Source organism: Alosa pseudoharengus, unplaced genomic scaffold, assembly GCF_046254945.1.
Source record: "Alosa pseudoharengus isolate Yale_2024_CS ecotype anadromous, Long Island Sound unplaced genomic scaffold, YU_APseudo_1.1 YU_APseudo_1.1_scf_6, whole genome shotgun sequence".
Taxonomy (NCBI): domain Eukaryota; kingdom Metazoa; phylum Chordata; class Actinopteri; order Clupeiformes; family Clupeidae; genus Alosa; species Alosa pseudoharengus.
The window spans coordinates 32319503-32463681 of record NW_027468848.1 but is presented as its reverse complement, the minus strand read 5'-3'; the positions used below and the strand labels follow the sequence as shown (position 1 = coordinate 32463681).

Genomic DNA, 144179 nt, shown 5'->3' with positions numbered 1-144179 from the left:
TGTTGTCTTTTTTTCTTATTGGGGGGTTTTGGGGTATTGTCGTCTGTGGTATAACCAAGCAATAAACCGAACTGACCTGTATTGGCATAATGGAATTACACAATGGAATTATTATTGAAAAAAAATTGGGGGGATTGTCGTCCGCGTGGCACCAGCAGGCCTCAAACCGAATGACCTAATTGACCTGTATTGGCACAATGCAATTACACTGTCAACGCAAAAGTTGTTAGGCTAGGAAACTAAAAAATGTCTATCTCCCATATCGGTGTCATCTATTCATCAGAGGGAGGGGAACTGCATTATGAAAAAAAATTGGGGGGATTGTCGTCCGCGTGGCACCAGCAGGCCTCAAACCGAATGACCTAATTGACCTGTATTGGCACAATGCAATTACACTGTCAACGCAAAAGTTGTTAGGCTAAGAAAACTAAAAAAATTTCTCTCCCATATCGGTGTCATCTATTCATCAGAGGGAGGGGAACCTCATTCTGAAAAAAAATTGGGGGGGATTGTCGTCCGCGTGGCACCAGCAGGCCTCAAACCGAATGACCTATTGGCACAATGCAATTATACTGTCAACGCAAAAGTTGTTAGGCTAAGAAAACTAAAAAATGTCTATCTCCCATATCGGTGTCATCTATTCATCAGAGGGAGGGGAACCGCATTCTGAAAAAAAATTGGGGGGATTGTCGTCCGCGTGGCGCCAGCAGGCCTCAAACCGAATGACCTATTGACCTGTATTGGCACAATGCAATTACACTGTCAACGCAAAAGTTGTTAGGCTGAGAAAACAAAAAAATTTCTATCTCCCATATCGGTGTCATCTGTTCATCAGAGGGAGGGGAACCGCATTCTGAAAAAAAATTGGGGGGATTGTTGTCCGCGTGGCACCAGCAGGCCTCAAACCGAATGACCTATTCACCAGCATTGAAACACTGCAATTACTATTGACATATTTGTGACCGATGTTGACCAACAAAAGTTCTTAAATCATACACAAACAATTAAAACATCCATTTTTTCATTGATTGTGATACACAGAGGTGTGTTGTGCTGAAATAAACCCAATTTCACTTATCTTAGATGCTGTGGGAATTTTGATGGACAAAAAAGCTTCAGAAACCGCCGTTTACAGAGCATATTTTTTACAAATGTTGATCAACAAAAGTTCTTAAATCATACACAAACCATCAAAACATCCATAGTTTGATTGATTATGATACACAGAGGTGTGCTGTGCTGAAATAAACACAATTTCACTTATCTTAGATGCTGTGGGAATTTTGAGGCACAAGAAATCCTCAGAAATCGCTGTTCAGAGAGCATATTTGCCTATATTTGCATATATACTGTAAGCCCCCAACGTCGTCTTCCAGACAGCGCTGCATGGAAGGCACTAGGGTTAAGGTTAGGGTTAGGTGCCTTGAAGTTGACGGTCGCAGCGCTGCCTTGAAGTCGACGGTGGGGGCTTAAAACACCATCGAGCGTTTCTGCATGCGAGTAGGAATGAAAGTGTGAGACAGCAGGGGTATAAATCTATCCCTGGACCAGAGATGCTATCAGTGACGGTCTGCACAGTGTGTTGCTCTGCCTTAAAGAAGTGCCTGTTGGCCTGCACATGTGATTAAAGACACCTCACTTCTTTTCAACTAGTAATATCCTCTCTTTTCCCTCCTCTCCTCCCTCTCTTCCTCCCTTTTCCCTCCTCTCCTCCATCTCTTCCACCCTTTTCCCTCCTCTCCTCCTCTATTTTCCCTCCCCTCCTCCACCTCTCCCTCTCTCTTCCTCCTTTTTCCCTCCTCTCCTCCTCCTCCTCTCCTTTCCTCCTCCTCCTCCCCTCCTCCTCTCCTCTCCTCCTCCTCCTCCCCTCCTCCTCTCCTCTCCTCCTGCTTCCCTCCCCTTCTCCTGCTCTTTCTTAACAGAAAATCATGAATCCCTCTTCCTCTCCAGCAACACAACCACAGAAAACAAAAAGAGACAACGTTGACCTTTCTGTTTAGGAAAAAAAACCTTGTAGACTTGTAGACTTTGTTTAGTAAGGACCCTCATTCACTTTGTGGGATGTGTTTGTGTGTATGTGTTTGTGTGTGTGTGTGTGTGTGTGTGTGCGCGCGTGTGTGTGTGTGCGTGCCTGCGTGGCACAGGCCTCAAAGCCCTGACCTGGAGGTTAAGGGTCAAGATTTGTATTTATGGAGTTGAAGGGACGTGAGCTCTTCAGTGAACAAAGCAGGTTGAGAGATAGAGAGAGAGAGAGATGGAATGGGATGGATAGGGATGGAGCTGGAAAAAGGAGAGATGACAACGGATGACTTAAGCGCTTCAAATAGAGGGTGAACCCACCTTGCCCCAACTCTCCATCCTTAAAGAATCCAATTCTCCAATTAATCAGTTAGTTGTTTGATGTGTGAAAATTATGAAAATGCTTAACATGGTTTAATGTACCTAAACCATGATCAAGCATTAGGCCTACCAAATTTCTCTGTCATATTGATCCTGATGACCACTGAAAAATTACAATTTATCGAACCCAAAAGTTGCAAGCTTTTCACTTCATATTCAGGTGACAAATGTTAGTAATATTAGCCATTTTGTTGTACTTATATATAATGTTATTACGTGATTTGCAAAATATAGCTATTTATGTAATTTGACTACATTTCCCATGACGTACACCGTTCATTTCTATCGTGCTTACCACGAGTTCGCTGAAATTTGTAGTTCACTGAAGCACAAGTTGAAGTTCATTATCATGTAGACTACTCATAATGATTTATCAGTATTTACATTTGTTGTGCTGAAGAGACAACAGAATATTAATGGAAAAGAATTTGGAAATTGTAGTACTAATATGATAATATGATTAAAATGAGCCTGGGAAACTTTACATGAATTGACCAATCACAGAACATCTCGTTTTGATATATAAACCCATGCATGGCAATCAGTCCTTGGATGCAATCATTGCTTATCGACACAGTCATACAGCGATTGTTGCGTTCATTTTGAAAACTGCGTTCGATCTTCTGAGCTAAAAAAGGGTTTGTTTTGCATGTCTATTCTATTTGTACGTGATACAGTCCTATTCTATGCGATGCGTGTAACGCGATTTTGTGTAACGTTAACTGTTAGCTTGTTGGGTATAAACGCACGGCAGGCTAGCTAACTAAATTAATGTGGTTGCTGATGTGATACACTAAATTATGCACAGATGAAGTTGTAGTTTGTGATGTTTTTTCCATTTAACATCTATACTGCTTCCTAACACAAATCGCACAAGTAGCCAACATATTACTTTGTACATGCATTTGATCAAGTTTCGGTAGGTTTTTCTGTGGGAGACGGCAACACGTGTACTGACCTAACGTTATTTGGCAGGTCACGTTATTATACCATCAGCAGGAAAATGCCACTGTAATTTATCTGCAAAGGCTGTTGTGTCATGTAATTGTTTTTCATGGAATGTTTTAAAAAACATACGTCGATGCACTAAATGAAATGTGAACAATGAAAAATGAAACTTCTCGTGACAGAAAATATGTGTGGAGAGAGTCACTTGGTGAAGAGCTGGTCAAGGTCTGAATTCACAGGGTACATGTACCGTACCATTTTCCCCGAGGCATCTCCAGGGATGAAGGTGAGATAATCAAATGTATGAACCTATGTAGATGTTATATTTACATTATGTCTTTCTCTTCGCACACCAGAAATGTCTTTGACTCTGCCTGCCTCGGTCCTATTTGTAGCATGCAAGCATTTTCGGCGCAGCTTGCATATGCATGGCATGAGCGTGGCCTGAGCGTGTCGGTTGCGTTGCAGACAGTTACCAAAAAGCAACTGGATAAAATTGGATAATGAAAATGCACTGTAATGTTCTTTCTAGACTTCTTATTACAGTGCATGCAAATGCACTGTTATTCCTTTGGCTTCTTCTAACTTATGCATGCAAATGCACTGTATTGTTATTCCTTTGACTTCTTCTGACTTATTACAGTGCATGCAAACGCACAACCATTATAATTACCCTAGCAACAGCCTAGCAACGTTTTTGTGCCCTCACAGTTTTTAAATGGTCAGTAGTGGGAACTGGATTAAATTGGATTTTTACATAAAATTTTAAAAAGGCCATGGCTTGCAAGTGGTCAGAGATAAAGTCCTACTGTAAATGTGAAAATCATTGAGTATGAACAGAAGTTTATGAAGGGGGTAAATTTACTCATCTAATTTGCATATTATGACGTCACTGGATGGTAACCACCGTGAATTATGCACATTTCAGTAAATACTAGATGTTGAACATATTTGAGCAGTTTTACTTTCTTTTTTTTTCATTTCACCCACATAACAAATGAACAGGAAAACAGTCACATGTAAACCAACAATAGTAAACTATTACTATAATCACAAACCCTATGCTACTATACAATAAAGTAGCCTGGTCAAATCAGTTCCTATCGCGGGTGACTTTGTAGTTCCTCAGATTCGCCCTATTTTTACAACCCCTGCTGTCTATACCACGTCCATTACGGACACTATCATCACTATTGCCACTGGCACCTAATAGACGATCGATCATATTCTCCAAAAGGCAGATATTCTCCTTCCGCGTTATGGAGAAAATGCACGTCTTCTTCGTGTGTTTCTCGCATGTTTCTCACGTGCTTCCTGAAAACTTGGGGAAAAAAAGGTTGAGCTTGCTATAAGTTTATAGCATAGTAACCACTATAATTACCATAGCAAGACCTTAGCACCCACCTCAAGTACCCTAGCAAAAACACCTTTCACTGTTTTCCCTTTTTTGTAGTCTGTAATGGTGTTTGGGGACATCTCCGTAGCCTTGTTGATGGGATCATGGAGATGCCAAAGGGATGTTTGTCCTTTGGCTTCTGCTGCACACCTGGGGCAACAGCTAAAGGGTTGAAGATGGAGCTGAGGAATGTGCAGCTCCCATCTTCACCCGATCTAGTCTGCTTGTTGGCCCCAGGTAATAATGTTACCGGTAGTCGAACGGTCGAGGAAGCTGGAAAAGAATTTGCGGGCTTCATCAGAAGCGCGCTGGACCGTTGGGCCGAGGTAAACTACAATTACAGCTGCATAATGTAAATCAGTGTTTCCCTGTGGACCGCGGCGTAATGTAAATGATTGGAACTAATTTAATGTCTATTTTTACATATTACAACTAGGTAGTACAACTGTTGTTATGGCTGATCTATTACAACTATTGTTATAACCTGTTACAGAATTAATGCTGTGTTGCTATGAATTGTCTGTTTTTTTTGTCTTGTTTACTTAACAGGTATTTGTGCTAGATTTCCCCCCACGCCTATGTGAGGACCCCGACTATCAGGACTTAATGCGGCAGGAGTTCCACCGCGTAACTGTTCGCCTTGGGGTACGCTACCTCTCTATTGCCGAGCACTTCCATCCTAACAATAGTCAGCTTTGGTGCAGGGATGGCATTCCCCTTGAGTAATGATTATCGCATGCCACGCTTTGTTGACCTGCTGTGGTGCGCATCATATCTTCGCCTCTACTCTGTCACTGAACCGTTGACCAGTCCTGAACCAGCTCCGCGAATGTCCACGGTTCGTGTGACTCCAAGGATGCTTCTCTCAGGGACTTCACCGACCATGAGGCATTGTGATCCATCTGCCTGGTCAGTGGTAAGTGAATGTTCCTAAACTTTGAGTCATAGCAGTTGTGGAAGCAGCACTAAGTGTTACATGTACACGAAGGTTGGCTTAAGGTTGGCCGTTAAGATGTAGGCTATATATAACAAAAGTTGAACAGAACAGAGATGTGTATATCATACATTATCTGCCAAGATATGAATCATGTAGGTTAAACAGGGTGTATAAATGTGTATATGATGCATTATCTGCTGAAATATGAATCATCTAGGTTAAACACGGTGTGAAGGAGACTGTGGCAGAGTATCAGTTCAAGGAGATGTTTGGTGTAAGTGCAACAACTTACATTAGCTTTACTTTTGTAAGTGCTGTTCTTAATTAACTTAATTAAATTAATTTTGTAAATGCTGTACAGTTTCTAACTCTAATCTGCTAGAATTTTCAGGGACTGAGTGGAGGTATGAGGTGCCACATTGAAGGTGTTGATGTCCTCTGCTACCCTAAGGCACTTCTGCGGTCCAGAGGTCCAGATTCAGAAGGGACTGTGTCTGGTGATGGTGTGCGTGGGCGTGTGCGTCATGGTAAACGTGTCCGGCGTGAGGGAAAGGCCAAGTGGAGGTTTGTGTGTGCGTGTCCGTAGTGGGAGACGGTGTCGTAAAAGTGGTGGTCTACGTGACGGAGGCAGGGAAAGTGTCATTGACATTGGTCAGACGGGTTTTATGAGTAGTGTCAAGGAGTTGTCATTTGGAGTGGATGGAGAGATCTTGGCTGCTGAAGTGAATTTGAGTTCTGGGCCTGATATACCAGTAGTTAGCCCAGTGTATGGACAGAAATTGAAAGGTGGAGCAAAGTGTCATGTACGTATGCGTAGAAAACAGCCAATAGACTACGTCAGTGGTCTCCAACACGGTGCCCGCGGGCACCAGGTAGCCCGCGGGACGGCTATAAGGCGCCCCCAGCGCACCTTCTAAAAATAGCCAACAGGTCGCCTGTAGAGCACGCTCTAAAAACACGCTCTATTGTGAAGTTTTCAATCGATATTTAAGTCTAGACCAGAACCATTTTAAGAATGTATGTAGCCATACATCTGTAACATTACATTGATATTGGTGATATCTTACAAATTGTAGCTGCGTTAAATTTTAGCCTTTGGCTCCAAATCCATTTCCCATTCAGTCTACAACAGAAGCGGAGCGCATACACGCTGCTCGCACGCATAGACAGTAAAGGGGGAAAAACTAGCTCGTCTGGTGTAGCCAATGGAAGCATATCTTTGCAAAAGTTCTGTGGCCATTCCATGTTCGTCAAATACAGTTTTTGCATGATTGTTCAAGAACTGAAAAACAATTGCTTTAGCTCACAGGCCTTTTCTCCTCCGTAGGCTACTGCCGTATAATAGCGTTGAAAATGTTGTGGCATTCATGACTGAGCAGGACTGTGCATTAACTTTTTTTGTCAGATCATGGAGATATTTCAGGTGTGCAATAACTTTAAAAGGAGTTTTCATATGTTAGGGTGGTGTGGGCGATTACTATTGAAATGTTAAAACTGAATTGTCCACTGAAATCAGAACTTAAACAACCCCTGAATTCATAATGGTGGGTGGGTATAAATTGGGTACAAATTTTAACCCAAATTATTAATTGCACAAAACGATAGTTTTTTTTGTTAAAAAAAAATAGATTAGATTCCCCATGCAAACTTTGAAATGAACAAACTGAACAAACATGTTGGTAGTGTTGCATAGGCCTACACAATATTGATAATTTAAAAGTACAAATCTCATAGGCCTATTATTTAGGAGGACTACCCTCGCAAAAAAGGGGTGACGGTATGTTTGTTTCAAATGAGTAGCCCTCCATATGATTTCGGGTCTTCAGGTAGCCCTCATTCCCAAAAAGGTTGGAGACCCCTGGACTACATACATGTGTCAGAGACAATTAAACAGCTTTTGAAAAATAATAGCATACACCAGAAAGGGTTTTGGGAGCTAGTTGTCAAGTCTCTAAACTGGCCACATGGTCGTTCCTCGGACCTAAAAAGAAGTGCTTTTCTCCTACGAGTCATCGGAGAATCGCCAAAATGTTAGAAATCTTGTGAATAGTGAAAAGTAGGGATGTCCGATATTGGCTTTTTTGCCGATATTCGATATGCCGATATTGTCCAACTCTCAAATTTCGATTCCGATATCAGCCGATACCGATGTCGATATGTGGGTTATTTTTCCTCAAAACTAATTTAGGTAACATCACATATCTCCTGTTGTGGAATTAACACAACATGCTTAATGTTATTGTGATGCCCCACTGGATGCATTCTTGAATGCAACAAGGCTTTCCAAATGTTAACATTGTCTGTGCAAAATAAGAAAAATACTTCAACTTAATTTAGGGAAAAAGTGCCATGTTTATTTTTTATTTTTTAATTGTCTCAAACAACAGTTTGGATTACACTCTCCCTGAGATAATCTTGACAATGCCCACAACAAATAGGGCAAATTTGACTTCTTCACAAATGATAAAACATTGTACCTGAACAACTATGTGCAACATAGCTACCCTTTTTCTGTGTTAAATGAGCCTGCATTTGTAGGATGCTTCATGAACTGTTTCTTTAACTAAAACTCAATCACCTTAATTGAATGAATGCACAAATATGAGTCAATTACAATGTGGCAAGCAACTATACTGCACAATTTTGAAAACATTTGTTTGAGCTACAAAAAATACTTGAGGCTTGAGGTGAAGTACATAACGGGCCATACCCACAATTAGGCTTGGAATTTCACCATTTTAGGGGCAAGGCCACTTGGCCTTCAGTTGGGCATATTTGGTGGGGGGCACAAAGGCCACATGTCAGGGCACCAAGGCCAAAGTTAACTATACAGTAGTAGGCTATAAAAATGATCAAAGTTGTATTCACTGCAGTAGACCTGCATCACTGTATACAAAAACATAAAACATGACATATTACATATAACTGTAAATCATCTGATCATCTAATATTTTCAGTTATCTAGGCTATATTTAACATTTATTTTATATTTGGCCTGTTATGAAATCATGTATTGAACAATTTAAGCACAGCTCAGCTTTAAGAAACTCAAATAGCCTAGATGCATGCTTAGCATTTTGTGATCATTAAGGCTACTTTCACAAACTCTTACAGTCAGCTGTCCTCTGATTTACCGATATCTAGGCGACATTTGTAATATTTGTTTTGTATTTGGCCCGTTATGAAATAATGTGGAACAATTTAAACACAGTGTAAAACTTAAATCCCAAATTTGGAGACATCCATGTATGTTGAAATTTACTGCAAATTCAAAACGGGATTAGTCTGGAATGGTTTGAACGGACTGATTTACACCTTTCTGTTCGGTAAGGTCTGCTGTTTATTCTGATATATGGTTTGTCATATGTTAAACGAAGGGTTCTGAAGTATTCCACCGAGATGAATGGGTAGGGAGATGGACGCAAAACCTTCAGTAGAAATTTATGATCGAATGATATTATTTACTTTTCTCGCGAACCGTTCACCACAGCAATTAGCGGCTAACATCGTTTAAAAGCTGAGAAAAAGCTCTTCCATGTGATACTTGTGTGATGAGTAGGCTACTTCGCGAGTAGTTCAACTGAGAAGAATGGGTTAATTTGGACGCACTTTCTTGCGCTGTCACTTTCTCCGCTGCGTAATTTGGCCATAGGCTAAATATATATCGCTATTAGTAGGACGCAAAGCAGAATATTTAAAGAAGGGGGCACCAAGGCCACCGTGGCCTGTAAACCTCTGATTTTCAAAGGGGCGTCACGGCCAACTCAAGGGGCTACGACGGCCATGGCCAATTCCAAACCACAGACATAATGTTGAAACAGAGTGAGCAAGTTTGTTACTGCAGCCATCCACGCTTGTTTGTATGCTTCAAGACGCAGCTTGATGAGGTCATCATCTTTGCGCCGGTAAACGCTTCAGGAGCGCATAGGCACTATTTGAGTGTAACAAGCATTATTTTATCGGTTTTAAGGCAAAAAAAATCCGATAACGATATTAACAGATATTAAATTTTTATGCTAATATCGGGCCGATAATATCGGTGGGCCGATATTATCGGACATCTCTAGTGAAAAGCAGTCTCAACCATGTAATCCTGAAGAGTTTGCACCAAATGATGACTTAGTAGGCTCTGGTTCAGATACTGATGCTGGTATAGGTCCAGACTGTGTAGAGAGCACCAACTTGTTACACAATGGCAAAGTTGGGGACAACTTAAATAATAACAGTAGTGACGGCAACGATTTTGTTATAGATAGCATGGAGTAAAGTGAAAGTGAAGTGGCAGAAGAAGAACATGTAGATGTAGATGACAAGCTATTGAGTCCAATTAGTGAAGAAACTTTACATACTGTATTAGGAGAAGAATCCTGTTTAGGTACATTTACATATAAGTTAGAAGAGAAAGCAGTATTTACATTAGAAAGACATGAGTGGGAAAAAGTTTGTAGATGTAATGATGATGTTAGTTGTTTCCGAAATAACATCTGGTTGAATGTATTTGCAGGGAAATTGAAGGAGTCTAATCCTTATTGTGTGTTAATGTTTAAACGACATTACTTCAGCCATGCTAGTAAAAGAAATTCAGCTTCGCCGTTCCTTAACATTTCTGGTTACTGTGGACATAAATCAAGCCCAGTTACCTTTAAAATAACCATGGAAACAAAAGATGATCTTAAATGTAATGTGAGATATGCAGGGGATGTTAATCATGTACCATCTGTGAAGGCACGGCCATTCCGAGGCACAAAGCGTAAAAACCTAGCTAAGCATCTGCAGTCAATGAAACCTTATGAAATGTACTTAAATCTTTTAGGTAATGCAGACAAAAGGTTGCTGTCAGCCTATAACAGAACCGGTGTAGGGTCATGCAGTAAAACACTTGGGAAAATCAAGTCACGTCGGAGATGTGATAAGCTATTAGATGAAGACGAAGTGACAGCACTTAGAAAACTTAAAATAAAATTAGAAGAGGAAGATGAAGGAAGGAAGTAATAAAGGATTTCATTCAGGTGATACAGGCAGTCCCTCTTAAAGTGATATGTTTCAGTGAGGCAGGAGTACGCTTGTGGCATGAGTTTACCCGAACATGCCCAGCATGTTGGGATGCTACAGGTGGTATAATTAAGTCTATAATAACCAAGAAAAGATTACTATATTATGAAATAACAATTTGTGATCCAGCAGCACCAAACCTATCAGTACCAGTGGCATTAATGATTAGTGAGGAACACACACGAAGTGCCATAGAACATCTGTTAGTAAGCCTCCAAGAGTATGAACGAAAGATATATTACAAGAAATACTCAACCCTGCCAAATAATCAGTGATAGGTCAATAGTGTTACTTCAAGCAGCCTCAAGAGTTTTTAACAGACAGACAATGGAAGATTATTTAGGTCGTTGTTGGAAAATTGTAACAGGCACAGCAATTGCTGATGACCTTCAATTTACAGTCATTAGGGCTTGTAAAAGTCATCTAATGAAACAAGCTAGCGATCTATGTAAGAAAGCATTTAATGGCAAAGGTGATAGATATAATGTTGGCATGTATATGTTCAGTGCCTTACTTAATTGTATATTGATGATGCATCTGAATTAATCCACCAGATATGTGTAATTCTTGCTAGTGAAAAAATAAGCACGGTAGTAACAGAGAGTGTTTTAAAACTGAAAGTAAACATCGAGAAATTAAATGAGTCAGATGTGTTATTAGGCGAAGAAGATCTGGAAGAACAGGAAAATCTGCCAGATGTTTCAAAGTCACCCTTTTTAACGTATTTTAATAAAATTAGAAACCAGGCCATGAATGATGTAGAGCGTAGTGAAAAACAGTGCAAGAATCAATATTTTGCCCCTCTTCTGTTGGAGAAGATGTTTGATAATTTTATCCCCTCAATACCAATCTGGTCCAATATTTTGCAAAGAAATCTATGTAAATATAAATCTTCACAATGTGTCATAACCGACACAACGTCTGTGTGTGAGGTATCATTTAAGAACACAAAGGTGTTATATTTTAAAAATGAGAAGCAGTGTTTCCCCTAGAAAATTTTCCATTTAAAAAATGACTCCTTAAATGGTGACTTCTGGTGGATTTTATGAAAGAAATGGACAGATTGAGTTACAAATTATGACATAACCATCAACACAAGGTTGATTATTGCAGTACTTGAACAGGATTATTCATGTTTTTCTTTCACCTTTTTCATTTACATTATTAGTAATTAGCCACGGTACAACTGTACACTGTAGGCCACTGTACAAACTATTACTATTTAGAATATACAGTGCTGTGCATAAGTTAAGACATTTATTTATATAATAACATTTATTTATTTACGATACATGATACATTAAAAAATAATTGATCTCGTATTTTTTTAAAAAATTAAGACAAAAGGCAAAATATGTTTTTTTATCGCTCCCTTTAGTCAATCTCAGCATGGGTGTCTTAACTTTTGCACAGCACTGTATAAACTATATAAACTTCTCTTTCATGTCATTACACTGTATTGGTGCTGTGCAAGTCGAATTGAGTGCCTGTCACTTTAATGCCGTGACGGCTTGCTTGATTCTCACGGTTTTAAGCTAACTTAGTAGCGTTGTTGTGCATGGTACATAAGAATATGTGGATGAAATGAATTATGTTTCCCATGTCATTTGGTAAAATAAATGCTCAAAAACTCGAAGAAAATCTATCTTGGATTATAGCAGATAAGTGTCTTGTATCATATCTATAATTTTGGTGAGCTCTACAGGAATTACAAACTATCTCAGATGTAAATGGTTGCGTATCCTATTACTCAAATTCAATTAAACCCACCAATAGGCTAGCTAGACCTTAGTTTCACAGCCTAGGTATGTTAGCAACATGGCTTGAAAGCATTGCCTGTATCACAAACAAAAACGAAACAATGCGTGGAATTTATCTGGGAATAGGCTGCTACTGAAGGTAGGGGCGAGCTATCTCGCTGGCGTGTTTAATTTGGTTCCTTGGTTAACATAATGTAGGCTATGTTTTTTTGCACAAAATTGCGTCTGCTAATAAACTTAAACATAAACACAAACAAGCGTGATCTCCTGTGGAATCCTGACTGCGCCTTCAACGTTAGCCTACTATTATTTGTTGACATGAAACCTGAACGAACGGCAGCTGTTCCTGAAGTTCACTTGCGTCTATTTTTTTTTTTAATTAGGCAACTTTTTTTGCAGTGGCGCTTGATTTCCAGGAGCGGCGCTGCGCCGCTGATGAATACATTGTAGGGGAAACACTGAGAAGTTCAGAATAGATGAAGCTGTTGAGAAATTATTTGTGATAATTGAGGGCTCGTGAGCGAGATTTTTGTGATAAGTGACCATCCCTCCGCCAACAGAAGGTTGAAATAAGAAAGATCAAATGCCCGATAAACTAAAAAAGTAATTCCAGAGCCCCCCAAAAGGTAAATTTATGTTCTTAAACAGTAAAACTAATAACAATTGTCCTCAAACAGTGCAGACAGAGTTAGTGAGCGTAGTGTCAAAAATAGAAAATTCAGCTAGTAATTGTTGGTTCAATGCTGTAACACAGGCGTTCTTGCATCTACAATGCTTTCAGAAAGCAGTACTCAGAAATGCAGAGCAACCCATACATGGTAATATACCTTGGTCATATGTTAATCTTCTTAGTACAATAATAAAAAATACAAATGAAGTAATGCAGGGGTCCCCAACCTTTTATATACCACGGACCGGTTTGATTCCTATTTTTTTTTCACGGACCGGCGGGGGGGGGGGGGGTTCGGGGGTTCCATGTTCCATATGTGTTGTGCATGCATTACTTGAAAAGAACTAGCTCCAGTTATGTATGAACAGTGAAGGTAACGATCTGTTGTGAAAAACGTGAACTTGAAGAAGTGAAAATTGAACAATATGAACTATGAATATTGAACAACTTGAAGCTACCTCTGTAAGTGTGAACATGCATAACAAAATATGGGAACAAAAACGTGCATTACGAATATAATCAGTGGAAGCCCTGCAACAAGAAGCTTCCATCTGGGGGTGATGGAAGACAGTGACACCCTCAGTGTGTTTGAAATGTCCAGTCGATTGCGCAATTTGGTCTCAGTCATTGCCGAAAACCCGGCCTCGCATAGATACGTGGTGGGAAACATTTTCAGCGCTTTTACGGCTATCTCGGGATATTCTGCTTTGGTTTTGATCCAAAAACCCGCCAGAGAGGTTTCCTTATACACACTCTTAAGACCACCGTCATTTGCAATTTCAATCAACTGCTCTTCCTCCTGCGCTGACAAGTTAGGACTATTCGGGATATTGACAAATGGGTTGCGGACCCACTCATTGGTTTGCCGTGGATCTTTGGAGGATGGGAAGTAACGCTCAAACTAATTTGAAAGCCAACAAGGTGATCGCGCACCAGCTGCGAGAGAAAGGGCCCTGCCTCAGTCTCTCCCAAAACCCCCACTACTGTTTGGAACATCAAATACACCCCGGTCCACTCGTCGTCCCCACAAATCAAGCTTGGCTTTAAATGCAGCGACTTTTATCTGCCAGTTTAAAGACAGTCGTCATTCTCCCCTGGAGTGACAGGTTGAGGTCATTAAGCAACCCGAATATGTCACACAGGTAAGCGAGTTTTGACACCCAGTCCTCATAACTAAAATGTGCAGCTAACGGTGACTTTTTTTCTGTAAGAAATCTCTGCAGCGGCTCTCGCAACTCAAACACTCTGGCCAGTGACCTGCTAAAGATGCTTGTTTTTTTGTTGCTAATTCTAGCACTTAAGGTAACTTCGTGTGACACTACCGTTCGCCAAGAACTGATCAAGTGAAGTGAGCTGACCTGAGGCTGCGCAGCGCTGAAGGCAATACTGTATGTAAAAGTGTTGAAGGCGGGACAGACAGACGTAAGAAAATAGACCTTGCAAAATGCAAACATGCGTGCAATCAAACAACTGCATATAGGCATATGCCATGTAAAAACATGACATTATTGCAAATTACATTTAGTTTAGTTTGAATGCATTTTTTTTTTAAACTCATGTCGTAGGCTACGGCCCGGTTAGGAATGTCCTGCGGTGGTTGGGGACCGCTGACGTAATGGACTTAGTGTATCCAGTTGTAGGCTGGTGTAGAGACTTAGGTCTAGTGAACGACTTTACATTCACAGGTGAATGCAATCTATGCAAGGACTTAAGTATTTCCTGTGCTCTTACTGTAAACATGCATGAGGCAGGAAGCATAGATGAACTAGTGCAAAATAAATTAGAAGAACAATTGAGAGCGTTGCTTTGTAGTGTGTGTAGTAGTAGCAGCGGGGTAGTACTTGGCATGACACCAGACATTTTAATTATAACTCTTCCAAGAGCTCAGCTTAAGTCAGTATTAAGAAAGTCATTTTCATGTGGACAGTATTTAACTGTAGGTGTAAACGAGAATAATTCTGTGGTGTATACAAAGAAGTCTGTTATCTGTCACAGAGGCCAGTGTAATAGTGGGCATTATTGGACTGTGGTATATGATGGTACTAGCTGTACAAAGGTGAATGACACCTCTATAACCAAGGAGTCTCTGAACTCAGCAATAGTTGGGAAAAGTGGAGTGGTGTACATTTTCGAGAAGAATTCAGTTTGTGAAGACAACAGTGCAGTTGAAAGTAGTGCAGATGACAGGTATGAAAGCATTGAAGCACCTCAAAGTCATGTTAGGACCACCAGGGATGAAAGCATTGAAGCACCTCAAAGCCATGTCAAGACCACCACAGTTCTTAGTTGCCTATTTCAGCTGTTAATGTCTTCCTGTTCAGGTTACCATAGATCAGTGGAAGACTTACATAGAGAGAGCAAACTGACGGTGTCAGCTGCTCTGACTGAAACATATAATGCACTGTTGAATTGTAATAGTCAGGTTATTGAAGAGTGTAACATGACAGTGCATTTTGAAGAGGGAATTTGTGCTATTGAACAGTTATGTCAGGAAACATTCAAAGCCACAAACCTTCTTAGAAATAATTTTGAGGTGCAAAAGATGCATGTGTTCCATTGTGCAGTGTGTGGACATAGAGCAGTGGCTAATGTGAAAGACAGTGTAGTGTTATTAGTCAGAACTACTGTAGATCTTCAGGATGTTCAAACTGTTTTAAGTAGTGCTGCCATTAGTGAAAAGTAGATGTAAAGTATGTAGCGGCAATGGATTAAGTGAGGAAGTATTTGTTATCCATTTGCCAGAGAGTCTTATAGTGGGAATCGATAGTCCATGTAGTTCTTTTGAAGATAGTTTTACAGTTAGCACAATTTTTAAGAAATATACATATACACTATCTGGCGTGATATTGTGTCTAGAGAAGATGCCACATTTGATGTTAGTTAGACTGGATAGGCAGACTGGAAGATTATATATTGGAGTTGATTCAAATGAAAATATTTCATGGGAACAACTTTCGGAATTGATAGCCACCCGCTCTCTCTCGTAACGAGCCCGCTGCTCCTCCTCTGCATGTGCATTTAACCAGAGGCCGTTTACGAGACATTCTCTGATTTAACAAAATATTCACGATTGTTGAAGGATTGTTGTTGCCACATAGAAACACTGCATAGAACACAGTGGGCTAAATTGCTATTAAATCCGCTTAGCATCGTGACCATGCAAATTTGTTCAAAACTGCTGCATTAAACTTAAAGTAAACTCTGCTAAGGTCTTATCACAACATAGTACATTGAGGAGACTAAACTAAGTTAAGTTACAGTATGCAATCAATCAGTATCTCAAAGCTAATGTTAGAATACTGTTTGGATGTCAAGTTTGCATGCTTACTTACAGCTGCTTGTATTTCGTTACTCATGCAGGGCTCATTTTATAATTGACTCTGAATGTTTGCAAAATCCCGATGTAAATGGAAAGGTGTTTTCCAAGAATCAAAAGTGCTTGTCCCAAGGAGAAGTACAAACCGTTATTTGAACTAACTACGTAATGAATTGCATCCACACATCAGCAGCCTTTTAACTGTGTTATGTTAATTGCAAGGATTCCCTCACGAAAGTCTTAAAATGACAGGCACTCAATTAGACATACACTAGCCTACTGAACTTTATTGAATGCTACCTCTGACTAAGAATGCATTACTTTGCACTTGTATAGTCTTTTATTTTGGAATCTTAAGAGCAATAAACATATATTGCAATGTTAAAGAATTCATGTTTAATTAATTCAGATATGTAAATAAACATGTATAAGTTGCTATTAGTCAATTAATGAGGAGATAATCGAATTGAATCGAAATCGAATCGGACTGAAAAAATGAATCGTTAGATTAATCGATGCATCAAAAAAATAATCGCTAGATTAATCGTTTAAAAATAATCGTTTATCCCAGCCCTACAGGTCACCCAATATAATTCAATGGTAGCAAATTCCGATGTCCAGAGAGTTTTATGTAATTTAAGTGCAGCGGACTTGAGGTGTTTTAACTGTTGGCTCCAGTTGGTTAAATGACTCCGTTATTGATTACATACGCTCTCTGATAAATTAAGTTGGACATGCAAACATTCTTGCGGTACCGGCAACATTTGTTACCCAAGGTCTTGGTAGTTTATATGTTATCAATTATGATTGGATGCCTTCAACACCCAGAAGTGGCAGGAACTGGTGGGGTTATCATACCATTGTTATTCCTATTAATGTTAATGGTAATCACTGGGTATGTGCAGCTATTTATATTAGTAAAAAAGAGCAAGTAGACGGGGTTGTGGATCTACACATTGATGTAATGGACTCTTTGACTACACGCAGTAGCACAATTAGAGAACATCTTAGTTCTTTGCAAAGGTATCTAGTCTGTCAGTACTTAGCGCGTTATGGAGAAGTAGTTAATGTTCGATTTATTCAAAGAAATGTCAATGAGTGCATTGAGTTTATTAAACAGAGAGATGGAAGTAGTTGCAGATTGTATGTATGTCTGTTTGCCAAACAAGTTATTTTAAGAACAAATAATATCACAGGCAATTCTAAGGAAATGCGCAAAATAATTCTTAACGATATGGGAATACAGTAGTATTACATCGTAAACAGCCACTGGAGTATTACAGGGGTGTGATTGGCAAAGGTAAAAAAAAAGGAAAATATACATAGCACGTACGTACCACTCCCCCGATGTAAAAAAGTAAATAAAAGTGTTACTCATTAAGAGACTCAATGAAATCGTTAGCCTCTTGTGGAGTGTTGAAAAAGTGGCTTGCTCCTCCACGCGTTGCTTTCAGCTTAGCAGGGTAAAGGAGAAAGGTGCGGAAGTAGCTGTAGAGTACGGAGCCCTCCGGGTGACATGGGGGAAAAAAACATGGGTTAAAAAAAAAAGTAATGGGGAAAAAAACATGAAGAAGAAAAAAAAAACGATGCACTTTTGCGGGATCTCATTGCGGGATCTCGCAAAGTTTTGCGAGATCCCGCAAAACTTTTGACACGGGCCTATGACACAGGAGGGAGAGGGAGACACCTGTGTGCAGACACGCACACACAGCAGGCTACAATAAATTACCTAACAGACAGCAGCCTAATTTCGAGGTATCACTAATAGGCTACCTATTAAATAAGTGTAAAGGACACAGAACTGTAAGCTCAAATTCAAAAAACGTTTGAAGTCTACCCAAACATATGCAAAGGGAATATATATAAATTGTGTTGCATATAGCCAGCTTAATTAATGTCAATTTAAAGATTATGATTAGCAGTGTCTATGCATTTTTCCATTGATAGTTACAGGAAGCCACGTTGTTGTTTAAACTATTGTTGCTTCTAGCCCACGTTACCTCCAGTTTAATTTGCTGCAGGGACGCACACATTGCATGAGCGATCATAAGCGTTCTATATCCGATGTAGAACTCGAATGTGTCTTGACGCCGCCGTTTGTAAGATCAGATCAAATAAGACGTTCTAAATGGAACGCGATGTAATTAAGCTGTTCCTTTCCAAGCGTTTTGGAGACGTACTATATGTGCTGACTGGGCTATGTCTATATAGTTGATGACACCAAATGAATAAGTATGCTGCAAATGAGCAGACGTGTGAAGCACCGGGCATAACTTAATTTCGCGGCTACGTGGTGCAGTAGTAGGTTAATTGTTGAGGAGGCCCATAGTTTGAGAAAAGCTGCAGATCATAGGCAGAGAAAGCATAATGCTCTTAGAACAGTAGCCAAAGGTTTTCCTGCAGAAACAGGTGCCTTGGTGCACGCACCACGCTTTCACTTTGACTCCCTGCATTGTGACAAAAACTGTCAGTCAGACAGTGAATTTTGGTTTACTAAATTAGCATAATGCGGTAACAATTATCATTTCAATTCTATCTGAAATCTGCTCACTGCAGACGTTACAATGCAGACCCAAGCAGCAGCATAGCCTTGAAAGACGTACACTTTGAATTTGATCAGAGCGGCTCTGGTTCTTCACCTAACTTGATGTGATTGGCTGAATGACCGTTCAATCAAATCAACAGACCTATTTGTGTCTGTGTGTGCGTTATAGATACGGTTCCAACTCTTTACGGGAGCGTTTATTTCCATATTTTACTTTCAATTTAATCTGACAAAAAGTGTGGGGGATAGAATCGTGTTCCAGCAAAACTGTGTACGTTATAACACCCACATCCCCCACGCTTGCTACACGCCTGTGTGTGTGCGTGTCTGCACGCAGGTGTCTCCCTCTCCCTCCCGTGTCATAGGCCTATGTAATGTGTCCAGAAAACCCACAACACGCAACAGTGATAGAGCAATCATAGTATCATGATACGATTGCCATCTGGTGGTAGTGGTTTGTGGGCCTATTGGGGTCAAGTAGGAAGCCCAGCAAGTTCCAAAAGTAGAAAAAAAGTTTTGCGAGATCTGTACATGTATTCCATACACTTCGAAGTGTCTGTCCGCATGGTCACCATTTCACTCCTAAATTCTGCCACTTGTTCAGCCACCATGGCTTGTGTTTTAGCTTGTGTTTTAGCTATCCTCCACAAACATAGGGATAGCTGTGGCCAGAGTCATCCAGAGCGACTGACAGATCAGGTGTCTGCCTCTGGCCCTTGAGGGGTGTTGACATTATCGGGGTTTGGGAGAAATCCTGTGTGAAGGATTTATAGCCCTCAGCCGAAAAATGGATGGGGCTGAGGCGCCCAATCTCTATGACAGGATCGGCTGGATCGCCTTTGCTCGTCATGTCAAGTAACTAACAAAAGACAGGGAGAAACAGTAAGTTAGGAGAGGATTGACAAAGGAATTTGCTGGTTGGTGCTACATAAGGGTTTTGCATTTTGTGTGCATATGCTGCTGATTGGATCATAAACGGCCACAGCAGCGAATAGCATTGACTTGAAGAGTTTCATTGTAACCACTTTAACTGACGAATGACTTGAAGAGTTTGTTAGTATTTGTAGGTTTCCCAGGTTGAACTCAGGAACTCAGACTCCAAGGTTTTGCATTTTGTGTGACTTGAAGTTACTCATAGTAACCACCTTCATTGACGACTCCTCACAGCATAGGCTTCCGCACGGCCCTCCAAGGGGCATGGTTGAAGGTTATGTCTATGTACTCCCCCCCCCCCCCCCAAAAAAAAAAAATGTTCTACTGCAGTGTTCTACTGTTTTTTTCACTGACGCTGATGTGTCTTTCACACCCCGCACAAAAAATATTAATTCATGTTTGTTACAGTATTTTAACCCTCAAAGGTGTGGGTTTTTGAACATTCTGTTCCACAACAATTGAAGGATAAACAAGTGTGTTTGAATTCAATGAACCCAGATAACCTTTTTTTTAACTGATTTTTTTTATCAAAGATAGTCAGCATAAACAAGTATCCATTACAGTAAGAACACAGATATTCTTTAGGACATTCATTTGTAAAAATTTCCGTCGGTACACCTTTAAGGGTTAAGACTACATTTTATGTCTGATTTAATGTGAATTACTAATTCCTTATATCTGGGTCATTCTCACCAAATGTTGCTTCTCTCTCTCTCTCTGTCTATATACAGTATATACTGACAGATCAGGCGTCTGCCTCTGGCCTTTGAGGTGGGTTGACATTATTGGGGGAAATCCTGTGTGAAGGATTTATAGCCTCATCCTGTGACAGGATCAGGTGCATCGCCTTTGCTGCTCATCATGTAAAGTAACTACTCTGGTTTTAGTCTAGACTTTAAAACAATATTTACAAAAATGGATATATACAATATACACAATTTATGTCGAAGAAAAACGCTTAGGCGACCCGTCATGTCCCTACATTAAAATACCACTATGGTATCAGTATGTCTTTCAGTTTTGGTATCAGTATTTACTGATATACTGGTATCGGTATTTCTTTCACTTTTAAGAAGCTGGCTGGCTTGTTGGTGCGTAAAACTCTTTTAAAAAAAAAAACAATCTTAAAATGTAATCGGAGGGAAGGCAGAAGGGTCTCAGTACGGCCTGTACTGGGCACGGCAGGTGTGCTGCGGGGTCTAATGGCGTGTGTGTTTGGGCCACACACGCCCCGAGACTTCTCCATCTGACCATGTGTGTGTTGGGGCCACACATGTGGGTCAGAGTGAGAAATGTTGCTTCTCTCTCTCTGCCTATATTAGGGTGCATCATTTGCCCCAATTTTGGAAATTCAACTTGTACCCAATTTTAAAATGTGACAATACTAATGAAAAGAAAATGTGTAGAATATTAGCTGGATTGAATAGTATCTAGGGTCCACCAAGCCTCTAAAGTTGCTTCTGAGCAGAGCCTGTATCCCTGCTCTGGAAAAATCAGTTTTTCGTAAATAATGCATTTAGGCCTACAGTGGGCCTACAGTGTCAATGAAAGTTGAATATAAATGTGGCTATTGCGCATCTTTTGGTACCAGTCTGATATCTCTAGCTTCATTGGTTTCTAAAATATAGCATTTCCCCCCTATTTTTAGCGTTTCTTTGTCCCAATATCTATAAAAAGCAGATGTGAAGGTAGTCCAGTCATGGTCTTATATGAAAATCCTTCTATGAAAAACCACCATATGATGTTGATGTTTTAACATCAGAGACACACTCTTTACTCTCTTTTCATGTTTACATTACAAGCATTCACATGTACATAGACATTTTGTACAGCAAATAGATGTCAATAGATAATATGATATTATTCAAAATAATATGAATAAAGTAATATGAAAAAAAGATATCTTGAGATATCCTCTTCTTAAAAATAAATCCGGTCTGGGACCTTTTTCAAAGTCCTCCAAAATTCTCTGTACATATATAATATATGCGTGTGATAAAATAAAAGCGAACTTGGTGATGGTCTGAACTGTATTGTCGGGCAGCCCTCGCTCCCTCTCTCCCCCTGGCTTCCTGCTCAGCCATGTCTCCGCAGCCTTATCAGTGTCCTCCCCCGGGAGAGTGTTTGTTTCTCTCCAAACTTCTCCAGCTGAGCCTACATTTTTTATAGCCTTTACATTTTTTTCATAAATCACCACATATACCCACTAGATGTACAGTCAGGGATTTCGCATAATCCACTCTACTCTCCCCTCTCCCTTTATCTTAGCCTTGCCCTGACCACAGATGATCTGCGATCCGTGATTCAAGACCTACCTTGGTCTTTAGTTGCGATGCAGCCAAGTAGTTGTCCTTTTGTAACAGCAGAACAAGATCTTTGTATACCCCACGCTGAACTAGAAAAGAGGAGAAGCTGGCTGGCTTGTTTGTTCGTAACATGTGGTTGTTGTTCTTCAACTCTGAAGAACCTCTAACGCAATTGTAAACTGCCGAGCTGCAACATCGTAAATGATCCGGTACTTGCACTGTCGGACCTCCTTGTACTTTGTGCTGTTGGACATTTGTCCTTTAATACCCTCAAGAAAAAAACATGTAAGTGAAAATTGCACTCTTCGGTCTTCTCTTTGCTCCGCGAGGTATCCCATAATCTAGCGCATTTGGGCACAATTGTAGTTTTCATGGACATATGTTTGAGAAAGAATGCAGAAGGGTCTCAGTACGGCCTGTACTTGGCACGGCAGGTGTACTTGTTCCGTATTACATAATTGTCATCTGGACTCTTGGTTTGGGACCTTTTTCAAAGTCACTGCACTGAGATGCAGTCAGGTAGTTGTCCTTAAGTGGATGGTGTTATATGCATGTAAAGAGTCAGTGAATTCACCCTCGGTTCCCCTCGATATCATGCCTCCCGGTCAGCAGCAGCCTTGGTTGCTTGTTACATTGTTTAAGACTGTGCCCGAGCCTCGCGGGTTTAGTGATCGGTTGAAAGACTTCTTGAATGCAGAGAAGAAAACTCTGGATGACCTGCAAGCTATAGTAGGCACTACATCTAACTCACCAGAGTCAATCATTTGTGCAATGGGTGAAGTATTTGAGAAAACGGTTAAGCCGCCTGGAGACAGACGTTTGAGTATGTTTTCTGGTGTTTTGCCCACACCAGTGGGCGAAGAACAGTTTGAACATTGGATAGAACAAGCTAGGCTAATGGTGGATGAGAGCGACTCCTCTGCTAAAGAGAAGAGATGCAGAATAATGGAAAGCCTAAAAGGTCCGGCACTGGAAGTAGTGAAAGCGGCGCGCACTGCCAATGCAGATGTAGGTCCAGCACAGTGTTTGCAAGCTTTAGATAATGCTTATGGGACCGCTGAGTCCGGTGAGGATCTCTACTTTTCTTTTCGTCTTATGAGGCAAATGCAAGGAGAGGAGATGTCTGACTTTTTCAGGAGGTTAGATCAAGCATTGACTAAGGTTGTAAAACGAGGCGGCCTTGCAGCATCTGCAGCAAACAGAGCGAGGTTGGAGCAACTTATTAGAGGTGCTGTTGCGTCTGACCTTATGTTGGTCCAGCTCAGACTGAGGGAGAGGAAGACTAATCCTCCTAGTTTTTTTGATTTATTGTCTGAGATTCGTGTTGAGGAAGAGTATGAGGCCTCACGAGCAAAACTGAGTGCCTCGGTGCGTAATGTCAGTGCTGATGAAGACACTGATAGTAAGACAAAGGTTATTCAGGCAATGAAAAATGAGATTAAGGAGTTGAAGTCGATGGTCACTGCAATGACTGTAGCATCATCCAAAAGTGCAACAGACATTGTTGCCGCTACAACTAAGAGTAGGGTGTTGACACTCGAACCTGATAGTGATTCAGAAGTAGCCTTGCTAAAGAAGCAGGTGAAAAGACTTGAGCAGAAGTTGGCCATACGGGAAGATGACCGTCCAGACTATTCCGCTGCTGCATTAGCAGTAGACACTTCTAGAAATGTCATGAGAGGCCGTGATGATAAGGAATCTAATTTCTGTTATAGATGTGGCGAAGATGGCCATTTTTCAGCTGCTTGTGTGAATAGTGAGAACCAGACCAAGGTAATATAGAAACTTATTCGCTCTCTCAAAAGGAGAGATCAGATTGTAAAGCCTAAGGGTGGCAAAGAGAGTAGCAGTGGTGTTTGCTCTTCAAAGAGAAGTGCGGTTTCATCACACACTGTGAATGGACTCCCTAGGGGCTTGGTAGGTCCATCCTCTCTTGTGTCTGTGAAGATAAATGGACATTTGTGTGATGCACTTTTAGACAGTGGTTCACAGGTGACTATTATCTGTGAAGATTGGTATAGAAAGTACCTGAGTGATGTACCTATTCAGCCTGTGGCTGGGTTAGCTATATGGGGCCTAAGTGATTCTAGCTATCCATATAGCGTATAGAGCCTATACCATTAGAAGGTGACGCTGGCAGTGTACAGTGGTTAGGTCCTCACCTGTTGACTCTACCTCCGGGTAGTAGCTGCTGTATAGATTGTCATGTGAAGTTGAAGCAACCACTGTCAAATGAGATGCTCATGGTTGAAGCCTCTGATACAGATCCATTGCCAGCTGGAGTACTCCTGCAGCCAGTGATAGTGTTGAAGTCTGCTGTACAGGTAGAGCGTTTTCCAGTCCAAGTGCAGAATGAGTCACACAGAGAAGTGAATATACCAGTGGGGACAGTGATGGGCCGTCTGCATCCTGTAGACCCTGTAATTTCACCCCCGGGTGGCTTGAAAGCCCCTAGTAAATTGGATGTCAGTCTTTTGAACTTTGGTGACTCTCCGGTTCCGAAGGAGTGGAAGAAAAGATTATGCCAAAAGTTGGTCGAAAGAGCTGATGTTTTTTCACTGCATGACTGGGATGTAGGATTGGCCCGTGACGTTGAACATCACATTCGGCTAACAGACACTAGGCCTTTCCATGAGTGCTCCCGGCGTTTAGCACCAGCTGATATTGAGGATGTCAGAAGACACATCCAAGAACTGTTAAGGGCTGGAATAATCAAAGAATCGAGAAGTCCATATGCATCACCGATAGTGATAGCAAGGAAAAAGAATGGAAGTGTAAGAATGTGTATCGATTACCGCACACTCAACCGAAGAACAGTGCCAGACCAGTATTCTACACCGCGTATTGATGACGCTCTGGACTGTGTCGGGTAGTAAGTGGTTTTCGGTACTTGATTTGAGGAGTGGCTACTATTAAATAGCCATGAAGGAAGAAGATAAAGAGAAAACCGCCTTTATCTGTCCATTAGGCTTCTACCAATTTGAAAGAATGCCACAGGGGATAACATGGGCCCCAGCCACTTTTCAACGTTTAATGGAAAAGACAGTTGGCGATATGAACCTGCTTCAAGTCTTGGTGTACTTGGATGACTTGGTTGTATTTGGAAAGACGCTAAAGGAACATTAGGAACTCCTTCTCCGCGTTCTTGACCGACTCGCGGAAGCAGGATTGAAGCTCTCATTACATAAGTGCCAGTTTTGCCAACCACAGGTGTCATACTTGGGACACATTGTTTCAACAGATGGAGTTGCGACTGACCAATCAAAGGTGGAGGCAGTGAAGACATGGCCTCAACCCACTGACTTGAAGAGTTTGAGATCATTTCTTGGCTTCTGTGGGTACTACAGAAGGTTTATTGCAAACTATTCTGCGATTGTGAGGCCTTTAACCCTCTATACCCAGTGGAATTCTACAACAATGCCCCAGATTCCTGGGAATTCTAAGAGAAAAGGGCAATTTGAGAAACATTTCAAATAACCAAGAATAACTAAAAATCTAATGAAAAGTGTCAATTGTAAGTTTCTTTCAGTTTAAAGATTAGAAATGGCTCTTTCAAATGATATATGATCCATTAAGAATTATATATTCATGTTTCCCATAGACGGCCATAGGCCTACTCACTTACAGTCTCAAAGTTTTTCACTAACAAAAAGTTATAAATATGGTTCACATATTTCTGTATTAGAAGCTGGGAAACAAGATACTATATGAGTACTAATGTCATTGAAATAGACTGGCATATCTTGCACTTGGGATTTAACTGGACAGTGAGCCTTACAGCTAAAAAATTATGAGGATATGAACTAACGTAGGCCAGAAGCATAGCGCATGAAATCGTGACTCATTTGATAAGCATGTCACCGAGAACAGGGACTGTTAAACCTGACATGGATTTACGTTTTGTTTTATATGCACATCATGTTATATAATTTATCTAAATTTGATCAGTTGATGATAATGAACCTGTTGCACTCGTTCACTAACCTTCAACCTATCCTGTGCTAACATTACGAGTCTCAGACTAACGTTACATCAGTGAGACAGTGCACTACATGGCCTACTTGTATACAAATACATTTTCCTGACATCCATATGCAGAAAACACAACGGTTCCCGCTTTGGTTATTAGTCAACAAAAACTCATTTAGAGAGACATACATTTGCATTTGCAAAAACTATCTGTAAGTGGGATAACGATAATGTTAGCTTTACTGTACATGCCAGAAAGGGGTAATGTTAATGTTATGTGTTAAGATATAACTGCAAATAAACCTGGCATGGGTTTATCATAAACTTTATTGTTAATTAGGCCATGACCCATCACTGAATTATGCCTATATTTTGCTGGTGCTAGCTAAACTCAAACTGACTTTCACAGTGACAGCCATTCGATTTTTTTTATGCCAGAGAGGCAGCTAAGTCAGTCCTGACAAACGGGAGGATGCTAACGTTAAATATATTACACTTTCATGTTTTTATTTTGTCATTTTCTTACATCAATATGATCGAAACATGGTGGATGCACATCAATACTAGGCATTCAATCAGATCATCCACTGCCTTACCAATGCTCCAGTCTTGGCATTTGCAGATCCCAACAAGCCTTATGTTCTCCATGTGGATGCCAGTTTTAAGGGACTTGGTGCAGTCCTGTATCAGGCCTATCCCGAAGGCTTAAGGCCTGTAGCATTTGCCAGCAGGAAACTTTCCCCCTCAGAGCTAAACTACCCGATCCACCAGTTAGAGTTTTTGGCTCTTAAATGGGCTGTTGTGGACAAGTTCCACGACTATTTGTATGGAGCTAAGTTTACTGTACGGACTGACAACAACCCTCTCACATATGTGTTAACATCTGCCAAACTGAACGCCACAGGCCATAGGTGGCTTGCCTCATTGGCGACTTATGACTTTAATATTCAGTGCCGCCCTGGTAGAAACAATATTGATGCAGACCTCCTCTCACGAAACCTGCCGGACAGGTATCACTCGAGAGTGGGGCATCCCGTCTCCTGGAGTGAAAGCGATATGTCAGCGGGTTGATGTGGAAGGGTCACCGAAGTATGCTCTCCAACTGGGTGCACCTCCAGGGTGTGTCCCGAATGCATATGCTTTTCCAGTGCAGTCGAATGGTGGAGCCTTGGAACCACTGACCAGAGAGGACCTGATGAAGGCCCAGACTAGGGCTGGGACAACGCGTCGACGTAATCGATGACGTCGACGCAAAATATGAGCGTCGATTCAGTAAAAAGTGCAGCTCAATTAAATTATTTTATCTTATCTTTAATTTAAATAGCAGGCCTACAACATAGAACATCAATGTGTGGTGGCCGGTTTTGATTTCGTGGTACCCAGCCACAGATTAGTCAACGTATGGAAAACACTGAAGGTGTAAAATTAAAAATATTTAGCTATTTTTAATTTTACACCTTCAGTGTTTTCCATACGTTGACCCGCTCTCTCTCGTAACGAGCCCGCTGCTCCTCCTCTGCATGTGCATTTAACAAAATATTCACGATTGTTGAAGGATTGTTGTTGCCACATAGAAGCACTGCATATAACACAGTGGGCTACATTGCTATTAAATCCGCTTAGCATCGTGACCATGCTGCGCAAATTTGTTCAAAACCGCTGCATTCAAGTTAAAGTAAACTCTGCTAAGGTCTTATCACAACATAGTACATTGAGGAGACTAAACGAAGTTAAGTTACAGTAGGCCTATGCAATCAAGCAGTAGCCCTATATCAAAGCCTAGAATACTGTTTGGATGTCAAGTTTAGCATGCTTACTTGCAGCTGCTTGTATTACTCATGCAGGGCTCATTTTATTGACTCTGTTTGCAAAATCCCGATGGAAATGGAAAAGTGTTTTCAAGACTCAAAAGTGCTTGTCCAAAGGAGAAGTACAAACTGTTATTTGAACTACGTTATGAATTGCATCCACACACATGATTCCCACACGAACGTCTTAAAATGACAGGCACTCAATTAGACATACACTAGCCTACTGAACTTTATTGAATGCTACCTCTGACTAAGAATACATTACTTTGCACTTGTAGTTACTTGCACTTCAGTCTTTTATTTTGGAATCTTAAGAGCAATAAACATATATTGCATTCATTCAGATATGTAAATAAACATGTATAAGTTGCTATTAGTGAATTAATGGGGAGATAATCGATAATCGAATCGGACTGAAAAAATGAATCGTTAGATTAATCGATGCATCGAAAAAATAATCGCTAGATTAATCGCTTAAAAAATAATCGTTTATCCCAGCCCTAGCCCAGACTGAGGATGCCTGGATTGGGCTTGTAATTAAAGCCGTCAAAAAGGGCAAATGGCCCAAGGACAACAACCTGCCATCTGAAGTGGAACTGATGAGGCGAGAACACAGCAGATTGATCTTCCAAAAGGGATTGCTTTACAGAGTAAGCAAGAGAATCTCCGGAACAGATGTTGCTCAACTCCTCTTGCCATCCAAATACGTACCTGTTGTCCTGAAGGCCATGCATGATGATATGGGGCATTTAGGAATAGAGAGAACTACTGATTTAGTGAGAAACCGCTTCTACTGGCCTAAGATGTCTAGCGAGATTGAGAAGTACATACAGAACTGTGGAGCCTGCGTCACACGCAAGAGTCCGCTCCAAAGGGCGCCTTTACACCAGATCACCAGCAGTGGGCCCCTTGACCTAGTCTGTATTGATTTCTTATCAGTAGAACCAGACACTAGAGGGATGAACAGCATACTGGTGGTGACTGATCATTTCACTAGATATGCGCAAGCATTCCCAACGAAGAACCAGAAAGCTCTTACAGTCGCTAAAGTCCTAGTAGATAAGTTTTTCCTACATTATGGATTACCAGCAAGGATCCACTCGGATCAAGGACGCGACTTTAAAAGTCAACTGATCAAGGAGATGCTGAAGATCATGGGTATACGCAAGTCCAGGACAACACCGTATCACCCACAGGGTGACCCTCAGCCAGAAAGATTTAACAGGACCCTCCTGTCAATGCTTGGGACATTGAGCCAAGGGAAGAGACGTCAGTGGAGTCAGCATGTAGGCTATCTGGTTCACGCTTACAACAGCACTAAATGCGACGCCACTGGCTATTCTCCCTACTATCTCATGTTTGGCAGGGAAGCCAGACTCCCGGTTGACCTCTGTTTTGGTGTGTCGTCTGATCCCCGTTCCTCACTCTCAGTATGTGGCGAAGCTGACTGAAGATTTGAAGAGTGCCTTTCGCTTGGCTACCGAGGCTGCCAATAAGACACATCAGCGGAACAAGAGGTCCCATGACAAAAGAGTGAGTTTCCAAGTGTTGAATGTTGGGGACAGAGCGTTACTCAAAAACTTAGGCTTGAAGGGAAAGCATACACTCCAGAGTCGGTGGAACCCAACACCCTACGTTGTGGTAGAGAAATTGCCTAACCTGCCAGTCTATCATGTCAAACCAGAGGGAACAGGAGGACGGGTGAAGACTATTCACCGTGAACATCTTCTACCCATAGGACAGTTTGTAAGAGTGCCTGGATGGGAGACAGATGATGAACCGCCACACTTAATGGTTGTCAGACCGATAACCTATTGACTACTTTGCATGCGGAAGAAGTCGGTATCACATAGAGACATTTTCAAAACGAATTTGTCGGGATAGCTCAGTTAATAGTTGTGAGTTGCCTTTGAGGAACAAGACTGCGAGCCTTACCAGATGGAGCTTGCTGTTTGAACTGATACTCGACTACCGCGTGTGAGAAACTGCACACACCAAGTGTGCGTGAACTTTGCTGCAGTGACGGTGCATGGACTGTGCAAGGACATCTCCACCAACTGCGTGAGTTAATCTGTTTGTTTTGGTTGCGCGATTCGCGTGAAGTGGCCACTACAGTTTTAAGGCCTCAACGCCCCCAAGCTACGGTTCAGGCCTGCATCAGTGTGTGTGTGTGGGGTTTATTGCAATTCAGGAGTGCCGCCTTAGGTAGGCTATTAATGTTGGGCCCATAGGTTTAAAGTGTATCATTTAAGAACTGCTTGTATTATACATGGGTTATATGTAACCTGTTGATTTGGTAATGCTATTGATATAAAAAGCAACTGAAAGAAGGTATAACATTGAGTTAAAGTTTTGAATACATTTTAATTTATAATTTCATATAAATGCAACGAATTTTGTTTCAATACATATGCCTAAACTTTACCTCTGGTTGTTGAGAATTCATTGATTTACTGAAGTGTGTAGATTTGGTGTGTAAGATTACTATTTACATACATTTAAAGGAACACGCCACCCAATGTCAGTAGTAATATATGTTCTTACCTTAACTTTCACGAGTTGAGTCATACCTCTCCCGTGTCCGTACGTGCACTCAAACGCTCTGGTGCGCGGCTGGACTGTGTTAGCATGTTGCTATGCTAGCGGGCTTTGACGGCAACTAAGCGTAGAAGTAATCAAAAACATCCACGTTTTACCGACTTAAATACAGTTGCACGAGTAGTTGATAGAAATGCTACGGCCACGCAACATGAAACGTGGCGATTTTCCAAGCGAATAAACCGGAGAACTACAATGTGTGGCGCAATAGCACTTGGGAGGACTTAAGATAGAGAATACTGACTACATTTACAATAACTAAGTTAAAAAGCTTACATATAAGGAGTCAGTTTAAAAAGACAATCACATAGTTATTTACACCCAGTTTATTTCATTGAAACACATACAAGGGGAATTGTGATCAGACATTGAAGTTAAATAGGGTAAGAGAACCCAGGTCGTCTTTTGCTGCACTAATATAGGCAAAAGTACGCTACATTGGGATTTGTAATTCCAGAGCTTTTCAGGTGTTGCAGGCAAATCACTCCACCCAAGTGGCAGTGCTTCACCTGAATGAGAACATAGTTCCAAGTATGCTTTGAAAATCGCTGTGTCTCATTTTACACTGGCATTTGTAGTCTATATGTAACTATAAGTCACAACATGTAAATGGGAAATTGTTGGACTTTTAGGATCCATAGGCTAGTTACTGTAGTTTTGCCCACCTCAATGAGCTATGCTAAGCTGGGCTAAAAGTGAGTGTGTCAAATTGAGCCTATGTATCATCTTATCTAACTCTGGGGGAAAAGCTAATTTCACAGAATGTTGTCGTGTTCCTATAAGTGTTATGAGATATTTTCGAGACAAAAATACTCGGTAAGATTAGGATTTTTTGCAGTGCCTAATGCATTTTAGGACAGTTGTTGAGGAACTGATATGGGCTGTTTATGGAGAGCAAATACATGTTTAGTTTATTATTTTTCTCACCCATTAGTTAGCAGAGTTCCATCCACCCACTTCCACTGTCCTTCTCGTTCTCTGTCCGTCAGACCAATCCAGGTGTCATGGACATGGTTTGAGACAAACTTCTATCACAATACAAGAAATAACTTTATTAAAGATTGATGTAGAGTACCTTTAAGCTATACTGACGGGGATAATACAAGCACAACAAAGAAACCATTTATTTGTCCACCCATCTACCATTTCAACACACACACACACCTGTTCATCTTTGCTGTTGATGATCACCAGGTCAGATCCTCTCTGTCTGCAGTCCTCCCTGGCCTCATCCCACGTTTTCTCTTCAGAAGAGAAGAAATAGAGGCTGGACAGAAAACTCCTCCACTTAGCTGGTAGGATGCAAAAAGAACCAGTTACTGACACAATGTAATGACAGTCATTGTGATGTAATTTAAAGGTGCAGTCAGTGATTTCACCATGACCGCTAGCTGCCCATTCTGTGAGCACACTGTAAAAAAAATGGTCTCTGCAGGCAGCCCAGGCTCCGAAAACTGGAAACGAACAAAGTGGGGGCAGCCTGTCCCCCTTTGGTCCTTGGTTAAAATATAATACACTTTTTTGCACAAAAGCAAAAATCCCTGGGGGTGCTGTGGCGCACCATCTCTCTCCCACTTGCTTCCTGTCTCACTCTCCACTGTCCTGTCCAAATAAAGGCAAAAAACCCCCAAAAAAGCAAAAGTCCCTGATTACACCTTTAAGCAATATGGCACGATTGTATGGAACCCAGGAGATGTCATTGCAATTTTTTTTTTACTTAAACATGCTCATTTTACTAAAATATACTTATCTTCTTAAATCATGTGCTCATTTTAATTATTTCGTTCCCATGTTTTATTTACAGAAGGTAAGCCAACACAACATGGGCTCTGCTGCACACAAAAGTTCCCTTTGATCATTATGCTATTGTTAAAACGCAGACAATACCTCTCTCTTAATGTGTGGTGAGCGTTCTGGCGCATAATGGCTACTGTGCATCACCCAGGTGGGTGCTACACATTGGTGGTGGTTAGTGAGGTTCCCCCTACACTGAAGTGCTTTGAGTGTCGAGAAAAGTGCTATATAAATGTAACGTGTTGTTAATGAAGTAAGCTAAACTAGAAAATATGACTGCCGCCCAGTCAAGCACATTTTTTCCACAAAAATAAGTCACGCTTGTCAAATTGTGTTCATTTCCTACTTTGTTCCTTTTTTGTGGGTTTGTAATTGAGTGTGTGCAGAGTGTGTGGTTGTTTTTGTGTATATATGTTTTGTGTGTGTTTGTGTATGTAGGTGTGTTTGTATGTGTGGGTGCATGTGTGTGAGGGTGTGTGTGTGTATGTGTGTTTATGTGTTTGTGCGTGTCATGTGTGTGCATGTATGTGTGTGTGTACGTGTCTTTGTGTGTGTGTGTTTTTATGTGTGTGTATGTGTGCATGTGTGTGTTTCTTTATGTATGTGTAAAAATCAGGGAACCACCTACTCTTTGCGATAAGTGCCATGGGATCTTTAACAACCATGGTGAGTTAGGACCTCAATTTAACATTCATGCAAAGGAAAACATCTCCTGCAGTACAGTGTCCCTGTCACTGCAATAGGACAGTGGGATTGATATTTGTTTGGTGGCTTTTGGCCAGGGAAGAGTGCCACCTACTGGTTAGCCACCAACACCGCTTAAAGCAGGAACCTACTCTTCCAAGGAGGTTTCTTATCCAAGTACTAACTAAGCCTGCTTAGCTTCAGTAATTCAGCAAAGTCAGGGTATCGGCTGGTCTGGCTGCTGGCTAAAAACAAAAGGTGAAAGGCATATATGATTCTAACCGTCTCACTGAATTGCATTACTGTATGCACACTCAATTCTCACTGGTATCTGCTAGACAACAACTACCAAAACATGATTAGTTCATAGATTTCACATGTAAAATACATTTTATACAACCCCACCCCCATCTTGCCTGTTCATAATTCTGAGAAATTCTTGAATTGTGTGCATGTGTGTGTGTACGTGTTTATGTTTGTGTGTGTGTGTGTGCGCATGTGCTTGTGGGTGTGCCTGTGTGTGTGCATGTGCATGCATGCATACATATGTCTACTGTGTGTGTATGTGTCATACGTATGATTACTGTGAATGTATGTGTGTGTGTGAATATCTGTTTATGCACATGTGTGCAAATGGAATGGGTTAACATGACCCCTGGAGGCAAACATACGCAAAAAATTGGTCATCCTAGGCCCTACGTTTCTCAAGATATTCACAGAAAACTCTGTTGGTGTATGGTCACTAAATGTAGCCTGGCCTTGGCCTGTCTACGTACTTCCGGTCGATTTATTTTCCCTACAGTACTCCGTCTGGAATAGGTTGATCCGCTTTCGTTTACTTCGGCAGTTGGGCAGCCGACCAACCAGCGAACAGTGGGCGTCCCTGAGAGCGATTACGTACCCAGGCATGGTGTTTTAATTACTATGTCCCCGCCCCTGTAGCAGATCGCTTGGAATACATCAACGTAGGGAGCGAAAATGACTTATACTTATGAAATCTTTGAGCAAATGTAAGTAATACTTTAGCCTATTAACAGGAGTGTCATGAACGAAGTCACAGTGGAGTAGGATGTTATATCGTTAGCTAAACTTTAGTCATAGATTTTGTCACTTGAAATAGGCTACGAACGTACCCGAGTCAAACTGTACTTTAGTAGGCTACATGGTCGGGTCAAAATCGCTATTTTTCAAACACTAAGAAGGCTCGACATAACTTGAAACTTTGATCGAAGCATCATCAGTGTCTCTACATATGAACTCGAGCATTAAGAACCTTGTTCGTGTACACATAGTTTACTAAAAAGAAAGATTTTGGACAACTCACTCCTTGCAAGATGGCAAAATGGCAGCGAGCAGAAAAAACAAGTGAGTTGTTCAAAACCTCTCTTTTAGTAAACTCTGTGTACACCAACAATGTTCTCAATGCTCGAGTTCATGTGTAGAGACACTGATGATACTTCGATCAAAGTTTCATGTTGTGTCGAGCCTTCATAGTATTTGAAAAACAGCGATTTTGACGCGATTGTATCAAATAAGTAGTAGCCCTATACGAATCCCATTCAAAAGGTCATTTCACCCGAAAACGACAACGCATACAAGCTTAAAAGTGGCGCTTTGGACGTACTTATGCATTTATATGAAAGTTTGACTTGGGTACATTCACAAAATAGTATATGATGCATTTTGGCGAGAGTTACGCAGATGAAACGTGTGATTGTTTGCTGATAAGATGCACCCGTGCTTGTTAGGGGCGTGCTGCAGAGAAACTTCTCTGTATGATGAAACGCCGGTTGTTAGTGATTGTTTCAAAGGAACTCCAATGATTTTAAACCTCAAACTGTGCCCTCCCACCCGGAAATAAACGAATGTCTATGGATCTAGGCCAGACTCTCTGCGAAGTCAGAGAGTCTGGTTTCCAGGCTACACTAAATGTACACTTAAATTAATTTATTGTATGGCCCCCCATGAACGAAAGTCCACGAAACTTGGCATGCATTCAGAGGGTGTCATAATGATCCTACACTTCCAATTTCGTGCAGTTTTGACCATGTTAGGTCACAGATACCTGCGATTACAACACCTAATTTTTACTTTTTCGTTTTTAACTAGGTGGCGCTATACATGAAATGAGTGGTTATGGAATGGGTTGACATGGCCCCTTAAGATCAATATACAAAAAAAAGGTGGTCCTCCTAAACCCTACGGTTCTCGAGATATTCACAGAAAACTGTCCGCCCTACCCTCCTTTCGGGGGTCCAGTCCAGCGGGGGGGGGGGGTCTTTCAGTGTCTCGGGAATCCTTGACGCTTCGCTGCGTGGTGGTCATAATTAGACAGCAAGATGCATCACAAAATCAATAACTGGATAAATGGCCCAAAGTTGTGTGCAGCTGCCTGTCAGGATGAGTGTATAGGAACGTGCAAACCACGAAAGGAGAACTTCTGCAGTTTCTTTTAGTCTGCAACAATCCCTTTGTCATTTGTGTCAATGTTTGACTTCTGATGTATTGATCAAGGAATGTCTAATGTGTGGATAGGATACCCAAACTTATATTGAAATGTCTGTTGTGCTACTTCTCCGAGTTCCTGTGAGTTAGGTGTGGGAACAAAAAAATTTAAACATGCAAACAATGAGCACATGATTTAATAAAAATGACGTGTGATATAGTAAAATTATTGCATGATTTAACTAAATGATTGCATAATATAGTAAAACGAGAGCATGATTTAGTAAAAACAAGCCCACTCGTATTCTCTTGATAAACAAACAATGGAATGATCCCACCCACGTGCCGTATGAGTGAGAATAGATATCGCCATGGCTGTGATTCGGCTGCAGGTAACGCAGTCATAAGTGCCATATTGCTTTCATTCAACAACAGTTCTACCAACTATTCGAGGATAATGACATTAAAGTGCATTTATTGTTTATTTATATTTTTGTTAATTCATCCTCTGCCCCCAAAATACTTCCAAGCATAGTTGTAGGGTCTCCTGTTGCCACACAATGCAACATATCACTTGAGAGAGTTTGTTTTGCTAAATTCAAATTTGATCATTCACACTCCATTTAATCCACGTTTAATCCACTGTCAAATGTGGCAATCACTGCTCTCTCACTTTGAATGAATGGAACATGCACGTCCAACAATTAAATGCAAAATAATATTTGATCACATTGGATTCATTCATGCTTACTTAGGTCATCAACTTTCTTATGAAATATGTCTCTCTCTTCAGCCAGTTTGGTGTTAATAGCCAGTAGCCAGTCTCTTTCTTCAACCAATAAGTTGTATTTCAGCTGACACTCATTCATAGCTGAAAGAAAGAATCAGTTAGCTAGAGTTGTTGAGGTTGATGGAAGTTAATATGCTGTCTCAGTCATATATAGAATTGGTTAGCTGTTTATGTCAATGCCATCTTGGGCTTCCAGGGTTTCCATTTAGTGGAGAAGAAGTAGAGGCTGGGTTGAAAATCCATCTGGGTGCATGACATCAGTTGTGTTAGTGAAGTTAAAAGGGACTATCTTACAGACCTCAACAGTGTTAATCTATACAGGCACACAGTTTTGTAACCCTGAAATGAAAGATCCTGTTAGAAAAAAATATATAATTCATTCTAGGGTAGCATTAGTTTCATACTCACTTTGCTCAAGTTCTTTTTGAAGGCTGTCTCTCTCTTTTGTAACATTGATGTAGTCGACAGCATGAGTATTATTTTCCCGCAGAAGGTCTCGGTCCTCAGCCAGTGAGCTTTGTCTCTTATTCATTGCTGCAAGATAGAATGAGTTAACTCAAGAGTGTATGTCGACGCTAGGAAATTAATGTTTAGCACCACACACCACACCTCACACTTTGCTTAACAGATGGAATGAATGAAAAGAAGCTTACAGAAGAGATGCAAACTGATGTTAAGAGTCACTTGAAGGAGACACAGAAGTCCAAAACAGATGCCAACTCTTTGGTAGACTGGAACACAAAAACAGCAGGTTTCACCTTACTTTTATAGCTATATTAAATCTGTGTGTGTAACCATGTCATCACACTCAGGAAACAATTGTTTTTATGTGTGAAATGTAATGTGTGGAGATATTTTAGAGTATTTTTCTCTATTTTTCAAACACTCTTAAATGACCCAGAAATAGCAAGAGAATGTAAGGATATAACCGTTTCAAAGTGTAATGTAAAAAACGCCTGCTGTGTGCATGCATGCCAAGCATCTAGCCCTTGGCCGGCTCTCTTGTACCACGTGTGGCCACTGTATTAAATACAATGCAAGTCCATGGAAAGGTGCAATGTGGCTGCGGTCAAGACAACTCAAAGCCACTCAAAGCCTCCACATCAGTCATTGAACACGCTCATTTTTTCGTGAACGTTGAACTGAACGCAACACATTTTTTAATAAAGAACTTGAACGTGAATTTGTTCACATTATGTGCCATGAACGGCAGACATCACTGTAAATGAACGTTGGAATTTGTTTTCCATTGAAAACTGAGTGACATCTGTTTTCTCTTTTGAAACGCAACGAGATAAAGTTCCTCCCTCCTGTATTCTCGCTGGTGCCGCTTAAATCATGTATCACCAGACAGAAATGGTTTTGACATTGTGTGCGCAATGCATTGCGGGCAACGTAGTGTCCGGCTGAGAATAGTTGAATAGCATACGGGCTTCTGCACAACGTTACCCGTGATGAATTGCAGCAGAGCGGGGTAGGCATAGCAACGCCGCATAGCAGGCAACGACGAGAGCGCGGAGGGCTGGAGGAGCGAGAGAGAGAGACAGACCAATGACGAGAGTGAGAGAAAGCGCTGCAATTTTTTAAAAATGGCTAGTGGAAGTGATGGCACGGAGACTGGTCTACCTTGTCTGTACTGCTGCAAGTTTCATTTCATCACCTGGTAAGAAACCCACAATTGCAGTGTCATGAGCAAATGTCTACAATGAGCAGCTTCAAAGAACGTATAGGCCTAGTGATTTCTAGCTCGTAGTGTGAGAAAAAGTATTTATTTGAATATCTCACCAAAAAAGTAAAATGAACTGAACTTTGAACTAATTCAGAATTAAAATTGTGAACTTTGAACGTGAACTGTTCACTTTGAGCATGTATGAACTGAACTTGAACTAGTTCAGAAAAGCTGTGAACTGGCACAACACTGATGCAGCTGTTATCAAACTCTGACAGCTGATATATGAACAATTAAATTATACAGTATTTATTATTTGTAGTCTATGTGTGCAGTTTTTATTTGTAAATTGTGTTTAGTTACTATAGGCTAACTAAACTACTGGATGGTCTGAAAGTCTAAAACAATTTAGATGAATTTAAAAAATAGCAATAGCCAGGCATTTACAGATTCTTCCACAAGAAGAAATATTGTTGTAAAGTTGACTTGGGCTGAGAGAGGAGGGGCATTACATGTATAGGCTATAGGAATTGACATTAAGAAATATGAAATGATTCTATCTATTTGTAGATTCTATATATAAAAAAACACTTTAGAGTTCTGCTTTTGAGTTCTAAGTGAGACCACATATGCACCTGTGTTTCTGCATCCCACCTCAACGTCCCTTGCCACAGCAACCACAGCCATATTTGGTGTCACCTAGGCAACAGTTCTGTTCCCTAAGTTTCAACTTTGTCACTTGTACAAAATACTGGCATGCAGTGCAATGTCCTAAGCCATGTCTATTCATAATATTGCATATCTCAGTAAAGAAATAAGATGTCAGGCTGACATTTTTGTATAGTCATAAGACATGGGGACTGGTGGGACAAACATGAGCAAAAATATGAGACAAATGCAATTTTTTGTATACTGAATTGATATGGAATAACCCTTATTTGTATTTGGTAAGGTCTTCTGTTTTTTTTAATACATGATTTGTCATGTGTTGAGTGAAGAGTTTGTGAGATATTCCACCAAAAATAATCGGTGTGGAGATGGACATGTAGCTGTATGCAGAATGTAAATCTGATTAAATGTCAAGATAATTTTCTCACAAACCATTTATCAAAGTAACTTGTGACTAGCGACATCAGAAAGCTGAGGCTGTGCAGTTTCACATGATTGATTGATTGATTGATACTTTATTAATCCTTTGATACCGCAACTACACATCATCAGAGCACCACAACACACACACAAACACACTACATCCAAGATTGCATGACCATGCCCACTGAATGTATACTGATACAGAGCACAGGTATTGTAAAATAAGTTAGTCTGCTGTCATGTCAAAAAATGTACATGAATAACAAATACAAGGTTTAAAAAAGCACATGTATACAATATCAATACATTAATATAGAATGGTGATTAAACTTTTTTACCAGATCTACTTCATAGGTGTCCCGTTATTCAGAATTAATAGCCACCCCACCAGCCAATCAGAAAAGAGTATTTCTTCTCCCCGGGTGATAAAATATAAATAATACATAATAAAGTATAAATAATACATGCATGGCTACTGCACCAGTACTGCATATTGCACAATGAATAGTGTTGTAGCAGCCAGCTAGCAGGAAAGTCTTCCTGCCGTGTTCAGTCCTACAACTATCACTCTGGGACTGAAGGTGCATGTGATTTCTGTGTGATAAGTTCACTGTGAGCGATTTAACAGAGAAGACTGGGTGTGAATTTGGATGCACATTTTGTGTCTGTCTGCCCTATTGGGTTAACAAGAACGTGAAAGAGCAATATTCATAAAATAATAATGTACAATAATATCTACTATAATAAAAGTAAAACTATGTTTTAAAACATACCCACGTGATATAAATGATCCTGCTGAAGCCTACAAGGTTACAGTATGTTAGTACCTACTTGTCTGCTGGTTCGATCCTGCATCTGCTTGTCGGCTCCAGTTTCCTGTATCTGTAGGTTCTTGAGAAAATGTTGTAGATTCATTGCTGTAGATTCCCATCTCCATGTGACTCTACACTTTCAAGCTTTAAGCAAAGGCAACAGATGTACAATATGTTTCACAGAGACAACTGAGCAGTGACCCTACCTCTCTAATTTTCCATCATTTAATATGCTAGGCCAAAAGAGGAAGTCTCTTTTACAGGTTAAACTTTCCTTCACCCTCAACCGCCAGGTCATTACAGTGCATGAAAATGCACTGCACTATTCTTCCTAGGAGTATTATTACTCTGCTGATCACTTTTTCCATTAGCTATTAAACTTGAACCGGTTAACTTAGAAACTTCATTCAAACTTTCTAACATAGGTTTTCAAAAGGACATTTGCCATGTATTTTTCATTTTTGTAAACTTTATACTTTTTGAGATATTAATTAAAAAACAAGTTTTCTACTTTCTATTGGGCATTATGACATCATAAAGGGTTGTTAACACTGATTTGCACCTGTTCCAACTGCAATCTGCTCAACTAGGCTCCATTTCTCTCTGTATCTCCCTCCATTCAACAAGAATACAAGGCACCTTCCATCCAACTGTCTATCATCCATCCACTTCAAACCATTCATTCATCCATTAAATTTTCTGTCTATCAATATCCATTAAACTATCTACCTATACATGCAACTATTTGTTTATCAATATTAATTATACTATCTGTCTATCAACATCCATGTCAACCTAGCAACCACCATAGCAACCAACATGACTACCCTAGCAACCAGCATAGCAACCACTTTATTTGGCATACTGTAGCAACCAACATTTGTACCCTAGCAACACCCTAGCGACCACCACTATTGTGCCAACCTAGCAACCACCATAACAACCAACATGATTACCCTAGCAACCAGCATAGCAACAGCTTTATTTGGCATAGCAACCACTATATGTACCCTAGCAACAACATAGAATTTTGTTTTATTACCCTAGTAACAACCTAGCAACCACCATTATAATGTCAACTTAGCCTGATTACCCTAACAACATAGCAACCATCTTAATTACCATAGCAACAACCTAGCAAATACCTCTTTATTTGGCATAGCAACCAACATATTTACCCTAGCAACACATTGGCAACCATCTTAATTACCTTAGCAACAACCTAACAACTACTGTACCAACTACCAAACTAATGTCAGCCTAGCAACCACCATAGCAACTAACATGATTACCATAGCAACCAGCCTAGCAACCACTTTATTTAGCATAACAACCACCATATGTACCTTATCAACACTCTAGCAACCATCTCAATTACCCTAGCAACAACATAGCAACCACTAAAATATTGTCAACCAACATGATGACCCCAGAAACCAGCATAGCAACCACTTATTTAGCATAGCAACCACCATATCTATGCTAGCAAACATCTCAATTACCCTAGCAAAAACCTAGCAACCACCACCGTAATGACAACCTTGCAACCACCCTAGCAACCTTGCAACCTTCATAGCAACAGCTTTAATCAGCATAGCAACCACCATGCTCTCAATTCCTTTTATGCCCGCTTCGAGGCCTCCAACAACACCACGACTACCAGGTTTACACCCTCGCCAGATGAACCCCCTCTCAGTGTGACAGAAAGGGAGGTGACACTCACACTGCAGAAAATAAACCCCCGCAAAGCAGCAGGTCTTGTCCTCAAGGATTGTGCATGCCAACTCTCAGGGGTCATGAACACCTCCCTGTCTCCCATTGTACGTCTACCATCGTCTCCATGCCAAAGGCCCAGACAGTGTCCAGTCTCTACGAATACTGTCCAATTGCACTCACCCTAATAATAATGAAATCTTTTGAGAGGTTGGTAATGATACATATCAAAAAGACCATAAACATAACATCTGGCTCTCACCAGTATGCCTACAGGCAGAACCACTCTACAGCTGATGCAATCTCTGTTGTGATCCACTGGGCCCGCACACACCTAGAGACGAGTGACTCATCCATTTTGGTTCTGCCTTCAATACAATCATACCACAGACACTGGTGAACAAATTGACAGGACTCAGACTATTCCCATCACTCTGCAACTGGATTTTGGATTTCCTGACTGACCCCAGTCTGTCAGGTTCTACAATATCACATCCTCACCCATCATCCTCAACACCGGCTCTCCCCATGGCTGTGTCCTCAGCCCACTACTCTACATGCTGCTCACTCACCACTGCAGAGCTCACTATAACGATAATTATAACAACCTCAGAGTAAAGTTTGCAGACGAAACAGTAGTGCTACGACTCATCAGCAATGGAGACGAGTCGGCATATAGGCAGGAAGTGAATAGACTGGTGCTGTGGTTTAAGGAGAACAACCTTATCCTGAGCACCAACAACACCAAAGAGATGATAGTGGACTTCCGAAACAAAGGCCTCACACCCCCTCTCTTCATTGAAGGCACAGCTGTGTAGATGGTTCATACCCTTAAATGCCTGGGGGTGCACCTCTCCAACACTCTCACCTGGCAGGACAATACCAAGAATGTCATTAAAAAAAGCTCATCAATGGCTGTACTTAGTGAGGAAGCTGAAGAGGGCGGGTCTGAGCATCTCCATCCTCAACTCCTTTTACAGGTGTGTACTAGAGCAGAGCATACTAACATCATGCCATGTGGTACTGCAGCTGCACAGTGACAAAGAAGCAGGCGCTGCAGCGGGTGGTCAACTCTGCACAGAGGATCATCGGCTGCAGCTTACCACCCTAGTCAGACATTTACACCAGCAGATGCAAAGGCAGAGCTGCCTGCATCATGGGACACTCCACCCACCCTGCACATTAACTGTTTACCCCTCTTCCCTCAGGCAGGAGGCTGCACAGTATCCAAGCGAGGACCTCCAGGTTGAGAAACAGTTACTTCCTGGACACTATAAGACTGTTGAACTGCTGCCACTGCCAGGCCCTGAATGCACTCTATTGCATCTATTGAATGACTCTATTGCACTTTAAATACTACACTTCAGAAACATTTGCTGCTACGTCAATGCTGCTGTCCTAGTATTTCTACTATTTTACTGTCTGTAGTATTTTTAATATTGCTTACTTATTTATTGATTTTAATTCATTAGATGTATTTTTAACTAATTTATACTCTGATATTGAGAACTGAGTACTGTATGCTCAACATGTTACATAATGAATGACAATAAAGTATCCTTGATCCATGTTGACCTTAGAAACACCATTGTAACTATCTCTGTATTATCTGTTTTAACTCTGTATGACAGGGGCGTAGCTAGAAATTATAATTTAAGGTTGTATCAGAGATTGCGGGTGACGTCATTTCTGTTGGGTGTTTGAAGTGAGATCCCAAACAAATCGAGGTAGCTCGCCCCTCCCTTCCGTGTTTGGTACATCATGAAAAAAACGATCATGAACGAGTGCAAAACCATTAACTACAATTCCATTTGAACCACTGCTCCGAAGGTTGGTTTGGTAGGCCTACTGAAAAATCACGTGACAAATGACATCTGAAGCAGCAACTGCTTCATTCTCTGAATCACCTGAGTGGTTCACAGCGCCGCCGCGGCGCCGCCACATGCGAACCAGTCAGGTGCTGCCACTGCATCCGAATTGTAGCGTGCTCAAAGCATAAACTTTAATGCACAACATTGCGTTTGGTTAGCCTCTACAGTGGCAAGCATTAAGGGACTGTACGATATTTAGCGGGGGGGGAGGGCCGGTCGCCAGACGATCGGGTTAAAAATGTTCTGCCTGGCCCTCCCCCCTGGTCAAATTTTTTTTTCCAGGGGCCTCCCCCCGGCTCAAAAAAATTCTCCTAGGCCCTCCCCCCTACGTGAATCAAATAAAACTTGTCGAAAAAATGACGTTTACAAGGTTAAAACGGCCAGCAAATGTCATAAGCACACATACACACACAAGGAGCTACAAACCAGTGTTGCGCGGGTTTGGTCACAAGCGGCCCGCGGTCACCCAATATTTTAATCAACCCGACCGCAACTCGGACCGCGAATATTAATTAGGACAAAATTATACCCGACCCGCGATCCGACCCGCTTATTTACAAAATGTGTGCTTTTGGTTATAGCCTGCATGCAGTAGTCCATTTCTGTAAAACAAACTAATTTATTTGCGAAACTTTATGCAGTAGAACTACACGCAGGCATGCAGGACATAGGCCTAATGTTTGCGCAGGAGAGAGAATGAGAATAAGACGCACGCAACCACCAAGGATTAGAACACTAGGATAAGATTTGGCCATGGAAATACTTCTTTCGAAAATAGAAATGGGGAGGCAAGGTAGCCTAGGCAAGAGAGATACATTGCTGGTCAAAACGTTAGCGTAAGAACTGGTTTAAAATGCTGAATGAAGCACAAAGCTTTACTAAAGCACATCCACTGTTTAAAGTCACAAACACAACGAACTAAGGTAACTTTTATGCATGCGCGAACCTATACATACCGGTAGATATGGCTGTGTAGTCTGTGCCATAAGATTTATTCCTGCAGGCTGCCCGTTTCGGCTGTCATACTTTTAAATGGCTTCGCAAGAAGTAGGCCTACATAGACCATAACTTGTACTACTGTCATCTTCTTTAAGAACTTTCCCCAATATTTCCCATAGCCTATATCGCTTTTCCTGAAGGGGTGTCTTTATTATTTTAACTCGCGTCTTCAGCTTCTTTACTGTTGACTTAGCCTACTGTATTGATGCTTTACTGTATTGATGCTAGCCTTCTCGTGATATTTTAAGTAGGCCTATTTGTAGAAAATATATATTTAATTAATTTTAACTGACCCGCCCGCAAATGACCCGAATATCATTAAAATATTTGGTTTATGACCCATAACCGCGGGTGACCTGCAAGCTTACGAGGGGAGTTCTGGGAGATTCAGGTAGGGTTGCGACTTTTTGGACTCGCCCACTCTGTCAAAGAGACGTGAATCATGTTTTGGCCTACAAACAAAATATCGAAAACGGATCATTGATCAGGGGAAAAAAATATCATGTATCAGGAAAAAATAATTTTCCTCGGCCCTCCCCCCAGGCCAAACAATTTCTCCTGGGCCTTCCCCTAAGGCTTAAAAAATTATCTTAGGCCCTCCCCCCCCTGACGACCGGCCCTCCCCCCCGGTAAATATCGTACAGTCCCTAATTTGTTCGTATTGATTTATTTTCATTACTATGGAACCATAAAGGAAGAAAGACATGAGGGAAAACTTTATTCTGATCGCTCCTGATCAATCGTTATTTGTAAAAAGAATGCTATCCCATTCTTAGTATACATGTGCACTGAGTGTGTGTGTGTGTGTGTGTGTGTGTGTTCACCAGGAGAGGTTGCTAATACTGAAGCTTTGAGTAATGAACCCATTTTTGAAGTAATTGTTCTAAGTGGTTCAGTGCTTCACTAAAGCTTAATTTGCCCATCACTATATCAGTGCTCTCAAAATTACGTGTTCGTGTACGTGTTCGCGTAATGACAATCAAAAACTGCACGTTATTATTCTTGCGATACGCTATTATGGTTGGTTTGGCAGGTTAGAATGATAAGAATGGACGACAAAGTAGCCTAATGGTAAGCATGAAAGTAGGTGGGAAATATTTAGGTGTGCCAGGCCGACGATTGGGTGTTCCAAGCACACCAGTGGCTACGCTACTGCTGTATGATATTTTACATCATATATTTTGCATTTTCATGCACTGGTAATTCCTTGGAAATGCATTTCTAGTTTCTTTTCATGTTTCTCATGTTCAACAACTAACTGAGGCACAAAAACACAATGGTCAGCCGTGAGTGTGTGCTTCCTGCAGTAATGACAATATTCCAATTGCGCATGAGAAACCCCCTCAAAGTGGCCTGTTATGAGGATAAAATACAAAACAGTCGTCTATTACTGTAGTTAACTGAAAGAAATGTTGAGGCTAGACAAACACTTTTTAAATTAACTCTTTGAAACTGATGTTGCCATTGTATCACTTTCTCCTCTTTCAGAATTTAAGAATCCCAATGTCACATCAGTGAGGGTTAAGGATCTTTGGTCACATTGTAACTATTTTTATTCTGAAGTGAGCTCATTTATTCTCTGGGTGGCAGTAAAGCGCTAAATGGTGCCGAATCCGCCAGTAAACCTCAAGAAGAAGAAGAAGAAGAACCCCTACTGTACTGCAGTAGTGAAAATGGCTGAGTCGGAAGAGGAGGTGGACGTTTTGGTTCAAAGAGTTATGAAAGATATTAATAACGCGTTTAAGAGAAACCCCAACATGTAAGTTGTTTTTTGCTATTGTTGCAGTTATGTGAGAAGTTTAGAGCGAGTTGGCAGGGTTAGATGTAGCATGGTTTTGGTAGCTTAATATCAGAGGCCACTTAGCCTAAGCTACATAACCAACTTCTAATTCGAAGGTAGCTAGCTGTTGCTAAATTAGCAAATGCTACAGTAGCTATTCCGAACAAGCTTGACGTTACGTGCCCCGGCTAACAAGCTATTAGGCTAACGCTAAAGCACCACCACCCGGTAACCTGCCTTGTGTGTGGTGTAGGGGATTTGATGCAGTGTCTGAAAACATGTAACGTGATTCCATGGTTTTGCAGCAAACGAAAGGATGGGCTCGAAGATGTGCACTGGTTGTCATGCTGATGTTAACTTTGCCCAAGCTACATGTTGTTTTGACAATTTAGCTGGCTGTGCTAGCAAGCTTGCAAACGTCAACTGAAAGATTTGCAACGAGAACAAACGAACAGGGCAACTACCGACCAACCAATTCTGCAAATGTTTATTTTTTGCTTAGCTGGCAATATTGCTTACTTGTTCAGTTTAAAATGGACCAGTTAAACAGTTAAAATAAATAAATAAAGAGTTCCGAAGCGGGGTGGCTTCAATGGAAATGGTTGGCTATGGTAAAGCAGAGCTATAACTTGACGTTGAATATTGTTTTCTTGTTTGTCGTTAATGTCATATGATGTAAATCAAATACTAACCGGTCATCGTATTTAGCTCTTCCCATATGGCTCTTCTCTTTTGCACAAGTTGTACACCACATTAATAATCACGTGACTCAAAACGATCAGCGTTTAAAATAACTTTAATTTGAACGACGAATGACATCAGTAACGGGTGATGTCGTGTAAGTGTCACTGTCAACAGAATGCTGAGGAAGCAGACTGGTGCTGCAGATACTGGAAGCCAACAAATCATAGCAAAGCAAACAAGCAAACATAGCATAAGAGTTTCAAATACATCTCAACGATTTTGGACTGGAATAGAAATCAGTCATAGGTATGAAACACATTGATTTTCTTATGTTTGGATTTTGTTTTTAAGTTGGAGTGTGCGATATGAAGTTTGAGACCACAACAGTCTATGATGACCCGAGTCTTGCTTTACTTCTATTTTATGTCAATGTCCCACCCCAAAGGTCATATCCCATTTGTGTCTTATGTCTTCCTGATGCCCTGCCAAAGCACCTGTGTGTTCTCTGCTACCGCACTGTGGAAAAATACATCATGAATGAACAGCATTGAATTCTGGATTGGTCATTTCACAGTGATGAGATTGGACTCATCCCCTGCCCGGAAGCCAGATACAACAGGAGCCCGATTGTCCTGGTGGAGAACAAGCTGGGAGTGGAGAGCTGGTGTGTCAAGTTCCTCCTTCCCTACGTCCATAACAAGCTGCTTCTCTACAGACAGAGGAAACAGTGGCTTGACAGGGAAGGTAAGTTGCCCTGGAAATGTTTTGTCACTGTATTTTTCTTTGTTGATCTACAGTAGTCATTGTGTGTGTGTGTGTGTGTGTGTGTGTGTGTGTGTGTGTGTGTGTGTGTGTGTGTGAGTAGTATAAATTATGGAACTGTTTGGGGAAAGGTGAAAAACATTTAAACAATATGTTCCCTGGAGCAGAAATATATTCTTATTTTGATTGGGACAATCTTGCAGGAGATTCTTGTTGATCAGTTGATATGGCCACTGCTCTTTATGGTCATATTTGTAATTAAGGTGTTCAGAAAGAGCAACCCCACAAACAGTAGTGCATATTCTGCCGGTGTGTATGTACTTTTAGAGTGTAAAACCATTGCATAAAACATGGACCGTGCCTGGGCAGTATGTTGTATTATGTGGGTCATGGTGAAGTCAGCAGGCCTTTGTAAGAGCTGGGTGACCTGCAGAGAGTGAGTGACCCCAGCGCTGTTCTTTTGTTTATTTAGAGGAAGAAATCAAGCTGTTCAATGGACACTGAAAGGGCATTTTGCTCGATCGCTCTGTCGCTATCTCAGGCACTTTTTCCTCCTCCCACCTCCTCAATAAAGCTATGTGATTACTCAGGTATTTTAAGCACAATCTCCTACTTTTTTCTCCCTCTCTCTCTCTCTCTTTCTCTCTCTCTCTCTCTCCTCTCCTTCTCTGTCTTTCTCACTCTAGCGCTTATAGATGTCACCTGCACGTTGCTGCTGCTAAATCCAGATTTCACCACTGCTTGGAACGTCAGGTATCTGTCTTTGTTTCTCTACTGTTGTCAGTGCATGGAAGCTGGCCAAGACCCTCCATTCTCTCCTAGCTGAAAGCTTGCAGTCTCATCATATCTCTTTCTCTTTATATTTCCTAATACATGACGACAAGAACCCCTGGCCTTTACCCAGTGAAACCAGTAGTAGGTTGTAAGACTCTGCAAATGGTTTGTAACTAGCAATTGATTGTGTGTTGCATGCATTTCCACCTTTCCTCACCCCAACCCCCACATTGCCCCCACCACTCCACCCTTTAGGAAAGAGTTGTTGGAGTGTGGGGTGCTGTCTCCCGAGAAGGACCTCTATCTGGGGAAGCTCGCACTGACCAAGTTCCCCAAGAGTCCAGAGACATGGATCCACAGGTGAGTCTCGGGGGGGCTTGTTCCATCCCTCCTCCTCGCACCACAGGGGAGAAGGGTGAAGGAGACCCTCTCTAGTTAAACTCCTCACTATCTTGCACTTTGTGAAGTATTCCGAGATAGAGGAGTGGTTGAACATATAAAAAGGCTTGCACTGAATTGGTCGACTTTGCACAGCCACAGATGCAGCAGCTATAAAGCAACACAATAGAATAATTGATATCTATGCCCCTTAACATACATTTTCAACACCATATAGCGCTAAGACAGTACCCAGTTAGTCAAATGTCGACTAATAAGGCAACATGATCCTGCCCGATTAACAGCATTGCATAGTGCAATATCAAATGTTCCAAGCACACATTGGCAATGTCAAAGACTTAATTCTCAGCATAGCAGTGTGATCAGTGTAGCATCAGAATGAGTTATTTGAATGTTATTTGAAGCTAAAAGTACTGCATTGTGTCGCTTTGACATGCTTGCTCCATGTTCGACCGTATGAGCCAGGGCTGCCAGAGAGCACAGCTGAAATATTTATGTGCAGATTGGTGTTACGCAATCGGAAATGCACAGCGCGGACTGGGCCGCATCCGGATATTTCTGGGGTCGAGGCTGTTTTCTCTGATTTATGCTCCTCCCATTACCAGCTGATGAGATCGGATAGTCGTGGCGTCTCGTGGGAAGAGCTGAATATTAGGGTGGCACAGTTTTCCCGTCCTCAATTTCAGTCAAGCGTGTGATTCTCTCTCAGCATGGGCGGGAATGAGAGGGAGAGAAGGGGTGGGGAGGCAAGAGAGCTGCATGCAGAGTTTAAATAGAATTTCCAGACAGCTCTGTGATTTGACAAGCTACGATGTCTGGATGGCTCAATTGTGAAAAGCAAGCTTGGCTGGGAGGTTAGCATTGTAGCTGTGTTTTCACAAGGCTAAAACTGTGTAAATGTTGAACTCACTTGTCTTTTGATGGTCAGAATTATATTATAATCATTTATTTGACGTTTGTGTGTGTCAGACGCTGGGTCCTGCAGCGGCTCCAGAGGGAACTCTGCCCGGGGCTCGGCGAGCGGAAGGAGCAGGCAGACGGCGAGCACGGCGACGGCGGTGAGGCCACACGGCATGGCGAGCGTTTGCGCAGGCTCCTGCAGGAGGAGATGCGCGTGTGCGCAGACGCAGCAGGACGTTACCCCAGCAACTACAATGCCTGGTCCCACCGCATCTGGGTGCTACAGCACTTGGCCAAAGGCAACCTGAAGGTACTGCTCTCCTTATGACCGGGGTCAAACATACAGGCACAGGCTCTATATATTTATGTTTACTATTTCACTGTACTGTGACTGTAAACATTAAAATGATGGGTGGTTTAAAATGTTTTAATAATATTTTTCCCTAGAATATTTGTCTAAATTATACAGGGCAGTTTCTCAAAATATTCTTGAAGATGGTGGTTTTTTATATACCTGGGCAGCTTGCCCATGGAAATATTAAAAGAGGTGTGGTGTGCTTGATGAGTGAAAGTGAATTATTGTACATAGAATATATTTCTATGGTTTTATGAGACTTAGAACCTTTGAGCGATGTGCAATGTCGTGCTCCAATCCAGTAGTAGATTTGCGGGTATCAGGCTGTCTATTTTATCATGCTAACGTTAATTATTTTGTTCTCACCACACCAAGGCAAAGCTGTGAATGTACCACGCTGTAGCTCTCAAGGTCAAGCCTTTGTGCTCAAGAAAGTTTGATCTAGTCTCAAGCAAGGCTTTGAACCGGTTCATGAAACGAAAACCAGAAACGTTATGATTTTTTTATGTTTTTTTTTAAATAGTGGTAACCGGTTAATACCGGTTCTTTTTTTGTTCCTGGGAAGGTTTGTGTCTTCAATGAAATGGTGAGGGTCACCTCCTATCATTCAATGAATGCATGGAGAGTGCAGACAGACAGAGCTTGCCACTAGCAGGCAATCAAAAGGCCTAATAAGTCTCCAAATCTCAATGATTTCATTTCACCTGTTTTCTCTTTTTACTAGGCATTTACTACAAACATTGTTGGAAAAAACTAGCATTAACGTTTACAGCTTTAATTTATTTGGAAAAACGTAATAGTTCTCATTTTGGCATTAAGACAATGGGAAGGCATCCAAGAATCCAATATTACAGTAGCCACCAAAAATATATTGTATGACAGCATTTTTTGTTTGACCAGGAAATTATTCAGGCTAAAGGCTATAGGAAGACACTGGTGCAGCTTGTATAAAGCAGAAGCCTAGTGTTTTATTATGTTTGCTGTAGGTTAGAGTCTAAAAGACAATATTGTGACCATTAATAGCCAGTTTGAAAGCATACATATATTTTTGTCCAACAGCTGACATGGAACGTTATTAACCAGTTCAGGAACAATATTTTTTTGTTCTAACTGGTTCGGGAACGACAATTTTAGGGTGGGAACCAAAACGTTAAAATACTGTTTCTGTTCTGAACGAACCAATTGGCAAAATTCTGGTTCAAAGCCCTGGTCTTAAGTGCTTCTTCCTTGCTTTAGTACACTGAATAAAACGGTTAGGGGAGCGAGTAAATATGCCAAGAATGCATAGTTTCTTGGCCTGGCTGCAGGTCAAGGTAAACTGGTAGACTGATGCTTCTGACAATGTGCAAGTCAGCCTATAGCCACCAGGGGGACTCTTGGAATCCATAACACATATGAAAGAGACATGATGTTTTGCCTCAGCCCACACATGCGCACACACACACACACACACACACACGCACACGCACACGCACACGCACGCACACGCACGTGCGCGCGCGCGCGTTCACCCACCCCACCCATTTAGAGCGGGCGTGCGGTGTATGCTGTGTACCCAGGGTGCAGTGTGATGACTGCTCATCAGCATGGAGCGCTGATGCGATCACAGGGGTCGCTGCATCCCCCCCTGACCTGTGCTGTTTAGAGCGCTCAGAAAAGAGCAGCGGAGAGCGCAGAGCCAGCCCAAGGCCCCGCTACCAACGAAAGAGTTGATTCGCTTTTTTATGAATGAGGATACTGAAGTCCATTATTTTGGGTTGTGCTTCCTGTCCTGAGCTTCAAGCTGCTGGATGCAGTTGTTGAGGAGGGTTGTGTTTATGGTGCTGGTTGGTTTCTGTTGCAGACCTTTGGTAGGCTGCTATACTGATCCTGATCAAGTAGTGCTGCCTGTTTGGCTGTGATGGTTGGTTTGTAACTGCTGACTCTCAATTCTGTTGAAGAGGGAATTGAAACTGTCATTTTAACCGATTTCAAATCCTCTTTCCTTTTTTTTTTTTTTAGCTTTTTCAAACTCTGGCAGTTTTTCAAGATTCAGTTTTTATTTTATTTTTAAAAGTAACATCTGTTGAAACAGTTGTGCACCTCAGGACTTACTGTGTTTCTCTGTGCATGATTTGTGTCTGCCTTGAGTATCGTGTTGTATGTGTTTTTTTTAGTTTAGTTCATTTTTGTTTATGTTTGTGTGCTTGTCGTCTCGGCGTGTCTCACTTCTCGTCTCCACCCTTTGCAGATACTGCATGACGAGCTGTCCTCCATGAGGCTGTGGGTGTCCATGCACGTATCCGACCACAGTGGCTTCCACTACCGCCAGTTCTTGCTCAAGGCCCTTGTCCGGGAGCTCAGCCAGCAGCAGCAGCAGCAGGCCCAGTCTCCAGCCTCGTCCCCCCTGCACCCCTCCTCCCCGCCACCCCCGCAGGGCTCCCCGACCAACTCGCCCTCGCAAGCCAACGGCGAGGCCTCCACCGCGGTCAGGGGCCCCGAGGCCCACGTGGGTGCCCACACCGTGGTCTCCCAGCTCTTCCACGACGAGATGGAGCTGTGCACCGACCTGATTGAGTCTTATCCTGGTCACGAGACGCTGTGGTGTCACAGGTTAGCAAGTTCCTTTGTTTGTTTATTGTTTAGTTGCGGATCCCCATTAGTTGACGCAGAAGCGGCAGACTAGTCTTCCTGGGGTCCAATTAAAAATTAGAACATACAAATAATAAATTATCAATCACATATTGTACATTCAAATACAGTAGCCAGGGCTCCAGAGTGCGACCAATTTGGTCGCATATGCGACCTAATTTTTCAAAAGTGCGACTAAAAAAAATCGGAGGTCGCACCGGTGCAACCAGCTATTCGAGAGAGGAAAAAGTGTTCGCATTGAAACTCTACCTTTGGTTCAATAACAGACACATATTTGGCCAATTTCGTGGTTTAAACAAATCACAGATAGTGAAGGGCGGGACCTCCCCTCTGATTGGCTGTGGCCCAGTGCCTGTGTGTAAATTTGAAAATGCGTGTGCTGCAGATAGAGAGACAGAGGTCAGAGACCCGTCAGATAAACAGAGTGGATGTAGTTGCATTACAGTGTGGTCACATAGGTCGAGATAAATGTCCCCTCTCCCCACTGCCTTTCGGCGGCTGGCAGCAGCAAACCGATCAGACGAGCCCGACATGATGATCAAGTTTATCGTTGCCTACGATAGGCCTAGTAAAACTTCCCTTCACCAAGTTCAGTCCGAAATAATTATTCACCAGAAAAATAGTTTGAACGTAAACCCGATGTACAGGAATGCCACTTGCGCCAAATCTAGGAGTCATTGCAGATGAAAAGACGTCTTAAAATCGTGAACAATGCATACAAGGCCTTCCCGAACGACAGATACAGATATCGCCGAAAAGGAGTGCGTCATTGACCGCAGTTACATGCAGGGAGTAACCCGGTTTTCAACAGCAATATTTGTTTTGCGCGCGAGTTGTGTAAACTCATTCTGATGGCATCAGTCAATTTAATCCGGTATTTGGCGCAAACAGAATATCGCTGCTACATTTAAAGCCCGAATATTCCCTGCATGTATAACTGTGGTCATTGTGTACGGTGAATTGAATGGACACATTTAGATCGAGCATGGCAAGTCATTGCAATAGCCTATAATAATAGGCCTACCTTTTCGTTACTGCATTAACCATTGTGATGTTCTTATTGAAAATTTAAAAATACTAAAATTAAAAAGTAAATTGTATTGTGGGGCTGTCAAATGATTATTGCAATCATCATTGCAAAATCACATAAAAATCCCTCTTTAAATTGTGCTCATATACATTTCTATGGAAGATGCTATGGCGAGCTGGTTTAGCCAAGGCCTGAAGATCATGAAGGATAGTATGTAAGACATTGAGCCATGAGATGTGCAGTTTGAAGCCCTTAAAAGACGTGCACTGTTAATTTACTCACTGTTATTTTTATTTAATTCATCTTGAGATGTTTTAAGTTTAAATTTCAGCTCAGTGAAGCACTTAAAGCACCACCAACACTTCATTAAGTTACTTTTCTTGTAGAAGTCATAGGACAACCTATATAGGACAATAATTAAGGAAAAAAAGTGAACCTGCTGCGGTGTTAAATGCGATGTGGTTGAAAATTTGGGTGCACCTAATAAAGAAAAAAAGAAAAGACCTAAGACCTAAGAAAAAAAGTTAGGCGCACCAGTGCAACCAGTGCAAAAAGTTAGTCTGGAGCCCTGGTAGCAGAGTAGCAGTGACATCAGATTACAGATAAAAACACAAAATACAATACAGTGAGTATTGAGTCAGAGTCCAGAGTTCATAATTAATAGGATTTTTAGCCTATTGAATTCTTTCTTTCCAGTTGCAACACAAATTTGCAAAGGGAGTGAATTCCATAAAGACATGGATCTATAGAGGGCTGTTTTCTTCATTGCATTCGTTCTACAATGTGGTAATAAAATCTCGTCCTGCTATTGCAGATCTAGTACCATATGAATGAGCATCAGAGCAGAAGCCAATTTCACTGAAGAGAGCTCTAGGAACATGAGTGGAAATTACATTCTTAATAAATATCAAGGACATAATGGATAACCTACAGTATCAAGAACTTTAGGCCACTTCAGGTCAGAATGCATTCGGTCAACATTTGATCTGTAAGATCTATCAAGGGCAAGTCTCACAGCCCTGTTTTGTACAATTTGAAGTTTGTTTAAGTCAATCTTAGAGACAGAGGCCCAAATTACAGAACAATAGTCAAGCTGGCGTAATACTAATGTTTGAACAACCTGTCTCCGTAAAGTAGATGGCACATTTACGGACTGTTGCAATGCTTCTACTCATCCTGGCAGCTATCTGCCTAACATGATCAGTCCAGGACAGAGTGTTACAAATGGACAGTCCTAGAAGCTTTAACTTACTCTCCTGCTTGACGGGTTGACCAGAAATCTGCAGATCAAGCAATAGGCTCACTGGCTAGACTATGCCGTGATCCAAAGACAATGCTCAAAGTTTTTGATGGGTTTAAAACAAGTCTATTTGCTGTAACCCACTTGACCACTGCATTCAGATCTTGTGACAGAACAGACTTAAGTTTACAGCATGTAGATGCAGAATAGTACAGTGTAGAATCGTCAGCATATAAAACCATTGTGGATTCTTGAATAACAAGAGGTAGATCATTCGTAAAAATTGAAAATAAAAGAGGACCCAAACAACTTCCTTGCGGCAAACCACAGTCAATGTTAATGCTATTGGACATAGTGCCATTTAAGAAAACCTGTTGCGTTCTGAATGATAAGTAATTCTCAAACCAAGAGATTGCCATAGGTCCAAAACTATAGTGTGTAAGTTTTTCAGTCAACAACTTGTGGTCAATAAGGTTAAATGCAGCGCTGAAGTCCAACATGACATCACCAGATAATAATGAATTGTCAGTCCCCCTTAACCAATCATCAGTCATTTTTACCAAGGCTGTGCAGGTGGGATGACCCTCTCTGTAGGCATGTTGTGCATTACTTATCAAATCATTCTTAGACATATAATCATAGATTTGGTTATATACAATCCTTTCTAAAAATTTACTCAGAACGGGTAGGATTGGTATAGGTCTACAGTTAGGACCACTGAAAGTTGATTTGGGGTCTTTTGGTATATAGTGGTGGCTTTTGGTATTCCTATAAGAATATTTTTTCCTTCTTTCTAGCATTTAGGACAGGTTCCATTTGAGAGACAAGAATTAAATATGTGACAGACAGGAAGAGCTATATAATCAACAGCTACTCTGAATAATTTACCATCGATACAATCTGTACCAGCAGACTTTGTTTGTTTGTTTGTTTGTTTGTTTGTTTGTTTGTTTGTTATGGCAAACCACTCCACCAGTTGTAGTTACCCTAGAGCTCTCCCAGCATGTCCTAGATGTTTCACCCTCTGCCACAGGTGGAGAAACTGGTTTCTCTTTCTTTACTCTTTCACCACCTGACATCATCCCAGCATCATGCGACTCTCTGACTCCACGGGAATGCGCCTGTGCCTGTGCCTGTGCCTGTGCGTGTGTGTGTGTGTGCGTGTGCGTGCGTGCGTGCGTGCGTGTGTGTGATGGTGGTGTTGCTTGATGAATGGCCCTGTGCTGTGGAGCCCCCCCCCCCCCCCCCCCCCCCCCCAACACACATACGCTGCTCCCTCCCTAGGGTTTGAACACCAGCTGCTCCACTGGGAAGTGCTTACCCCGGCTCCACTCTGGGTTTGTAGGCAAACGTGTCATAACAGCAGATGTGAGCGAGCTGGGACGGTAAGCGACCACCGAGTGCAGCAAGGTGGAAGGAGCTCCGTCTGAAAGCTGAAGAGGAGAGAACGAAGAGCAAATGACTGAAATGAGTGTGTGTGTGTGTGTGTGTAGGCCGGGGCTTTGCAGCATATTGGCCCAAATATCTACATGGCCATGTTAAAGACATTATTTGCATGGCTGACCTCAATTTCATCACTTGGCCAAGCTTTAAACACATTAAGGATTGAAAGTTTAAAATGAACAGAAGTCAGGTCCATGATTAAAAGAATATGGGCATTATTCCAATCTTCTTGAACATGAACTATGAGTGTTCAGTCAGTGTGAAAGCACAACGGAGGCTTCACTGTAGATACAACGATGGATAGATTTGTTTTTGCTTGATGGATTTACAAACATGCTCATTCTCTGCCACTCTCTCTATCCCTCTCTCCCTCCCTCTCTCCCTCCCTCTCTCCTCAGGCGACACATCTTCTACCTCTGGCACCAGTGGGCACAGGAGAAGGACCTCGGCCAGGCCAACGGGGACTCTCCCAGCCTCCTCAACCACGCCCAGGAGCCTCCCGCTGCCGCATCCCATGCGCCGCCACCCTCCCACCACCCCGAGGAGGCCACAGCGACGACGACTGCCAACGGCCAGCAGCCCACGGACATGGAGGTGGACGGAGAGGTCGAGCCGGAGATCTACTCGCTTTCGGACGCCGCGGGGCAGCAGGGTGGCGGTGGCGGTAGCGGAAGCGGAAGCTGCTACACGAGGGACACCAAGCGGCTGAAGCGGGGGCCCACTCCGCCCTGTCCGGCGCCCAGCCTGTCGACAGAGGACGCCTTCATCAGCCTCGTCCTGGCCGCCTGCCGGAGCCCCGAGCAGCAGCGCTTCGCGGCCGCCTACAGGAAGTGGCTGGACTCCGTTATAGGTCAGTAGCCTTTTCGCAAAAAAAGAACGAAAAAATGAAAACAAAAAAACGACACGGAGAAGGCCTCCACAGGCCTCCACTGACTTCCTGCTGCGGCACCTCTCATCTCGTACACGTGAGGGAGGGAAGATGGAGGGGCCAGGTGGAGGAGGAAGAGAGTGAGGTCTCTGTGGTAGGTCAGAGACAGGTCATTTTCACTTCAATTAATTCACCCTCTGAAAACAAAAACAACAGCTGGACCTTTTTTTTCCTTCAAACTGAGAGTTGTTTGGAGCTGTTTCACAATGAAAACCCATTGCCCCCCTCTTTTATTTGTTTTTCTCTTACTGTTTTTTTTTCTCTTCTCATTTTAAATAATCTTAAAGGTCAGAAGTGGTGTGTGTGCCTCCCTCAGTTCTGGTGCTGTCAATCTCAGGTCTGTTTCAGCATAATACAATGTTTTCTTTTTTTCCCTTCATTCTCTTGGTCATTATCATTATTTTATTTTTGTTTTGGGTTTGCTTTATTTTTTGGGGACGGATTGAGGCATGTCTACATTTATTCTTTTGCGTCTTCCACTTGATATGAAAGAAATAACTGTAGCAGATTCCTTTCGATGCTGCCATCCATGTTAATTCCTGATTCCCTGACTCAATTGGAACAGACTTACATGCTGCATTCTGCTGCTTTGTGTTTTTGCATCTGAGTATAGACATGAACAAAACATCCTGACGTTTCGCCACAGTCAGGATCTAGTAAGCACAATCAGTTGAAATCGTGACACTTTAGATGAAAGTAGCTTAACCCACACAAAGGTATTTGAAAAAAGAAAAGCTTTTTAAAAAAAAAAAGCAGACATAACTTCATAGATTCTCCCTTTGCTTTGATAAGCGTAAAGTCAGGATCTTGTGTCTTCAGAGTGACTGCCTTCCTGGACCGTTCATCATGGTGGTTGTAGCTACAGGCCACAGAGAGGTTAGGGGATACACACCCTGACAGGCAGTCAGGAGCCCTCCCACCACACCCCCATCCCTGTCACTTCAGCTCCGTCAGCCTAAAGCTGCATTAAGGAGCAGAGTGTGGCCTAGGTGATGGGGATTGGGAGCTTGTGGTTGAGATGACCCCCCCCACCCCCCAGAGGGGAACTTGACGCACAAGTTAGCAGAGCTGATCAGTGGACTCCATCTTTAGCCTGCCATGGGTGTCTATTCTGATGGAGGAGTGTGCTAAGTGTCCGACCTTTCACCACCACCCCCCAACCCCCTTACCCCCTCACACACACACACACTTCACCAGCCAGCCTTCCCTCAGACCCACAAGCTTTCTTTCACTCACATGGCCTTTTGGCTGCAGTAGGACATTTTCGTCTTTGCCTCTGTGGTTTTTAACACCTGAAAATGATGGCCATAGAATCCTCCTCCGTTTGTTAGTAGATGCTGCTGGTTGTCTCCTGTAAAACACTATTGTACGGTAAGCTATTAGTTAGGCTATATTTATGCACAGTAAGATGAGGAAAGAGTGAAGAGTGGCAGATTTTACTCAAGCAATTTTTAAAGGTCCATTATTTTTCTGTTGAGGAGCTGATGAACTGTGGTCCTGACCATCATCAGAACTGGAATCATCTCAATGTTTGGATTCTGTTAGAGCTCTTAATAAATGTTTGACTTGAACTGGGTTGCATCATCATAGAATAATAAATTGATTTTAATCAATTCTTTAAAAGTGTACGGGGGATACAATAATACACATTGCATAATTGTATATTGTTAGTTACACCACGGTATATATTCCAAGTGTTTTTGAAACCAGGACTGCCGCACTACTGTTGTGTATAAAGCCAATCAAGTGTGACGGACACTTTTTAATTTCAAGGAAACACATAACCCATCTTGTCCTCTTTAAAACCATATCTATAGCTAACACGTCTCTGTGAGGAACAGTTTTTTTGTTTGTTGTTGTATAATATATACACACACCCATTTTGTCTTTGCATTCATTTTTGTAGGAATTGAAGTATATTATAATATATATATATTTGCACAGTTGCACAAATTACAATATACCTGCACATTATTTATGGTAACACATTCAGAACTATGTATTTTCTGTAGTGATCAAGTTACTTTAGAAGAACTGGTTCATTTTGAACATGGACTCTTTGTCATTTCCTTCCTATGGTGGCTGTTTGAATAGTGCTGACATATTGTCATATCTGAATACTCTTGCACAAGTGAGCAGCGATCTCTGTGATGTGGTCAGACATGGCGACACATCTCATTGGTACATATGACTTTTGGGTGGATCATGGGACATATGTGAGGGTCAAACTGTCCTGTACTGTAGTTCACAGGCAGGCTCAGATAGAATTTGAAGTTTGCTGTAGGGAAAAAAAGCAGTTGCTTCTGCATCCACTGGCCCCTTAGTTTCACTACTCCTACAAGAGCACCTTAAGCACTGTGTGTAGCAGAAACTACAGGCTAGTCTGCAGGAAGGTTTTTTTTGTTTTGAAGACACTGATAAGGTGTGGAAAAAAAGTTTTTGAGATTTTAAAAGTGTGTTTATAGACATTTTGAGTGTTGAATTTTAAGTAGAGCAGTCTGTAAAAGAGCGCATTTTAAATCTGAATTACTCACGTAGCGAAATTCCCAGCAGACCTTGACAACTGTTGAAAGTTTGTCACCCTCTGACCACAGTGCCCAAAGGATGGCTTTGATGTGGAGTAGAGTTGATGGACATCCCTCTCTCTGTGACATCTTCCTTGTAGATCTCGTTCAAAGAATCTTGGTGACATGAGTCTAGTCACGCATATGTTTGATGGATGTTCCCCCTGATGAAGGCTACACCTAAATGCTAATTTAACCTCAAAAGTGCTGGTGGCTTTCTTTTTGCTTTAGCTGGTTATCTGTAATCTTAGATGTCTGGTTGCAAGACTTTTCCCCTAAAGGTCACAACTGTTTCACTCTTGTCCCCATCCTCTTTTGATAGTTTGACTCAATTGTCTGTTCTTTGACATCGTCAAATACATTTCAATTCAAACCTTCAGACTTTGCTAATGTACTGTTCAGTATCATTCATCTCATCTAGCCCTCCCTTTTCATACTCTGTGTCGGATTCGGTGTGGCCGTATCCCACATTCTGAGAATCCTCAGGCCATGTCTGACACCTTTTTTATTTCCATCCCTCCTCACACGTCGAAGTCACTCCCCCTTGCTAAGAGGCACTGCCCCCCCCCCAGTGTCAAATGCATACATCAGACAAACATGACATCTATATTTTTAAATTGTGTATCGCTAAAGACGGTGAATGGGATATGTTTGGTGTTGGCGGCACAGTACACCATGCGCTGAGAACAAAAGGACAGACATGCCGGAGTGAGGCTTGCCTCAGAGACGCCTTCCCACACTGCAAATGCCAACTGTCAGCCGAGATCAAGCCGCCGTGAGGTCAGGGGCTGTTGAGGACGTGCTTGTTTTTCATCCAATCTTGTGTTCCCTCTCTGCCGAGTCACCAGAGGGGTTTTAACCAATGCTTCAGATAGCCAACCACTGTGTTAACCACCACGGTCATGTATCTAACCAAGGTCGTGTAATTGAGTCTTATACTTGTCAGTTTGATGTACCCACAGCTCCCATGTTTTGTGTCCTTTGTCTTATCCTATGAGGGCTTCCACCTAAACCAGGGTATAATTTAGTAATAACGAAGTAAATAAACAAATAAGAAGTGTAACTTGAGATTTTTTGAAGTTAATTATGTTTATATTATTACTTATACTGACTGTGTCTTAAGTGTTTTACTGTTTTGCCACCTTTATAATATTCATACATAATCCTCTGTTGGATAAATGTAATTGTATTGCATACCATAGATGAATATGTGTAAATGATACATCTATGCAGAACATTTCTGAATTAAGGTTCAATGAGCTTTCAGAACTAAAAGTAGCTTTGATTATTCTACGCTTGCTGCATCTCCATCTCTGTTGATTTAGTCAGGTAAGGTACTGTAACATACAACTGACTGGTCTGCAAAGGCTATATTAAGAACATCTATCATGATTCATTTTCATATTTATTCATATTAAGTCTTCTATTTATTTCAATAATACATTTTTAGCTCCTGTGTTCACCAGGATAGATATATTTTGTCAGCTTCTCACCATGTGAAATAAAAGCTCCTTTTAAAAAACAACTTGCATTCATGTCTTCTGTTCTCTATTGAAGCTATTTTGATTGTCTACCAGGAGTGATTAAATGACAGAGGTGTCATTTTTTGTGCATTGCATTAAAAAGCAAACAATAAATGCATGTGCGTTTTGGATCATGGATATGTAATTTAAGGTATAGTAATAAAATGTGACTTAAAGTAAAAATGGAAAGAATAGGGCAGTCAACGAACAGCCATCAGTTATTTAAGGCAGGACACCAGTGACCCATCAACATTTCACTAGGGGAGATCCGGTTGGAGCTCATGGACATAATATACAATACACAAGTTTAGTGTTGCAGTATTCATTAAGTTATTATGTCTAGGAAACTGGCAATTGTGGACATTGGATACTTGAATGTTTTGGCATTTCTGTCCTGTTTCTTTCCTTTTTTGATGAAATGTAATGTTTTCAGTGTCTGCGATAATGTAACCGTGATAGTGTAGCATCTTATGTCACGGTTGTAGGCTAGTGGTAGAGAGGGAGGGGCGGGCTGCGTTCGCAGACCGACAGCCGTCGAACAGGGCGACAGGCAAAGATGGTGGAAGCAGACGTAGCAAGAAGAGCGTCAAAAATGCTTAAAATCTTCCAGTAGAACTCAGGTGAGCGAAATCATTATGTTCCATCTTGTAATGTTTTATGCGTGCTAGCTTTGCTGTTCATGCCGGTCACAAATTAAAGCTCATATGAATGCGGAGAGGGGAGGGTGGAAACGGTGGTTGTTAGATGTCTGTGCTTTTGCCAAGTCTTTAGAAATAGGCTGCAATGGGTATTTTCCTCCGATTGGGAGTAATGTTACATCTGTTGTTTTGTGATGTTTCCAATAATTTGTAACATGCACATTTCCTGGCGAGTTCCCGTTTTGGATCGTGATTACAATCAGGAAAACAAAGGATGGTGCTGGTGCAAGAAATCATCGCGGTCAGGAATAACACGCCCCACTTTCCTCCCCATTTTTAACAGTACCATCATTCAGGTGATGGAGAATTGAGGGCCGATTCGTGCGATAGCCTACGGCTGATTCATCTTCCCTTGGATGGCTAGTACTAGCCTCAGTGTTAAAAGCAATGTTGACATTGTTGACTTGGCACTTCTGGCCATTCTTGCAGTTTCCTCTGGTGATATTAAAACTTTATCGCTGTTTCTGTGTGATGGTTTTGTGTGTGTATGTGTGCTAGAAATGGATAGGCGATCCCAATGAGTTTATTTGTAGTCTACAAATATCCCCGAACTTCTTTCATATTGCAGTAAACATTCATATCGCAGGCCAGTTGGGATAACTGTTACTTGCTGCTGTACCATGACAGGCTTGGTGTTTTTTGCCAAATTGTGCGCTACTATGCGTTAGCAGTTGAATGGCATTTATCGCGGTGAAGGCTACGTTTGTGCTGTAGGCTATCGAGAATGGCCTTCCTGCCAAATACATGCCCTGCTTGCTGTCGCCGATGTGCTTTTGAGATGCTGTGCAGGTGGCAAGGGGAAATGCTTGAGTCGCTAACGACTGGTAGGGAAATTGCGTATTCTCTTAATGAAGATGGGAACATCGTCTGTCTTCATTGCCCAACTCCGCAGTCCCAATGACTTGAGATTTCACATCCTTCCGCAGCGTTGCACCTTTGCCTCACCGTTTGATGATGCTGGCCATGCAGGTAGACAGCACGACATCAGTCAGTGGTTATTGGTCACGGTTGAGGAGATGGGAGGAGTGCGGATCTTTGCGGCTGTGAGGTAGGCTGAACACCTCCAGTTTGAGCGATCGCTTGATGATGCTATCGATGTTCAGTCATGCATTGGTTTTGAATAACCTGTCTTCGAGATTAGATTGCATGTCATGCATGTTGCAACACGCAATTATTCACCCAACCTAATACAAATGGTGTGTATGCATTTCGTTTAATTTCGATGTCTGATATTGTGAACTTGACTAAGCAGTGTCGAATTGGGTATGTTGTTTTGGCATTTTGCCACAGCAGTTAATCTGATAGGATATGAAATAGGCTAGGTTGCATTTCCCACACTTTAAAGGTTGCCCAGGCTTTTTCTTATTTTTCAGAGAGATCGGCTTGTTAATTCAAAACAACTGAACTAAGAGTGGACAAGGAGATTTGTGTAGGCTACAGGATCTACATGTACAGTGACTAGGATAAAACCAGGTTTAATGCATCCCACATAATATGGCGAAGGGATCTGAATATAGCCTAAGCAATCAGCCTGCCATGTCTGAATAATAGAACTGTGGTTGCCATAGGCCTATACCCTCTGACACATGCACATCATGAAAACGATGTTTGTTGTCAATCCTCACTTTATGTTTGGATGTAGGCTATTGTGATGTCAACAAATCGCCTGACACAATGTTTTGCCCAGGGAAAGTAAATAACCTGGTATTAAATGACTGGAAATGTGACTGTAACCAGATGGAAATGAAATAACCATAGCACTAAATAGTTTGATTTCTGTAGGCTACTTTCCCACATGACATATGAAGACATTGTTTCCTTGTCACATTTGTGTGCTGTGATGTGTGAGCCATTCTTGGTTATGTGAGAACTGACAAACACAAGTGTTTGCAGAGGTTGTGCTTCTACATTTGTCTCTCAAGTCCACCGGTCCGGCACTGAGGATTTGTCATATGGCACACATGCACTGCAGCTGGAGAAGTGATGCATGGGAAGATTTCCCCTAAGGCAGATTTTTTTTTATTTGTCCGGTGTCATTGTTGTCTATGTGTTTTGAGAAAGAGATCCAACTGATGTGTGTGTCCCTCATCTAATTGACCCTGCAGTGGAAAGAGGTATTTTGGGATTTTGAAGAGATTGGGGTGCAAGCCTAACCTGACTCTCGCCAGATGAATTTCGTTCTGCCTAGCTCCACTCATCCATCTGGGATCAGTCCATTGAAGTGTTGCTTCAGAAGGCTGGTCCTAATCAAAATATGCTGGCATATGATTGGATAAGCCACTTGTCCGTCATCTATTGATGTGCTACTTCAACCACTCACAACGAAGCCAACCCGTGACGCTGATAACAGTCTCACAGTCGCTTCTACGCTATGTCACATCTCCCACAACTCCCGCCCTGCGTCCTGATTGGCTCTACCATAAAATCTGGTGCAGAAATCACTCTCAACGGAAGAGGTCCCAGATGGATGTGAGTGAAGCTAGGCGGAGCTAAGCGGAACGAAATTCATCTGGCGAGAGTGAGGTTAGTGCAAGCCTGCAAGTTGATCTAAATCTGGTTTTGTGTTCATGGCATTGCATTTGCCATGGCACACATGCATGTGTGTGTTTAGAGGGTGTGGAGGGGTATGGCTGTGCTGTGGTAAGGTTTCATAGCAGAGACAGGCGAGATAGAGATGTTGGTGGTAAGTTTGAGTTTGTGCTAATGTCTGTGAAGGTAGGGGTCTTACTCATACTACTGGCTTTCTGATAAACTGCAGGGTTATTGTTTACTATCTTCCCATTTATGTAATCTCAATGCCTGATCACTCTTGTTATCTCACATGACCAATTGTTTTCTCCCCTGTTTAGTCTTTAGACCTTATAGACTCTCACTCATTTTCTAAGGCTGCAGCTATCCTGTTTTCTGGATAGGCCTTGGTATGGTTTTATTATCGATTTGCTGTTTATTAGTTTTATACCTCTACATCACAACAGTCTGGCATGTCTGGCACTGTCGAATAATACGTTTGGTGATTTGTGGAAGAAAATCAATGTAAGGTGACTGATGATTTCAGAGAACTGTCAGCTGTGCATGGAGATTAGGAGAGATCTTGAATGTATGTATCCTCTTACTTCCATTTTGCCAACTCATAATCCCCCCCCCCCCCACACACACACCACCACAACCACCACCAGCACACTACCCATAGATACACACACCCGTCTGTTACTTTCTGACGTCCCCACACTTCATCATCCAGAGTGCTTAATTGCATTAGTGTCAGTCTCATGGCACTGAATCACTCTGAGCATTTGTATTCTCAGTAGCTCACCTCAGATGCCTCGCTACACCAGAGCTCATCCGTGTGCACATACATTACTCCTATGAAAAGAATAACAAGAGGAAATTGGACTATATAGCAATCTCGCATATATCCTAACTATAATATATGCATATTCTTTAGGCTATTTCTTTTACCCACATACACAGTCCATGTACTGTACTCCAGTCCTTATTCATTTGTGTGTGTGTGTGTGTGTGTGTATGTGCTCTTGGGCTCACACTGCATGTTAATAGTCAGAATTGGGTTCTCTTCTCTCTTGCAAATTTAATCTTATGAAGAGGCAGTGGGTCCTGGTCAGGGGAGGATATGGAGGGGTGGGGGGGGGGGGGAGTAGAGCAGCTTCTCAAGATAGCCTCATTATACTGGAGATATTGAAAGGCCAGTGCAGGTCAAGCGTGGAATTAATTAGTAAATTGAGTAGTGACAATTTGAGAAAAGACTGCTGCAGATGAGACTCAACAAACAGGCACAGGTGCAGCAGTTATTTTAGTGTAAGATGTTGTGCGTCATTGGCAAATCATGTCATTGTAGATGTAAAGACGTTGGACGTGCTGGAGCTAAACTCTGTGGTGCTGGGTGGTTATGGCTGATTGGGCACTCCCAAAAAGTAATACCCAGAATTGGAAAAGTGAACAGTTTCTCTGTCTTTCCGAATGGAAATGGTGAAAAAGCTGCCTCCACAAATTGTGCAGTGCATAGGCTCCGAGGCACGACTTGTTATTAATCTTTAAGCGGAGCGAGCTGGATTGTGTCTGCGGTCCCTAATACAAGGCCAAGGAAGCGAAACATCTGCACCCACTGTGATATTGGGCCTTGGGCGAGTCATCTTCATGTATTATTTCTCTAGTGCGCCAGTGAAAAGCAGCCGGCCCTAGTCACAGCACAAAGGTGGGAGAGAGGGAGAGCAAACAAAACAGTAGTATTGATCTTATTCTCCCCTTCTGCCCCTTTGCGTGCTGGGTAGATATTTGCTGTATGGTGGCTGCTTGGTCTGTGGTTGGGTTTGCAATGAATGATGATTCATGGCTGTTTAACAGAGGAGTACATTCACGTGATGTCTATGTGTTTTAATCTGAGGCGTTAGTCATAAAAAAATGCAGAGTTATGGATGGGGCTGCGTGAGAGGAATTATTCATGAAAATGAGATGATTTATTAAAACCTTATGCCCTAATAGGCAAGTAAACCAAGTTAAAGAAGATGTATTATTGATGGGATAGAGAGGGTTTTCCTCATATGCCCCTGGTACAAATCAAATAGAGTGGTCATTTTCTTATAATATCAAAATACAGCATATGTATTTTTTTGTCTTTCATTGCTAAATGTAACACCACTTCGCCAAATTAACTCAGAATCCTCTGTGGAATGTCTCTGTTCAACAAAGGACAAAGGATCACATACGCAAAGTAAAAAAAAAAAAAACATGCAGTTTCATTAGATCAATGTTGGCAGTTCTTTTCTCTGGCTGTGAAAGTACTCATGGCTAGTCCAAATATTCTAAACCGACATTTTACAGTTGGCGCCAGCATAGCAGCCCTGGTGAATATCTCTGGACCAATTTTGAGCCAGTCCATACAGTATGTTGATATGTAATGTCAAGTGATGTTATATAGATTGGGTCCCACATAATCACCTATGAATTTGTAACATGGTTTGATTGCCAGGGGTAAAATTGGTTTCTGTGCCACTGAATCAATGAGAGGATTAGTATTTTGTTTTATAAGCACAATCATGTAGAATAACATCTATATGAATATGTCAGCTAAGGTGGAAACTGTTGTTGATTGAATCTACAGGGTCCTTACAGATAACATTGGACTGCTAAATGATGTCTTTATTTGATCTTTAGTTATTCATTAGCGATCCCCACTGCATTTCTCTGTTGTGCTGACTGTAGCTAGGCTGCCTGGCGATAGTGGCTGCCCTAACATAACCTCAGATTGTAGGCAAATAACAGAAATTTAAATGATGTGTGTGGTGAGGAATTATGGATTTGTACTAAAGCTCAGTCCGTAATCCTTTTTAACATACACCCTGTTGGTGGTGTAGTCTGTTTGAAGTATTTTAGGAAGGGATTGTCTAAGCAAACAAAGACAAATACTTGGGTAGAAATAAATGAGTTGAAACCCTCATTTACCCAAAATGGAAAATGGAAACAGCTTGCACTAAGCTAAAACCCTTTAACAGTCAGCTTGCGGGGGCGAAAGAGAAAGTAAACAAATCCACTGGTCATGAAGTCCTGTGACAGTTTTAAGTGTTCCAACAGTTGTATGGTGAGCATATTAATATTTAATGTCCAAAAGCCACGATACAGCTCATGCAGGGCACCCTAATACTATAAACTTCACATTTTTCTAAGGCCTTTGAGATTTGGCTTTTTTAATGTCCTGAAATTATATTTTGTAGGGCTGGGATAAACGATTAATTTTTAAACGATTAATTTAGCGATTATTTTTTCGATGCATCGATTAATCTAACGATTCATTTTTTCAGTCCGATTCGATTTCGATTCGATTATCGATTATCTCTCCATTAATTCACTAATAGCAACTTATACATGTTTATTTACATATCTGAATGAATGCAATATATGTTTATTGCTCTTAAGATTCCAAAATAAAAGACTGAAGTGCAAGTAACTACAAGTGCAAAGTAATGTATTCTTAGTCAGAGGTAGCATTCAATAAAGTTCAGTAGGCTAGTGTATGTCTAATTGAGTGCCTGTCATTTTAAGACGTTCGTGTGGGAATCATGTGTGTGGATGCAATTCATAACGTAGTTCAAATAACAGTTTGTACTTCTCCTTTGGACAAGCACTTTTGAGTCTTGAAAACACTTTTCCATTTCCATCGGGATTTTGCAAACAGAGTCAATAAAATGAGCCCTGCATGAGTAATACAAGCAGCTGCAAGTAAGCATGCTAAACTTGACATCCAAACAGTATTCTAGGCTTTGATATAGGGCTACTGCTTGATTGCATAGGCCTACTGTAACTTAACTTCGTTTAGTCTCCTCAATGTACTATGTTGTGATAAGACCTTAGCAGAGTTTACTTTAACTTGAATGCAGCGGTTTTGAACAAATTTGCGCAGCATGGTCACGATGCTAAGCGGATTTAATAGCAATGTAGCCCACTGTGTTATATGCAGTGCTTCTATGTGGCAACAACAATCCTTCAACAATCGTGAATATTTTGTTAAATGCACATGCAGAGGAGGAGCAGCGGGCTCGTTACGAAAGAGAGCGGGTCAACGTATGGAAAACACTGAAGGTGTAAAATTAAAAATAGCTAAATATTTTTAATTTTACACCTTCAGTGTTTTCCATACGTTGACTAATCTGTGGTTGGGCACCACGAAATCAAAACCGGCCACCACACATTGATGTTCTATGTTGTAGGCCTGCTATTTAAATTAAAGATAAGATAAAATAATTTCATTGAGCTGCACTTTTTACTGAATCGACGCTCATATTTTGCGTCGACGTATTTTTTGCGTCGACGTCATCGATTACGTCGACGCGTTGTCCCAGCCCTAATATTTTGGCTTAGTAGCTCTGTGGACTGCAGGATAAGGTAACCTTTCTTGCCACCTTCATTTCCGTTGACTATGGAGGGAAGAACCCTTTTTACTTTAGATGGTGAATCCTTATGGGCTAACTTCTGTTGTGTTGCATATTTGGCACGGAGTTGTAATGCAAATTGTAGAATTCTGGGGTATTCTCACTGTATTGTGATGTGTTCATATGTTACTCCTGTGTATATAACGGGGAGAGGTCCATTGTATATAACTTTGTTTAGTACCAAAAGTTTGACCAGATGTGGACATGAGTCAGGGAGGCGTAGGCCTATGTCACAAGCACGTAGGATTTGCCATTTTTGTCGGCGACATCTCCAAAGACCTCAGCCAAAACATGAGCCGAATGAGATGGTGTTGTTGTTCTGGTCCAGGGTCAGTATTTTTCCATCTGGTCATAGCCTGTTTTGTGCAATGGTTGGTACTTGCCACATTGGCATGATTTACATTCGTATGTTTTAGTATAACAGGCTTTGTCTCAGGTTTTGACTTTCGAGACGGATCGAGGAGCATCCCGCTTCAGAAGCCCACTTCTAATAACAGCCATGACTGTTAGACTCTGTGTTCTGTTATTCATTGTTTTACCATCATCTAATCAGCGAACGCCCCTTTTTTTCAGCTGTGGTCACTAAAACCGAGGCCTATCATGGCTTATCATGTAGAATACAAAACTGTCCTCTGAGCAGCACAGAGGATAATTTAGTCTAATCTGATTAGTGAACTGAACTAAATTTGCCCTCTTAATGCATGATGATGCACAGGTTAAAGTCAGTGAATCAATTCTCTCATATTTGCTTACAGAGTCATTGGTTTGGTGTTAATATTGTTTTGTTTTGCTGTTCTTTGTTTTATATTAGACCTGCTGGCAGTCAAGTGAAAGGCATGAGTCAGGAGTGCTTGCTTATAGGAGGTGTTGGGGCCATCTTTGGCTTGTCATGTTCGTTGATTGTTTTAATTGCAACGTCATGGAAACGGCTCTGGGGGAATTTGGTCCAGAGGGCAGGATGTATGGTTGGTCTTGGCCTTGGCCTTGGCCTAGTTTTCCACTGATGTCCCACTGTTGTTCTGAAACTTAATTACCTTCATATAGGAGACTGCACACAGAGAGATTTATTCTCCAGTATTAGTTTATCACTTTCACTAAGACAGAAATGAAAAGGAATATTAAATGCAGATTTAATTTTCTGCAGCTCCACTCTTGTGAGCAATGCTTAAAAAGAAACAGGGCTTAATGAGGATCAAATCGCGCAAACTCGCTCCCTCTCCTTGCCAACTCGAAATATTGCATTTCAAAGTCTTTAATTAATTTTTTCAGAGGAATGAAAGAGAAAGTCATGGGTTGCATTACAACCGACAGTAATCCTCTGATATCCTCTGAGTTTTGAGTGTTCCTCAGAAAAAGGGTTTACCATTTATTAATGTACTGCTCTTCAGAGTGTTCTTGTCCCTTGTAGTCAACAAGAAGAAGTCAATCTAGCTTTTACAGGACATAGCACACTGCCTTAGTGAAGGACATTATGGAAATAACTCTTCTATTACTCAGATATTCTCTTGTGTCTCTTGGTTTAGCTGTCCTTGATAGGCACATGTTGGATGGACTTCTTTGGTGCAAAACCAACTCATGCTGTGTGTTCTCAAAATGTGACCTGCTTTGCAAAATCATACTACATTTGCCCAGGCTCCAGCAGCCTGGAGTAATGCAGTTTCCTTGTTCACTGATCCTCATTGTTACTCCTCCTTATGTTAGTTTTCAGAGACATATTCAAGTTTGGCCCTAAATTGCACTCCAGACTATTCTGAAATTAAAAATTAAAAATGTACTCTCCGTGGCCCACATACTAGCATGTCAGACAGTTATTTAATATGCTTTTTGACAGGCATTCCTCCTTGAAAGGTTGATTCTTGGAAAAGCTATGAGTCATTTATGCTCTAAGTGGTGAAGTGATGGGCAAATTGAAGGACCATTAGTAGCTCACCAAAAACTGTAGAAGATAACTGGTGTTTCAGGAGTTTTTTGGGGATGATTATGGCTTCACCTTATTCGGACTACTATGATCCCGTATTCTTCAACAATCCCTGAGTTATTGTCTGGAGGGCGTGTTCCTATTGTTTCAGAGCAGATGTTGTATGTGATGATCAGCCTGCTGCTTATCGGCATGCAGTTGTACAGTATCGGTGTGAGTCAGACTGTCCCTACTGTTGAATCATACACTTTAAATAGCAGTAGAGGAAAATCCACAGAATGGCAGTATAGGTAAGGAAGATTTTACAATAAACAAGGATTCCTGAAAAACAGAAGTACATTGACATTACGTCTCTGTGTTCGGGTCCAGAATTACATCACCACATATTATGACTTACTGTAGGCTATTTATGTAGTCATGTGTGTTCGTGTTCTGTATGCTGTTGTGTAAAGGGTGAATATGTGTTCATATGCATCTATGGCATTGGGGTGTGTACTGTCAGGGCTAGAGACAGAGAGCAAGAGAGCCCTCAGCATGCTGCGCTCATGTGTGAGGACTGGAAGGTCATTCCCCCGTGAAGTGCGTGCTGTCGGGGTGCCAGAGATCACGCTCCATGGCCCAGTGGCCCAGCGGCTGCGGTGGCTTTGGGGTAAAGGGGTAAGAGAGAAAAGCGGACACACCGAGCCACACCCCAGCGAGGACTAGGTCCAGCAACCCACGTGCAACCCACGTGCAACCATCCCTGCTGCCGCCGCCACCATCACCGTCACCACCGACACCGCAGCAGCGTGTTGCCAAGGGAATCCGTTCACACGAAAATGTCACTGAATGTACTAGCAGTAGTGAGTCAGTGAGAGCCTAATGGCTGGTGCGAGGTTTCTCTTGGTTATCGCCCTGGAACAGAGACACTCACACTGCCTCATACTGCAGGCAGGGAGAGGTCTAACATTTACTGCAGGCATAGTACCCCTCGTGTGTATTTTGGGATGATTGTTGTTGATTTAGGTGAGGTGTCCATAGTGGTTACAGTATGTGACAAGACAGCAGATTATACTGACTGCAGAGAATGCACAGAATAGCTGATTTGTTCATTTGAAAAAGCAAAACGTACAATTAACGCTCAACTCTTCTGAATTACAAATGCTTGTTGTCAGCCCTCCACAACGTTGATCACAATCATACACCAGACAGTGTTTTTTTGTGTAGTCAATGGCTTCTCCCCAAAGTCATTGAGCTATAACATTGTCTTTGTTTGATGTGATGTCATTCTGGGAGTGCATAATATGTGTGAATGGGCTTGTAGTAAGTCTTTGTTAAGCCTTTCATTCACTAAGACCAAATAGCTGCAAACAAGGCTTTCTACATCTGCAAGTGAAAAACATCAGCCAGACAACAAAAGTCATATTCATTATTTTCACAATTTTCTCTCTCTCTCTCTCTCTCACTCACATACATACATACATGCATACATACATACATACACACACACACACACACACACACACACACACACACACACACAAAGCTCAAACACAAACATGCTACAGTGTGACACACATACAGACATTTGGCTCTGTGTTTGTGCCCAAGCACTTAGAGCAGCAGATATGACAATATTTTTTTCCCAGAAGCAACACACACGCAACACACACACACACACATACACACACACACACACTCAGAGAGCGAGACAGAGAGAGAACACCACAGATTTTGATATACTGCTTAATGTTGTATCTGTACAAGCAGGATGATTGGTCACACTTGTGTGGAACTGTAAAGGTCACTGGTACAACTGTATTTCACCTGCGGTTCCAGAGGGATTCATTACTGGGTGATCCAGATGCCCTGCCCTGCCCTGCCCTGTCTCCTCGCTCTGCAGCCAAGGACAAACCAGACACACGCCAAAACAACACACACACAGTCAGACATCAGTGTTGGCCCTCTCCTTTCTGTGCATTAAACAGGTCCATAACTCCGTAGTGCTGCAGCTGAACATCCCGTGTCAATTACTTCCACCAATTTGGATCCGTCTTGATCATGGTTTTGTGGAGTGTTTTTGTCATTTGCATAGTGATCCTACATTTAGTCCAATGGGAGTCTTTCGGTCAAGTGAGTTTAATCAAATATTACTACATGTTCAGACAGTTTTAGTGTTTGTTTGTTTAATTCCTCATCTCTGATGACTATTTCGGATCTGGTACGAGACAAATCAAAGTAATAGAAGTGAATTAACAAATGTGTTTAATATATCTGAGGTTTTCTACAAGATTACAGCCATCGATACTAATGTCATACAGCCTTCATTTTCAATAACTGCTGATCACCCGGCTCCAAAACCTACCGTAAAACCTTTATACCTAAGCTTGCTTTTCATGGAGGTATAGTGGTAGCTGCATGCCTAGTATACTAGTCTTTTATGTAAGACCTTTTTGATCCAAAGAATCTTTATCTCTCTTTTAGCATGAAAACAACGCAAGCTCTCTTTAGCAAGAATTCCTCAGTCATCAGAGACACTCTGAGAAAGCCACTGGGCTAAGATGAGAGGAACTGGGGATACAAGTTGTGGTTCGCAGATAGTGTGGCTTCATCAACATGATTAAGGCTATCACCTGACCACAGTTTATTTTATTTTATAGATTTAGCATCTCTGTGTTGTCCTCGTGGAATGTCAGCCTTTGTGTTTTATCTCCTTTTTTAGCAAAGTTTACATACATAGGCAAGTATGCTAAGATGGTTGCTTAGCATTTCTATGTGATGCAAAGATAAACAGAATAGCCTGACAGATACAAATATTATTATTGTACCATGTAGATGATTTGATGATGGGAGTTGAGAGACTTACATGTACAAGGCTATCACTGCAGTTTGTCAGAAATTCATTTTAAACTAAACAAGTCAGAGGTGCAGTCAGGGATTTTGCAGGAAGTAGCTTTTTGTTTGTGTTTTTGTAAATTTGTTAGCAAATGCTTTTGTGTAAAGAAATGTACATTATATTTTAACCAAATACCGAAAAACCAAGGAATGAAACACGCCAGAGAGGTATCTCACCCTGACCTTCAGTATTCCCAGAGAGATTCCACACAGCATTTCATTTTTGTTTGGAGGACAGGCTGCCCCCACTTTCTTTGTTTGCAGTTTTCGGAGTCTAGGCTGCTCACGGAATGGGCAGGTAGCGGTCGTGAGGAGATGATTGCTGAATGTGACAAAAAAAAGGTTATGATCTTGAAATTGTGTAAAATCCCTGACCGCACCTTTAAATGTGAAAGATCTAGCAGTTGACTAATGTTAGCGAATAGAGGTGATATGGACATAGTACGCCATCATTCAAGAGGTGTATCATAATGCACCATATATCACATTTCTTCCTCATGATATACTATACTCTCTCATACAGAACATATTGAGATGTAGTGCTCTGTGGCCTTTTAAAACATATTCCATAGTTTAAGTGTAAGTCCATTAAGTGCTCTGGTCTTTCCTGTCAGGCTAAAGTCAGGACAATCAGATTCTCAGTGTATGGCTGCTCACTGAGCATCTGTATAGTGGAAATCCCCATTTTCACATTCATAGACAGACCGACAAACAGACAACCTCTGTGATTTCCTTTAATTGCATGATGCATCCCCATTGAGGTAATAGGAGGTTTGGACGTGGAAGAAACTGGTGCTGCCACGGCTTCTGTCTGGTACACCTCTGACTTAGACGCTCCGTTGTTCTGTGAAAACCGTGCATCTCTGCTGATGAGAATCAATTGGTCTGTCCTGACGAGGTCCCCAGACTGGCGTTTTACACACAGTGTAAGGACACTTAAGGCCACTCCCTGCCAGAAAATTGTACCTCATGTGAAGGAATGAAAGAAGTGACCTAGTGTAGTGAAACACACACACACACACACACACACACACACACACACACACACACATACACACACACAAACTCTTAACTCAAGCCCTTAGGGGCAGCTCTGTGTAATGGTGAGTGAATGGGCAAAGCCCCTGGAGATGGTTTTGCACGCAACAAATGTTTAAGTGCCCCTCTATCAGGGCAGAACAGCTGCTGGTGAAACCCTGGCCCAGTTTTTGCAGTCCATCCATCTATCCACTCATCCATCCGTCCCGTAGCCTGAGGAAGAGAGAAAAAAGGGGAAGGATAAGAAAGAAGAGGGAGAAAAAGAGAGAGATGAGCTCTCGGTCCCTCGCCACCACCCTCACAAAGCCTCAGCTATGGGCCATTGCTGGCCTGGGAAAAGCTGGGCACAATTGTGCTTTTATCCTGCTTATTGTTTTTGGGGATAGCAAAAAATCAACTACTCAGTATAGAAGCAAATTATTTATTTTGATAGCAGTTGCATGCTGATGTCATCTCCAGAGAGGGAAAATGTGTCCGCATGGATAAGTGTGTCATGTAAGTACAAGTGTGTTAAGTACAAAAAAGAGAAACACATGAAGAATCTGCACTATGTGAATATGCTAGAGTTCAGGAATAGACTCGCTTGGCTTCAGGCCAGGTCTCAAGTGAATACTTAATCAATTCGAGATTAAAACATTTGTGGGTAAAAGAGGGAGGGGGACACAAGCAATCTCTAAATCTCATTAAACTGATTATTGCTAACCTTTAATTAAAGGATTACTTAGCTTGTTCTCTTAAATAGTCATTCAGATATATGGAACCTGGTCTGAAAGAACCTAATGATTTCATCCAGCTGTTTGTGAATTTTGTGTTGATGCCTGATGCTGAAAAGCACATTCTAGGCTCTCAATCAGTGAACATGGCAACAGCAGTTTTTTAAAGGATTTTACACAATCGTTTTCCATGTTTTTTGTGTCTTTTTGTCTCGCCTATTATTGGTAGTGCCTTAGACCAAAATTAATCTTAGGTTGCATGTTTGTATGTGTGATGAGTCATGAACTAACATAATCTAGTGTAACATGTAAAAACATATCTTCTCGTCTCTTCTCTTTTTTGAAGGAGATTTAGGGTCTCATTTAGATCTCATTGGGACTCACCTGGTTAAATAAAGGATAAATAAAATAAAAAATGAAAGTAATTCTGCACCATTTTCCTTCATTACCAGCAAATTCTCTATATTTTAAATCAAGGCTGTGTTCTCTTGAAACTTGGCCTCTGTCTACCTCAGGTGCCTTTTAACCACCCCCAGCATCAGTAATTGGCCAGACAAGTGGGTTTGAAGTGGAGGGGAACATTCTGTGTGAGGCAAGGGGTTGCGTGTGTTTATTTGCCTCCCCGAACAGACACAGCCAGGCTAAAAGAAAGGAGGGGGTTGATGGCAGTGTGATGCGGGGTTGCGGGTTTGAAAGGATTTTGTTGTTGCTGTTGTTGTTCTCTAAGTGACTGTTATTGGCTTCTGTTGTGGTGATAGAGAGATAACTGTGTCATAATAGAGTACTGTGTGTACAGTTGTGTTATATTTAATTTAATATAATTTAATTTAATTATAAATTGGTGGCCTTCAGGGCTTGAGAACTGTGGCCTGAGATGACATGATAGGTTCTTTTCTGTGTCAGAGTCTTCTCCGTTTCTCTTATCTTTGGGCAGTCCTTCATTACCTCACTTCCTTGATTTCCTACTTGCCCATTGAATACTATTCTTTTCACATCCAAAGTCATATCACTCTTTTCCATCTGTGTCTCTCTCTTCTTCAACAGTGGTGTGCTCTGAAGACCACCAATGCCATTCCTTGCCTAACAACTCAGTGCCAAACCCCCACCTGCCCCTCTACACCTCCAGAGCCACAGACTCACCAAGACCACCCCCACGTCACCTGCACCACCGCCATCTTCATCTCGTCCTGGACCCAGGCCTCGACAACCAGGCTCGACAACCAGCCTCCCCTCCTCCTGCTCCGGCCTCTGACACTCTCACCCTGCTGGGGATACGGAGATAAATGAGCCTGGCAGGTAAGCCCGCCACCTGTCCTGCTTTTCCAGGTTAATGTTTCTGTGCTGTAGTTAGCGCAGTGGTTCACAAACTTTTCCTGGTAGCCCTCCCTTTGACAGTGAAAAAAACGGCGACCCTCCACCACCACGGTTGATTGAGACACTCAAATATTCTCTGTCATGTAACTTTTAATAAAAAACAAAGGTAACACTTTACGGTACGGGTACATGAATTATCATGAATTCATGCATTAATTAATTAATGATTTATGTACTTCATTCCTTAATATCTCATGAATCATCAGGAACTCACATGAGTTCATAGTCTGTCATTAGTGACCTCATACATGAACAGCACATTACCTAAAGCATTAGGTACGGTGTGCACATCATTATGAATTATGATTTATTAAGCATGATCATGATTATTTCTTTTTCTGCCAAAAATGTGATCACCACTGCTCAAATTCTGATTTGAACACAACTTCAAGCAGTTCTCTAAACACATGTCATTATTCAACACTTTAGTTGAGGGGCCACAGACATGATGAGCTGATGAGCAATTAACCTTAAATTTATGTAATCATGATGATCATGCTTAAGAAATCATAAATCATAAATTATGTACCCACCATATTTAATGTCTTAGTTGATGTGTTGTTCATGCATGAGGTCATGAATGAGAGACTATGAACTCATGTCTATTCCTGATGATTCATAAGATATAAATGAATGAAATAATGAATAAATCATGAATTAATTCATGCATGAATTCATGATAATTCATATACCCTAAGTGTAACAAAAAAAAATGCCCAAAAGTTGGTTTTAAACATTGTTTATAAATTTCAACAGCTAAACATTTTCAATTTCATTTTATCAATTAATTAAAAACAAATTTGAACATTCTTGTTTAATAATAACATTTGAACATTTTTATCACTGGGTGATCAATCTCTTTTAAACTCAAGTTAGGTGCATGTCTGCTGTGTTAAGAATAAGGTAAGCCGTCCCTTATTACATATAGGCTTAATGTTCCACTATGCATATGTAGTATAAATACTGTAGGCTGTGAACTCGTCCTTAAATAGGGTAGTTACTGGCTAGTATGCTGCAAGAGCACTGTTGTTCAAAATTTGACCTGTAGTTGTTTTGGTTCCTCTGTTTATTTTTTGCACCCCCAACCCGTGTCCCCCTTTCTGTAACTCTACATAGTCACCCAAGGGGGCCCGCCCCACACTTAGTGTCAACAGTCCTGAAGTCTTAATATGTGTCCCCACCGCAGTAGTAGAGAGGAGTGAGAGTGAGTGGTGCTGGCCAAATGAGTGGCTGCAGGTTTGGTTGCCAGATGGTCATTATGCCAGTTCACGAGATCCGCGATGCCTCATTACCCCACCCTGGAGCAGGTAGAGGGAGTCAGCAGTGTCTATGTGTGTGTGTGTGTGTGTGTGTGTGGGGGAGTGTTTTTGTGTGCGCGCATATGCGTGTGTGTATGCGGGTGTATGTTTGGGTATGCAGGGTGTGTTTATGTATATTGGGTGTGATTGTTGTTGTTCACAGGCAAGCTCACATCTCGACACATCTTGGGCAGTCCTCCGCAAGGAGCAAGGGCACACGGTTAATGGAGCGCATAATTACTGGCCAAGGGGCCTGCCATCTCCGACCAGTCCTGCTTTCTCACACCTCTCACGCACGCACGCATACACACACACACACACGCAGCCACACAGGCACGCACACACACACACACACACACACACACACACACACACACACACACACACACCCACGCAGGCACACACACACACACACACACACATTCATCCTCCAAGTGAGCTGCCAGTGTTATTCTATTGTGTCCTCACGTTCATAGAGATCGACTGAAGTAACACAAAGTTCAACGCGAAACATGAGGACACGAGTCAACTCGGATGCCGCTAGTAGAGACACCACGTGTCTCTCAGTGTCATGCCCTATCACGTCTGTCCTAAACAAGCAGCATAATGTTTCTAGCACTCTGTCAGCACACGAGGGCCGGCATCTGGTCGATTTAGAGTGGAGCGACGTAACATTCACCCATCAGCAACCTCACTGCGCTAAAGACAGAGGCTGCCAGTGATTTAAAGTTTGTGTGTCCTCAAGGACTATCAAGGGAGTGTGTGCATGTGTGCGTGTTTGCTTGTGTGCGTGTTTGCTTGTGCGCGTATGTGCGTGTGTGCTTCTGTGCATGTGTGTGTGTGTGTGTGTGAGTGTGTGTGCATATGTGCCTGAATGTGTTTGTATTTATTTGAAAGTGTGTGTGTGTGTGTGTCTGTTTACATGCGTGCGGGCGTGCGTGTGTGTGCATTTTTCCTGAATGTGTTTGTTTATGTGTGTGTGTGTGTGTGTGTGTGTGTGTGTGTGTGTGTGTGTGTGTGTGTTTTTGTATGTGTGTGTGTGTATGGTCTGTGTCAGCTGGATTCGCGAGAGTGGGAACCATGTAAGCAGTTAATCTGGCGTGGCAGATTCTCCACTGCTGGATTGGAGCCTTATCTTGGGCCGAGTTGGCTTGTCTGATACAGCCTTGATCACAGCTCATGGTGCACAGCTTAGCCTTGCCCATCTGGAGCCAGCAGCGCGGAGGAAGCGGAGACGGAGAGAGAGAGCGCGGGGACCGCTGTCACCCTTGGCAACAGCTGTGCCCAACCACTGGATCTGACCTCTCAGGTGGAAGTGACATCACCCTTGGTAGTCAAAGGATTTGTCAGGGAGGCAAAAGCTGCGCTCCACCACAGAGGTTGACTCAAGAGTGGCTCCTCCTGACAGGATTCTTGGGGGGGGGGTCGTCCAGTGTGAGGCCTAGGTTTTGTTTACTGTCACTGTTGATGCATGTCTGGGAAAAGCATCAGTTGTCTTCTTGCGTCTCATCAGCGAAGGCTTAGGACCGAGCATATGGCCAGAGCCAGAGTGAGGCATTGCCGTGGTTTACGCGACGACTCGCATGAGGTATACCGGCGAGTTCATTGCCTTGAATTACGTTCTGTTGAAGTCAGTCCCCATGAACCAAATCTGTCAGGCACCGTTTGACACACTCTGCTGCGTTTCCCCCTCATGCTTTTGAGAAACTCTTACCGTTCGGCTCGGCCTCGGTTAGAATGCAGATTCACCACCATCTTCAGTGGATGATCTCCGTGGATGAGATGCTGCACAAAGATGCAAATGTTTCGTGGTAGTGGCCCCTTTCACAGTGGAGCCATTATCTGACGAGACAGAGGTCTCCTCTCTCCTCTTTCCCTCGCTTTTCCTCCTGGAATACCGTACATTAGCATTCGCTACAGACATGGCATAGTTACAGCTCGTATAACTTCTTGCTCATACATTGAAGTGCTGTCATAATAATGTTGCGAGTGTTGTCTGGAAACAACCGAATAAAAGGTTTTCTTCTATGGACAAAGCTTGATGGCTTTCAAGTTTGATATTTTGTTTCCAAAGATGTTTGTCACACAGCAACCTAACATATCCAGTTCTGGAATTCACTTTCAGATAGTCTCAGTAGTCTGGCTTTCACCAGACCAAGCTCAATCTTTTAAGATTGAACATTGGTCTGGGGAGTCCGCTTTGTATTTTCTACTGCACAAGAGGCGTGATCAACCGACATAGTTCAAATTGGATAAATCGCAATTGGATAGTCATTCACCAGTCTGACCAACGAACCGCGTGACGTTTGCAGACCGACGCGAAAAAACCAGGCTCTCCCACTATCGTCATCGTTTTAAACCTGCCAATAGCGCGCCAGGTGGATAAGGCAGCTTGTGATTGGCCCCGGCAAAATTGTAACGGAAGCAGCAGAAAAGGTTTCCAGCCTGAGCTGCAGGGCGAAAAGGTAATCGCCGGCAGATCAGGCTGGGTTCACCCAGCCTAGGCATTCGGATGACAAAGATCATGGATTTGCTCTATGGCAACTTTCCTAAATGATCATTGTGGTGGTTAACTGATTCCTCTGTTGGGCTTTTCCCCCTAGTAATTCAAACCTTAAAATAAACCCTCAAAATTGAGGTGAGGTGTGCTCAGAGACCCCCTCAGGCATCTGATCCCATCTGACTCCGAAGTTTCCCTGTCTCGTCCTATCGTCTCTCTGAATCCTCCAGTCAAACATGTTAAGCGCTTGATGAGATAATTGGAGTCATCCAGAATGCATGACCGCACACAAAATTGGCTGTTGCGGTCGACTCACAGTATCTCTTCAGGTCTGCCCCTAAATGAAGAGCGTTTCGTTATTAGTGACCATTAGGATCATTACATTCTGCTTAAGGCACAGTTTTATCTGTACATCTGTTTGACTAACGATCCACTGTGCTTCTCTTAAGCCCACAAAGGCTGTTATTCTCCAGGGAGACTTGACTTTAGGTTTCTCCCTGACTTTTTTGTATTTGTTCTGGGACTAAGATGCATTTTTGAGACATGGATATGTTTAGTGCATGTGACAGGTGCTGGTGGGGTTTGAATGTAATGCTGTTGACATATTTTAAGATGCGTACCCCCAAGACTTGTTTTAACGGCAGAATTTCATTCAAAGACACAGCGTCTGTCAGACAGCATCAGTGGCAATAACTGACTGTAGAGTAAAAGATGTGCTTAGTCCATGGAGTGATGTTTATCTAGAAATATGGGGTTACTGCTAAACCTAGGGAAGTGTCTACATCTTGGGGACAGTACAACATGAAAAAGCCTGAATTAACCCACCTTACAGATTAGCTGAGCTTGCAAATGCAACCGTGCGGAAAGTTGAAATGGTTAGGGGAGAGCTATACGAGTAATCGGCTCTCAGCATAGTGGGACATTAGCCACTGTATTATTCAAAGTCTTTTTCATTTCATTCATTGAGTCTCAACCTACTGCATCTCACTTGCTACAGTGTTTTACTGCCAGAGCTTATCAATTTCAGACGTGTGTTTTGTTTGAGCACTATCCAGGCAACAGATCTTGCTCTGAAGAGATTTACGATGCAACATCTGTTTAGTTAGCATTTTGTTTTTCACACCATCAACAAGAGAGGAGAAAGAAATCTTTGCATCTTTTGGAATTGAAACCCAGAGTCATGCTGTGCATTACAAAATATATACCCACTCCTAGAGCACCAGGAGTGCAGTTTAATTTATTCATTTCTGTAGTTTCAGCCCTTACAAAGTCCAGCACTATTTTCCTTAGACAAAATGCTAATTCGTTCGACTGCAGGAACTATTAATATTAATGGGGAGTAATTCCTCTCGTGTCAGTGGCAAAAGGCCAGAGTCTGGTAAAATTAGCACTTTGCCACCTTTCACCAAAACAAAATGTCCTTGACCCTGCCACTTAATCACCATGGTATTCTTCATTTTTCAGGAGGGGGAAATGTAATTAGTGGAGTGTTTGGATGGAAATTCTAATTTGATCCGGTCACAGTAAATTGCGGGTCGGATTTGATTTGCCTGTGGGCAGAGGCAAGTGTGGAAGGCAGCTGTCAGAGAGGAGGTGGAGGAGGCGAGCAGGGATCCATACCATCGATCAGCACATGACAAGCAACCAGCGCTTCTTTATAAGCCTTCTCCCGCAAACTTCCCCAGAGGATCAGCAGCAAAGCTGATGTCCTGTCACATGTGCCTGGCTTGTCCTTTTTTACCTATAGATAAAGGCAGCTGTCCTTGGTCCTGAAGACTGGGAGGGATTGAGCCAGGGGGTGGGGGGCAGCAGGGATAGGTTCTGTCCTGGGGGGATAACTGTAGTTGTGAGCATCGACTGAGCATCTTTTAATCTTGAGCCCATCAGAAGGACACGTGGGGAGAAAGGAAATTACTTCTCCTTGTTTCCGCAGAGGAGCGCCTGGTGACAATGTCTGTATGCACAGAGAGAGAGAGAGATAGAGAGAGAGAGAGAGTGTGACAGATGTACAGCTACTTTTCATGCCGATGACAGAGAGCTTTCCCAGAAACAAGAAACAAATGTAGCAGGGGTTTTGCCGAGCGCTCCATGTGCTCCATAATTCATCATCCGTAATTGGGAATTGTGTGTGGATTCGGAGCCCCAGTAGCAGGTGGTAATCTTGTGCAGTGCAAGAGATTAGGAGTAATGAGCATATGCGGTTCTTAATAGGGGGAGGAGGTGGAGCTCCTCTCTCTTCTAAATGATGCCCTCCAGGTTTCACTCCCTGTGCCACACAGGACGGCGCTCTGCTCGCAGATATGCTGCGTTTGTGTTGAGGCCTCCACCCGTCCATGTTTCACATCAATCTGTGTCCACACAGACGCCTACCAGTCTACACCCCTGGTCTGTCAAACCACAAAGCGCTAATCCAGTTTGCAGGAAAGGATTCAATCAAAGTGGCCATCCCTGTCAGAGAGAGAGAGAGAGAGAGAGGGAGAAAGAGAGAGCATCGCTCCAGCAGGTGGATTCATTTAGGTGGTGTTGGAGCTGAGAGAGCGTGTGGTCTCGGCGGCGTGACAGAATCAGAGTGATATATATCTACATAAACAGCTGCTGATATATAGGCAAGTCCCCCACCCTGTCGTTTCTCACCTTGGTGCTCAGGCACAGAGTGTGGGGTGTGGTGTTGGTGGTGGTGAGTGCGTCAGCAGCTGTGTGGCTACGCTGTGGGTGGCTGTCAGGCTGTCAGAGTGCTATGGAGCTTTAATGGCTGCTGTTTTTTTTTGCCTGCTAGCTCAAACTGATGGAGCCATTCACAAGTTGCTTTGTCGGTGCACTCGCCGTCTCTCTGTCAGTGTCTACAGTAATTGTGAAAAAGTGAGTGAGCTTGCTGGGAGAGACTGTGGAGGAGATGACTAATCATCTGCCGGCACGATCACCACTGTCACCAGAAAAACCCGCTGATCTCCTTCATCACCACCAGCTCTTCCCAGGCACCATTTTCAATTCCAAATGCCTTTTTTTTTTAGCCAGAGAAGAGTCCCACCGCAGGCTTGTTTTTATGAGATTCATTCACTGCAGGGGGCAGGGAGCAGGTAATTACATTTAGCTGACGAGCGAATTTTAAGCAGAGGTGTGACACGGAGGAGGACTGAATTGAGTATGGATTCATTTTACACAAAGAGAGTTTCATTATCACTCCTTTACCACTCTATTTCCATTTTCTCTTTCTCCGTCTCCTTCTCTCTTGTCTCATCTGTCTGTGTCCTCCCTGCCTGCCTGCTCTGTTGGCAGGGATCCGATTGCAGAGTTTGGAGCGGAGCTCTGCAGTGGGGCTGCTGCTGCTGCTGCAGACGCGCTAATGAATAGTCCAGTGGGCCGCCCTGCGCTGCAGCGTGACTTCGTTTGTGAGGCTGTTTGACCTCACACCCCCGCCGTGCCCCAGGACTGCAGTCGATTCCAGTCCAGCTCGGCCTGAACCACCCCATCTCCCAGTCATGCAGCCATGCCTAACTAGAGAGCTTTCTCCAGCCTACCAGTGTGAGACGTTTTGTTCTGATAGGGGGGGGACATTATCCCCTGTGACTTAAAATATGCAGTGGATTTATTGGCTTAGCACTGTCATGTAAAATTCACTTCGATTTGTTATTATATGGACAGCTTTGAGATGAGTTCATATAATTCCAGTACCATGGTTGTCTGTATGATTTCCGGGGAGACTTAAGATAAACCCTTTTATGTCTGGGTCAGGGTTTTGTTCAAACACAGGGTTCTCTGCTGCTGCCTGCGTATACTATCCCATTCTTAACGGGGTAACTAGGAGTCTGCATAGTTATGTTGTACAATAACGCAGCACAATAGATGTGCTGTAATGCCCTGCTCTGCTCTAGCATTGTGCGCTGGAGTAAGACTAGCTAAAGCCCTTCCCAGCCGCCTCAGTGTAGCGCTCAGCCGCTAACGCTCGCTCCCTCAGTGCAGACGCTCTTTGTTCTGTATCATTGTTATCTCACTCCTGCGAATGCCAGAGTTCTGTGTTGGCAGCAGAACTGGGCTTTGTGTCCAGGAGTTTGTCAAATCTCCTGAGAGCTGCATTTGATTAGGTTGCCAATGCAAACAAGCCCATTCATCTTGGCCTCTTCACTCTCCCCTTTCTACCACATGTGGGTTATCCTTCTTTTATGCTTTTGTTCTCATTACCACTGTCTAGCTATATATGGGGGTATAGTTTGTGCTGGTTTCACACATTTCCCTAATTGATGGAGCAGGATTTTTTTTCAAATTAATTACCGTCTTGATTTATTTTCTGCTGCTTGCAGAGCTTATTAAGAAAACAGATGCAGGGATATATGTATGTATGTATGTATTTGTCTATGTATTCATGAACAAGAGCATTATAAATAGACCATGCACAGAAATGCGTGCAGTCAGCTTGCCTTAGAGCATCTTGACACTGAGAGAAGAAAGATGCTGTTCATCCCATCCTCTCTACCTGGGCAGATCTGTGAGGTAGCTTTCAGCCATGGCTCACTCTGTCTTTGACAAGAAGCATGCCAGACCCCCCTCTGGAGGCAGCGTATGAAATTGGGGAGGGGGGGTATGAAACCCTCTTGATCAATCCTCCCCTCCCCCATCACTTGCACAGGAAAAGAACTCAGCTTGCCTTGAGAGATAGATAGATAGATAGATAGATAGAGAGAGAGAGAGAGAGAGAGAGAGAGAGAGAGGAGACAGTTTTCACTTTTCCCACTTCTTTGTTTATTAGTCCACAAATATTTTTTTTCCTTCATCTACCTCCTCCATTACCACTGACCTTCATCTCTGCTCAGCGCCTCTGGTCGTCCACTTCCTGCTGGTTGGGACCTCCGTCAACAGCCTGCTGGCCATAATTGAGTGCATGAGTGAGCGAGCGAGTCGAGTCGGGGTGAGGGGGATGCTGGGTAATATCCCGCCGCTGCCTCGCCCTGCTGCAGCTCAAAGGCACGCGGCTCCCCAGTTAATAAAACTCTCCTGCTTTGTGGCACGATTCATATGTCTCATCCTCCAGACTCCCGCAAGGCCTCCCAGTGTTGGGCAGCGTACCGTACCGTGCTGCGCTGTGCTGCATACCCCGCTGCAGCTTCCGTGTGAAGTGAAGGCATCCTTGCTGTTTGGCACCTATGTGAGATGGGCGTTTGAAGGGGTGAGGCGAGTTGTAAATTAAATTCATGCATTTGGTGTTCTAGCTGCAAAGCTCTTAGGGATCTACAGCGGGGTGTTTACTTACTGGGTTATCTACTGTTTATATTGCGTTTCTTCTCCTTCCGTGAGAAGCAAAGCTCTCCTTTGTTATTTTTTTTCACATGTATGTGTAAAACGTGTCTGAGGAGATGAAACAAAATCAAAAAGGCAAGGTATCATACTCAAACAAGAAAAACACATCCTCCCTCTTTTCATTAGTTGTTGAAATGGTGAAGGTGTGTGTGTGTGTGGGTTGCCTAAGGGTGTTTCAGGAATTATGCATGGAGGTTAAGTTGGTTCGGAGGGATTCCTACCTGTTCATCCTGAGGATTCAGCTGAGATGTGGCTGAGATGCAGTTGCATATGACTAGGGAGGAGGAGGAGGTACGCTGTCAGCATGTCAGCAGAGACTTTCTAATGAGGAGACACAGCACTTTAAAAACATCTTCCATAGTAAGGCATGGGGTTAGTTTGTAACACCAATATGGCAGTTGTCTACACATATCCAGCCCCTTCTGGGGCCAAAAGTCGACATGTGAATACATCGTGCCAATCATGTGATGTGTTTTGAATACATTGTATTAATCATGTGTTGTGATCTTGTTGCTGGAGCGAGGTTGGTGTTGTGAAGCCTTACGCACACGCAGTTCTGCCTGAAATAGATTCCCAATAAGTGCCCAAAATGCATTGCAATATGGCCGCCGAGCAGAGGGACTTGCCTGAAAGGACTTTTGATGTCAGGTTTTACACAGGGGAGGAGCCAGTAATGTCTCTGCTGCTGTGAGTGTTAATGCAAAATGTACAGTGATAAATGACGGTCCCTTTTGGGAGATTTGGAAAGTGCTAAAGAAATCTGTTTGATGCTGGCTTGATGCTGGATGTGCTGGATGAGTGCTGACCGCAATTTAAAATCTCTCTCTCTCTCTCTGTCTCTGTGTTTTTCTCGCTCCATGGTATTTTATTTTCTTTCCTCGTTCGCGCCTGTGTGCTTGCTCAGAAGGGCACGCCATCTCCAGGGAGAGGAAGCGGGGCAAGGTGGTTGCTAAGAGAAGCCGAGAGAGAACTTTCACGGTCACGGCCAGACATTTTTCTCTGCAGTCTGGGTGAGCAGCAGACATAAATTGGCCCAGCTGACAGGGCCCCACTGAACCTCTGTGTGAGTGTGTGTGTGTGTGTGTGTGTGTGTGTGTGTGTATGTGTTTGTGTGTCTGTGTGCCTGTCTACCTGTCTGTGTGTGTGTGTGTTGCATGAACCTGTGTATTTTTGGATGTGTGTCTGTTTGTGTGTGAGTTTGATGTTTGCCTATGTGTGTGTGTGTCTGTCTGTGTGTGTGTGTGTCTGTTTGTGTGTGAGCTTGATGTTTGTCTATGTGTGAGTGTGTGTGTCTCTCTGTGCATGTATGTGTTCTCTCTCCCCAAACAACATGAGGTGTCACCCTCATTGACGGTGATTACAAAACAAAACCGAATCCCAATCAGACTCAAATACTGCAGTCACCCTTACTCACCACCCGTTACTTTCCCCTTGTCTTTCTTCACTCTTGCTACAAGGGAGGTTTCATCTCCTTGTGATCATGAAAACTGACTGGGTACAAAACACAGAAAATGGCTTCAGAGAGAGAGAGGGGGAGAGAGATGAAGAATCCTTGACATGCCTTGATTTATCTGAGGGAGGGAGGACGCCTGCTGCTACCAGAGTGTTATTTTACAGCATGGTTTCAGATAGGGACTGTAATCCTTTGCCTGTGAGATTCTGTGTTGTTGTTGTTGTTGTTGATTGCGGATGAAGCCTCACCTTTTACTGGATGCTAAAGAACAGTATCTGGAGGCAGCAATGGGCAGCGGTCCACCGTCTTGTGCGACTGGCTGACATTTGAAAGAGGCGTTTGGGGATTGGCTGACATTTGAAAGAGGCGTTTGGGGATTGGCTGGCGCAGAGCAGAGAGGACACAGGAGGTTCCCGTTATTAAGGTTGTGGCTTTAAGTGGGTCAGTGTTGCAATCTTGTGAAATCACTGCACTGAGCACAGATCAGGGGATTACACAGGAAGACCCGCGGGGTCTGTGTCCAGTTCCTGGATCAGTGAGTCTGTGTGTGTGTGTGTGTGTGTGTGTGTGTGTGTGTGTGTGTGTGTGTGTGTGTGTGTGTGTGTGTGTGTGTGTGTGTGTGTGTGTGTGTGTGTGTGTGTGTGTGTGTGTGTGTGTGTGTGTGTGTGTGTGTGTGTGTGTGTGTGTGTGTGTGTGTGTGTGTGCGCGCCGGTATGTGTTTTTGTGCCTGTGTGTGTGTGCGTGCACCGGTATGTGTTTTTATGCGTGCGTGTGTTGGGAGAGATTTCAGTAGGTCAGGCAACCAGAGATGGGTTAAAATGTGATTTTTGGTCATGATTTAGTTGGTCTTCCAATCTCCTGTGATGGTTTGATAAGCGCCACTCTTCAGTATGACCAAGATAAGAGGGATCATGTCAGTTGCCACTCTTCAGTATGACCAAGATAAGAGGGATCATGTCATGCCACTCTTCAGCTACATATCGTTTTGTATGTCCATACTGTATCTCCTGTAGAGTTAAGTCACAACAATGATTCAAGGGTCCCTGAGGGGGAAAGCTAATTGGTTCGTTATGTTCCACTCCCAATGACGCAAACACTTGACACTTAAAAAGAAAATACACCTCAAGAGCTAATATGGTGTAATTGGTTAGTGACCACGTAGCAAACAAGCATAAATCGCTAAAAGAAACAAATACAGAGAGAAATCCCAATGGCACTACTCTCTGTACTGCACCAACTATTTCCCATTCTACAAGACAAGTCAGCCCCTCCTCTGCACAAGTGGAAAGTGCTTATAAATGACTCTAGAGCGAGTAATAAGATTATGCAGCACATCCCCGCTAAATGCTAAACACTAAACACTAATGCAATCCCAACTGATATGACAGAGGCAAAAAAAAATCTTTGTGGTGCTTTTACTTTTGCTTCCTGGTGCGCTGTATTTCAAAGCCATCTGGACTCTGGATGTATACAGGAGCTTAAAACACACATCAGCATAGTGTGTACGTAGCACTATAATGAGACTAGTCATGTTTGAGTATGATCTCTGGGGTACGACAGTCAGTGACTCACGTGTGTGTGTGTGTGTGTGTGTGTGTGTTTGTTTTGTCCCTCCTGACTGCAGCAGTCGCTTTGAGCCGTGTGGAAGCTAAGCCCCGTGAGGTGTGATGCGCGCAGCGTAGAGCGTCCGACCCTCTCCGAGGCAGCGCAGCCATGAGCCAGCAGGAGGCGCCGCTGGGCGTGGAGCCGTGCGATGCGGTCGAGGCCGACCTACCCCCGCAGACGCAGCACGCGGCCCCGCAGACGCACGGCCACCGCCGCAGGCAGGACAACGGCGGATCGAGCGAGGGAGGCTCCAGACCCACCCGAACCCGCCACCACCACCACCACAGCAGCAGCAGCAGCAGCAGCAGTAACAACAACAACGGGCACGGGGGAGACAACGGCCAGCAGCAGCAGCAGCAGCATCCCCCCGCCAGGTACCGCAGGTACGACCCCTCGGAGGCCAGCAGACCCAGGGGCCAGCGGAGAGCGACGGAGGGTGACGCGGAGGCGGCGGAGGCGGCCGAGCAGCACGCGCAGCAGACAGTGCAGGGCACGCAGGGCCAGCAGGCCCAGCCCCAGCAGCCCATCCCGAGGCCGGCGGTCAGCCGCTACCGGAGGCAAGGGGACAACGAGGCCAGGCTGCGAGCGCAGCAGCAGAGACAGAGGCAGCGACAGCAGAGGGAGGCGGAGAGGGCGGAGAGGGCGGAGGTTCAGGAGGTTCAGCAGCAGCGTCATGCCCCTCCTGTCCAGCCACAGCCTCAGGCTCCGCCACCGGCAGCCCCACCGGCCGAACGGGAAGAGGCGGAGGAGGACGACGGCGCGCTCAACCGCTCGGCCAGCACGGAGAGCGCCTTCCACAACCACACGGACCGCGCCGAGGGCGACGCCGACATGGCCCTGGAGCCGCCGGAGCCCGAGGACGACAGCGGCTACGGCCTGACGCTGCGGCCCGAGGCCGACGAGTACGCCGAGAGCGCCGAGTCCGAGCAGCTGCCCCGTCCACACCCAGCGCAGCAGCCGCAGCCACAGCATCCGCCGCAGGCCCCGCCGCTGCCGCGAGACCCCCTGCCCAACACCGAGCGGCCCCGCACCCTTGACCCAGAGGCCCCCAACCCCGGCGGCGGCGGCGGCGGCAGCGGCTACTCCAACTACGTCTACACCCAGCCGGCCTACCGCGTCTCCTCTGCCCGCGAGGGGGCAGGTCCCACCGGAGGCGGCGGCGGTGGTGGAGAGGTGCACGAAGCGACGAAGGACGAGCCGTACGCCGAGCCCTACGCCGACTACAGCCCGCAGGAGCACGTGTACGAGGAGATCGCCGAGGCGGCGGCGCACGCCGGCGGAGGCCCCGAGTGCCAGATGCCGGCGCAACAGCAGCAGCAGCAGCAGCGGTGCCGTCAGCGACAGCAGTTGAGCTTCCGGCAGTTTGAGCGCGAGGACAGCGGCGGGAGCACCGGCAGCACCTACCGGCAGCAGGAGGCGGTGGGCTCGCGCCTGCACCACTACGACGAGCGCTCGGACGGCGAGTCGGACAGCCCCGAGAAGGAGGCCGAGTTTGCGCCGTACCCGCGCTCCGATAGCTGCGAGCGGGAGCACGAGGACGAGGACATCGACCAGATCGTGGCCGAGGTCAAGGAGAGCCTGAGCTCGCAGAGCCTGCAGCGCACGGCCATGGGCCTCGAGGGAGAGGAAGAGGGGGAGGAAGAGGAAGGCGAATGGCCCGAATCGGAGCACAGCGTCCAGACCGCTCAGGAGGACCAAGACCAGCCCATGGAGCCGGCCGACGAGGAGGGCGAGGAGATGATGGAAGAGGAGGAGGACGTGGAGGTGCCGCTGCCCAACGTCAGCCCCGGCGAGAGGCCCGCCCAGCAGCGCATCAGCCGGGAGAAGAGGGACGCCATCTCGCTGGCCATCAAGGACATCAAGGAGGCCATCGAGGAGGTGAAGACGCGCACAGTGCGCTCGCCCTACACGCCTGATGAGCCCAAAGAGCCCATCTGGGTGATGAGGCAGGACCTGAGCCCCACTGCTGAGAATGACCTACAGCCGTCACTAGGGGGCGACGTGAGTAGAGTTTCGGCCTTCTCATACACAACTCAATGATTATTTCAATGCTCACTGTACAGTGGGTACTGTGGACACAGCTTATTCTACACAGTATTATATTATACATAACATTACTATCTATTTGTCTATTAAGTGATATGATACTACTACATAATAGATAATGTATGATGATACTATGCATATTGCACATTAATGTGTAGGGCAGTGGTTCTTAAACTTTTTGTCTGGCGACCCCACAAAAAAGTATGGCGAGGTCTGGCGACCCCACTTTCCCCAAACAAGTCCTTACTCAAATACCCCCCTCAAACGTTAACAACTAAATCAAGCAAAAACTAGAAAGCAAAGTCATTTGTTTTATTTACTCCATATGAACAAGAACCGAGAAAACCAAACAAACACGATTAAACAAGTGTAGCCTAGGCTTCCGCCATATCAGATCAGAGCGATATGTGCTAGCGCGCGCACACACACAAGCACGCACACACACATACACATGCAGCATTAGGCCTACAACATTAATTATATTTATGGCGATAACAATAACAGTATTTTTTATTTCCCTTTTCTGGTTTACTATCTTTAACAATTTCAATGGGAAGGGTGTGCATGCTTCCGTGAACATAGCAAGTTAATTCTAGGAGGAATGCTGCATACGGCGACAGAGATTTTCCTCCACGGTGCTGAGCCGACATCTGTATTTTGAGATGTCGTTTCATTTTGACAGGTTTTAAGCTCTCATTCGCCAGAACATCGCCGCAAATCACACATTGTGGGTGGTCGAGGTTATCTTTAACTTGGCAAGTGAATGCATATTTCAGAAATTCTTTCTGATAAAGCCGATCGCGCCGTTTGTTCTTTTTTATTCTCACCGGCCTGTAGACTTGTCCCATCTGAGGATCACGGATGAGTAGACGCACTGGTAGATGGCACTTCCGAGCTTTTGTTCATTTTTTAAGCAGCCACCTGTCCATTTTGGCTAGTAGGCTACCTATGTCTTTTGTTTTGTTTTACTTAAAATAGCGGGAACAAGTTGAGTTTGCATAGTGGGAGCAGATAGTTACATTGTTTCTATCAGCGGACCAGTAGCCCATAGACTGAACCAGATCTCGTTGAAAGACGAAAACATTTCTCTCTCTTCTCTTAACTGCGTGTAAATAAGAAAAAGGCAGAAAAGGCCAATATCATTTTCCTTTGTTTCACCTAATAATAATTTCAGACTGAATACAGAAAATAATTGGCGACCCCATGGAAGTTTTTGGCGACCCCTAGTTTAAGAATCACTGGTGTAGGGTGATCTCTGTATATTTGTTTGACAGTGTTGATAACACTTGAATAAATAATCTTCTAAATGAGCGGAAAACCTGCGTTTCTCATGTAAATGTGCAATTAATTGTTTGTCCACCAAAGCTTTTCCGTCTGCACTGACAGTGTAATTAGCATTCCCTGGGGCTCTGTTGAGTGTCATGCAGTGGGTTGAATCAGATTGTTATCAATATGCTACTCGTTCATATCACCACGTCTCATATCGACTCTGCAGTCAGCACCCGATAAACAAGGTTTGTCTTTAGAACAAAGCCACAGAAAAGCTCAGTTGCTAAGGAACGATTTTCTTTTTCTGGCCCGGGGTGGGTGTGCTCTGCGCATGGAGGGGAAAAAAAACAACGACTGAGTGGTAAGGTTATGGTGAGGGAGTGAGCGAAGCGTCTCGATTTAAGGCAAAGCACATTCACAGTGTTTTAGTGAGGCAGCACTTCTTGGTCTCCGGTGTTCCATCGGAGCAGTTTGCCGTGCCACGGCACCGCTGCTCAACTCCCCTATCACCCCTGTCCCCACACCCCCCACCCCCGACCCCCCCTGCCGAGCACAGCCTGCCAATGCGCCGGACAAATTGGCTGCCTGTGGGAAATGAAGAGCGGCTCAGCCGCACTATAATGGAATGGCTCAGCTTATCCACGGCCCGGAGGCCCACGCTCATCTGTATTCCACGAGTGCCGCGTGTGACCGGTGTGTGCAAATGGAGCTGTCCTCCTCCTGAACATCGACAGCTAGGCCTCTGCTGATAAGTTCAGAGGGAGAGAGAGAGAGAAAGGGGGAGAGAGAGGGAGAGAGAGCGAGAGAGAGAGAGAGAGAGAGAGAGAGGGGGGGGGTAGGTTTGGAGGGGAGAGTTGACCTTGTTATATTGAAGGACCAGCAAGTTATCTAATTCTTCATTTCTATATTTTCTGCCCTCTGAGTTCCTTGTCTTATCCTTGTAAAAGAAATACCCCCTCTCTCTATGCGAATTCTTTGCCCAAATGTCTTACCTCAGCTTTTGTCAGAGGAAGGACTTTGAGTGAGCGAAATATGTTCTGCTCGAGCGATAATATCACTGCCACACACTAACCTCCGTTAATTCTGTAGATCCCTCTGGCGTCAGCTTTATCCTGCAGGTGTGTGAAGTCAAAACAGACCACATGCACTGGTCAAATAAGCTCTCTCCCACACATGCAGATACACACATTCGCAGATACACACATTCACACACACACACACACACACACACACACACACACACACACCCACACACACACACCACACACCACACACTCACACACACATACACATACAAGCATACGTACACACACACACACACACACATACAAACACATGTACACACACACACACACAGACACACACATACACATACAAACATACTTGCACACACATACACACACACACACACACGTACACGCACATGCACATGCACATACATACATACGCACACTCAGACACACATATTCTTGCATACCCAGTGCAAGCCACCATTCTTGATTACACAGCTATTTCCCATTCTGCTCTCCTCTGCTGTCTGTGTCTGGGAGGAAGGGATTCATTAAGCACTGCTGTTTGTTTTTCTGTGAATAAGCAGGGACTCTGGTCCCAGCGACGCAGTGACTGGCGAACAGAAGAGGGGAACAATTCCCTGCTCTGTCTGCGACGCCCAGCGTGCAAAACAGCTGCATACACATGCGGCCAGCGAGTCCTTAATTATATTCAGCGAGAGTCAGACACCACAGCTCACTGTGCTGATCATCCACCCTGTGAGTCATTTGCGTCAGACTCGACACAAAGAAGAGGAAGAGAGAGAGAGAGAGAGAGGAGAAAAAATACAATGCAACCAGACCACCGCTGCAAGTGTCTCACAGATTGACAGTACCATTTTAAAACACTGTCAGCGAACTTGCGGCGCTGAGGTTTTTCGAGAGATAATTACACTATGAGCCGTGGTGTGGTGAGGCACTGCGGCTCCACAGAGGCGTTTGACGCGGCCCAATCTGTGAAATTGGGAGCTGATTTTTTCCATCCCACTTGTGTGCAGCCATCCAGGATTGACAACAGAGCAGAGCATTCGATCTGATTATCTCGGCTCAGCAGGCTCGAGCCGATATTTTTTATTTATTTATTTTTTGCCTGTTTGTTTCCCATTTACCGCTTCTGCAACTTTCTGCACCTCTCTGTGGGATGCTAACCCCACCGAGCTCAATGATGCCGCAGGGCTTTGTGCTCCATACTGTTTATAAACCACATGTCCAAATACTCAGATTAGCACTTTGACACCGGTTCTCTTCGCTCTATCTCTAGTCCTATTGATCCTTAACACTGCATGTGGCCAGTTTTCACTGACTTGAGGGTGAAATATCAACTGAATTGCACTTTGTAGAGATTAATCTCCACAGTGAAATTCAGGCAAGGGCTTAGATTTAAACCGTATGTCATGAAACGGGCATACAGGGTCAGAGGGAAACGTCTGAATGTAACCTTGGGAGGAGGGTGATGCCAGTAAGTATAAGTATGTATATATACTCTTTTGATCCCATGAGGGAGAAATTTGGTCTCTGCATTTATCCCAATCCGTGAATTAGTGAAACACACTCAGCACACAGTGAACACACAGTGAGGTGAAGCACACACTAATCCCGGCACAGTGAGCTGCCTGCAACAACAGCGGCGCTCGGGGAGCAGTGAGGGGTTAGGTGCCTTGCTCAAGGGCACTTCAGTCGTTCCTACTGGTCGGGGTTCGAACCGGCAACCCTCCGGTTTAGTCCGAAGCGCTAACCAGTAGGCCACGGCTGCCCCACATGTCTCACGGTGCATGTCTGCCAGTCTCTGGGGGAAAGAGGGGGCCGCTGGGTCAGTGTTTACTGGGCGAAGCACGTAGCGTTCAGCCTCCCAGGCCATCTCAGCAGTGGCACAAGATAAACAGAACAGCAATTGAAAACACCGAGAAGTAGCTAGAACTCGGGTTAAATCTCCCCTGTCTCACCCAAAAACAAAGAAAAATAAATAAAAAAGACTTCAGAAAATCTCTACGAAAGAGGTTAGAAAAAATTAGAGCTTAAAGTTTGACCATTTGTACCATACACTAACGTTTGATTTGACGGGTCCAAATACTAAGAGTTCCCCTCACTATCCGAGTGCTCTGCTGCTTTATTTTCCTTCCTCCCCTGCTAAGGATGATTTATTTAGTGTAGGCGAGACACACAGAAAAGAGCGGCCTGTGAATAATTCAGCATTGCTCAGATAGTGTAACATTAGAGGAGAGAGAAGCAGCCTCTCTTCATCAGGCCACAGAGAAGGTTTAAAATGTGTTTAAAGAAGGCATTTATCTAGCACAGCTGGGTCTGTTTTTGTATGTATTGTACAGCTTAGAGACTGTCGTCTGAGTTGAGCACGAGCACATACCAGGAAGATAACGCTCTTGAGTCCCTGAAAACCCAAACAGCGCCTTGTGTGTCTTTGCATGACGAAAAAGATGTACGCAAACACTAACAAATGTAGTGGCAATGTGTGTCATTCACAGAATGTCCTGAAAAATGTCTGATCACCATAACCTTCATAGTGATTCCTGCTGGTGCAAAGGCTATGAACCAGAGTAACTCACGCGACAGTAAGAGCCAGCAGGCCAGAGTCAGAGTAAGGGCTGTTGTAACCGGAGCGCGGTTAGCCTGGGTCCTCATTGGCCTGCGTGAAGCTCGATCTGTCTGAGCGTCACAGGAGATGAGCGGGGCCGTTTGGGTTGGATGCCTCTGTCAAGCCCAGTGTCCAGCACAACACAGCCTACTGCTCCAGCATAGCACAGCACAGCGCAGCACACTGCTGTTTGACAGAGTCTCAAGCATTCAGTGAGTCCATTCATGAGTTTTGAGAGAGTGTTACTGTCGTGTTAGCAAAAAGACTTCTCTCAGCGCCATGGAGAACTTCTGGATGTACCAAATTGAACATCGTCAGACAGATGAGGTCCCTTTGATTGATGAGGATGAGGTAATATTGCGTTGCTCATAGTATTTGTAATTTTTAAATACTCATTTAGCATCATGTCATGTGTCTCCAGGAGAAGAGAGAAATTCCTCTGCTGTTATTTTGTACTCATTATAACAACACTGTTATGGGTGTGAGAGACTAAATTACACTGTCTACAATTATGGTGTTATAATGAACAGAAGAAGGCACAATAATAGCACGTTCACAGTGGTGCTGGTCATTAGCGGGCATCTACTGGGCTCGAAACCCACTTGTGGTATTTTCCATGTAGTCATGACACCAGGGTGAGGACAGCAGGTAACTGAGTGGGAGTGAGGTGTCAGTGAGAGAATTTCTCATCATTAAGCTGCTAGAAGAAACATGATCTGTTTCAGGCCCATGCTAAGTTTATTCTACTGTTTGTTAAAGGTTCATCTTTAGATAAAAACACTAATTAGATGATGCCTCTTATTTGTTGAATTAATTATTAAATATTCCTTTGTTTTAACACTTTGGTTTTAGTGTATAACACATTTAAAATGGGACACTAAGTTAAAAGATCATAGGTTGTTATTTATGTCCAACAGGCAATCAAATTACACTCCTCCCTCCTGTGCTTCTGAAGTGTTGAACTCCTCGTTGTTGATTGGCTGCAATTGATAATGCCATCAATGGACACTGGATGGGAAGCTAGAAGATAGTGAGGAGCAATTCAGTGAATTTGACAAACAGTGTATGAAATTAGAATCAGACTGTACCTTTAATGCTCTTCTGTGGGCTGCTGTTGTGGGATTCAATCTTGGCTTCTCATCCTGCTGTACATTGCAGTTTCACACAGTAGTGCTAAGGGGTTGCTGATGTAATATTTGGGTGCCAGGTGCCTTGAATAATTTCATGTTGTCACTCATCTTTGCAACTATGGTTGATGAGAACATGGTGTCTCAATGTCTGAGAGCACCATCTGATCTGCCCGTCATCTAATGTGAAAGATAACAGGTTCAATCCAAGCGCAAACATAAGTATAAGTATAAGTATATATACTTTTTTGATCCCGTGAGGGAAATTTGGTCTCTGCATTTAACCCAATCGGTGAATTAGTGAAACACACTCAGCACACAGTGAACACACAGTGAGGTGAAGCACACACTAATCCCGGCGCAGTGAGCTGCCTGCTACGACGGCGGCGCTCGGGGAGCAGTGAGGGGTTAGGTGCCTTGCTCAAGGGCACTTCAGCTGCGGCCCACTGGTCGGGGCTTGAACCGGCAACCCTCCGGTTACAAGTCCAGGGTGCTAACCAGTGGGCCACGGCTGCCCTTACATGCATAGTGTATATGCAGATGGTATTCAGATGTCATCTACATATACAAGATGCATGTGTCAGACAGTCCAGCGATGTAAAGTGTTAAAGATTTCCTATCATTCATTTTTGTTCTAGCTTTGCCAGTGTTTGTTATGGGGTTGCTGTGAGGTTTTATTTTTATCCCAGATGTGAGATGCCTCATGCCCACTTGCCCAGTCTTGTATGCCCAAAGGACTGTGCCAATTTAACACAAGGCTTGGAGTCAGTTCAACCCCACTCTAGGTGTCGGTTTCCTGAAGCAATACTCTCATTGTCTTTCTGTTTCTCCTCTCTCTCTCTCTCTCTCTCTCTCTCTCTCTCTCTCTCTCTCTTTCTTGCTCTCTTTTTCACCCACACTTGCGCACCTTAACTGAAGGTCAGGGTAGTCAACATATTCAGATTCAAACCATTTCAACGCCACTGCAAGTCAAGCTGTCTAAAATTGCAGTGTAATTGTCAGTCTAATGCTGTGAGCCTTGAACTGAGACACCTTCACGCTTTTCAACATCTATTGATGTGTGGTGTGATTCATAGGCAACATGACAAAACTAAACCCTTAGGGGATTAAGTTAATCTCATTTGTCCCGTAGATGACAGCTAAGGTTTGTTGCGTTTTTTTGGTTTACCATTTTCAAATACTACCTCTCTTCCTGGCCTGCCAAGCCACATTTATTCGTTGTGGTCTGGAAACGTTCCATCGGACTACAGCTGTATCCAAATTATATTTCAAATGACTAATGCAGGGATCAAGGCAGTGCAAGGCAAATCAGCCAAACAAATAAATTAACTCGGAACAAGAGTCATTACAACCTTTCACTCAAGACAGGCTAGCATCAGCACATAGCTTCATACAGCGGGGAAAATAAGTATTGAACACGTCAACATTTTTTTCAGTAAGTATACTTCCAATGAGGCTATTTGCATGACATTTTCACCAGATATTACTATTAACTCAGATAATCCACCCATATAAAAAAAATCCAAACATTAAAGTCCATAGGTAGAGTTATGTGTAATAAAGTGGAATGACACAGGAAAAAAGTATTGAACACGCCTGCTGAAATTTCTTAAAGGAACCGTATGTAAAAAATGTAATTCAATTAATCATAAAATGGCCCTGATTTGTCACTAGACATTAGGAAATCATGCTAATTTCAAATATTTATATCACTGACAACAGTAGTCCGGCCAGGATATCGTAATTTAAGAAAGTGAAGTTGTAGCCCTCAACTGTTGATGTTTACATATTTGTGTTTTAGCCTGATCCGTCACCCTCCACCTATCTAGTAATCACACAAGTCAGTAGTGTTTCGGCATCTGGGTTGCCAGCTCTGCTCTAGTTACCACATCTGCGGTGTACACCGCTCTACAGTATTTTGAAAGTGATTGTAGTACCAGTTTTGGCCAAAATCCTACATACGGTTCCTTTAAATACTTTGTGGAAAAGCCTTTATTCGTAATGACAGCTTCAAGGCATTTTCTTGTATGACGAAAACTAATCAGTCACAGTATTCTGGTGGCCCATTCTTTTAAACAGATAGTCCTTTAATATTGAAGATTCCAGGGGTCCCTCTTGTGAATCCTGATCTTTAGTTAACTTCCAAAACTGTTCAATTGGATTAAAGTCAGGGCCTTGATTTCCTTTCTCTGAAACCAATTGAGAGTTTCCTTTGCTGAATGGTTTGGATCATTGTCCTGCTGGAAGGTCTAGCCATGTCTCATCCTCATCATCCTGGTGGATGTAAAGATTCTCCCGGAACAAAATGACTCCATTCATGATTCCTTCAACTGTATGAAGTCTGCTAGTACCATGAGATGAAAAACAGCCCACATCATGATGCCACCACCTCCAAACCTCATTGTTGGTATGGTATTTTTAGGGTGATGCACAGTGCCATTTCTCCTTCAAATATGGTGTGTAGTATGACATCTGAAAAGTTACATTTTGCTCTCACCAGACCAGAATACATTCTCTCAGTATTTCATAGGATTGTCCAAATGTTGTGTAGCAAACTTTCAACGAGGTTTGACATGTTTTTCTTCAGCAATAGAGTCATGCGGGATGAGCGTGCATAGAGGCCATAACGGTGAAGTGCATTACCTATGATTTTCTCTGTAACAATTGTACCTGCTGCCTCCAAGCCTTTCTGGAGCTTTCTCTGAGTGGTCCTTGGATCTTGGGCTACTCTTCTGACTATCCTTCTGACTTCCTGGTCAGAAATCTTGCAAGGAGATCCTGTGCATGGCCAGTTGATGATGCAGTGATGTTCCTTCCACTTGCAGATAATGGCTCCAGTACTGCTTGCTGGATGATTCAAAAGTTTTGAAGTGCATCTGTAACCAGTTCCATTGATATGTCTTGGGAGGGCTCTTTGCTTTTACCCATCATGAAATGTTTCTTGTGTGACACCTTGGTAACAAAAATCCAGTTTATATAAATTTGCACAGATAGGAGGGATAATTTCTCTAAATACTTATAGATTCCAGTTTGTTCCTTGCTATTCCTTGCCTTTGTGTACTGCTTTTTCTTAGCGTGTTCAATACTTTTTCCCTGTGCCATTCCACTTTTTTACTCATAACTCTACTTTTAGACATTAATGTTTGGATTTTTATATATGTGTGGATTACCTAATGTCCGGTGAAAATTTCATGCGAATAGCCTCACTGGAAGTATACTTACTGAAAAAAATGTTGACGTGTTCAATACTTATTTTCTCCGCTGTATAATAGCATAATATAGCTTGTAATCTGTCTTGATAGCAGCCTTAATGACTGATACATTTTTAATGTGTAATCACTTTTTTGTCTACACCGGCTTAGCAACTACCTATGCTGTAGGTCAAATACAGAATATTCGGTATAAAAAAAATATTTTTAACCATTTCCAGACTATATTCCGAAGATCCTGTAAGATATGGTCTTGGAGCAGAGGGCAACCCCTACAATAAACCCATATGAGTACATCCTGAAAATATCCATGTTTTAAATGTCAAAATGTTCTTCATGAGAGTATTGCACATCATTGCCAGCCATGAGAGATACCGTTTATTATGGGGCGTGGTGCACAAGACGTGTGGTCCATAAGCTAAAATAAAACCACTTTTAAATGAGTTCCTGGCAGTGTTTCTGTGACAGACATATGAACCTCACCCCAACCTTATGAACCATAACCATAACCCCAACCATATGAACCGTACCCCAATTGTGTTTCTCTACCAGTCTCCAGGCTCTGGGTCCAACTCACCCCAAGGGGCGGAGTCCTCCAGCCACCACATGCCTATGCTCGAGGGGAGTGACAGCTTCGAGACGCCATCGCCCGCCGGGAAAGAGGTGAGAGCCTCTCCAAACATGGAGGCACCAGCTGGCTTCCCAGTGTCCTCCATCAGTGTGGCCCATGTAGTCAAGAGCAAGGAAACAAGGAATAGTAATCAGTGATCATGACTGAAGCAAATCTCATCTATTGTGAGTAAGGTTTTAAGAATTGTGTTGAAGAAAGGAGTTTAAATTGAACACCAATACAAACGACTAGCAACTACACAAGCAGGAACCAAAGCAAAAGTCAAACCACAAACTCCATCCGTTGTAATCAATCAAACCAAAATGGGTTGTATTTTTTTGTCTCAATTGCTCTTACTCTCTGTGTATTCTTTCTCCCTCACGACTCAGTCCCGGAGAAGTCTGGCTTCTTTCCCCACGTACGTGGAAGGTGAGTGTGCTTTGGCACCTGGCACCGCATCAGCTGTCGCTACTCTGCCTTAATGTTTATTCAGCCATTAGTGCCTCAGGCTATGGCAGCACCTCTGAAACGCTCTCCTGTGTGTGTGTGTCTGTGTGTGTCTGTGTGTGTGTGTGTGTGTGTCTGTGCCAGTGCCAGGCCCCTGTGACCCGGAGGACCTCATCGATGGCATCATCTTCGCTGCTAACTACCTGGGCTCCACGCAGCTCCTCTCCGACAAGACCCCGTCGAAGAACGTGCGCATGATGCAGGCCCAAGAGGCTGTGAGCCGCATCAAGGTGAGTCACAGTATGCATGCGTGACGTGTGTGTGTGTGTGTGTGTGTGTGTGTGTGTGTGTGTGTGTGTGTGTTACCACATGTGTGCAAGCCTGTGTTTGTGTGCAAGCCTATGTGTGTGTGTGTGTGTGCGTGTGGCCCTTTGCCAGAACAGATCACTTTGATCAGCTCTCTGCTTCACTGTTCTGACTTCTGACTTTTTATTTACCTCAGCATGTCTGAGGGAAGGCAAAAAAGAAAGAGAAAGAAAGTGTATAACTACTGCTAACATTCATTCTCAAGGTCTGACCAGCTGAGATGGTCAGCTCGCGTAGGCCGTCCAAAATGGAGAATATCTCTGCTATTAGTTCCCACACTCATTAGATAACATACTTGTTAATAAATATATTAGATCTTCAAAAGACTTCTTTGAATTAGTGTCTGTGCTAGTCTTGGGGGGGTCTGACAAAGACAGCAAATTAATAATGAGAGATAACAGACGAAGTGGGTATCTGAACTAACATAATTGTAATAATAAGTGTGGGAAACAGATGAACAACTGCAGAGCTTTCTCTCTGAAGTACTGTTTTATCAGGAGCTGTTCTTTCAGCTATGTATTCTAATGGCCTCTATATTTTCTCCCTTGCCTTCACTCGACTGAATTTGGCATATGCCAGCACGACGTGTGTGTTGTGACTTAGCCTTATAGATTAGATGCTAGTCATTGGACATTACTGTGATGAGGCTATAGTTAGCATTTTGCTAAATCACTAGTGACGTTTTAGTGTCCTGTCACCTCTTCATCACTTTCCTGGGGCTTAAATCTCCACATTATTATGGTGCTTCAGTATGACATGTTAAACCCCAAGCCAATGACACATTGCATGTTATGACTCAACTTTTTTTTCTTACGCTAGAACCTAATCTCCCTCTGGCCCAAACATGCTAAATGCTAAGAAGCTCTCCTTGCTTGTGATGCAATTAGTGTTGGGTTGGGTTGCATATGAGACGCAGGATCATTCTAAGGTTAACAAGATACGACCATTTGTTTTAGGACATTACCTCTGCAGGGGTAGTCATTAAGCATGGCCTGGTGGCCATTGGTTGCTATGCTGTGTACATAGGGCTCAGCAGAAGGCCAAAAGGCCTACTAAGCTTCATAAAGTAGGTTGATTAAAAATGCATATTCATTTTTTAATAGAATTTAAATGAATTTACCCATTACACTTATTTTAATGGCTTTATGACTTTTTACTGCATATGAAATAGACTGCAAAAGCTGGTTAAAGCCATACTACAGTGGAATCATAGAGCCTCAGTGCCACTACAAAACTCTGCATCTAGGTCTAGCAGTGTACCTTACTGAAGCTAAGGCTTAAGTCATGGCTCAGAGTACTGCTTGGTCAAAGTCTTTAAATAATTTATGAGGTGCGGGATTGATTAAAAGCATTGTTCAGACAACAGAGGCGGTTTAAAGCAGCCAGGCGTCATTGATTGGGCTTCATGGGTGGGGACGCCTAACCATCGGCATTAATAAATGAGGCTCCAAACGAGCGGGAGAATTTGCCCCGAGGCAAGCTGGTGTGCTGCTGCTGCTTCAGGACCTTGTGATCCCAACCTCGTTTGTTTCAGAGACAGATTAATAACAACACACTATTTTTAACTGACCTAATTAGGCTGAATTGAACAGGTTGTTTGTATGTGCTTTGCAATGTGTGATAATGTTGGATCATCAGCTTGAGCTTTTTGATTTTTTTTTTCCCTCCTGAATGATGTGGGTGTTTGTACATCAACTGGCCCTCAGGCAGAAGTGCTCCCTGTGCTCTCCCATTTCCCTGACCCTTATGACATTGCCCCCTAGTGGAGTGGACTTTGTGGAGTGTAGAGGAAGCTCAGGTTGCCATAACTGCTCTATTTTGTGTAAAGTGTGTCTATATAAGTGAAATAATAAGCACACTCACATTAATTCAGAGGGGAAGGGCCATGATGTTCAAAGTCAGTTATAAGGTGCACTTTTGAGTGGGAGTGATGTCTCATGTTTTTGAAATATAATCACTTGAATATGCTCAGAATAGGGAATGCCCCTTTTATATGGTTTAACTGTAATGACAACATGCATTACATGAGAATGCCCCTGCCTTTAGTACAGCTCAAGTGGGCCCTCTGCTGGGGTACAAAGGAACTTTAGATAATGGCTCAGTGCTCTCCATATTAAACCCCATATCATCATGCACCGCTTCTGGTTTTGAAAAGCTAGTTTAAGGATGCTAGTACATCTTCTTTAAGATCAGCCCTCCTTTAGTTACAGCCCTGAAGCTGTGGTAAACTGTTCTCAGCCAATGGAGCCATGTAGCAGAAACTGCACAAAAGAGAGTAAGTGACAAGCAGAACACTTTACGGCCAAGAGACCTACAGTACTGATAGGATATACAGTACACATTCTTGACCGTATGTCCACTTGATGGAAATATAGTTAGTGGTGGTGTTAGTAGCTCTACCAGTTTGGTTGTAGATGGAGTTATGTTGAAGGATTTAAACAGTTTCAGCATTTTTGACAGAGGTTATCATGGCAAGTGTTGAAAGATCTATATCATTGCCGATGTGCCGCTTGTCCACACTGGCCCATCGCAAGCAGACTGTGTTGTGTTGATCCACCCACCTCTCCCCAACTTCCTGTGCCCCACCCCATCCAAGCAACCCCCCGCTCCACCACCACCACCACCACCACCACCACCACACACACCACCTCCACACACAGTCTCCACCCACTCTTTTTGATCTGGTCCCTGCGGCTCTAACCATTCTCCTGTCTCTGTTTGTTTCATGCAAAGCAGACGGCCCAGAAATTAGCCAAAAGCAGGAAGAAGGTGCAGTAATTCTTCATCGGTTTTTGGTGTTTGTGCATCTCTTTTTTTTATTTACTTTTTTCTGTTGTTATTTATACATTTTTTGCCTTGGTCGACACTTCGCTGTGTCGTGTTTCTTCCTTTCTTTCTTTCTTTCTTTCTTTCTTTCTTTCTTTCTTTCTTTCTTTCTTTCTTTCTTCTTTCTTTTAGTTTCCTAGTGTCACTCTTGTTGCCTCCAGTTCTGTTTCTGAATCCAGCAACAAGTCCCAACACCTGATATTCAGTCACATTACTTCTGTGTCAGATGTGTGTCTGTTACGTGTTCCTTCACGCACATTCTCTCATCCTCCCCCACACATCAGATATCACTCTAAAGAATCTGACATAGACAGGAGCCTGTCAGTTGTGCCAATGTAGCCTTAAGCGCAAACACAAAAATCAAGGAGGGGGAACCAGATATTTGCTGGATGCAGAAAACGCAGGCACCCTTTTCTTTCTCCGAGTGACGTGTGCTGTAGTGTTTTGGTGTGTTTGTTCGCGTTCTGACCTTTCTTTTTTTATGTTCTTCGTTCAGCACGGCTTTCTGTGATTTTGCTGTCTTGACTGTCATTCTCTTTTGTGTTTGTAAAGATGGTAGCTCGTGCCAAATCGTTCTGATAGTTCACCATGAATCCTCCCTCCCTCACACCCTGACCTCCTTTCTTCGATGGAGTCTTTTTCGATGAAAACACATACTAACCCACACATTAACCTCACAAGCCTGCGCAGCACAGAGGAAACCACCAGAAACAAATTGAGTTTCTCTGGCTGGCAGAGGTTCATCGAGGAGAGAGTGAGATGCTGCTCAGAGGAAGAATGACACCTTTGTCTCCCCCTCAAGTGGGGATGGGGCTGGCGAGATAAAAATACCGATAGATAAGAATTTAATTAAAAATGGAGCAGCCTCTCTTCTTCTCTCTCTCTCTCTCTCTTTTCACTGCACCTCTGGATGTGCCATCATTCCTCTCTGACCTTGCACTCTCTCACTCTCTCTCACTCTCTCTCACTCTCTCACTCTCTCTCTCACTCTCTCTCACTCTCTCACTCTCCCACTCACACATACACACTCTCTTAAATGTGCAGTATCTTTTCCTTACTACCTCTGTGTCTCTCTTTCTCTCTTATCTCTCTGTCTCTTAATGGATGTGCTCCTAGTGGATCCTTTTTCTCTGTTCTTGCTCTCTCTGGATGTATGATATGTGTCTGTCTCCCTCTGCGGGTCCTCTCTCTAGCTCTCTCTATGTAGCTTTTCTTCGTGGATGTTTACAGTAGGCTCAGATGAAACTAATCCTGTTCTGTCATTCCATGCAAGCTGTGACTGATGCCTTTCTCTTATCCCCTTCTCCCCATCCTCTCTTTCTCTCTCTCTCTCTCTCTCTCTCTCTCTCTCTCTCTCTCTCTCTTTCTTTCTCTCATTCTAGGCCCCAGAGGGAGAGGCTCAGCCCATGACTGAAGTGGACCTCTTCATCTCCACCCAGAGGATCAAAGTGCTCAACGCCGACTCACAGGTCCACCTCTGCTGTCCGTCTGTTAACATGTCCATTTGAAAAACCTGCCTACAGTAGCCATGTGTCCATTTGTCTGGCTGGCTGATTGCGTGTGGTTCAAACACACCAATACAAGCAAATTCAAATACACAAAGAGCTTCACTGGTCTCACTACGTCCCAGTACAGTATTGCCAAGTTTCTCTCTCTCTCTCTCTCTTTCTCTTTTGTTCTCTCTCTGTAATTCTTCTCTCATCCCTTCAACTAATGGTTTGCAAACAATGGGGGGCAGCAATTAAAGTCATCAGCCTTGCAGACAGATGGCTTTTCCTTGTCTCCTTTGAACATGGTGCCAGTCATAAGCCTTCCTGGGCTCTCTGCTCACTGGCAGCACTCTCCCAAAGACAGGGGTGTTTTATCCCAATTCATTTGAACCAGAACAATCCTTTTGGCCACAGCAGCAGGGATTCCTCCTAAGCTAGAACAGGAGAGAGGGTGGGGGGGGGTGGGGGTGTTGGGAAAATAGTGCTGAATGTGTCATTTCTCCCAACAATGCCACACTGATTCTGTAGTACAGTAGCCTGCTGAAAAGCCTGGCAGAAAATGCTTGAAAGAGGAACTTAAATGTGACGAAACCATGGAATTTCCTTTCATCATTGTAATTTTACATGTATATATTGACTTAAACATGAATGTGACTGTAAACATTATTCACATTCAGATTTACTTTCATATTCATGATATTTGCATGCATATTATCTATTAAAAATTGCATAGTAAGTAGTGTGATCATGTATTGGAAACAACATTTGCATCTATATTCATATTTACACTCACATTAATGTGTGCAATCCATCTTTAGTTATGTGGTTTTCATCCTGTGCTCTCACCTTATGTTCCCTGCAGGAGACCATGATGGACCACCCTCTGCGGACCATCTCGTACATAGCGGACATCGGGAACATCGTGGTGCTGATGGCCCGGCGCAGGATGCCTCGGCCCGACTCACAAGAGAACCTGGAGGCTTCCGACCCGGCCCAGGACGAGAAGCGCCAGTACAAAATGATCTGCCACGTGTTTGAGTCTGAAGATGTAAGGCACTGTGTGTGTGTGTGTGTGTGTGTGTGTGTGTGTGTGTGTGTGTGTGTGTGTGTGTGTGTGTGTGTGTGTGTGTGTGTGTGTGTGTGTGTGTGTGCGTGTGTGATTGTGTGATTGTCTTTGTGTGTATCTGGTTTTATCCTCTGTGCATTAATTTCTCTGCTTGTTCCATTTTCGTTGTGAGCTCTGTTTTACTGACTGAAAAAAAAAAGAACATGCAGAATAGCTGAATTCTCGGAGCTTAAACAGCAACTGCAACAATGAACAAGCAGCTTGGGAGCAGACAGAGCTTGTCAAAGTACTAAATTAATCAGAACTTAATAACTCAGCTGTAAATATTACATCTTGTAGATAGCTGTGAAGGCTCTGAGAACCTGGTTACATACAGAATGAGGCACAAGAGTACATCACACTGTGAATCAATACTTCAAATCATTCTGTCAACATCTCATCTGCATTCTCTCTGTTCCTTTTTAATGAGCATCAGTACAGAGTGAATAGCTAAATACAGCGGACTGAAGCCTTATCTTCTCCAGATGAAGTCACATCAGTGTAGCGATGGAGGTGCTGTGGAGGGAGCTTCCTCTCCCCTCTATGCGTCCGCATGTTAATAGAGATGCAAATGAGGGCATTTGCCATTCAGTGCACAGCGTAAGGAAGAGGCAGAGGAGGAACTATAAAACTTGGGACACAAAAGGATATGCATCTCATTTGGTCTCCGGCGTGTTCCAGTGGGATGTGAAATTGAGTCGTCCTCGCCACATCCTTTTTCCTGCGGGACTTCTGCCCAGTCACCCTCACTCACTGACCACCTTCCACACACACACTCACACACACACACACACACACACACACACACAAACCCCCCATCACTTCCACACACAGCCGAGCCCACCCCACCCCATGATGCATTGCAGCTGCCAGGATCCCTGCACTGCCGCGACCTCCACTAGCGATCCTCCAGCTGGCGTGCTCGCGGTGTGGACTTTCTGCGGCCGTGGGCGTGATCGATAGAGGCAGCCTCAACCTTTAATCGCTCTCTAACTGCGTCAAGATCTTCTGGCTCTTTTTTATCATGGAACCCTGTAGCCCCACTCCTCCATGGGAATGCTCTTAGTTGTCTTTCATCAGTCTTCTTTTATGTGTTTTACGGAGATGAGTTGCTTCCAAAGGTGCAAAGAGCAGTTTGTGTGCTTTTCTTAAGGAAAAAGAAAATGAATAGTGAACTGCAGCAGTAAGAGGAATCATAGGGCCCTTGCTTGCACTTAAAATATCCTTAGTTCACCCATTCAACCATTCAGTGCTCCTTTATGTGTGTTAGACTCCCTAATTTGGACAGAGATTCCGTTCAATTGCTCTTAATCTGTTGGTATGTTGCTGGCAAACCCTTTAATTAGGATCCCAGACTCCATGAACACAATTACAGACGTTTCCCACACAAAACGCTCTGAAAGAGCTCTTTTTCATACTGTGCTGTTCTGCTGGGTGGTGAGAGCCTTATGGCCGTGTGTGTGTGTTGGGAAAACTTTGATAAAAACCCTCGGTGGATGTTTGCAGCCTCAGCACCTTTCCCATAAACACTGTGACACTGCAGTGGTGATTGCTTTGTGAATTATTGCTAGTAAAGCAAGTGGCAAAACAAAACATAATGAACTGCAGTCGTCAGTGCACACTGTGATTGCGTTGGCTGAGCAGATTGTGAGTAAGATAAACATACTCACACTCAGATGCTACTCGGGGTATTGTGTGAGCCTGTGGCGCCGTAGTGCTAAATGTCTCTCTCTGGTCTCATCTACCCTATCAGGCCCAGCTCATAGCGCAGTCCATTGGCCAGGCATTCAGCGTGGCATACCAGGAATTCCTGCGTGCCAACGGCATCAACCCGGAGGACCTGAGCCAGAAGGAGTACAGCGACCTCCTCAACACCCAGGACATGTACAACGACGACCTCATTCACTTCTCCAAGTCTGAGAACTGCAAAGATGTGAGTGAGCTTATAGAGATGATGGAGGACAGAAGAATAGAGCTTGTAGAATCAACTAACCACCAATCTATGACATACTGTATATTTTCATTTTAATTTTATATTATTGTATTTTTTCTATGTTGTTCTATAAGTAATGTAGATTTATAGGAAATGTAATTATTTTTACACCCAATAATGAAAAATTATATGATTTTTCAAAACAAATCTAATTCATGGATCATGAGATTTTTTTCTCTGAGGAGACACCTTTGTGCCTTCCTGCCCTCTACCAGGTTTACATAGAGAAGCAGAAAGGTGAGATCCTTGGGCTGGTCATCGTCGAGTCCGGCTGGGGCTCCATCCTCCCCACCGTCATCATCGCCAACATGATGCACGCCGGCCCGGCGGAAAAGTCCGGAAGGCTAAACATCGGCGACCAGATCATGTCCATCAATGGCACGAGTCTGGTGGGCCTCCCGCTGTCTACCTGCCAGACCATCATCAAGGTACCACCCTCTTGCCACCGCCTGGAAGCCATAATCTTATACAATGCTACTTGTACAGACAGTAGCTATAAGACTATATTTCCAGGCTGTTAATTCATATTTAAAAGGGGGCTTACAGTCTGCTTGCAAGCACTCTGCCATATGGACACCATTTAAGATGATGCAGCACGCGGCTGTTTATCCCCCTCTGGTACAAACAAAGCCTTTGGGTTACGCTGCTGAGCTGTTATGGTGCTTGCATTGTTTTTGTTGTGATTTTATTAATGCTCTCTATTTGTGTGTGTGTGTGTGTGTGTGTGTGTGTGTGTGTGTGTGTGTGTGTGTGTGTGTGTGTGTGTGTGTGTGTGTGTGTGTGTGTGTGTGTGTGTGTGTGTGTGTGTGTGTGTGCGTGCGTGCGTGTGTGTGTGCGTGTGTGTGTGTGCATGTGTGTGTGTGTGTGCGTGCGTGCATGTGTGTGCGTGCAGGGGCTGAAGAACCAGTCACGGATAAAGCTGAACATCGTCCGATGCCCCCCAGTCACCACTGTCCTAATCAGAAGACCAGACCTAAGATACCAGCTGGGCTTCAGTGTCCAGAATGGCATTGTGAGTGCAGCTTTCCCTTCCTCCCCTGCATCCTTCTTATGGTCACCCTGTTAATGCAGAGCAGTGGCTCCTATTAGAGGAGCTGCCTGGCCAGAAAATCTAATTCACATTCATTTGGAGCTTACCATCAGCGCAGTCGATCAGGTGAGACGTGTTTCCGAGTCCAAATGCTCCTGCTTTAGTGTTGCGCGGCATCAGGGATGAGCTAATGCTGCTAACAAGTAATGCTAGCCTGGGGCCTCTGTTTAGCATTGTGCAGGACGATTCTTTTTGTCTGTGTGCTGGAGGGAGTGTGATTGCTCATGTTTGATGAGGATGTTCTCTTTGTTCCTTCTTTTGTCTTCTTTCTTTCTTTCTTTCTTTCTTTCTTTCTTTCTTTCTCTCTCTTCCTCTCTCAGATATGTAGCCTTATGAGAGGGGGGATAGCTGAGAGGGGTGGGGTGCGCGTGGGCCATCGCATTATCGAGATCAACGGCCAGAGCGTGGTGGCCACCCCTCACGAGAAGATTGTACACATTCTGTCCAATGCAGTGGGAGAGGTACAGAAACATCTGTACTGCACACACACACACACACACACACACCACACACACACACACACACACACACAAACACTGTATACAGTATGGCCACCAAGGGTCAGATGTAAGATGGTAACAGGTAAGGCAGGGCAAGGCAGTTTTATTAAGGATACAGCAAGCTTGCTTGTTCTCTTTATGCATGTTTCTGGTGGGACAGGTAAATAAAAATGTTGTAATGGTATAACAGTTCAGTAAAGTTGATCCAGACAGAATTGAAACAAAGACTTGAATACATTCACATACATATACATACAAATGTGTACACACACACACACACACACACACACACACACACACACACACACACACACACACACACACACACACACACACACTCGCGTACACATCTAGTAAGCACAAAACAAATGCACATACCAACACACACATATGCAATTTAAGTCCTTGCAGGGGCAAATACCTATGGGGCAATGCCAGGGGCTAATACCTTTGAAAAGACATTTCCAGGCTTTATCTCCTGCTGTGCTTCTCTGTGTCTCTCTGTATAGATCCACATGAAGACCATGCCTGCTGCCATGTACCGCCTGCTGACTGCCCAGGAGCAACCCGTTTACATCTAACGATTCAAACGCTTCCCCCTCCCTTCTTCCCTCCCGCTCTCCCCATCCCTCCATTGTCTATCATAACCTTTGACCTCTGACACATGATGTAACCTTAGTCAGCATCTTTGACTCTTGACCCCACTCCCCACGTGCATATGGCGTGGTGTGGTGACTGACCGATGCGTCTCCGGCTTCCCGCTGGCCACGGCTGGGGTGGTCTTACTCTTCTCCACACACACCACACTACACTGCAATCCCAAACTTCCACCCCCCCCCCCCCACCACCACCTCCACCCATCTCTGCCTCCTACCTCTGTAGCCCCCTCTCCCTTCCCTCTGAGGCTTCTGTGTCTGCTGTGAAGTGCAATATCCTGTTTGTGTGCGCACACTTCTGACTGATAACCAGGCATGGGAGGTGGGCTGGGGTGGAATGGAGTGGAGTGGAGTCGGATTGATGTGATGAGGGTAGATGATAGATAGGTGGATGGAAGAATCAAAGTGGGAGAGGAATCTGGGGCATTTTAACGGCATGTGGTCTGCAAGTTAGGGGGCAGGGGAGGGCGTCCATTTGAAAAGCTGTTTCTTTTGAAAGAATAGTCTGCAAACACCCACTTTGTTTGCTTGGTTTGACAGATTTCCTCTCACCATGTTAATGTGAATATAGAGCGTGATTGTGAAGCCTTCCCTTTAACAGGCTGCCTGTAACAAACGAGTATGAAGGTTATGTGATTTTTTTTATTTATGTTTTGGTTTGTACCTAGTTTTGTTTTCTGACCTTCATCAAACATTCCAGATTTATTTTCTTTCCATTCCCATTGTAAAGGGCAGCTTTGATCCTGACAGAACTGCTTACAGAATCTGGACCAAACTTTGGAAGCGTTCCATGGAATTCCAGTAAAAAAAGCGTGCTTTCAGAAACAAAAAGGTATCTGTAAAAGGAAAAGCTGGTTTTGTGATTCACAGACAGTGAATCTGTGAGGGATTTCATGCCTTAACACAACACAACTGTATATTAACATGAGTGTCATTAGCAGGCTAAACCAGTGTTCACCCTGGTTAAGAGAAGGATTGGAATGGTAGTACAAAGAATGAATCTGACTGTAGAAAGATCACATCTGACTCCAATAGGTGAAGGGAATAAACAAAAGGGTTTGGTGATTCTGGAAATAATTACAGAACTCTTGCACAGGATGATTACAAACCTACTCATTTAGAATGGGAATAACACAAATTAGACAGACGATTATTTTCTAACATACTTAGGTGAAGAAGACCTATAAAATCAACTCTGTTCTGGAGAAAAACAGTTTTATGTATTAGTGGGGGTTTTGTGTGCAATATATAATGATCTCCAGAGGCAGTGTAATTTTTTTTAAACTAGATTATATAATTTCCTTGTTCAGCACTTCACTTTAATTCCTTTATGGTTAACCTTTATTATTATTGTTCATTTTTATGGGACTTTGTTTAATCTATAATTTATATGCCGTTTGTACTGCAGTTTTAATTGGGTTGTGGAGAAATGTGATGTTGCAGACTTTATACTTGAACATGACTTGGTGGTAGAAGACATGGTGAAAATGCGGGATGCTTTTTTTTCCATTTATTGTTTTATTAGATTTCTGTTATATTTTGGTGTATTTTGACCTTGATAACATTTACATCTTATGTCTTAAAAAGTGATGCTTTGATAGAGTCAAAAGGAAAGTAGACATTTTTGAGAGTGGGGTCCTCTGGAGTTGAATGATCTACCAGAGATGGGTATTCTCTCAAGCGGTAGGATATGTGCTTTGTGGTTTGGCTGCAGTTTTGAACTATCTTATATCCAATCATGGTCAACATTAAAATGACCAAGAAAAAAAACTTTATCAAAAAAGACATCCTTGAAAATGTGAAATTCAGTTATTGAAAATGGATATTGATGTTTTAGTGCATTAGGATAAACAAAACAAGAGTGTTTTGCTTAAGGTACATGAATGCAGTGGTGTCCCACTGTAATTTGTAAGTGTGACTACATTTCTGTTTGACGAAAGGCAGACAGGGTCTGGAAATATCCTCGCCCCGCGATAAGAGTCTGGGCGAGAGAGAAGCCCAAGGCCAGCCTCAGGTAGCACTGCTCTGGATATCTGATTGTCTTTACCTCTCTTTGAAACAGAAGGATTAGCTTGAGGGACTAACAACTGGCCTTCCCTACTTGGGGAAGTGCCGGACAGACCCCCGACCCCCCAGTGGTTTGGACTGAGCCATTCTGACACCCTTAAAACTCAAGCTTCTGCGTTGTTCTCTTTCACACGACACTCTTCTGACACTGATGCTCTGCACCCTCCCTCCTCTCTCTCTCTCTTTCCTCTCTCTCTCTCTCTCTCTCTCTGTCTTTCCCTTGCTGGAGTCGGTGAAGGTGAGCCGGTGAGATGTGGAGACAGCATGATTGATTGTGCTCTTTGCGCCCCTTGGGTCGGACAGGGGGTTGTACCAAAATGTTATTGCTTCCCTTTGCACTTGGACTCCTCCCAGGATGCAGCCCCCCCCCCCCCCCCACATCAGTCCTCCCTTCCTGCCTCTCCTCTCCTGCACTCTTTCTCTCTGTTCAGAACTCTACGACCCCCACGGACACGCACTTCATGTTTACACAAGTGCCCAATTGGCTTGGCATCCTTCCTTCAGCCCTACCTGGTACTGCTGGTTCTGCTGCTGGTTCTGGCCTGGTTGCGCCTGCACTGGGTCTGTGGGTGGGCCAGGCAAGCATCCAGCTGCCATGCATCTAAAGCCCCTATAACCCCCGTTCTAACCTCCCCGCCCTGCTGAAGCACAGGCTTGCATATAAACATAAACAAAAAACTTACTCCCGATACGGTGATTGTTCCAAGTGTATGTCTCATCCCTGAAGATCATTTTGGCCTTACAATTGCTGTTTTTTTTTTTACTTTATTGATCAAAGCGCAGTGTGAGTGTGACCACGTTTTTATTTTTGGTATTTTATTCTCTGTTAAGCATGGTCTGTAGTCGTTTGTATGCTTTATCACATGCTAAAATGGTAAGAGTGATGTGTGAAGATCGTTTACTCCATCATAAACCAAAACCAGCGTGGAAATCTAAATAAATACAACTATATATTTATATGATATATCTATATGTATACCATAAAGACATCTAATGATAATTGAGTCATATTAGATATATATATATATATACATATGTATACACTGCTGTGCAAAGGTTATTGATGGCAGAAGTATCGTCCCTCCACTCTAAACATCCAAGATGATATTAATGGACACCCCTTTCAGAGTTGTTATTTATGCTCTAAAGTTGTTTTTCTCTTTGTTTCACAAACTGAAAGATAAGATATTGATAAAATACTTCAACCTTGTCTCTACAAAAAGGAATTCTCAATTTTCCCCCCACTAGCGAAGATTTCAACTTCTTGCACAGTGGTGTTTCAGTAGGAATTATATATTCATGGTTATTTTGTGTGTTGCTATTAGGACTTGACAATAAGACGCTTTAGAAAATAATGTGGGAGCACGCAGATGGAAACATTGATGGAAACAGGACCTGTAGAAGTGGTAGATGTGTACATATAGAACTTAAGACATAATGGACACAGGGGTACACATACTACTGTAGAGTGGTGATTTAGAAAGGTCTGTCTTACGAAAAGTGACAAACATGTGACAGACATGAGTAGAGGGTTGCTGTGGAGATGGTTATAATGTTTATGATGCACTTGTTCTGAATGTACTTACTCTTACATATGTTTGTCAAAATGTCGACAGAGAAAAAAAACGAGGAAAAAAAACACTTTCTGTAAAGCAACAGCAATGTCTATTTATTTGCTAGCTTTTCCGTGATGTTACAATTATTGAGCTACATTCCTATACCATAGCTGGAATGTTTGTAACAGTATTTACAACAGTAAATGACTTACAGAGACCTGCCTGCTGGATTTATTGTGTTAACCCCATGATGACTGATATTTGCATGTGATAATAATATTCAATATTATTTGCAAACATGTTTTATGTGTTTAATAATCTTTAAAAGTCAAATATGTCTGTACAACCCAACTGATGAGTTATATATCCCTGACACTAATACCTCAGGCTGTGGGAGAACCTTTTGACAGCTTTCACTCTAAAGCACTAAAAGAAAACATGTACAGACACATGAAGCAACTTACCACTTTTTCAACTGTACAATTTATTAACTCCTGTTTGATTGTCAGCACTTGGCCCTACTTTTCTTAGTCTGGAAATATCCAAAGCAAAGCTGAACAAAGTCCCGTTCTGCCACAGAATTATTTTCCTCATCAAGCCTCTGAATTATTGTATTACATCTGTATAGTTATCTGAGTATTCAACCAGTAGTGGCCTGAAACACTAAAGGAGATGGGACATTGCAATTTCAGTGTGTAATCAATGCTAAAACACTTTTTGTTGTTACACCATAAGTGATACTGTATAAACAAACATAAACTAATTGCAATGCTAGACAATACTTCACAGCACGTCTACCATTCTTCTGCTACACTTACTTTCTTGACACTTCTTGATGTTTAAAAACAAATCATTCATACATGACACAATGCACTTACAGTAGGTGTACAACAATGCACTTACAGTAGGTGTACAAGGCAGCACATATCACGGGCAGTCTACAGAAACAGTAGTGAAAAGGCACTGACTTGGTCAACGAACATCACAGCTCAGTGGAGATAACGGTGTGGCCATTTGTTATCTGGGATTACATGCCTGTATTTCTGTCTTAATTTAGGTAAGAGGAAGATGAATTGCTCAAACATTTTCTGACGTCCTTCTCATTCTACTTCTAAATCACATAAGGGAAGTGAGTTAAACTGAACACTGTTACTTAACACAGAGTCAAACTAGAGGGGCAGGCAAAGAGTGCTCACATCAGCCAATGCCATATGGCCTTCCTCATAATGTTAATGAAAGTGAAAACTAAATGATGTGCCTGCCCTGTAATTTAAAAGGTTCTTCCTTGGCCCATGCTACTTCCTTCCAGTGGAAGGCTTCCATGAAAATCAGGCCAGTAGTTTTTTCCATAATCCTGCTGACAGCCAGACAGACAAAGAAACAAACAACACCAAAAACATAACCTCCTTGGCAGAGATAACAAAAACAAATCAAACTTCAAAAAAAAAAAATAACTTCAAAAACTTAATCTTGTCCAAGGAGACATGTGCTCCCTCAGGTATGAGTCTTTTAAGTACAAAACTGTCTGTTGTTGCCGTGGGGCAACGAGAGAGAGGCATGGGGTGAAAGGTCAAGACAGGCCATGGGGGTGAGTGGCCTTTGGGTTGGATTGGATTGGGTTCTGGTGGGTTTCAGGTGGTAGCGCCACTCACAGCACGGTTTCCCGGAACACCCCAATCAGGCTGTGCGGCCTGTCGTGCTCCCCGAGTCGGGAGCTGCCTGCCCGGGAGCCCAGTCGCGAGCTGGCGGCGCGAGACCCGGGCCGGCGCTCCCCGGTGACCCCCCTGCACCCCGTGCCCACCCCCAGCTGCAGCTCGGCCCAGGTGAAGGTGCTCAGGTCCCCGCAGCTGCGCAGGTGCAGCTGGCCTGGCCGCTTCCTGCGCGGGAGCGTCTGGGCCAAGGGCTCCGGCGCAGGGGCCACCTCCAGGGCAGCTGGCTGGAGTGACGGGGCAGGCTGCGAGGTCGTGGCTTCTGACCCGGTGATGACCTGGAGCGCAGAGAGAGGAATGACAGGGTCATCAGAATCCGTAAACACTTGACGTGTGTGTATAAACCACACTACAGTGCTAATTTAACTGGTGCCATAAAGGTCACAAAAAACTCAAAATTCCACAAATTCCGCAAATTGTTACATCACTGTATCACTAGGAGCGCACAGCATACCATACGTTCCAGTATGAAACCTTTATAGTAGTTACACTTCACACTTAGTTGTCAATTCACAGAGGATTCAACCTGTTTGTTGGTATAGTGGTTTAAAATAAGTGTGTATTTAACTGACTGCTGTTTAAATTTATGTGTGGGTGAAAAGGTGCAACTCATTTTCCCCCCGTAATTTAAATAACAAAAAGTGGATCTTTCATTTAGACATAAAGTGAAATATTTTAAGCCATTTTTTGTTGTAATGTTGATGATTATGGCTTACAGGTCATATTATTATAATCTTATTATCTCAAATATTAGAATAAAGAGGTTATAATACAGAAATGTCCGTTTCCTGAGCCTTTAAAGTGTGCTTCAGTAAACACAACCACAATCATGGGAAAGACTGCAGACTTGATACTTGTCCAGAAGGGACTTATTGACACTCTCCACAAGGAGGGTAAGGATGACAGCAGCCTTGAGAGAATTGTCAAGCAAAGTCGATTCAAAAACTTGGGGAACTTCACAAGGAGTGGACTGAGGCTGGAGCTATTTGGAACTGCTGTCAATACACGGGTGCAGTCAATACATGGTTTCGTCTTTTTATTGCCATAAAACACTGTCATGTGGTTAATACACAATGTAGCTAATACACATACATAAGGACTGTATGTATGAATGAAAGAAGCTCCTGTCATTTGAGCCGACTGCATCTGACCTGTTCTGTGAAGCTGAAATTCCCGTAATTGTTTTTCTGGCCACTTTTGGCAGAATATTCAGAGAATGTCAGAGCTGTAACTTAATTTAGAGTTTTGAGGAAGAAAGAATTCTGTTAGCCTGGGTGCCATTCCGAACTTAGTCCCGCTGAGGTTGGGAAGTTCGGTCTGGCATTGCTCCATTGTGGAGCAAGTATGCTCGCCCTAGATCAGGCGGACCAATCAAATCGGGCTTTACGATGATGGACAGGTGAGCAACAGCGCCTGGTCTATCACGTCATCTGAGCACGCTTAGATTAGTCTTATGTTTGAAACAAAAACACTGTGGCTAGAAGGATAGGCTACATGGCTTTTAAGACCCCATATGGAAAATGCATATTATTTAATAAGGTTTTATCACTGAAAACGATTATTTCTGAAAACTTTGGCCAAAATTGAGATGTGGGAAAACTTGTGGTTTCACTTTCATCAAGGGAAAACAGTGCTGTTGCGACATGTTCCCTCGTTCGTTTGAAATCTCTGATTGACCACCTGTTCGAGGGATTTGCGACAGCCTTTCCCAGCTGTTTAACATGTTTGTAGCATATCAGTGTTCAACAGAATTATTTTTAAAAACGGAGGGGATATAGGCTTTTTTCCTAATAGCCTACCCTACTACGTATCTCTTAGATTTTGCTAATGAGTGTGGTAGGCTAGGCGTTATTGATGGCACTAACTTTTACAAAAGACCAGAAAACAATGTTAAGGCATTTGTGAAGAAGAAGGATGGTTCGTGTTTTTTCTTCCTACACCTCACGGTTAGCTATTTCGTTGCTCTGATTGGTTAGGTTTATCCAATTGAGTGCAGAGGCATTCCCCCCCTGTATCGGTTGAAACACGCCCCATAATTATGTCCCAATGGAGCAGTATTAGACTTATATTCTGACTAGAATTGAGTATGACTACATCAGGCTAGAATTCTGTGGCAGTGACTTTTTTTTTGCTTTGGTTTGGAGTCTAAGAAAAAAAAAAAGTAGGGCCTAATGTTGACAGAATGTAGCTTCATTTGAACAGTGAAAATCGCTTACGATTCCTGGAAGGTTGTCCCTATCATTTACCCAGACCTGTCTATATACAGTATAAGGCTCTTTTGGTCCAACAGTGACTGACCTGGTCTATGAAGCTAAAATTCCTGTCAGTGTTTCTGGCCACTTTATGTATATATAAGAGGTTCATGTCCCTTGGCTGGACTGCGACTGACCTGGTCTATGAAGCTGGCGCAGCGGACCGCCTCCTCCATGTGCTCTTCGTCAGAGCGCAGCATGCTCTTGATGCTGTTGACCAGCTCCTGCACCTCGGGCTCCAGCCTGCTCCACGAGGACGAGTGCTCCAGGAAGCGCGCCACCAGCAGCTTGGTGTCGCGGTAGCTCTGGTAGTCCACCATGGAGGTGGGCCGCGGCCGCCGAGGACCCCGGCCCCGCCGCAGCGTTACCCTGGCCGCGCCCGAGGCCGCCTGCTCAGAGGCCGTCCCTGTGTCCGTCTGGGTGGCCGCCTCGCAGCTTAACACTGAGGAGGGCAACGGAGAGGGAGAGTGGGGGGATTAGACATCGAAACAAAGACAGGAAATGCCATGATACGATTTCCAGTGATGACGAGAGAAGACCAAGAAAGGAAGGGTGGATGGACAGGGAGAGGGTGTTGAAAATGAAGGGAGAGAGTAAGGGAGAGAGGATAGAGAGATGAGGAGGCAATCGGATATAAGCAGAGAGAGAGAGTAGGACAACCTAGGACAACCAGGACAGTAAAATCTGAAAGATCAAGTGATCTATTAATTACTGCAGGACACAGTAGTCTACCTACCAGCCTGACATATCGGCTAACACACAGCTGACCCATTTACAACATCCTGCATGATCTTCTGAACAGGGCAATCTATAGTCAGTGACATACAGCTACTCACTTTGAAACTATTTAGCACACACTTGCTAACAACTGCCAAAATCTACATCCACCTTCTCTCTACTGCCCACTATTTCACAGCATCACCATGCTTTGTGGCACTGTTTATCACATGCCTATAGCAATAAATGTCACTTTTCCAAATTTGCTTGTTTTGCTCTTTTTTGTCTTAGTCTGATTTTCATTGTGTTTATTGAAACAGCTCTCTGACACAGGCTTTGCTGTTGCTGTTGGGTTGTGTGTGTTTGTGTGTGTGTGTGTGTGTGTGTGTGTGTGTGTGTGTGTGTGTGTGTGTGTGTGTGTGTGTGTGTGTGTGTGTGTGTGTGTGTGTGTGTGTGTGTGTGTGTGTGTGTGTGTGTGTGTGTGGTGGGGGGTTGTCACTGAACTGTAGTATACCCATGAATAGCAGCATGGTAAGCAGGAGCCTCCTGGATCATAGCTATATCCATGATGCACTGCAACATTACTCAACAGCCACAGGGGCTGAATATGATACATGTACGCTTTTCAACTAGACATTCCAAAACACTGAAGAGCGAGATGCATATCTAAATTAAATATACTGTGGGAGAGCCCTCGAGCAAGACCACATAGTCAAACCTGTCTGAATCGATTTCATGAAGTTACACAGCCTGCCTGTACGTGTCTATTTATTTTGGAAAACATTTGAAGCTTGGCACGTGTTGTTCAGATGAGGCAAAGCCTCCGCCTTGACCGCCGAGAAACTGCCTCTAAGTCGAACTGCAGGTATCACTAGTCTGTAAGTGAGAGGAAAGAGGGCTATATATAAAGGGCTCCTCATGTGTCCACTGACAGATGGACTGACTGCAGATTTACGATGAGAAAAGGCCCACCGAGCCAAAGCTTCACACCCAGCCTCTGGCCCTGTCATCGAACGCTGAAGCTAGAAAGCAGGACTGTCAGCTAGCCACTCATTAAACTGTTATTACATTACAGTTGAGCCCGATTTTAAAAAAAAAAATCTCCTGTAAATCCTTTTTAACTTCATAAATATTAAAGGTCATGTATTTGTCTTTTTTCTTTAGTTGTTATCACAGGAGCGTGATGTTAATGGGAGCCTGATGCAAGTGTATGCAAGTCATGATAAAAAACCTTAGGGGCTTATGTAAACTCTATTTATTCATGTGGCGTTGCCCCCCAGGCACAACAAGGAAACATAAGGCCGAATTATGACTCATCAAAATGGTTAAGCACTGTGTTTGTGTCGTTGCTTTACTTGCTTAAATGCAGTATATCATGACACACAGTTGTTATGCTGGATCAGACAATCTTGAGGACACTGATTACACTGGTAAGAGGACCTGATATCAGTATTAGACATCTTAGCCATTTCCTCCCCAAAGAATCTCTAGAAGTCTTTTAACAAGACCATTAAGGCAAGTGAATGCGAAGACATAACCTACCTTTAGCGGCCAGGTCCAAAAGCACCGGGTCACTGTTGGACCTGCGGAGCTTGTGGGATCTCCTACTGGTCTGGGTCGCCGGCGCTGCTGGGGCCGCCGCCACTGAGGAAGTCACCGTTTGCAGGCAGCTGTCTGAATCAAAACAAGACCACTTAGAGGTCAAAGGTCACATCTGCTGTGTCACAGGTGATTGCTTTAAAAATAACAACAGAAAAAAAGATCAGAGGTTGGACCATAGGACTCTAGATCACATGTCTGTCTGTAAGCCTACGTGCTTTAGAATTTTCAGCTGGAACTGGCTATTTGTTGCCTGACGAGCCAGACCAACATTAAAATGTAGGGTCTGGCCTATCACCGTTCGCAGTGCTCAGTCCGAGGGGCGGGATAATCGGTTGTCTTTCAAATTCGCCTCTGCACGCAATAGGACAGCGCTATGAGTCCCATGCGTTTCCCACCAGCGGAGCTATTTGGCTAGTTCAAACTTTTGCCAACTTAATAAAAGCTTAACTCGTGTCACACTGTTCGCCAACATCAACATCCATCTTATTTGTTTTCAAGTAGCAGGGAATTCAAGCCAAACCGTTGCAACCGGAGAGTTGCTAGACTAGACCTGGCAGCAAATGTAATTTGCTGCCACTAGGGTGCGTCTAGATTTCTAGGCTAGGCTTTTTGATGAGATCTAATTGATCCAATCACAAATTCACAAATTGAATGGACCCCATCATGAATTTGTCTAGGAGCCCAGGTTGTGAATAGACACTGGCCTCGTGGTGTCAGTCTTTGTCCACCATGGCCGAAACGACCACATGCTGGCTGAAGGACAGGAGAGCGGACGGTACAAAAGGGCCAACTCTCCAGTCTCCATCAATCTGAGAGCTCCTCCAAGTATGGCTCACAGTAGGAGAACATTTCCCCTGCAGATGCACTCACTCTTCCCTGTCTCTGGGTCCGCTCATCAGTAGGGGGTCATTTATCATGCTCAAGCAAACATAGTTTGGTAAGGGCCAATATCAAACTGTGGTCCAACTGGGAACAAGGGAGAGCCTAACCTCTGGAAGAACTGCATTGCATGAGAGAAAGAGTGAGAGAGAAAGAAAGAGAGAGAGAAAGAAAGAAAGAAAGACAGAAAGGGAGAGATGGGACTGATAATAGTTCAGCAAGTTCAGAATGTTTTCATTTTCGTACAGCTTGGTAGACTCAAACGCATTGACTAATGTGTTCTGAAAAGGACTCTGAGGAGACATTCTGGCAGAGGGACAAGGGCTGTGACCGACCTACAAGCAAAATGCATGTGCTTTTTATATGCAGATGACATAATTGGAGATGGACACTCTCTGTCGCCACAGTAAGGTTATGACTCAGTCATGTAAGTATAGTGCTGGCTCGTCCGCAACAGCACCTCGAAAATAACTCTGTGGAGGTGGGGGACACTGCTTTTGAGTCTTAAGATTATATGGTTAAAATCACAACATCAATACATTGCGGTTCTATGTCATGTAGTATGGGACAGAAGCCAACATCTTCCTAAAAACAAAACCACACTATCAGTCTTGGCCTTGACTTCCTGAACATGACCATTTTTCCACCATTTTGAGAACTTCAGAACGCATGGGTGTTGAGCCATAGACAGTCAATTTTGCGGCTTGACAAATGAAAGTGCTTCCTTGCACATGGACAAACTTCAGTTGACCTTGCTGTGAATTTTCCTCACCAGTGATGGACGCCGCCGCCTCTGAGTGGTCCCTCACTCCATCGGTCAGATCTGTCATCTGGATCTCTGTCTCCTGGGAGCAGTAGATAATAGAGAGGCTGGTTTTTAAGGGCAAGTCGAAGAGCAAAAGGCCTGGCCAAAATAAACTGTGTGACACTGCTAATCTGTGGGCCCTCTGAGAAAAGCACAGAAGGTCATGTAAAGATTATCTCACTTTAAACTGCATCTAAGTTTACTCAACCGTATAAATAACTAACCTATCAAAATAGTTGACTTCTATCTGTCGCCATGAACCTGAATTTGACAGATATGACAAAATAACTTGTAAATTTGTAAAAAAAATTTGTTCCATTACTTCTGTTTTTGTGGTTATGTTATGCAAGGATGTGCAATACCTGGGCGGTGGAGGGGTTGGATACTCCAGGAACTGCCTCATATGGAGGAGGAGGGTCCAGAGGACAGAAGACCTCCACCCCTTTGATCCGTGCGCCATATATATGAGGCAGGGGGATCACACTGTCACCAAACATTCTGTTGATAAACACACACATACACACAGACATACACACACACACACACATTTTGTAAGCATCATTACCCCACAACACGTGTCATCAAACCATCAACAGCATAAAAATCAAAAGCTCTCTGCCAAGCAACATAGCTCCTTCCTCTCTCGATCCAGCTGGGGTCCGGCCAATAGACGTTAGGAAATAGGCATCGCACATCACACCAGAGCCCCAGCAGGAGTTTCCTTATTGTCCTGCCAAATAGCTCTCCGCTACACACATCTGCCATTCGCATGCACGTCAGCAAGGCAGCGGGAAGTCTGAGACGCCCTCAAGTCCAGGCAGGGTGAGAGAGGACGCTATGTCCTCCTGACGACTGACGGGGTGAATGTGGATAAAACTCAAAGTTTAAAGCCAGCTAACTCTATTTGTATCATACATAACAGTAACTGAATCCAACTGAGACATCTGTTCAGTGAGATTTCATGACAGCAGATATACGAGACTAGCCTAGAAATCTAGACGCAGCCTAATAAGAGACAACTAATGGGAAATTTCAGCATTATGCCTCTGTAAGGATAGCCAGCTGGTACATAGCTGTGCCGTATGTACGGTATGTTAGATAAACCCCCTTCCCAACGCCTTAAAAGATGTGCCAGTGAGAGAGCTAACACCCCAGGGTTTTAGCTCAAGTGCTAGCACGCTCGACTCCAGAGAGCTTTGAGTTGCAGGTTTGAGTCCAGGACCGGGCAAGTGCAGGGCTGAGCTGCACGATATAGGCCTACACAGTGCAGATTACACCTCTGTTGTCCAACAGGATGCTGCACATAACAATGCTAAACAATAACATATTTTAAACACTATTTAACTCCTAGTGTTTTGTTTCATATACAGGTGCAAAAAATTTTATATCACCCAGACCATTACAATTGTACAATTGGGAGTGCGTCTGGAAAAAGTTAATTTACTTATGACTTCCAGCAGGGGCGTAACTACCAGTGAAATTAAACCTAAATTGGTACATTAAACTCTTACCAAATCGTTTCAAAAGTGTAGCAATTTTGTAAATGAAGGTTTTAAATCCAGTAGTTTACTCAATTCCAAAGAAATAAACGTCCATGCTAGATTAGCGATTGCAGCCTATTTGCGTGCCCGTGTTTAAGGGGGATTGGAAATGGGCTTCAATGGCCTCTTGGCCAGACCTGCAGAGCAAATTTGGTGAAAGTTCATATGGGTATTCCCAGGCTACAAAAGACATTAACCTTGTACAAAACTAGGAAAGATGCATTGTGTCAGGTTGCAGGAAATATTGGTAATTTCCTCCCATAGCCTAGTCCCTGGGGAGGTAGGTGGAACAGTAAAATACTGACAAAAAGACATAATGAGAAAATTGAGTAACCTGCGAGCCAGCCGCGGGGTGTAGGAGTAGAAGGTGGAGAAATAGGACGGGGGTGGCGCTGGAGGCACAAACTCGTCTGGGTCGGGTGGCCGGGCTGGCTCTTCGGCATCCTCCACAGCTGCCCGCGGTTCCTCCTGGGGAGCAGAAGGACAGTGAGAGCCGGCTCATGACACTTGGAGAGGATCTGCACTCATTCACTATGGTTGAGGCCATGCAGGGAGCCATGAATTCAGTTTTATGCAGATTACCCACACTGCTGGAATGAAGATAGGGCTACATTTTTAGACATTCTTCTGATCTACAGCATCTTCTATAAGTAAATAATCTAACTGATGTTTACAAATAATTTACACATTTTGTTCTTCTTGTATGTACTGTACTTATATGTACTGTTATGAAGAATGTGTGAGATCCTAAGTTTGAGTAATTCAGTTTAATGCAATTTGAATATCTAGCGTTCTCTACTTTATGTCGATAACTTCGGAGTATTGACGTTGTTTTCTTGTTGCTTTGACATGTTGAAATAAGATGTGACTGGAAAGTGAAGATATTTCTCAACGGATGTTGCTTTACTTTGCAATCCGGGAGAGCTTTCACTGATATTCTTAGATAAGACAGAACTAGACAACATGACAGGGGAAGGTGAGAATGCAGTTGCCAGCAGCCCTGTCAAGCTGCTGAGAATCCAGTACATGAGCTGTGAAATCACATGACCGGCAAGGTGAAGTGTGATTGGTGGGCCTTACCATGCAGGGCCGCCTGGCACTGAAGATCTGGAGGTATCGAAGTGCCGCAGCTACCAGGCACACTGCCGTGGTCACAGCATTCAAGGCACACAGCGCAAAGAGAACTTTCTAGAACGCAGCAGAGGAAAAGAGAGCTGTGCTTAGAGGACAGAGAAATATCAAATAATATCAAATAAGAACATGCTAACCATAAAATACAGGACATACTGAATACATGTTCAACCAGTGTTGGGAGTAATGCGTTACAAAAGTAATGTAATTACTGTAATATATTGCTGTTTGCGGTAACGCGGTAATGTAAGGCATTACAAAAAAAAAAATTGGGTAATATTTACTCGGTACAAACTTCAGTAACGCGCGTTACAATGTAGTTTAACCCAAAATTAAGCGCTTGTTTTGTTTTGATACATATTCGCAAACACCACGCGAGAACAACAGAGGAGAAAAAATCCGCGCAAAATAGTAGAACGTTTTCTCCTGATACTGGTTGAATATGACTGTGGCTGCAGCAGACTCGCAGGCGGACTCTATTTGCGGGATGGACATAAGCGTACGCTCATTATTTTCAGCTTGTCAGAGACAAGGCTATGAAGAACATAATAGTTCGTGCACTTTGTGTGCGAAACCGAAAGATCTCTCAGCTCGCGAAATAGCACAAGTAAATTAATGAAACATCTAAATAGTGCCTCGCTAATCTTTTTGATTCTTGATAAAACACAAAATATGCTGTTGTGCATGTCAGCTTTGTGCTATGAACTTGAATTGAAGAGAAAAGCGATAGAAATGCAGAAAAGGATTGTGTAGCCTGGCAGTGCCACCGCTCCCATCACGCGCATCACGCACTTTGCGTTGGGCACCAAAGGACAGAGGGGGCACCCAAATGTAACCAATGAATAGTAGCTTTAATGCAGCTTTCACTCTTCATCAATAACGTTTACAATGTCAAAATGCACTAACACGATGTTACATGCAAGTTTGATACCTTTTGGGTTCTCTCAATCACCACGTAGTACTAGAATTGGTGGGTCTTCAATCATTCGTTTTCCAAGCATTTAGGCTACATGAAGCACATGATATGCTGAGTCGACTGAAACGCATTCCATTCAGATAGCTAGGTGGATACCAGGCTCATAATTCACTTGTATTCGCAAAACGAAATGTGAAGCAACATGTCATTGCATACTTCCATTTCCAAAGCAATGAAGGTTGCTTAAAACAACTTAACATTGTGCATATTATTGTTAATATTGTGCTATCAATGTAACTCAAACAAATAAGGCTTGTAAACAAGAGCTGGCAAAAGGGCATTATGACAACGTAAAGATCAATGCTCTTAAAGTGACAGTGCACCATTTATAAGTAAAACAGCATTTCTTCAGAAATAAATGTTTAAAAATACACAGTAATGGTCTGTAAATAATAGGCCTTTTATTTTACTTTAGGTGTTTGAGTTATCATTTAAATGTCACTCACTCAAAGCCACTCACTTAGGGCACCGAAATGGCCAGCAGGCCACCATCTTGACATGTCTTTATTAAAGGAACCGTATGTAAAAAATGTATTTCAATTAATCATAAAATTGCCCTGATATGTCACTAGACATTAAGAAATCTTGTTCATTTCAAATACTTATATCACTGACAACAGTAGTCTGGCCAGGATATTGTCATTTAAAAAGTGAAGTTGCAGCCCTCAACTGATGTTGATGTTGTCATGTTGTGTTTTGGCCTAATGCGCCACCCTCCACCTATCTACTAATCACAAAGTCAGTAGTGTTTCGTCATCCGGTTGCCAACTCTGCCAGTCAGAGGGGAGGGGAAGGGGATACACCGCTCTACAGTAATTTGAAAGTGTTTGTAGTACCCGTTTTGGCCACAATCTTACATACGGTTCCTTTAAGCTTTGATTTACAATATAGTAGGCTCTCTATTGATTTTAATGAGTAGGCCTAGGCCTTAAAGTTACAGTATTTCTATCACAATTTACCAGACTTTGACCTTTTGTCGGTTTTTAACAAAAGTCTGACTATGATTGTTCCTTGTATTGCATTATGAGCACTGTGCCTATTGCATTCTACTGTTGCCTTAAGCCTAGCTCAGTCATTATGCTATACCACATCTCCCTCCATTGGAAGAGCAAGCTGCATTGAGCATAATAAACTGCATTTAGAATGGCAAATCCATATTTCTATATATTTTGGTGAAAGTAACTTAAAAGTAATGCAATAGTAGTGTAATGCCTTACAATTCAGAGACAGTAATATTATAATGTAACAAATTACTTTGAAATGACAGTAATAAGTAATGCATAGTACATTACGATTTTGAAGTAACTTGCCCAACACTGTGTTCAACACACTGCTCTGACTCTCTGGTAAAATGATCATATTAGAGAACACGCTGCTGTCCCATCCTCTCTCACTCTGACACATACACACATTCACCTTAAGAAGCACCCGCATCGTGTTGCATGAGTAGCCCGGGTAAATTTTCAGCATTTTCTCCTCCTCGCACTTTGTAATCGGAGTTTCAGCACAACAGTTGCAGATGTCACCAAGCTCACTCTGTTGGCAGAAAACACAATACATGAATGCTTGTTATTAATGTTATACATAAATGTGATACACAACACATTGATAACATATGTCTCCTACTATTTAATTTTCCTCTGTATCTAAAACAGAGACTGCTACAATATTCCAAAACCACACGCATATTTGTTTTCTTTTCTTTCTACAGTATCTCCAACTAGATGAACTGCATAACCTATATACAGTGCTGCAGCCGCTGAGGAAAAAAAAACCCTGCGTCTCAACTTATTTTTATCCACTACTCCTGCAACTTCTTGTAAACTGCAAGTCTTACATGCTCTCCCTTTGGTTGCTGATTGTTGAAACTAAAATCTTATATACATTGTACACATTCTGTACAAAATACTGTGTGTTCTAAAGCCATACTCATCACACTCATGTCACAAACGTGTGTGCACTACCTCACTAAGACAAGTCTGCACTAGCGGACAAAGTTCTTTGGTGACGCCCAAATGCACATCTGTAATTGTATTGTACAGGCACACTTCTACCATTCCAACATTACACACTGCTTTGTGGTATGTCTTGATTTTTACTATAGTGTGCCCGTGTGTGTGTGTGTGTGTGTGTGTGTGTGTGTGTGTGTGTGTGTGTGTGTGTGTGTGTGTGTGTGTGTGTGTGTGTGTGTGTATACATGTGTGGCGAGCTATTCCACGAAAACTGCTTTTGGTCTCCCCGCTGCACTAGTGCAAGTGGCAGTCATAATTAGCCAAGACATACTGTAGCTCTCAGCATACTCTCATACATTGTACCACAATCTAAAAGTGACCTATCCATTTATATACCAGGCCATATATGACCAAAAATAATCCCTGTGAAGAACAGACCATCCTACAAAGTTCCAACAGAGCACAGACAGCACACAGTGAAAGTCCCATTATGCACCCTTGCTGTTGATGGGAAATGATTAGCGTCCCCATTTCGGTACCCACAACCTCATTAGCAGATAGACTGAGCAGTGACTCGGAGGTTCCTCCACCCCCTACTCAGGGTGTAAATTGTTTGGAGCTTTTATGCTGGTGGATGCGTGTCCAAAAAAAGGCTGCTTTAAAAATATCTGACTGTCTCCTGGGGTCTGAAGATTGCCCAGCTAACCTTTCGCACCCCCCCCCCCCAACACACACACACACACACACACACACACACACACTCCCACCCCAACCCTTCCAGGCCAACAAAGCCCCTGAACCTCTGCTGGATGGATGGAAGGAACAGACGCTCGCGTGACCACTGTGAATACAAACCCAGGCTGCAGGAGGTCCCAGATGAGCTCAGCATAACGAGCCAGTGTGATCAAGGTGAGACAAGCAGGACACTGCAGCAACGAACAAATCACACATACAGAAACACATATACTCACCTACATGCACACACACACACACACACACACACAAACAAACAAACATGTCCAAGCACACAAAGACACATGCACGCACACACGCACGCATGCAGCCACGCACGTTGCACGCACACACAAACACAGTGTGATTACACAAGCCCTGTTACTGACCATCTGTCCAAGAATGGGGGCCAGGTGTACACCAGTTTTGTTTCATCAGAACATGTCTTCTGCTCTTAAGCATGTTGTATGTATATTCACAGTGCTCCACTATTTTCACATTTCCCCTCTGTAACTGAGAGACCATACAAGGAGGAGTGAGAAGATTTAACCTTGAGACAACTCCAGTTTTCTAGGCCTCGTATTGGGGAGAGCATCGCCAGACTTGAGAACAGATGGCCTGACCATGAGGCTCCATTACTCTCTCAGTGGAGAGAGAGAGAGAGAGGGAGAGAGAGAGAGAGAGAGAGAGAGAGAGAGAGAGAGGAGACTGGACAAGAGAGAGAGAAAAATATGGGTTAGAGGAAGGGTTAGAGTGTCTGTGTGTGTGTGTTTGTGTGCTAGTAAAAAAGAGAGAGGGAGGTAGAGAGAAAGAGAGAGATGGACAGACTACCCCTGGCTTGGAGTAGGCTGTTCCATAAAACTGCAGTGACCTCCCCTCTCTGCGTTCCAGCATCTAGCTCTAGCAGGAAATGGAGCCGCCTACGTCAGGAATCGCTGTATCAGGTCACCCTCCATTACCTGCAGAGTGGACGCTACGGCGAGGTCTCTGTCTGCCACCCCGTGATGAATTGCCCTTAATTACCGCTATCTGCCCTGATGCATCGCAAAGCTAATAACGTCACCCAGGACAAGACCGAAACATCGGGAGATTCTCAGATACATCCTGCCTCGGTGGAACTTGACAAAAAGATACTGACGATGATAAATGTGTCTCTCCATGGTGGATAAGCAGGAGGAAATCAATCAGGGAGAACATCTTGTGCACCCGAGTGCACTCCTTCGAGGGGTTAGTCGGTCGACTGTACCCCCTGAGAGATCTAATCACCTTTAAAGCCTGTCTGGCTATGGGATAAGGAAAGGCCCTGGCTGAACACTCAATCATATCTTCTTTTTTGTTTAAGATACTCAAGCAGCTTATCATTAGCCACAGCTAAAGATGCTGTAAGTATGCTTGAGTTTGCATTCTTCAGAGGTTTGTTGTGTCTGGAGGCTTGACAACTTTAAATCCAAATTTAAATCCATGACTGTGAGGATTGTAATAGCCCAGGCCTTTAGAGTATCCAGTCCAAAGTTTATCCATGGTGCAAATTCAAAATTATCTTCCCATTTGTTACATCCAGTTGTCATTTTCAGTGTAAGATGTAACAAACTGATATTGCTTATATATTAACTATCAAACATAGTGCTACTATCTAATAAGAAAATAGTAAATGCTAATGTGTAATACTGGGCTGTTCATTCATGTCTGGACAAAACAGACCAGTATCAAATTCTGAGTCTCAGTCTACAAGTATAAGTACAAGTAAGTGTACAGCTAAGATGTTCAGAACAATGAGACCCCATTGAGAGGAAAAATATAGGCTTACAGAGCTCTAGATCTCAGACAGTGAATGCGGCAATCAAGCTAACGGACCAACAATTAAATACGGGCATTGCAGCGCAAGCCTCTAATCAGGCACCCACGCTCGCTCGGCGCTCCACACAGAGAAACTGTCAGCTCACTGCACCCTGCCATCCACAGGGAAAGAGTGAAATGGAGGCTCTACACAGCTCACCCCACTCCTGACAGAGAGGCCCGCTTATCCGTCAGAGGATCTGTCCTCTGGGGCTCATCCATCTTTATGATCCCACCCCTCTGTCTTTCAGGAATAATTGCCGCTAATTTAGCAAAATTAATGTAATTGCTGAATCATGACAACTTTTATCTAATAGCTAATTTCCACATGAAAGGACATGATGATTACCATATTTATGTCTAAAGGAGAGGGGATATGTCATTCTGTTAGTCTAGATGGAGCGTTAGCAGCTGCTAAAATGTTCCAACTTCCATCCCATTGAACATAACAAATGAAAGAGCAAGGAAGCACTTTATCACGCAAACATACCAAGGTAGTTGAGCTCAACCACATCCTGACCACACGCCTAACAGAGTAAACTGGGGGTCAAATACTTTTCTATTCCCTGTTGCAATGCTAATATCATAAAGGCTCTATCCTGGGACCCAGGGACCATGGCCAGGTTATCACAGACTCCTACATTGGTAGGCTACTGTGTAATCCAAGCCCTTGAGTGAGGATGGACTGCTTAGTCAACTGTGTGCCAGCTGCCGTGACGTGGTGAAACCCTGTATGTCGTGAGCTGGCAGACTCACAGCTAGCAGCGCTAACAGCTCGCAATCATGAGGGAATAATAAAGCGTGAGTCATGGGATTCTAACAACACACTTTCACACAGAATCAGCAAACCAATTCAATCTCAGTGACATGCCAGTGTGTTCTGTTTTGGAATAATTGTGTGTGTGTGTGTGTGTGTGTGTGTGTGTGTGTGTGTGTCAGAGAGATAGAAAGAATGTGTGTATGTCAGAGAGAAAGAAAGAAAGAAAGAAAGAAAGTGAGACAGATGTAAGAACCCAGCTGTGGTTCTTTTGTTTGCAGGGTACAGAAAATGACACACACACACACACACACACACACACACACACACACACCAGACACACAGTGGTGTTTCATCAATGTGCGAGATGCAGAAGGAGAGGGAGCAGGAACACCGTCCAGAGGAGACAGGGAGGACAAGGAGGGGGTATTATTAGAAACAGCCCCTGCTGCTGATGCTCTCTACTGACAGCTGAGCTCCACAGCAGCCAGAGATGGGGCGTGTGTGTGTGTGTGTGTGTGTGTGTGTGTGTGTGTGTGTGTGTGTGTGGGTGTATGTGTGTGTGTGTATGTTTGTGTGTGTGTATAAGCGCTTTTAAGTGCTGTATGTGTGTGCGTGTGTGTGTTTGTGTGTGTGTGTGCGTGTGTGTGTGTGTACAAAAGAGACACATGTGATTTTATGCTGTATGTGTGCTTGCATGCTTGTGCGTGTGTGTGTTTGCATATTTTAAGAGAGTATGTGTGTATTTCTATGAGGTTATGTGTGTGTGTGTGGGTGTGCATGTGTGTGTGTGTGTGTGTGTGTGTGTGTGTGTGTCTATGTGTACAAGCTGAATGTGACCCTGGGCTCCTACCTCCCTGAGAGGCAGGGAGATGCTCAGTGAAGTGAGCTGTCCAGCTGTCCCTCCAAAACACACCATTACCATAACCCTTCTGACACGCTGTCCACCACCGGCTCTCTCCAGGGGGATTACTGGGGATTGCTAAACTCACCGAATTGCCTTGGTAGGTGGGATTCCATAAACCTCACTCCCCTGAGGATGAGAAGCACTAAGAGCTGTGTCTGGCTGCTGTGGCTAACATACAAAACAGATTTGTTGTTGTTGTTGTTGTTGCTGTTTTTGTTGTTGCTGCTGTCCTTTCGCTACTCTTGAGACTGGACTCATGGAGACCAGACCTATTGATTCGTATGAGAGTTTGAGTTTGAAATGGTCTTGAAATACACTGGAAGGGAAGTGAAAAACACCCAACTCACACACACTTGCATACACACCACTGCCTTTCTAGTGGTACAATCAAACTAGAAAGCCATCCCCATTTCAATGTGTGAATTAACAGCCAAGGCCAACGTTATAAACATCACTCGCGGACATTTATAGACAACCTCCCCTTAAGATTGAATGGGCTGCTACCCACACCAACATCTACTGACTGTGTCTGATGTGGCAGTGTGCATGATGGCAACAGCGGTGGTTTCATATGGTGAGCAGAGGCCATTCTGTGTGGGTGTGTGTGTGTGTGTCTGTCTCTCTTACCAGCTGGCAGTTTGTCATGGTGGAAACCAGCTGTGCTCCCTGACAGCATAGGATGAAGCCGGCCAGGTTGAGTAGGACACAGACCACCGACAGTAGGACAAACAGGTTCATCTGAAGGACACAGAGGGAGACGAGAGAACAGAAATGTATAGAAGAAAACGTATAGAAGAAACGTATAGAAGAAATGTATAGAAGAAATGTGAGGTTGCTGTTGTTGGGTGTGCCCATATAGAGTACAGGTGCATCTCAAAACATTAGAATATTGTGTAATTTTACAGAAAACTTACTTTCATATATTCAAATAAGAAATAATGTCCATGCAATATCAATGATCAATAGCTTAATGAAAATAAACAAATACTATAATATACAAACCATAATGAATTAATTTATTAATGAACACAGTGTTAGTTCAGGACTGTCTTGTATAGACTACCCATAAAAACAATGGTGACTTCTGTCTACTCTGAGAATGTCATAGGTCAGAGGAAAGGATGTATAAAGGTAACAGATTTTATACCCATTTAAACATAGGCCAGAAGTCAGGCATGCCACTTATCCAATGATACGGTTTGGCCTATCTGTAAGTTCCTCTTATGTTCTTTCTATATTTCCATTTTTGTATGTAGTTCAACAAAGTTTTGTTGACACCGACATTAAAGGAACCATATGTAAGATTGTGGCCAAAACTGGTACTGCAATCACTTTCAAAATACTGTAGAGCGGTGTATCCCCTCCCCCATCCCCCCTGACTCGAGGTTGCCAACCCGGATGCCGAAACACGACTGACTTTGTGATTAGTAGATAGGTAGAGGGTGGCGCATCAGGCCAAAACACAACATGACATGACAAAACACAACATCAACATCAGTTGAGGGCTGCAACTTCACTTTTTAAAAGACAATATCCTGGCCGGACTACTGTTGTCAGTGGTATAAGTATTTGAAGTGAACATGATTTATATATATTTTTTTGTAATCTATCTAATTATCTTACTCATCATTAACTACTATTGTTATACCATCTTCTATTTTTTTCCATTTTGCACATTAATGGAGTTAACTAGGTTTACATTTCACTACTAATTGTATACTGTTATAACTGTGTATGTGACAAATAAATCTCTGTGAATCTCTGATTCTGATTTTCTTTTGCAGCTGCAAATTCTGCTAACAATCTATTCCACTTTCCACCAGGACTATAGTCATGTGACCGTTATCATATGAGCCCCAGCAGATATTGTTTTCGGGCAAGCCCAGAAATGCCGCTGCAGTCAAGGCCAAAGGCAATGTTACTGCAGTATCAGGGTCCCTGACATTTCTGGCACCTTACTCCTAGGAAGGCTGACACTCCCCCCCCCCCCCCTCTCTATCTCTCTGTTGGTGACACTCTAGAAGGGAAGGGGGTGGGAGATCTGAATCACTTTGGTTCCATGGCCCTTCGAGGCACATATTACACCACACATTGATTCTGTCCTCTTCTGCCTATCAACTGGCAGGGGATGCCATATGCTGCACTTAGGGTCCATATCTCACTTCCATTAAATCCATAGATTGAATTGATTTCATTACACACACACACACTGAGAGTCAATCTATGGTCATCTGTTTTATAAATCATATTATTTAGTATAAATCATGGACACATGTTTGATGTTACCCAATAAGTAAGTTTGATTCAAAGCCTCTGTGTGCTTTATAAAATGCTACAGTGGCTGATTTTAGATAGTACTTCAGGCATTCAGTCAGTACTATTTAAACATTTAGATAGTACTGACTCCAGATTTACTGCATGTACTGTTGGCAACACTTCAATAGATTCTGACTTCATGCTGAACTCCAGCTTTTGGCTGGCTACAAAAAAAGTGATAGCAAACAAATGTGGATTTTTTTCTTCTTTTGTAGATAGGTAAGTGAGTCCGTTTTTTTCACCAACCCTCCATTTAAGGGTGGAGCTCAAAACTCAATGCATTTAGATGTGTCAGAAATAATTCATCTGAGCCTCTCACGCCGTCAACAGTCAGGTTTGCAAGAGCCGCTTACCAATAGGAGCATCGGTCGTCTCCATGTTGTGAGGCCTATGATCCCTGAGAGGATGACCTGCACACAACAGAAATAGCTCAGTGAGATAAACACACACACACACACACACATTATTTTGTTCTCTCTCACACACACACATACCAAAATGTTCTCTCACACACACACCATCATTTCTCTCTCTCTCTCTCTCTCTCCCTCTCTCTCTCACACACACACACACACACATACCAAAATGTTCTCTCTCTCTCTCACATACACCATAATTTGTCTCTCTTTCTCTCTCACACACACACACACATACCAAAATGTTCTCTTTCACACACACACCATCATTTCTCTCTCTCACACACACACACACACACACACACCAAAATGTGCTCACACACAAACACAGAAAAACACATTCACTCACTGTTCAATAAAAACAAACCATGTTTACTTTCTGGGTGAACTTTCTGTGTGGCTGGAAGCCCAGCATTTCCTCTTGGAAAAAAAAAACATCTATTTTCCTTTCTCTGAATCACACTGTTTCCTGCCCCAGTCCTCCTCTATTCTCCACACCTCTCCTTCCCTTCTTTGAGACTTCGAACAATGAAAACAAAACATACACACATGCCACTCTCCAACCTATTCACACATTTCAGCGTGTGTTTGTACTATCAGTTCAGGAGACCCCGAGTGTAACATGCCTTCCCCTAATCTGAGAGTAACTTTGTTTATGGTCCAAACACCACGGCTGGTCTCATCTAATAACAGAGTTCCCACTAGAGGCCTATCGAAGCAGTGCCCTAAGGACACCACATATTGCTGCAGGCACAGGCGATTGTGGATAGGCTTTCAGCCCTGACATCCTGAGGTCACTGGAGGGGAAGGGATGCAGACAAGTGTGTCGACAGTAGGAGAGGGCAGTGGGCGGACGTGTGTGTGTGTGTAATGTGAATATGTGTGCGCATAATGTGTATGTGTGTGTGTGTGTGTGTGTGTGTGTGTGTGTGTGTGTGTGTGTGTGTGTATAAGAGTAATGTGTATGACAGTAATGTGTGTGTGTGTGTGTGTGTGTGTGTGCGTGTCTACGCAGAGGTCAGTGAGTTCTCCATGTGTTGTGGCTAACCGGCCTTAATCACCTTTTACGCACCATTAAATTGTCACCATTTGGTTTCTGCTGTCTTCACAGTGTCCTGGTGCAGACTGGAATTCATTGTGTTTATGAGCATGGATTTAGCTGCACAGACAGCATTCACACTACTTGTTCAATAGACATAGTGAGAACATTGTGTATATTTTATATTGTATACAGACAGGCTATGTCTACATAGGAGCCATAGCTGGCATTTTTCAGAATGCTGTATAATGCATCCATTCTTAATAATAATAATAGCATTGTTGTCTATTGTTTTCATTATACTGGGCAGGGGGGGGTAGTTTGGTAACCCTTTACTTTGCAGTCTGCTGTTGCTGGTAAATCAAATAGTTAGCCTATGCAAAGTTGATATGGTGTGTTCTTGAAGATTATAACTACTATGAAATACCTTACACATTCTTAGCATCTAGTTTAAAGACAAATTCCAGGCCTAATTTCATAGAAGTTTTACAATATTTGCCAATTGCTTACACACTAAAAATGAATGCTTAGACCAAAGGCTCAAAACCTAAACTTCTTGTAACCATACCTTAAACACAGTGTAACCATATCTTAAACCACCAATATTCATATTCTGCTTTGCACTTTTTTTGCGATTCTGCAACACACTTACGGCAAAGCACACACTGTCCCTGTCCCTTACATTAGACACATTGTTCAAAAATAGTCTAGTAAAACTTGCAATAGTGTATTTTTGATTTTGCAGGCCCAGGTCTCCCTTGAAAAAGAGATGTAAGATCTCAATGGGACTCACCTGCTAAAATAAAGGATAAATAAATAAATTGTTAGAACAACAACTGTAAAATGATTATTGGAGCATTTCTATTTTGGAGTTTCACATAAGACTCTCTGAGAAAATTCCAATACAGATAGTAAAGATTGCAATGTTTTACATAAAGCACATCAGTGTGTTGTAGTTGACTTGAAAGAGTAATTCAAATGGTGAATGTGTGTATCATTTTGTTGCAAGAATGACATTTTGAAAAAGAATTGTTAGGTGTCGATTGCAGAGTTTCATTTTGACACAGATGTGAGTTGTTTATCTCCAAGTGCTCTCTTATGTGGCTTGTGAGTTTTGACACAATGAGGCTTATTATGCAAAAAGCGTGTAAGCAATTGGAAAAAAACTGTAATTTGGGTAAACAATTTATAGCAGGCTACCAGTAAGATTTTAGATCAGGTTCATATATCTCCTTGGGTGGCCTATGTACTTGGTGCTAATTGTTAATATATAATTAAAGATAGATATAACTAAATTACACTGTAATGCCTGACATTTGTCAGTAATTTAGACTAAAACAAGTATAGTACGTTTTACACACACACACAGACAATAATTCAGAATACCCAAACTATGTCTTACTGTGTTTTACTACTATGTAGGCTAGTCATCAAAGAGATTTTGTCTAAATTCTAACAAGGTCAATCCAGAGCTGATTCTGATCAACGTGATTCTGATCTAAGTTTAATGATTGTATTTCCTGCTTGAGTGTTTCTTTCTTCCTTGTCCATGCAATGTCAAATGTGTTCCAACTGTTGGAATTTAGTTTGACTGGTTTGGGACTTATTATTTTAAATTAAAGCCAAAAAGCCTACTCAGTAGTTTCTACTTTCCAATCGACCATACGACTGAGCTGCTCCACCCATCATCTATATCTATCCATTTATCCAGGAACTAATTGCAGTCAGTGTAATGAATGCCCTTGATTAGCATCAGATGCTGTCAGCTATTCTAGTCACTGGTGAGGATAGAACAGTCACAGATGGAAGATGGGGTGGGGAGCAGAGCCAGGTTAAGAACCACTTTAATTTTCACAATTTAATCCATACTTTCAGGTAGCAGTAACTGAAATGTAGTAGTGCCAATATTGCAACCTGTTCTTGTAATCTTTTCACTTTAAATAATAGAGGATCAGGCTAAAGAATATCCCTACCAACAATCTAAGCTTATAGCTCTCCTAAAGTAAAATAAATTCTTATATTAACCAGCTTCTGTCTGATGCATGCTGAACTGTCAACACAAACAAAAACAGTTGTCTCCAGCTAAAACCTGCAAGTGGAAAAAGTGTAAGACATGGAGCAGGGCTAAGTTGATATTTTTCACCTGATGTAAGCAATTGAGAAATTGATACGTTCCAATTCCTCGTATCGTTGCTGAGTAGCAGCAGCTGCAATGCCATTGACGGGACCTGAGCAAACTAGCTTTACAACCCTTCTGCTCCTCGGCGCTCAGCTCTGTAAATGTAACTGTACCCTACCTGTTGATATGTCGCGAAAAGTTGGGTTGCCAAGTGACTGTAACCTCATATAGTTAGGCTACAGTTTAATTTACACAGGCTACTGAAATTGGAGGACTCTCATTGGAGGTCGTCATCTTTGCCAGAACACCACAAATTAGTTATGATTTCATAAATGTGGGCTAGCCTACAATGTAGGCCTACTCTAATGTTTACATTTAAAAATCGATGATTGTAGGCTAGAACTCCAGTAATTATACAATAGCCTATGAGTTCTCCATGCGTCCAAACAGTAACTTGTGCTGTTCACTTATTAAAATCTTACGCACTGATGAGCCTGCCCAGAACGGGCAGGAATTCCGAACAGGAGGCGAGTTGCTGAGGGAAAGAGCCCCAAAGGAGAGCGCCACCATGGAGCAGCCGAGAGCCAACTGCAGCAATCCCAGTGAGAGCAACGGGCGGCCGGGTAGCAGCGCCGGAATGAGCCGCGACTGAGATCCAGGCATACGAGATCCAGGGGTGGGAATGCAGCGGCTGCGACTTCTGTACGATGGATCCCCCAGCGGAGGGGCAAGCGAGACCCTGCTAACACGACAACACGATCCTGGTAGGACTACTGGCAACGACATTGGAGACGCGCGACTGGCAACAGAACAATAGACCTTAAACAAGGGAGGATCATCAATAGAACTCGTTCGCTCATTTTACTATCTGTAGCTGTGTGTAGCAGAACAAGGCTTACTTCCTCCCTCTGGTCAGTCCGTGCGCTGTTTCTACATGATCCTTCCTTCGGAGGTAGCTGAGTTTTAAGTTTTAAAATAACTCCTCTCTGTGACCGGGTGCTCGGATTGCGTTTCAAATTGTTTGGCAGAGGGACAGAGAAGGCGGAGGGTGGGGGTCGCGTGGGAATAGGCCACACAACCCGTTTGTTTTCGAAAAGGAAGACAAATAATGGGTGTGAAATTTTAATCTTATCTTAAATGTATCTCAACGATTACTTGCTGGCTAACCCAAAGGGTCTCTGGAGTTTGGTAAAAACATAAAATTGGATAAACATAATTTTCTGTGGGGTTGTTTCACTCCGCGCAACAGCTGTTTACTGAACGCAAACGTTCTACATATTTAATGAAAACCGTCACTATTTCCTGTTGCTTTTAAAGTGCTCAAGGGCAAAAAAGAAGGCTATGCCTACAAATTAAAGTAGCCTACATGAACAAACCCCCGAAGGACCATGGCGGGAATTATCTTTCTAGAGGTGGTAGAGTGTAGGCCTACAAGTCCGGCTTCAAGCCTAAATCCTGCAATATTTTGGTTCCAACCATTCACTTAATATGACATAAATCAGCGCATTCTAATTATTACAGTTCTTAAGCCAGGTAGATGTGCGCACAGGTAGAACCAATAGGCGACATCAGGGGTGTCCAAACTACAGCCAGCGGGCCAACTGCGTCCCGCCACGCCCTTTAATCCGGCCCGCCAAGCAATTATTTAGATCTGCCCGCCACACACTTTAATCCGGCCTGCCGTGCATTTAATTAATTAGGTTATCATATGCCACTCGCTATTTTTTTCCAGCATAGACGACGTTGTGATTAACTTTAGGCCACTGCAAACTGCTTTACACTCTTAGAGAGCGTTTACCATATCAATGTCAAAATAGCTTGTTACATCGAGATACTGTAGTATCTCCATTGCAGCAGATCTAACTACACTACTCCATTTAATTGGGAACGCATTTGAGCGTGCACGAGGGAGAGAGTGCAACAGGTTCCAGCTGGCTTGTTATTGTTCCTAATTGGTAACACTTTCTATGAAGGTTGTATTTATAACGCCCTATGAATGCATTCATAATGTTTTATAAGGTGTCTATAAAGCATTGTAATGCTCATTATTAGCATCTATATGTATTCACAAGTCGTCATAACCAACTTCATGATGCATTATGACAGCTAATTATGAATGATTATAATTTTAATCTGAATAATGCATTATAAATAATTATATTATAAAATAATATCATAAGTGTTATTTGTCAGCTCTAAGTAAAGTGACAAGAATATGACCCTATTATTAACAAATATAAGTTCACTGAGTAAGTTGTAGTTGTAGTTCATTGCACCCTTTCTCAGTGAACTTATATTTGTTAATAACAGGGTCATATTCTTGTCACTTTACTTAGAGCTGACAAATAACACTTATGATATTGCATAGCTGTTTATAATTGTGTGCTGTACGGAGATGTATAAATTATTATAACTTTATTACATATACTTATAGCTATAGATATATATAGGACTAGTAGTCAAAACTCTTTATGCATCACTATACGCATTAAGCAAAGCAAAGTAGTTATGATACATCATAAAACTGACAAGTGAGTAGGCAGATCTTGACATATTTATAATGCATTATTCAGATTAAAATTATAATCATTCATAATTAGCTGTCATAATGCATCATGAAGTCGGTTATGACGACTTGTGAATACATATAGATGGTAATAATGAGCATTACAATGCTTTATAGACACCTTATAAAACATTATGAATGCATTCATAGGGCGTTATAAATACAACCTTCATAGAAAGTGTTACAACTGTTAAAAGGAAATCGCGATGGCAACAGTAGTTCCCACTACTGACCATTTATAAACTGTGAGCCATAGGCACAGCACTAGCCATAGGCTAGTGGAGCTGGCAAAAAGAGTCTTAAAGGTGCACCATTTATACATGAATTAAACAACATCAAATGAACAGTATTTCTTAAGAAATGAATTTTCTACAACACAATTACTTTGTCATTTAAATGATACAAAACATTATACATTATTTTTTTGTTGTTAAATTAAAAATTTTAAAACCCAATGTGGCCCTTGAGTCAAAAGGTTTGGACACCCCTGGGCTACATGGCAGAACTTTTGTCCTATCTGTTTAGAGCCCGTTTTGCGTTTCCTCGCAAGTCAAAGGTATGGAGGTGTAACAGAGGTCGTAATTCGTCCCCCAAGGGAAATTCAAGGTCTCAGTATCATACAGACATGAGACATCACACACAACATGCACTTACAGCAGAAAAAGTAATATACATAAGAAAACTCCACTGTACAATAGATACAGTAGAAGATAAACATGATACTAAAATACTAAATATAGTGTACTATAAAAACTCAATCAAATATCAAAAATCAACAGTGTGCTTAAGGATGCTTAAGGATGATCAAGCATGACAGGGCAGGGACTGAGCCTGTAATTCAGAGTGCAGCTGAGGATGATCGCTTCTTGTTGTCCCTGTCAAGGGTGCCATGGTCGTGGACCCCTCAACAGACACAAGCAAGATGCAATATACAGTTGAAGGATAGTAATATGGACATATAAGAGAATAATGTGTAATGTTGACAAGATAATATAACAAAACTATGTCAGTGCAAGAATAGGTTGAGGTAAAAGGGTTACAGCCATTGGTCAAGTATTGAGTAAGGTATTAAGCATCAAGTACGGCCACAGTCCAAGAGGGAGGGAGGGGGTTGTGCAAATGTGCTAATATAGCATGTAAACAGACTATGCAGGGGGAGGGAGGGGGTTGTGCAAATGTGCTAATATAGCATGTAAACAGACTATGCAGAGAAGTCTATCTCTCCTCTACCCTGAAGTGAAGCGTTGAACAGTTCAATGGCCCTGGGGACAAATGACTTCCTCAGTCTATCAGTTGTGCATGACAGTGAGCGAAGTCTCCAGCTGATCAGGCTCTTCTGCTTTACTTTAGTGCTATGGAGTGGATGACATTCATTGTCCAAGATGCTGATCAGCAGTGATGCCAGTAACGCGTTACTTAGTAACGCGTTAGTCTATTTTTACCACTTTTTTCAGTAACGAGTAATCTAACGCGCTACTATTTACAAACCAGTAATCAGATTAAAGTTACTTATCTAAGTTACTGTGCGTTACTATTTTTGTCATGTTCCTTAATAAAAAGATATATTCTTTGCTTTCTTCTTGTCTTGGGTATTAATGTCATGTAGAGGCTATGCTCACGTTTTCAGCATGAGGACAATTCACGTGCAGCGACACAAACGTAAACAACAGTGGAGGGAGAGAGAGAGATGCACATTTCATCAGTCATTACTTTTGAGTTTGTGTCAGTTAAACATGACAACATTAAGGTACATTGTACATTCTGTGCTGGCGACAAAGTGCTGTCTAGCTAGACATCCCAAGTCTCCCGAAGTTTTGGGAGTCTCCCACATATTGATAGCGGCTTCCTGACGCCCGCAAATTACATAAAATCTCCCGGAACCTAGAGCGAACAAGAGCACGCAAGCCAGACCGGACTTCAAATCAAAGATTCTAGAATCTTTGCTTCAAATCGCGTGTGCATAGCTTAATGCGCACACAACGGAGAGGGAGAGAGAGGAGTGGTGCGTTTTTGCCTGAAGCGCATCCAAGACAGAGAGCATCCTGGTCTGTTTTGCTAAATCAACCAATCCGTTTTCAGTGTAAGTGCTTATATCTCTTTTCTCCCAAACATAATTAATCAGTTCAGTCAGTGTATCTATGAACAGAAGCGTCATGGCAGCGTCAGTGCCCCTCAAAAAGATTTAAGACCCATTTCACATCAGACTAGACAAAAGTGTACCCAATTGTCTCAAAAGATTAAAACATAATGATCATCTTGCACACTGCACTGTTTGTAACAGCAACTTTAGCATTGCTCACGGCGGGTTAAATGATTGCAAAAGACTTGTTGAGGTGAGTTTAACAAGTGTAATTTCATTTGCATATTATTCAGGCCTATAGGCTACAAGATGGCTAGTTGCCAAGGCTACATGAAAAAAAAAATCTACATATTTTACTATAACAGTTTCTATAGGCCTTCCTTATTTGGTGTACTTAGACATTATTGAACAAACATCTGAATTTCAGTATCTAAGTAGGTTAGGTTGGGATGTCTGCTATACATTGCTGTTAAAATGCACTTCCAGTATATTGAGTATTGACAAAACCGTTATCATTTTTATGTTGAGGCGTTGGGGGTGTTGTCGGCAGCTGCTGAAAGTAACTAATAAAGTAACTTGTAATCTAACTTAGTTACTTTTAAAATCAAGTAATCAGTAAAG

General features: G+C 43.0%; 3 protein-coding genes and 1 long non-coding RNA gene across 5 annotated transcripts; 2 read left to right on the top strand and 2 right to left on the bottom strand.

Annotated features, from left to right (window-relative positions):
• Positions 1 to 36333: 36333 nt before the first annotated feature.
• Positions 36334 to 40035, bottom strand: LOC143105561 (uncharacterized). Its single transcript, XR_012983500.1, has 4 exons — positions 39947 to 40035; positions 37008 to 37085; positions 36763 to 36888; positions 36334 to 36435 (listed from the first exon to the last, which is right to left on the bottom strand). It is a non-coding gene; the product is annotated as an uncharacterized LOC143105561 (long non-coding RNA).
• A 6139-nt stretch (positions 40036 to 46174) lies between these two features.
• On the top strand, positions 46175 to 61525 carry ptar1 (protein prenyltransferase alpha subunit repeat containing 1). Its single transcript, XM_076270039.1, has 7 exons — positions 46175 to 46269; positions 47549 to 47718; positions 48423 to 48489; positions 48766 to 48870; positions 49879 to 50119; positions 52395 to 52756; positions 56907 to 61525. Exons 1-7 carry the CDS (start codon positions 46184 to 46186, stop codon positions 57364 to 57366), a joined length of 1491 nt encoding a protein of 496 aa, XP_076126154.1. The 5' UTR covers positions 46175 to 46183; the 3' UTR covers positions 57367 to 61525.
• Positions 61526 to 63179: 1654 nt separating this feature from the next.
• On the top strand, positions 63180 to 111749 carry apba1a (amyloid beta (A4) precursor protein-binding, family A, member 1a). The gene is made up of 14 exons (XM_076270569.1): positions 63180 to 63269; positions 76753 to 77004; positions 89250 to 91231; positions 101073 to 101183; positions 101520 to 101559; positions 101722 to 101867; positions 104680 to 104712; positions 106152 to 106238; positions 107122 to 107307; positions 109118 to 109297; positions 109573 to 109785; positions 110250 to 110369; positions 110768 to 110908; positions 111457 to 111749. The coding sequence occupies exons 3-14, from the start codon at positions 89339 to 89341 to the stop codon at positions 111526 to 111528; spliced, it is 3222 nt and encodes a 1073-aa protein (XP_076126684.1). The 5' UTR covers positions 63180 to 63269; positions 76753 to 77004; positions 89250 to 89338; the 3' UTR covers positions 111529 to 111749.
• Positions 111750 to 115686: 3937 nt separating this feature from the next.
• On the bottom strand, positions 115687 to 140004 carry fam189a2 (family with sequence similarity 189 member A2). 2 transcript variants are annotated; one of them, XM_076269505.1, is made up of 11 exons: positions 139399 to 140004; positions 135692 to 135748; positions 133650 to 133760; positions 128255 to 128374; positions 125812 to 125919; positions 125066 to 125199; positions 123553 to 123688; positions 123158 to 123230; positions 121447 to 121578; positions 119325 to 119629; positions 115687 to 117213 (listed from the first exon to the last, which is right to left on the bottom strand). In XM_076269505.1, the coding sequence occupies exons 1-11, from the start codon at positions 139696 to 139698 to the stop codon at positions 116875 to 116877; spliced, it is 1815 nt and encodes a 604-aa protein (XP_076125620.1). In that variant the 5' UTR covers positions 139699 to 140004; the 3' UTR covers positions 115687 to 116874. The 2 variants fall into 2 exon arrangements, with proteins under 2 accessions (XP_076125620.1, XP_076125621.1); XM_076269506.1 differs by having other exon boundaries at positions 139812 to 140004.
• Between the last annotated feature and the right edge of the window lie 4175 nt (positions 140005 to 144179).

Coding starts and splice junctions, on each gene's coding strand:
- ptar1 (XM_076270039.1), top strand. CDS start 46,184: ATGGCTGAGTCGGAAGAGGAGGTGGACGTTTTGGTTCAAAGAGTTATG. Junction 46,270..47,548: donor TTTAAGAGAAACCCCAACAT/GTAAGTTGTTTT, acceptor GTCATTTCACAG/TGATGAGATTGGACTCATCC. Junction 48,871..49,878: donor CCAGAGACATGGATCCACAG/GTGAGTCTCGGG, acceptor TGTGTGTGTCAG/ACGCTGGGTCCTGCAGCGGC.
- apba1a (XM_076270569.1), top strand. CDS start 89,339: ATGAGCCAGCAGGAGGCGCCGCTGGGCGTGGAGCCGTGCGATGCGGTC. Junction 101,184..101,519: donor CATCGCCCGCCGGGAAAGAG/GTGAGAGCCTCT, acceptor CTCACGACTCAG/TCCCGGAGAAGTCTGGCTTC. Junction 109,298..109,572: donor AGTCTGAGAACTGCAAAGAT/GTGAGTGAGCTT, acceptor GCCCTCTACCAG/GTTTACATAGAGAAGCAGAA.
- fam189a2 (XM_076269505.1), bottom strand. CDS start 139,698: ATGTCGTTGCCAGTAGTCCTACCAGGATCGTGTTGTCGTGTTAGCAGG. Junction 135,749..139,398: donor CGTTCTGGGCAGGCTCATCA/GTGCGTAAGATT, acceptor TGTTGTGTGCAG/GTCATCCTCTCAGGGATCAT. Junction 128,375..133,649: donor CCATGACAAACTGCCAGCTG/GTAAGAGAGACA, acceptor TTCTGCCAACAG/AGTGAGCTTGGTGACATCTG.